Source organism: Fringilla coelebs, assembly GCF_963513975.1.
Source record: "Fringilla coelebs genome assembly, chromosome: 13".
Taxonomy (NCBI): Eukaryota; Metazoa; Chordata; class Aves; order Passeriformes; family Fringillidae; genus Fringilla; species Fringilla coelebs.
This window is the reverse complement of record NC_140039.1, coordinates 4,019,443-4,163,621: the sequence shown is the minus strand read 5'-3', so window position 1 is coordinate 4,163,621 and position 144,179 is coordinate 4,019,443. Positions and strand designations below refer to the sequence as shown.

At 40.8% G+C, this 144,179-nt stretch overlaps 2 protein-coding genes across 4 annotated transcripts; both read left to right on the top strand.

Annotated features, from left to right (window-relative positions):
- Positions 1-28,434: 28,434 nt before the first annotated feature.
- HRH1 (histamine receptor H1) lies at positions 28,435-29,859 on the top strand (the record flags this gene model as incomplete). Its single annotated transcript, XM_084214259.1, has 1 exon — positions 28,435-29,859. The coding sequence occupies one exon, from the start codon at positions 28,435-28,437 to the stop codon at positions 29,857-29,859; it is 1,425 nt and encodes a 474-aa protein (XP_084070385.1).
- A 5,543-nt stretch (positions 29,860-35,402) lies between these two features.
- On the top strand, positions 35,403-132,402 carry ATG7 (autophagy related 7). 3 transcript variants are annotated; one of them, XM_084214752.1, is made up of 19 exons: positions 35,403-35,452; positions 36,769-36,963; positions 37,178-37,232; positions 40,457-40,574; positions 41,388-41,465; positions 41,996-42,112; positions 42,650-42,799; positions 43,446-43,534; positions 44,782-44,903; positions 45,881-45,971; positions 47,178-47,322; positions 47,962-48,120; positions 51,021-51,215; positions 55,406-55,609; positions 55,837-55,952; positions 57,301-57,376; positions 58,539-58,619; positions 73,611-73,733; positions 131,557-132,402. In XM_084214752.1, exons 2-19 carry the CDS (start codon positions 36,789-36,791, stop codon positions 131,587-131,589), a joined length of 2,127 nt encoding a protein of 708 aa, XP_084070878.1. In that variant the 5' UTR covers positions 35,403-35,452; positions 36,769-36,788; the 3' UTR covers positions 131,590-132,402. The 3 variants fall into 3 exon arrangements, with proteins under 3 accessions (XP_084070878.1, XP_084070879.1, XP_084070877.1); XM_084214753.1 differs by lacking the exon at positions 131,557-132,402 and adding an exon at positions 92,655-92,773; XM_084214751.1 differs by lacking the exon at positions 131,557-132,402 and adding an exon at positions 74,158-74,227.
- Positions 132,403-144,179: the final 11,777 nt, after the last annotated feature.

Here is a 144,179-nt window from a genome sequence, read left to right as displayed (position 1 = left end):
GATTTAATTCTACTGTAAGAGATCCACCTGAGGGATTTCCTGCCTATAATTAAAAATCCTCTGTATTTGCTGGTGATGACATCTTACAATGATAATGATAATGATAATTTCTGGTATTACCTGGGAAATAATGTGTTTATAAAGAAGAAATGAGAGCAGCAGCGCCCTGTGGGGCAGTTTAATGCTGCCCTGTAATGATGCTTCATGAGCACCTGATGGAATTAGCGACCATCCAAAGCCTCTTCCAGAGCACTCCTGGATAAATGAGAGCATTCTATAATTAGCTACCTAAATACATGCAGAGAAATACATTTCCACCTTTCCTGTGACCCACCAGAATTAGGAGATCACTCCTTGTCAAAGGATCACCACGATTTCCCTGGGGGCAAACCTTTGTTTTCTGCTCCTGTTCTCATTCCCAGTGCCCAGGAAGCAAACAGGACTGGAGGGCTCTCAGGAAGGAAATTAATGTCATTAACTAATCAATTAATGTGGGAACCCAAAGCTCCTGGCTGGAAAAGTGAGGTGGTTTATCCCTGCTAATTTACTGGGGGAGAGCAAGGGCAAGGCTCAGAAGAAACCGTTCTAGTTGAGAAATATTCTGGATTTAGAGACTGGATATATTATATTTAGAGACTGGATATATAATATTCTGGATTTAGAAGGGGAATGATGAAATGATGATGTAAGACCCATGAGAGGCTGAGGTGATGCCTTTTGGGCTACCTAAAACCAGAAACCAAGCAGAATTAAGGGAATAAAAGCAGTTCTATTTATTGAAGGGCCTGCAGGTACATTTAGGGCAGATGAAATCCCCCAGGGGCTCCACCCAAAATGGAAAATGGGTCAGGGGTTTTCACATTCTGAGGTGGGAAAGGGGCTCAGCCTGGAGCAACAGCCAGGGGGATTTGGGATCCAGTCCCAGGGAACAGGGACAGGAGGAGAGGGAACAGCCTCAGGCTGGCCCAGGTGGGAGGGACAGTGTGGTGTTCTGAGGTTTTCAGAACGAGGTGAGAGATGAGAATTCATGATTTTAAAAGGTTGATTTATTATTATATTATTCTATTCTATTCTATTCTATTCTATTGAAACTATACTAAAGAAAGAGAAAGAATGCATCAGAAGGCTGGAAAAGAATGAACAATAAAATCCCATGACTGACCAGAGTTCTGACACAGTGGGACTGGGATTGGTCATTAAATCACATGCTGGGTAAACAATTCTCCAAATCACATTCCAAAGCAGTAAAAATAGGGAGAAGCTGAAGCTTCCCAGCTTCCTAGGAGAATAAATCCTGTTGAAGGGATTTTTCATAAAATATCACAGTGAAGGACAGCAGCAGGAATTTCCCCATGGAAAGGGAGCTCAGGAATCGGAGCTGCCTAGGGGGGTTTGCAGTGCCCAGCCATGGAGTGCCCAAGGAATTCCTGGATGTGGCACTCAGAGCTCTGGGCTGGGGACAAGGTGGGCACGGCTGGGATTCGCTGGCCTTGGAGCTCTTTTCCAATTTTTATGATTTAATGTGCAGAAAAGTAGTTTTGGGGATGTATCATCCCTCATTACTGAGCATTACTTCTAGGTTGTATTCCATTGGATACAACGGAATGGAAATCTCCAGTGGAATACATGGAATAGAGTACATGGAATGGAATGGAATGGAATGGAATGGAATGGAATGGAATGGAATGGAAGGAAATCTCCAGTGGAATACATGGAATGGAATGGAATGGAATGGAATGGAATGGAATGGAATGGAATGGAATGCAAATCTCCAGTGGAATACATGGAATGGAATGGAATGGAATGGAATGCAAATCTCCAATGGAATCCATGGAATGGAATGGAATGGAATGGAATGGAATGGAATGGAATGGAATGGAATGGAATGGAAAGGAAATCTCCAGTGGAATACATGGAATGGAATGGAATGGAATGGAATGGAATGCAAATCTCCAATGGAATCCATGGAATGGAATGGAATGGAATGGAATGGAATGAAATGGAATGGAATGGAATGCAAATCTCCAGTGGAATACATGGAATGGAATGGAATGGAATGGAATGGAATGGAATGGAATGGAATGCAAATCTCCAATGGAATCCATGGAATGGAATGGAATGGAATGGAATGGAATGGAATGGAATGGAATGGAATGGAATGGAAGGGAATGGAATGGAAAGGAAATCTCCAGTGGAATACATGGAATGGAATGGAATGGAATGGAATGGAATGCAAATCTCCAATGGAATCCATGGAATGGAATGGAATGCAAATCTCCAATGGAATCCATGGAATGGAACGGAATGGAAAGGAAATCTCCAATGGAATCCATGGAATGGAATGGAATGGAATGGAATGGAATGGAATGGAATGGAATGGAATGCAAATCTCCAGTGGAATGGAATGGAATGGAATGGAATGGAATGGAAATCTCCAATGGAATCCATGGAATGGAATGGAACGGAATGGAATCCATGGAATGGAATGGAACGGAATGGAATGGAATGGAATGGAATGGAATGGAATGGAATGGAATGGAATGGAAAGGAAATCTCCAATGGAATGGAATGGAATGGAATGGAATGGAATGGAATGGAATGGAATGGAATGGAAAGGAAATCTCCAATGGAATACATGGAATGGAATGGAATGCAATGGAATGGAAATCTCCAATGGAATGGAATGGAATGGAATGGAAATCTCCAATGGAATCCATGGAATGGAATGGAATGGAATGGAATGGAATGGAATGGAATGCAAATCTCCAATGGAATCCATGGAATGGAATGGAATGGAAGACAAATCTCCAATGGAATGGAACGGAATGGAAAGGAAATCTCCAATGGAATACATGGAATGGAATGGAATGGAATGGAATGGAATGGAATGCAAATCTCCAGTGGAATACATGGAATGGAATGGAATGGAATGGAATGGAATGGAATGCAAATCTCCAGTGGAATACATGGAATGGAATGGAATGGAATGAAATGGAATGGAATGGAATGGAATGCAAATCTCCAGTGGAATACATGGAATGGAATAGAATGGAATGGAATGCAAATCTCCAGTGGAATACATGGAATGGAATGGAATGGAATGGAATGGAAATCTCCAATGGAATCCATGGAATGGAATGGAATGGAACGGAATGGAATGGAATGGAAAGGAAATCTCCAATGGAATCCATGGAATGGAATGGAATGGAATGGAATGGAATGGAATGGAATGGAATGGAATGGAATGCAAATCTCCAGTGGAATACATGGAATGGAATGGAATGGAATGGAATGGAATGGAATGGAATGGAATGGAATGGAATGGAATGCAAATCTCCAATGGAATCCATGGAATGGAATGGAATGGAATGGAATGGAATGGAATGGAATGGAATGGAATGCAAAACTCCAATGGAATCCATGGAATGGAATGGAATAGAAAGGAAATCTCCAATGGAATCCATGGAATGGAATGGAATGGAATGGAATGGAATGGAATGGAATGGAATGCAAATCTCCAATGGAATCCATGGAATGGAATGGAATGGAAGACAAATCTCCAATGGAATGGAACGGAATGGAAAGGAAATCTCCAATGGAATACATGGAATGGAATGGAATGGAATGGAATGGAATGCAAATCTCCAGTGGAATACATGGAATGGAATGGAATGGAATGGAATGGAATGGAATGGAATGCAAATCTCCAGTGGAATACATGGAATGGAATGGAATGGAATGGAATGAAATGGAATGGAATGGAATGGAATGCAAATCTCCAGTGGAATACATGGAATGGAATGGAATGGAATGGAATGCAAATCTCCAGTGGAATACATGGAATGGAATGGAATGGAATGGAATGGAATGGAATGGAATGGAATGGAATGGAATGGAATAGAATGGAATGGAATGGAATGGAATGGAATGGAATGGAATGGAATGCAAATCTCCAATGGAATCCATGGAATGGAATGGAATGGAATGGAATGGAATGGAATGGAATGGAATGGAATGGAATGGAATGGAAAGGAAATCTCCAATGGAATCCATGGAATGGAATGGAATGGAATGGAATGGAATGGAATGGAATGGAATGGAATGGAATGGAATGGAATGGAATGGAATGGAATGGAAAGCAAATCTCCAGTGGAATACATGGAATGGAATGGAATGGAATGGAATGGAATGGAATGGAATGGAATGGAATGGAATGGAATGGACTGCAAATCTCCAGTGGAATACATGGAATGGAATGGAATGGAATGGAATGGAATGGAATGGAATGGAATGGAATGCAAATCTCCAATGGAATCCATGGAATGGAATGGAATGGAATGGAAAGGAAATCTCCAATGGAATCCATGGAATAGAATGGAATGGAATGGAATGGAATGGAATGCAAATGTCCAATGGAATGGAATGGAATGGAATGGAATGGAATGGAATGCAAATCTCCAATGGAATCCATGGAATGGAATGAAACAGAATGGAATGGAATGCAAATCTCCAATGGAATGGAATGGAATGGAATGGAAATCTCCAATAGAATCCATGGAATGGTATGGAATGGAATGGAATGGAATAGAATGGAATGGAATGGAAAGGAAATCTCCAGTGGAATCCATGGAATGGAATGGAATGGAATGCAAATCTCCAATGGAATGGAATGGAATGGAATGGAATGGAATGGAATGGAAAGGAAATCTCCAATGGAATCCATGGAATGGAATGGAATGGAATGGAATGGAATGGAATGGAATGCAAATCTCCAATGGAATCCATGGAATGGAATGGAATGGAATGGAATGGAATGGAATGGAATGCAAATCTCCAGTGGAATACATGGAATGGAATGGAATGGAATGGAATGGAATGGAATGGAATGGAATGGAATGGAATGCAAATCTCCAGTGGAATACATGGAATGGAATGGAATGGAATGGAATGGAATGGAATGGAATGGAATGGAATGGAATGGAATGGAATGGAAATCTCCAATGGAATGGAATGGAATGGAATGGAATGGAATGGAATGGAATGGAAAGGAAATCTCCAATGGAATCCATGGAATGGAATGGAATGGAATGGAATGGAATGGAATGGAATGGAATGGAATGCAAATCTCCAATGGAATACATGAAATGGAATGGAATGGAATGGAATGGAATGGAATGGAATGGAATGCAAATCTCCAGTGGAATACATGGAATGGAATGGAATGGAATGGAATGGAATGGAAATCTCCAATGGAATGGAATGGAATGGAATGGAATGGAATGGAAAGGAAATCTCCAATGGAATACATGGAATGGAATGGAATGGAATGGAATGGAATGGAATGGAAATCTCCAATGGAATGGAATGGAATGGAATGGAATGGAATGCAAATCTCCAATGGAATGGAATGGAATGGAATGGAATGGAATGCAAATTTCCAATGGAAAACATGGAATGGAATGGAATGGAATGGAATCCATGGAATGGAATGGAAGGCAAATCTCCAGTGGAATGCAAATCTCCAATGGAATACATGGAATGGAATGGAATGGAATGGAATGGAAATCTCCAATGGAATACATGGAATGGATGCAAATCTCCAATGGAATCCATGGAATGGAATGGAATGGAATGGAATGGAATGGAATGGAATGGAATGGAAATCTCCAATGGAATACATGGAATGGAATGGAATGGAATGGAATGGAATGGAAATCTCCAATGGAATGGAATGGAATGGAATGGAATGGAATGGAATGGAATGGAAAGGAAATCTCCAATGGAATACATGGAATGGAATGGAATGGAATGGAAATCTCCAATGGAATGGAATGGAATGGAATGGAATGGAATGCAAATCTCCAATGGAATGGAATGGAATGGAATGGAATGGAATGCAAATTTCCAATGGAAAACATGGAATGGAATGGAATGGAATGGAATCCATGGAATGGAATGGAAGGCAAATCTCCAGTGGAATGCAAATCTCCAATGGAATACATGGAATGGAATGGAATGGAATGGAATGGAAATCTCCAATGGAATACATGGAATGGATGCAAATCTCCAATGGAATCCATGGAATGGAATGGAATGGAATGGAATGGAATGGAATGGAATGGAATGGAATGGAAATCTCCAATGGAATACATGGAATGGAATGGAAAGGACAGGAAATCTCCAATGGAATCCATGGAATGGCATGGAATGGAATGGAATGGAATGCAAATTTCCAATGGAATATACAGAATGGAATGGAATGGAATGGAATAGAATGGGATGGAATACAAGTTTCCCATTAAATACATGGAATAGAATACAAATTTCCAGTGGAATATAGGGAATAGAATGCAAATTTCCAATGGAATACATGGAATAGAATGCAAATTTCCAGTGGAATCCATGGAATGGAATGCAAATTTCCAATGGAATACATGGAACGGAATACAAATTTCCAATGGAATCCATGGAATGGAATGCAAATTTCCAACTGAATCTATGGAATGGAATGCATATTTCCAACTGAATCCATGGAATAAAATGCATTTATATCATTAATATGATAAATTATTATATAGATACACACACACACATATATATATAAATAAAATAAACTTGTTTCTAGGCCAATCTTAAATTTAACTTCATTTCTTGCACTTCAGAGCGCTCTGTTTTCAGAATGCTTTTCTCTACTAAAAGCCTGCTGAACTTTGCCTCAAAACAAATTTCTGTGAGAGCCACAACATTAATGTTAGTTGTATGAACAGAGAAATACCAAAATAACCTCAGATAACTGCACAGACCGGCAAGGGAAGGGGAGCAAAGGAATTTTGAGTTCCAGCCATCCTTTTCTGAGCTCAGCTCAAGCTGCTCTAGAAAAGTTTTCACCTTGATCTCCCCTCCCAGCTCCAGGGCTGCCAGAAGAGGTGCACAGATGAGACCAACTTTTTATTTGAAGCAAAATAACAAACAGCAGAAGGTGAAAACAAATGGATAAAGTGATTGGAAAAGCGCTTAATCTTCCACTGAAAGCCCTTCTGTCTCCCTGAATCCATCTTGCAATTAATAAGAACCCTTTTTATTACTCAGAAATATTTTATTTTTTGTATATATATATATAGGTTTTATACCCAGGGCAACATGATTTTTAAATCCACGGCAGGGCAATGAATTCCATAAAACAGCAGCAAAACACTGCAACAGTTTCTGGTGCTTTTTTTTTACATTTTTCAAGAGTGTAAGGCATTTCTCAGTGTACTTTTTCCCCCCCACAATTACAATCTGAGATGTTTACCACAGATTCTCCTGGGTGGCCTGGCTGTTCTTCCTCATAGCACAGAAAATCAGTCTGATTCATGAGGAGAATTCCCAGATGTGATTCTTATATTATCCTGCACTTAAATTATGTATTTTACTGGAAGGTGCCCCTAAATCACCTAGAAAAGTGAATTGCTGTAGCACAAGGATCTTTGACAAAAATTTCTCCCCATTTTCTGCATTTCTCCATTTCAAGAACTCTGTAAGAACCAGCAAGGACGTTAAATAAAACCTGGCACCAGATTTTTGGTGTCATTTTTGGTCAAATTCACCCCAACTGAGCTCAGATGATTTGGATACAAACCACCTGGAAATATTTTAGCGTTTATCACCTTTCAGCCCCGAAAAGTTTATGAGGAACAGCCATGGGGAGAGACTGTTCCCAAAGACAGAACTTGCAAAAGAAATGTGCAAAATGCTGCCAAAACCAAGCCTTAAAGTGACTCAGATTCCTTCTAAGAGCTGCAGAAACAAAGAGGAAAGCAATCTCTGCCTCCAAAAGTTCCAAACTAACCTTAAACCTGAGACCAGCTGAGACTCTTTCCTTGGAAGTTCGGTCCTGTTGAAAAGGGATTTTGGAATTTTTATCAGCTTTGCCTTCAGTATTCCTTCATACATTTTCTGTCAAGGATATGCAAGCTGAAAATAAAGGTATTTGCCAGCTCTGTGTCCTCCAAAGTGCTGATGGAGCTGATGCCAGCCTGCACTGAGGTTCCTGAGATGCTTTTTGTGCCATCACCACCCTCAAGAAGCATTAATTGAAACGTCTCAAACACCTGGGGTCATTTCCCTCTTCCCTTAGGATGTGTGAGCAGAAAATCATTTAGGTTGGAAAAGACCTCCAAGAGCATCAATCCCACCCAGGAGTGCCAAGTCCACCAGCAAATCGTGTCCCTGAGTGCCACCTGCAGCTGCCTTTTAAATGGGCACAAACACATTTATCCCTCTGTCACAAACTGCCTAATGGAAAATTAAAATATAAATGTTCTGTGCTGGCTGCCAGGTTTCCTCCTATTGCTCCTTCAGGGCCAAGTAATAATTAGGGGGGAAAAAAGAATTTTAAAGGGGGGAAATGATCAGAGTTTAAAGGTTCAAGGTTTAGACCCTGCACTCAGGAAACTACAGAGATCTGACATGATCCATAATTCCTTTTAATCACTCCTGCTGCAGCTACACCACCTTTCCCACAAGGGATCATATTCAGAGGTTGTATAAAATCTTTTTCCTCAGAAAAGTTGCTGGTTTGGTTAGGAGGGCATATTGGCTTTAACCAAAATTGTTAGTGTGAACAGATTTCACTTTCTCACTCAAAATATCTGCAAGTTTTTGGAATGAAATCCAGTATAAAAATGAATTTAAAGTTGTTTCGGTAGGTCCAGTTAAATATGAGTGGTTTTGCAGATCGTAGGTAGGACCAAGTCTCATTTTCCAAATACTAAAATACCCTTTAATTTGCAAACAAATCCAATATTTTCTGTGTTACAAGGACAAGGATCTCTTTGCTCTGACAGATAAAAGAACTGGAAGCACGTAGAATCATTTATTAGAAATGCAGCCTGATTTGAGCTGATCACATCCTAAACACTTGCTTTATGGAAAATAAACATCTAATGACAAAAAATGAAAAGATTCCCAGCACCACAAACCTGTCACAACAACACTCATCCAGCAAGCAAAGAAAACTGCACTCAGACTCACAGCAATAATTTCAGAATAATATTCTGTCTGCTTCTCAGATAAATTAAAACCAGCCAAGGTTTCAATTCTTGGAAGTGAGGCAATTTCAGCACATTTGCTGCTTTGGAACTGATTCACCTCTCAGCCAACAAATGTAGATCTGGAGGGCAATTAGCGCCTTGAAGGTCATTAAGAGACCTGATTTGTGCCACAGCAGTTTCCTGCTGCCACCTCTGCTAACCTGAGAGAAAACTCGAGGTTGTTTCACAAACAGGACAGGGCTGCTGGGGTTTGTTGTGAGTAAAAAAAGGGTTACCTATTTTTTTTAAAAGCTTGCAGAGCTCCAAGTTAAACTGGTTGAAATCCCCTGTTAAGAGTCTGTCATTAACTCTCTGTTGTTGAGAATTCGCTTTTTTATCATCCACCAGGTGGATGGCCCTTCTTGGAAAGGAGGGGACATTGGAGGGGACATGCAGGTGACCTCAGAGCCAGCATGCAATGGGGGAAGCCCCCCACCCAACTTAGCAAATAAACCCCTAAAAACAACGAGCCAACCCAGAATTAAGAGATCAAAGTGATGTCTGGACGTGAGGAACAGAATCCAGAGCCTGCAGAGGTGCTGAGATCATTTTTTTGCCATAACCTAAGAAGATGTTGGCTGGACAGAGGAACTCAAATGTGTCAGACTGGGAATTTGGGCATCCCTGGTTGTTCTTGGACAAAGCTGCATTTCTCCTCCTGCTCAGTCCTGAGCTGCAGAATTCCCTGAAGCTGGGCTCAGGGTTTGTGTGGAATCTCGCTCAGGAAATGCAATCAGCCACTGTTCCTTCCTGCTGAAACCATCCCAGACGGGTCTGAAATGCTAAATCATAAATCAGGGAGCTCTCCTGGCAGGTCTGTGTCATTCCCTACGTGATTCATTGTGAATATATCACCCAGAAGTAATGTCATAAATATCTAACATGTGTATTGCCCACATACACACACACATCCAGGACTTCCTGAAGCAAGGACTATCCTCAGGCAATTTTCAGGATGAAAAGTTGTTCAAAAACTTCTCAAGGAAGAAAAGCAGGGAGGGGGAAGAAGCAACTTTTCATGAGTTTCTCCTTGCTGAATTCAGTGGAGGCCAAATCCAAGTTTCAGCTCCTCCAAGTCTCTTCAGGATCTCAAATAATTTCCTTTCCTCTTGCCCCTGGCCCCCTGCCAGTGAAAACCAATTGAATGTTCTCATTTCCACCACCTTCCTTCCATACAGAGGGGCAGAATATAATTTTGTTTCCCTTATCTTGAACATGAAAATATTTCTTCTTCCTTCACAAAACAAACATGAATAACTCCCCTAAGTATCTAAAACTTAGGAGTTTTGAGGAGGAAAGGTGTAGTTTCTCAAGATTGCACATTCCCCCAGACTGCTTTTCAGGACACAAAACTCCTCATGTTTTCTAGTATTAATAAGACCCAGATTTAAATTAATATTTTAGAAGTATTTACAAGCACTTTCATGTGGTTTATGGTGGCTTAATGGCTAAAAAGAGCTCTGTGGTTCACTAAAAAAGCACTTTTGTGTTTTAAGAGGCATTTCTGTGTCAGTGCCTGGTGTGGAATGAGGCTCACCTTTCAGCTCCAGCTAAAAACAGATCATCTCCTGCAGGACAGAGGAATTAGAAAGGAACAGAATCCTCCCCCTGGCCAGCTTCTGTTCATCCACAGGGACAATCTGCCAGTATTGTCTGAAATTCATGGGCCATTGCCCACCTTAACAGCTCCAGGGTGGAGGCAGGAGCATAAATAACGTTTATGTTGGAAATTACAGCAATGTAAAGCAAAAGCTCACTTGACAGAACCAGAATAAAAAAAGACAGTGGGAAACAGCAACAAAAGTCCAGAATTTCTGGGAATCTCCAGCACAGCCAACTCTCAGAAGCTCAAAAGCAGAGATGCTGGAACAATCCTCAGCAGAAGCATTAATAAGAACAATCTGTTTATGTGGTGGCTGAGCACTAGAAAGCACAAACAAACCAAAGAAATCCCCCCAAAAAATTTCCCCCACAAGGTGTTTCCATTCTTTACAAAAACTGTAAAAAGAAAAAAACATTGCACAGTCACAGATCTGAAATAAATCAAGGTTCTTTCAGTTCTTCCTTCAGGAGCTTCCACTGTGCTCCCATGCTTTGTAAACTGATTTTTCTTGTCTCTCATCACAGCCTGAAAATAAGTGAAACTCACCTCCTTTGGAGAAAACTCTGCATATCAACATCCATGCATGGAGAAATGGAAGTATTTGCACTAGGAAATACTGACTTTGATTGCATTAGAAAATTGAATCTGGTCTCTTTATTTGTCACTAATCACGGATGTGACCTTTGAGTTTTTGGATTATGTTCTGTTCTCAACAGGAAAGTTGCAGGGTCTGGAAGGAGGATTATTTGTTTTCACCGGAGATTCACTCTCTGCCCTTTCCATCCCTGTGTGAAAAAGCTCAGACTGAGTTGAAAGACCCCAAAGAAATGAATGACAGTGAAATTTTGTCCATCCTTCCCACACTGTGACTCATCCCCACAGCCATGACCATCATGATTTGTAGGCTGACAGCGTTCCCTGGCTCACAGCCACCCCCAAACCAGGCAAGGGGATTTAAGCACAGATGCACTCAGTGAGTTCATGGTGTAAGCATGATTTCCCACACCAAAAATTCTCCTTTTCATATTTAAACTGAATGACTAAAATAGCATTTTTAAAAGGCATTTCTAATGGCACTTTCTTAGCCTTATTCCCTCAGTTAAAACGTGGGAAGTTTATTAAATATACACACTGCCATAATAGATTTATTTTATGGTGTTAAAAAATGTTCAAACTATTTCCAGCCTGCCCATTTCATTCCTTCTTCCACTTCCATTCCCAATGAATTCCCTGGAATTAATTCCCTGGGATTCCCACCCTCAAGGATGCCCACAACCCTTCTGAGTGTTTTATTTACCCCATAATCTCATTTATTCAGTGCCTGAACCTCACGTTAGGGGAGCAGTGCAATGTGGCAGTTGTATTTTCTGGAAAAATCCCTTTGCCCAGGATTCTTCTCCTGAGAAGCTGAGAAGCCTCAGAGAAAAAGGAAAACAATATTATCTCATTTGCTTCCCCTGTGTTTTGCTGCTTTGGAATGTGTTTGGAGATTGTTCATCCAACAGGTGCTTTTTTCATTGGTTTCATGTGAATTGTTTTGACTTAATGACCAATCAAGGTCAGGCTGTGTCAGGGCTCTGGAAGGAGTCAGGAATTCTCATTATTATCTTTTTAGCCTTCTGTCAGTATCCTTTCTGTATTCTTCAGTATAGTTTAGTAGAGCATTCTTTGATATAATATAGTAACATAAAATAATAAATTCTCCTTCTGAGAACATGCAGTCAGCTCCATCATTCCTCCCTTCATCTGCGAACCCCGCAGATACAATCGTGCAACACCAGAGTGAACTCCAGAGAGAGGAGCTGGAATTCCCATCCCTGGAAGCGTCCTAAAATTAAACAGAGCCAGGGCTGGCCAGCCCCAGGAGGGGCAGGAATCCCACTGGGACACAGCCTGGGTTAGGAGCCGCCTTTCACACAGTGCAGAGCAGAGCAGAAGGCACAGGGCTTCTCTCTGGTTTCTGTGCTGTGCTGACTCCTGGGGTGTTAAAAGTCTCTTTGCTCCCAGCCAGAGTCCAAAGGAGAAGTCAGGATTCCTCAGCTCTGCTTTTCAGGGATGTTTATTTGCTCTTATCCATTCCATTCTTTCTCTGACCTGCTGAGCTCTGTCCAGCAGGTCGGGCTGTGGCACAGTCCTGCCCTTGGGGTGGGGTTGGCTTTTTATACTAAAAATCACCTGAACTTTATTTACAATAATTTCCAATACCCATCACCTATGTTAGACAGTCTGTCTCTGCTCTAAACCAATCCAGAAGTGCCACCATCACAGCAGAAGATGGAGGGTAAGAAGAAGGAGGAGAAGAAGAAGAAGGAGGAGAAGAAGAGGAAGAGGAAGAGGAAGAAGAAGAAGAAGAGGAAGAAGAAGAAGAAGAGGAAGAGGAAGAAGAGGAAGAAGAGGAAGAAGAAGAAGAAGAGGAAGAAGAAGAAGAAGAAGAAGAAGAAGAAGAAGAAGAAGAAGAAGAAGAAGAAGAGGAAGAAGAGGAAGAAGAAGAGGAAGAAGAGGAAGAAGAGGAAGAAGAGGAAGAAGAGGAAGAAGAAGAAGAAGAAGAAGAAGAAGGAGAAGAAGGAGAAGAAGGAGAAGAAGGAGAAGAAGGAGAAGAAGGAGAAGGAGAAGAAGAAGAAGAAGAAGAAGAAGAAGAAGAAGAAGAAGAAGAAGAAGAAGAAGAAGAAGAAGAAGAAGGAGGAGGAGAAGAAGAAGGAGGAGAAGGAGAAGGAGAAGGAGAAGGAGAAGGAGAAGGAGAAGGAGAAGGAGAAGGAGAAGGAGAAGGAGAAGGAGAAGGAGAAGGAGAAGAAAAAGAAGAAAAAGAAGAAGGAGGAGGAGGAGGAGGAGGGGACACGCCCAGATTCCTCCACCTTGCCTCCAGAACCCCCATTCTAAACCCCCAAAATTCCACGTTTTCACCCTGTGACAAATTCACTGTCATTCTACTCAAACTCTTGTGGCTTTTAAATCCTCACACACAGTTGGTCATTGTTTCCATGGGCTAAAATCAAAGGCACAGGTGTGTTTGACTCTGTGCCAAGGTCTCTGAGCCCCTTTCCAGGGTCTGGAATCACCCAGGGCAGCCAGAGGGGTGTCCTGGGTCCTGACAGATTTGTGCCTGAAGGAGCTGGAGTTGGGGGATCAGAGTGTGACATCCCAGCCCAAACAATCCCCTGGAGGTGGAAGACAGGCGAGGAGCAGTGAGCTCTGGGTGTCTGGGAATGTGCAGTTGGGTGATTACACAAAACCTTTGTCCCTCAGCACTTTTCTTCCTCCCCTATTCCAAGGAGCTTTCAGACAGCAAAACTCCTTTTTTCCTTCTTTTATTTTTCCCCCTGCTTATGGTTAATATATATTCACAACAGAGCCCTTTGAAGGGTAGAAAGCTGTTTCTTATCTCCACTGGTTTATCTTTGCCGGGCAGTTTCTCTGACAGCAGCGTTTCATCCTGTGCCAGAATAAATCCCTCACTGTGAGTGCAAAGAAACACTGAGCATATTTATAAAATGGAATAAATCTCCCTGCTTGTCTGCAGCAGGGCCTCTCACAATCTGCAAGACAAGAATCAGGCAACCTCAGTCCCAAAAGCCGAGCTCTCCAAGTGCTTTCTGAGGACTATTTTGAGATTTCTAGGGAAATTTTACCACATCATAGATCTCTAAAGGTGTAATTGCTGGTGATATTCTCAGGAACTTGGGGTCAGCTTTTCCATGTGAATGTGTTTGACCTGTGGCTGAAAAATTGACCACCCAAATGGGCAGGTAAGACATTCACCTGCACTTGAATAGGTTTCCCAGAGGTACCTGGCATGTTGAAACTATACTGGCAATTTTATATGGGGTAAAATTTTATTTTGTAATTGGATTTTTGGATATAATTTTTGGATATAATTTTTGGATATAATTTGGATTTTATATGATTTACACATCCCAGAGCTCCATTTCTCAGAGCCCAGCACTATCCAAACAAAACACCCACCAGACTGTTGAAAAAAAACTCCATATAATTGGAGAATGATTAAAAAATAACCACAATATCAATTTTTTATAAATATATACTTTATAACTGGGACCCACCTGCCTCCTTCTGCAGCTCTTAGCATGTTCTTAAGATGATTTTTTTGTATCTCAACTTTTGCTTTACAGATGTTTAATTTGAGACTAAGAAAAATGGGCTTCATTTTCCACCCCCAAATCTATTGGTGCACAGCTTCACATTTACTGGACTCAGTCAGGAATAGCCACACAAATATGAATAGAAATAAAAATATAAAAATAGAAATTATGGGAATATAAATAGTACTTATGGGAACTAAATGTTTTGGTCATTTTAAAAAGAGAGACACCCAAAAGAGAGAGAGGGGGATAAAGCCAATCCAACAGGCAGTTTTTCAAGAAGAAAAAAAAACTTGATATAAATATGAATACAAAGAGAAATATAAATAATAGAAATAATAAGAATAATAGAAATATAAATAGTCAATATGTGAACTAAATGTTTTGGTCATTTTAAAAAGAGAGACACCCAAAAGAGAGAGAGGGGGATAAAGCCAATCCAACAGGCAGTTTTTCAATGAGAGAAAAAAAACCTTAATATAAATATGAGTACAAGTAAAATTATAAATAATATAAATAATATAAATAAAAGAAGTAATAGAAAAATAGGAATAGTAGAAATGTAAATAGTATTTATGTGAACTAAATGTTTTAGTCATTTTAAAAAGAGAGACACCCAAAAGAGAGAGGAGGATAAAGACAATGGAACAGGCAGTTTTTCAATGAGAAAAAAAAATTATATGAATACAAATATAAATATAAATAATATAAATAATTAAAATAATTAAAATAATAGAAATATAAATAGCATATATGTGAACTAAATGTTTTAGTCATTTTAAAAAGAGAGAGAGGGAGCTAAAGTCAATTCAACAGGCAGTTTTTCAATGAGAAAAAAAAACCTGTTAAGTGGGTTTAGTGATATTAATCTCCCAAATTGGCAAATTCTGCACAATAACTCAGTGGTTTATGTGCATTGGAAGCAGCAAGTCATGGAGATCATTGAAGACTCAAAGCCTACAGATATTTCAAATACATGCTGGCAACAGAAAATTGCTTGCATCCAAAAGAATCAGTAGAAGAAACTGCAGAAATACAACCCCAGCACTTATTTCAGCTATCACTAATTACTGCTTTTGGCATAATGGGCACCAGAAAGAATTCACAAAGATTTACCCATCTAATTTGTTATGTATTATTTGTAACTTGTTATGTATTATTTGTAATTTGTTATGTATTATTTATTAATTTTAAAAATATTTTAAATTTTTTATTATAAAAAATCTGCAAATTCAACCAAAAATCTACTTTAATAATTGCTTGCACTGCTCTGAAGTTTAATGTGCAGAATTAAAAACAAGGGTAGCGGGCCTGCAGACACAATGAACACTTAAACAAAGCTAAAAAAAAAACCCTGACAAACACCCAAACTATTTTTAGCCTGCTGCTCAGTTTTCCCAAATAAAAAGTAATGGCAGTGTAAATCAAGAGGGCACTGTGTCCCAGACCATAATCCATTTGCTTTGTTTGAAATCCCATCAGAGCTTGTTTGGAACAGGATTTCTGCAGAATCCTCCACCAAAAGGAGTCTGGGCTGGGAGTTTGGAAGAGGAAGCTTGAAAAGCCTGATAAATTTGTAAGAGCTTGTTAAATTTGTAAGAGCCTGCTAAATTTGCCAGAGCATTTTGTGAAACTCTTATCTACAGGACTCTGTGACCTTGTTCTCGTGTTGTGACAATTTTGTGGCTTTGCCTGGCCATGCAAATGAGAATTTCAAAATAAATGCAGAGCTCTGGGTATGGGGCAGTGGAGGCACAGCCCCAGGATCCTCCCTGGGGCAGCTGGGAGTGGGACCAGCTGGGGACAGGGGGACAGTGCCATCCTGGGGACGTCAGGAGGAGCATTCCCAGCAGGGCAGGGAGGGTCCTGCCCCTCTGCCCAGCCTGTGAGGCACATCTAGAATGATCCTGCCCCTGTGCCCAGCCCTGGGGGCACATCTGGAGTGACCCTGCCCCTCTGCCCAGCCCTGTGAGGCACATCTGGAGCCATTCTGCCCGTCTGCCCAGCCCTGGAGGCACATCTGGAATGATTCTGCCCCTCTGCTCAGCCCTGAGGGCACATCTGGAGTGCTCCTGCCCCTCTGCCAAGCCCTGGGGGCACATCTGGAATGATTCTGCCCCTCTACCAAGCCCTGGGGGCACATCTGGAGTGACCCTGCCCCTCTGCCCAGCCTGTGAGGCACATCTGGAGCCATCCTGCCCCTCTGCCCAGCCCTGGGGGCACATCTGGAGTGATCCTGCCCCTCTGCCCAGCCCTGGGGGCACATCTGGAATGATCCTGCCCCTCTGCCCAGCCCTGGGGACACATCTGGAATGATTCTGCCCCTCTGCCCAGCCCTGGGGGCACATCTGGAGCAATCCCTCCCCTCTGCCCAGCCTGTGAGGCACATCTGGAGCCATTCTGCCCCTCTGCCCAGCCCTGGGAGCACATCTGGAATGATTCTGCCCTGATGTCCAGCCCTGGGGGCACATCTGGCGTGACCCTGCCCCTCTGCCCAGCCCTGGGGGCACATCTGGAGTGATCCTGCCCCTCTGCCCAGCCTGTGAGGCACATCTGGAGCCATCCTGCCCCTCTGCCCAGCCCTGGGAGCACATCTGGAGCCATCCTGCCCCTCTGCCCAGCCCTGGGGGCACATCTGGAATGATTCTGCCCTCTGCCCTGAGAATGCATATGGAGCAATCCTTCCCACCTGCCCAGCCCTGGGGCCACATCTGGAATGATCCTGCCCCTCTGCCCAGCCCTGTGAGGCACATCTGGAATGATTCTGCCCCTCTGCCCAGCCCTGGGGGAACATCTGGAGTGACCCTGCCCCTCTGCCCAGCCCTGTGAGGCACATCTGGAATGATTCTGCCCCTCTGCCCAGCCCTGGGGACACATCTGGAATGATTCTGCCCCTCTGTCCAGCCCTGAGGGCACATCTGGAATTATCCTGCCCCTCTGCCCAGCCCTGGGGGCACAGCTGGAGCCATCCTGCCCCTCTGCCCAGCCCTGGGGCCACATCTGGAGTGACCCTGCCCCTCTGCCCAGCCCTGGGGGCACATCTGGAATGACTCTGCCCCTCTGCCCAGCCCTGGGAGCACATCTGGAATGATCCTGCCCCTCTGCCCAGCCCTGGGGGCACATCTGGAATGATTCTGCCCCTCTGCCCAGCCCTGGGGGAACATCTGGAGTGACCCTGCCTCTCTGCCCAGCCGTGGGGGCACATCTGGAATGATTCTGCCCCTCTGCCTAGCCTGTGAGGCACATCTGGAGTGATCCTGCCCCTCTGCCTAGCCCTGGGGACACATCTGGAGCCATCCTGCCCCTGTGCCCAGCCCTGAGCAGAGAGCAGAGAGGCTGTGGGGTCTCCTCCCTGGGGATATTCCAGATGTGTGTCCAGGCCCTGCTGGAGCTGGGAGGTGGCACCCTGAGCTGAGCCCGTGCTCACTCCCAGCCTGAGCCATGCTGGGTTCTGTGCTTCACTTGGGTCCTTCCTGTATCAATGCAAATTCCACTTCTACCCTCAGCAGCACAAAGCCCCTGGCACTCTGAAGGAGCTCAAATCCAGATTGGAACAATCCCCTTTGCTGGGAGACAGGAGCATAAACACACAGAGCAGTTACAAATCAGTGCTATATCAAAATAATGTGATTATATAATATAATATAGTAATATATTATATTTTATTTTATTAAAATGTATTTTAATATATTGATATTATAATATTATTAATATAATATATTATTGGATGGGATTGTGTGTTCTGGAATATCCCCAGGGAGGGACACTCCACAGCCTCCCTGGAAGGTCTGGTCAGCGCTTGGTCACTGCCCAGGGAGAAGGTTCTGCCTCCTTGTGGTGCTTGTGAGGGTGCTCAGGACAAGGTGAGAATCTGATTCCATGTTCCCAGAAGGCATATTATATTATATTATATTATATTATATTATATTATATTATATTATATTATATTATATTATATTATATTATATTATATTATATTATATTATATTATATTATATTATATTATATTATATTATATTATATTATATTATATTATATTATATTATATTCACATCATATTATATCATATCACATTGTATCACATTATATTAACCCCATTATATCCCATTATATCACATCATATTATAGTATATATCCCATTATATCCCATTATATCCCATCATATTATATTATATATCCTATTACATTATATTATATTATATTATATTATATTATATTATATTATATTATATTATATTATATTATATTATATTATATTATATTATATTATAATCATATCACATTACATTATATTACATTATATTATAATCACATCATATTATATCATATCACATTATATCACATTATATTAACCCCATTATATCCCATTATATCACATCATATTATAGTATATATCCCATTATATCCCATCATATTATATTATATATCCCATTATATTCCATTATATCCCATTATATCCCATCATATTATATTATATATCCCATTATATCACATTATATTATATCATATCACATTATATTATATCATATTATATTATATTATATTATATTATATTATATTATATTATATTATATTATATTATATTATATTATATTATATTATATTATATTATATTATATTATATTATATTATATTATATTATATTATATTATATTATATTATATTATATTATATTATATTATATATTATATTTCATTACATTACATTACATTACATTACATTACATTACATTACATTACATTACATTACATTACAATGCTATACCAAAAGCATACTAAACTATAGAGAAAGGATACATCAAAAAGTTTAACAAAAATGAATAATAAAAACCCATGACTGACTCAGAGAGTGCAACACAGCTGGCTGGGATTGGTCATTAATTAAAACCAATTCACATGGAACCAATCAAAGATGCACCTGCTGGTGAACCATCTCCAGACCACATTCCCCAGCAATCAGATAATTAATGTTTTCTTTCTTTTCTGAGGCCTCTCAGCTTCCCAGGAGAAGAAATCCTGGAGAAGGGATTTTTCAGGAAAGATCACGGTGGCGCCTCCTGTGCAGGTGGAACTTCCTGGGCACCGGTTCCTGCCTGCTGCCTCTCCTATTTCTCAGCACCCCTGAGCAGAGCCTGGACCCTGCTCTGGCACCCACAGACAGGACCCAAGCTGGCTCCCCAAACCCAGGTTGGGTTTATCATAATGGCACTGGGACAGGGAGCAATTCAGGAGCAGAAAGATTGCCTTAGTGACACCAAAAAAAGAGTTAATGGATGGAAGGCTGTGCTGAGTGGCACTTTTTGGCAATGGATATCATCCTCTTAGTCTGAGGGCAGGAACACGGGGATTTCCTGTATTTTCCTGTTTGCTCATGGTGGAGAGCAATTGTGCAAAGTTTACAATTCCTCTTCACCAGCTTCTCAAACAATGAAGTTACCAAGTGCCCAACAATGCTGTTTGCAAAAACATCATTGCACAAATTCTTCGTGACCCGCAGAACAAAATTCCCCCTTTGAACCCACAGAGAGTTTTGTGCAACACAGTTCTAAACATTTTTTAAAATGAGGGGAAAATGAGCATGATCCTAAAGAAAGGAATGAATGTTGCTAAGATAGTTGCAATAAAATCTCCCGAGCCCTGTGTGCACATTTAACACGGAGCAGATGTGCTGGATCTACGTGAATCACAAAAACATCACTTTAGCTAAACATGCAATAACTTATTGCACATCTGGGATTTTTCTAGGTCTTGAAGTAGTTGTGTAAGACATCTCTACTAAAAGAAATTCCAGGTACTGCCGCTTCGGCCGCAGTGCTGGTGACCGCAGCAGGGTGACAGCCCTGTGACTGATGGGGCTGGGGTGGTCCCGGATCCTGCGCAGACTCTCGGGTTCCCTCAGGTGAGCCCCGCAGCCAGCCAGCCGCGGCCAGCTCACACTCCCACGGCTCTGCGGCCACTCCCGGGGCTCTCCGGCGGGCGGGGAGAGCCGGGCTCTTCCCGGGGAGAGAGAACATCCCCCGACAGCGTGCCCGAGCCCAGAGCCGGGCTCTTCCCGGAGAGAGAGAGGAGAACATCCCCCGGCAGCGTGCCGGAGCGCCGCGGCGGGACGGGCTGAGCATCCCATTTCATCCACTGCCTGCCACGCTTCCCATCGCATCCCATCCCTTTCCAACGCATCCACTGCCTGCCACTCTTCCCATCGCAACCCATCCCATCGCATCCCATCCTTTCCCATCGCATCCACTGCCTGCCACGCTCCCCACTGCTTCCCACCGCTTCCCATCAGATCCTATCGCACCCCATCGCTTCCTACTTCATCCCACCGCTTCCCACCGCATCCCATCGCTTCCCACCTCATCCCATCCCACCTCACCCTCCGCCTCCCCCACGCCCCAGCCCAGCCCAGCCCCGGGCGGGAGCGGCGGCTCCTCCCGGCCGCGCTGCCGCAGGCGCTGCCTGCTCTCCTGCTGCCCTCGGTGAGTGACCAGCGGCGGGGACAGGGGGCAGGGAGCTGGGCCGAGGGGCAGCCGGAGAGACTGGAGGGATTGGAAGGGTTGGAGGGATTGGAAGGGTTGGAGGCTCGGGGAGCGCGGGCGGCTCCTCGGAGCTCTCTCGTCCCCGCTGAGCGCAGCGAGAGGAGCTGGGGGGAAAGCAAACGGGAGCAGCAGAACAGAACAGAACACACCAGCAAACACACCCCGCTTTTGAGAACTCTCCCTCGGCGTAAATGAGGAGCCCTGGGCAGGTTCTGGATGCTCCTTACCCGGCGCATCCCAGCCCAGAGCAGCGGAGGGGAGCGCGGAGCAAAGGGGCTCCCTAGGGGCAAACCAAGCCGAAGGAAAACCCCAAAAGTGCAGCTCTGGGAAGCTCAGCCTGGGCTCTTCCCCCGCAGGAAACTTGTCCAAGCTGCAGATCCAGCAGCCCCAAAGGTCCCCAGGCTCACCCCCTGCCCCCGGGGCACAGAGGAGTCGCTGCCGGAGAGGGCAGAGCACGGAAGGGATGCTCAGGTGGAAATGGGAAGGGAAACAGAAGGATTAAGCCCAGATTCCCCATTGGAAGCAGAAGGATAAAGCCCAGATTCCCCATTGGAAACAGAAGGATAAAGCCCAGACTCCCCATTGCACTTAGCGGCCACACTTGAGTTAAGATGGTTTGGGGGAGTTCCTGTCGGCACAGAAATATTTCTGCTCTCGTTTCAAGCGTCTTTCTGGTGAGGGAAGGGAAAAACAGGCAGGGAGGGGTTGGTTCCTGGTTTAAGGGAGAAGAGGGGCTTGGCTGAAGAAAGAGGATGAGAAAGAACTTAAACCCTCGGCCCCTTCTGAAAACTGCTGCGCTCTTGTGAGGAAAATCATAAAGGCATTATTTTCATCGAGATCTTTCCTCAAACACAGGTCAGCACATCCTGAGGGGTGTGACCCTACAGCAGGGACATGACCTGCCCTAAACCTTATCCCACTCTTGATGCAGCCTTCCTTTACAGTCAGGAATGATGGAGAGGAATGGGATTCCTTGGATGAGAGGTTTTTAAAGTTTTTACTTGCATGACACCAGGCTCTCTCACTGTAAGAGATCCTATGCCCCTTTGTTGCTTATTCCAACAAAAACCATTAAAGCTGCCTGGAATTAAAAAAAAAAGGAGCTTGTTTAAGTCAGATGAGTATTTCCATAAAGGAAAAATTTTGTATTTTCAATTATTTATTGCTAAAATATGAGGGAACTCATCAAATTACTACAGTAAGTTCACCAGCTTCCAAATTAAAGATGAAAAAGGAATAAGTGACCTAAAATAAACCTTTCAGTGACAGGGTTTACTTTTATTCCCAGTACAAGCAGAGTGACTCCTCACACCCACTAGGATTTTTAAATCTGTGCATTTTTGTGGTGGTTTTCCTACAGTTCCAAAGCATCAAAAGCTCACTCGAGCTGAATTCAAGTAAGTCCCCAAAAAGTTTTCATAGTGATCAGCCTCACCCCTGAAAGACCTCCCAGCTCTTACTCACATACATTGTTTTTTACTTTTGTGAGTAGTGATTCCCCAAGCCACTTGGAAATAACCAGACATTCATGTCTGAATGACAGGGTGAGATAAATTTTTAAAAGTTAATTGTGTTTCTGATGCAGAGGGATTAAACCCACCAGGGTTTACAGTTGTCAAGGGTTGGAGGCCAAAAAAAAATCAATTTTTTTTTGCTATCCTAGTAGGAAAGGTGTCCTGTTAGACTGAGTTGGAATAACAGATTGTAAACCCAGAACAGAAAGTCACCACTGCAGCTGCTCAGCTTTAAAGGAGCCACATTGCTGGGAAATTCCCCTTTGTTTATAAGGGATTTTACAGCTTACAGGTTTATTTCCTGCATCACAGCACAGAGGCTTTTCTTCCATCACAGCAGGGATTTCACAGGTCTGGCACCTACAGCAAATTCCCTTTTTACACACAAGTAATGGAGCAAAGAACATAAGGCAGCACAGCAGTACTTAAAGAAAATTACATTTAAATGCTGTTTTGCTAAGAGATCACATTAATGGCCAATTTGTTGATATTGGTAATGCTTAGACTAGCAGGAAAAATTAATGCCATATCTGGAAGCTTTGGGATTCTTGTCAAGATGAGATTTTCCTCTAATCCCTTGGTAAAAATAATCCATATTTGGGAAATGCTATCACAAGAACAAGGCTGGATTTTGTCATGGAAAAACTGACATTTAGTACAACTTTAACTAGAAAATATAGCTGCTAAAAGAGGAGTTTCATGGAAGTCTGAGCTTACATTTGGAAGGCCAAAACATTCTTTGGAATGTGGCCATCTTCTGTTAACTTTTTTTAATATTCATGGAATATAGGCCAAGTGTTAAAGAGAGTTGTTTAAAAATTGCCAGCCAGTGTCAAAAAAAATCTGCCTCTATCTCCTGATAATTTCAGGTTAAGGCTGAGACTTAAACATAATAAATTTACTTAGGGGAAAAAAAATGAACTAAGCACAGTGGTGTGTAGAAAATTGTTTAATTAAGCAGCTGGTTCTGCTGCTTGAAGGATAATGAAGCTGCACTTCCAAACTGTCCTGGCTGCACTGAGACATTGTCATTTGAGTGGGAACAACAGGCAGGTTTACCAAGTATTTTCATTTACTTTTTATCAAAAATATTCCTTGAATGTTGGCAGGAATTGAATAGGGACTGTTCCCTTGCAGAGAAATAAATGAGGTTTTGAGAGGGAAATTAATCAAACTCCTAGCATGTTAGTGCTTTCAACAACTCAAGGATAATTTAGGGGGAAAAAATCACTATAAATAAATAAGTTTCTTGAGTACAACAGAGTGAGTAAAGGCCATCTGAATTGAAATCTCACTTCCTGCTTGAATTTAGGCTGAATCAAAATCTCACTTCCTGCTGGAATTTAGTCGGATGAACAAGAATTCTGCTCTTTGGAGCTGTAATTTCTTAAAGATCTATCAGCAAGAGACTTGCCAGTTTCTAGAAACTTTCTCCCACTCAGTCAGGGCTTAATAGATTGCACCTGCACTAAAGAGGCACCGAGGCATCCACTTAGCATCTCCCAGAAGATTCCTGCTCCTTGGAAATGTAATACAATAACAAATCATGATTGCTGAGCCTCCCTGTAGAAAAAGCTCTTCACAGACAGTAAAAATTGAGGCATTTCAGAGTGAGGTCAGGGTTTAGAATTTCCACAAAGCAATCCAAGGTTTTGGGCTGTTGTTTTTTTTGGTTTTTTTTTAATCTGTTTTTAGTGAACTTTGATTCAGTGTAATTAAACTGTGCAAACATTAAAGCCCATTTATTCATTATTATTGCTTTCTTCTACTGGCAACTGAGTTAGAGATAAGGAGTGACATCAGTAGCTCCTGAAGAAAGGGCACATTAACCTGCTCTGGAGCAGGAGCACCCCTGATCAGTTCTGCAGGTTGCTTCCTGAATCCTGCCCTCAGCAGGGCCAAGGAGAAGGTTTGGGAAGCAGTGAACACCACTGACTGTGTTGTGCTGGTTTATTCATAGAATCCCAGAATTGCTGGGGCTGGCAGGATCTCTGGAGATCATCCAGCCCAGGCCCAAATGCAGTTCATGTATTCCATGTGCAGCCAAGGAGAGCTGGCTAAGCAGGCAGCTTTCTTTGCTGGTGTATTTTCCAGTTGAAGACTCAAAGTTGCCTTTTCTCCCTTTATTTTGCCATACATTTAAATGGAAGTACCTGGGGGTGAAGATCAGTCATTCCAGCTTCTTCCATCAGCTCCTTGCCTTGGCCATGCCCCTGCACTTAAACACACCTGAAGAGCTGGAGACAAAGACACAGACTGGGATGTACCCACTTGCCAGACACACCAGTTTTACTTCCATGGAGTCATTTCTGTCCTGAACATCCATGGAATAACTTCTGTCCCCAACATCCATGGAGTCATTTCTGTTCCCAATATCTATGGAGGCATTTCTGTCCTCATCATCCATGGAATAATTTCTGTCCTCAACATCCATGGAATAACTTCTGTCCTCAACACCCATGGAGTCATTTCTGTCCCCAACATCCACAGAGTCAATTCTGTCCTCATCATCCATGGAGTCATTTCTGTCCCCAACATCCAAGGACCAATTTCTGTCCCCGACATCCATGGAATAACTTCTGTCCTCAATATCCATGGAATAACTTCTGTCCTCAGCATCCATGGAAAAATTTCTGTCCTCAACACCCATGGAGTCAATTCTGTCCTCAACATCCAAGGACCAATTTCTGTCCCTAATATCCATGGAGTCAATTCTGTCCTCAACATCCATGGAGTCATTTCTGTCCCTAATATCCATGGAGTCAATTCTGTCCTCAACATCCATGGAATAATTTTTCTCCTCATCATCCATGGAGTCATTTCTGTCCCCAACATCCATGGAATAATCTCTGTCCCCAATATCCATGGAATAATTTCTGTCCCCAACATCCATGGAGTCAATTCTGTCCTCAACATCCATGGAGGCATTTCTGTCCCCAACATCCATGGAATAACTTCTTTCCTCAATATCCATGGAGGCATTTCTGTCCCCAACACCCATGGAATAATTTCTGTCCCCAATATCCATGGAGTCATTTCTGTCCTCAACACCCACGGAGTCAATTCTATCCTCAACATCCATGGAATAATTTCTGTCCCCAACATCCATGGGCCAATTTCTGTCCCCAACACCCACGGAGTAATTTCTATCCCCAACATCCATGGAATAATTTCTGTCCCCAGTATCCATGGAGTCATTTCTGTCCTCAGTATCCATGGAATAATTTCTGTCCCCAGTATCCATGGAATCATTTCTGTCCCCAGCACCCACGGAGTCATTTCTGTCCTCATTCTCAGGAGATGCTGGAGGGCTCTGTGAGCTGGGAGCAGCTGCCTCAGAGGGATGGTCCTGGCAGAGCCTGAAGGATCCAGGATCACAGCACTCCCCAGGGTGCTCCTGCCTGCTCCGCCTATGGATGCTGCTGGCACCAAGGACACAGCTCCTCTCCCAACACCCACCTGTGAGTAAAGCCCAGGCAAGAAGGAATTTGACCTCTCATAAGGCAGCACAGATCATTTGAGCTTAAAGCCTGATTCCTGGAATGAAAAGGATAACGTTAAACGAAGTATTGCATCACTGAGTTTCAATAAGAAATGCTGATTATTGAACAATCTGTAGCATTGTATTGCTCTGGCCGTGTTTGGAGTTATGGGGGTGAGAAATCCCATGCATACCTCAATGCTAGTTGTGTAAATACTTTGAGCAAATATTCACAGTCTCAATTTCCTTCCTTATTGCTTTAAGAGATTTACCAGAACATAAACTCAGATAAGCTATGAAATGGCACAGAATGTGTGCCACCCTCACAGATGTTTTTCATCAATGGACAAGAGGTAGAATTTGGTCAGTTATCATTTGCTCCAAGATGTAAAATATTATTAATCAATCCTGCACAGTGGATCAGTACATGAAATTAGCAGCTGGGAAGCAAAAGATGCTTATTAATCCTGAAAAATCCTAATATTTTACATTTGATCTCAAATAGGCCTGGCATCTTTAAATGTTTGAAATCTGTGTGAGCCTAAATTGTGTAGGAAGAGATTACTCATTACCTATAATTTGAACGGCTGCCTACTGACTGCCAACTGCTGGATTCTCAAACTGTTGGAGGCTGCAAATAAGCACTGGCTTGTTTAAATTATTTAGTACAAAATATGTTAATATTGCTTTTTACTAGCACATTTTATATTGGTTTGCCAATATGGAGTTTATGTTATGGTTCACCATCAGCTGTTTAATGAGATATGATGAATTAAAACTGTGAGGAATTAAATTTCTTCTTCAGATTGTGGAATCTGAAATAGATGAAGCTCTGTGAAAACTGTTTGGGATTGGTTAGTGGGGTTTCCTAAGACACAAATTACCTGTATGCAAATATCACTGTCATATTTTCTGAAAAATCCCTTCGCCAGGATTTTTCTCCTGGGAAGCTGAGAAGCCTCAGAGAAAAAGAAAAACAGTGTTATCCCATTTGCTTCTCCCTGTTTTGCTGCTTTGGAATGTGGTTGGAGATTGTTTATCCAACAGGTGCTTGTTTCATTGGTTTCATGTGAATTGTTTCAACTTAATGACCAATCACCATCAGCTGTGTTGGGCCCTAGAGAGAGTCACGAGTTTTCCTCATCGTTCTTTGTAGCCTTCTGTCTGCATCCTTTCTCTATTCTTTAGTGTAATTTTAGTATGGCATTTCTTTATTATATTGTAAATAACATATAATAATAGATCAGCTTTCTGAGAACATGGGGTCAGATTCCTCATCTCTCACTATTCTTTAGTGTAGTTTCAGTATAGCATTTCTTTATTATATTGTAAATAACATATAATAATAGATTAGCTTTCTGAGAACATGGAGTCAGATTCCTCATCTCTCACTATTCTTTAGTGTAGCTTTAGTATAGCATTTCTTTATTATATTGTAAATAACATATAATAATAGATCAGCTTTCTGAGAACATGGGGTCAGATTCCTCATCTCTCACTATTCTTTAGTGTAGTTTCAGTATAGCATTTCTTTATTATATTATAAATAACATATAATAATAAATTCACTTTCTGAGAACATGGAGTCAGATTCCTCATCTCTCACTATTCTTTAGTGTAGCTTTAGTATAGCATTTCTTTATTATATTATAAATAACATATAATAATAGATTAGTTTTCTGAGAACATGGAGTCAGATTCCTCATCTCTCACTCTTCTTTAGTGTAGTTTCAGTATAGCATTTCTTAATTGTATTATAAATAACATATAATAATAGATTAGTTTTCTTAGAACATGGAGTCAGATTCCTCATCTCTCACTCTTCTTTAGTGTAGTTTCAGTATAGCATTTCTTAATTGTATTATAAATAACATATAATAATAGATTAGTTTTCTTAGAACATGGAGTCAGATTCCTCATCTTTCACCTCATCCTAGGGACCCAGCAAACTCAATGTGTAAAATGCCTTAGAAAGTTGTTATTTAGGAAAGGGACAATGCTAAGCTGAGGCACAAATTAATTTTATTATCTTATTACTACAGCGACTGAGTAGGTTTTTTTTCTTTCCTCTAGTTCTGGAAACAAAACTCCCCAAGCAACCCAACGCGTTTTCAGCCAGGAGTGCAAACCATGACTGAACGTCCAAGCCCTGGACGCCCACTCGCTAAAAAGATGCCCAACAACACAACAGAGCCCTCCAGCAGCGCTGCCCCTGCCCTCCTGGGCCTTTTCCTGGGCAGCATCTCCCTGATCACCGTCGTCATGAACATCCTGGTGCTGTGTGCCGTGAGGACGGAGAAGAAGCTGCAGACCGTGGGCAACTTGTACATCGTCAGCCTCTCCATCGCCGACCTGATCGTGGGGGCGGCCGTCATGCCCCTCAACATCGTGGACCTGCTGAGCCCCCGCTGGCCCCTGGGGCTGGCAGCCTGCTTGTTCTGGCTCTCCATGGATTACGTGGCCAGCACGGCTTCCATCTTCAACCTCTTCGTCCTGTGCGTGGACCGGTACCGCTCGGTGCAGCAGCCGCTGCGGTACCTCAAGTACCGCACCAAGATGAGAGCCTCGCTGCTCATCCTGGCCGTCTGGCTGCTCTCCTTCACCTGGCTCATCCCCATCCTGGGCTGGCACGTTTTCGCCAACAACGGGCGCAGGACGGTGGAGGAGAACAAGTGCGAGACGGAGTTCTTCGAAGTCACCTGGTTCAAGGTGCTGGCGGCCATCCTCAACTTCTACCTGCCCTCGCTGCTGATGCTGTGGTTCTACTGCAGGATCTTCAGGGCTGTTCGGAGGCACTGCCAGCACCGAGAGCTCAGCAACGGCTCTTCCTGGCCCTCCGTGGAAAGAAACACCACTCATCAGACCAAGATGAAGGGTGAGAAAAATATTTGCCTCCAGGAGCAGGTCTTAGGTGGGGACAGCCCCGGTGCAGACAAGCAAAGCTCCCCAGAGCCCCAAAAAGTGGAGGCAGAGCTTAATTTCAGCCATCCCGACGGGGCTTCAAGTAATGGGAAGGTCCTGAGGTGGAGCTGCTTCTCTCTCAGCACAGCCAAGCCTGAGCCTGGTTTGGATAAGGCAGGGAAGAAGGGGATGCGTGCCACGGAAAAACCCGGGGCTAAGGAGCAGCCTGGCTGCCAGGACAGTGACTCCAGCGGGGCTTCGGACAACCACACCTTCACTGAGGTGGAGCCCAGCCCCAGAGGAGCCTGCTGTCCTCAGGGAAGGACTGAGCACAGGGACTCCAGGGGAGCGACATTCCTGAGGAAAGCCTGGCACACCCTGCACAGGCATTCCAGGAGCATGCACTGGCACGGGAACAGGGAGAGGAAGGCAGCCAGGCAGCTGGGGGTGATCATGGCAGCCTTCATGCTCTGCTGGATCCCCTACTTCGTGCTGTTCATGGTGATAACCTTCCACGACCACAAGCAGCTCTCAAAGCTGCACAGGTTCACCATATGGCTGGGCTACATCAACTCCACCCTAAACCCGTTCCTCTATCCTCTCTGCAACCAGAACTTCAAGAAGACTTTTAAAAAGATCCTTCGCATTCCTTGATGCTGGTCTGGGGTTTCGGGGCTCAAGTGCAGCTCAGGAGTTGGACCAAACAAAATGTTCCAAAGGATGGGTACAGTGAAAGGCTTTGGCAAACTGTAATCTGTAAAGGAGTGGTAGGAAAACCACTTCTAACACATTTGAAGAGCAACTTCAGGTCAAGAATCTGAAAGACTCAAGGTCAGGACATGAACTGTTACGCTGCTGTCAACCTTTCACCACCACTTCCATCAGAGAAATGGAGACACAAATAAACAAATAAACCTCTTCAGTGATTATAACTTATTCAGCTACGCAAAAGGAAGAAATCACATTTCTGTCATTGGCCAAAAAGGTTTTTCTCTTTCAACTTCCTCCATTAAAGACCTTGCTTGTGAAGTGAGATTTGCAAGTGGAGGTACTTTGCACAGTCAAAGAAAGAGCTTGCAACTCTTTAAAGAAACTCCCCTATTTATTTATAGCTTCCTCCAAGGCACAAACTTTTCATCAAATGTCAAGTTTTAGTGTGTATCCTACTGTATCTCTTCAATATCATGCTTACATTAACTGTACATTAACTCTGCTGGAAAAAAGTAGACTTTTTATGTCCCAAAAGAGTTTCCATGCTCAATATACTGTCACCATCTGCTCCAGAAGGGTGTGCTGCTGTTTCTAGACTTGCAGAATATAGCTGATTATACATTAAATATGTTTACCTTTTCTACCCTTTATATTTAATTGTATTTTATAAATCTTGCTGTCGAATATTTCAGGAGAAAAACACAATAATTGAATACTTGGTGTTGGAAAAGAGACCAAGAAGATGTTGGAGTACAACTGAAAGCTGGGCTGGCTTTGGTGTTTCAAAGAAAAAATAAATTCCTCTCCTTCCTTTCGTTATGCTGCTGAATTTCCCACATTCTGAACAGTTTCTTAATTGTATTTAAAGGATTCAATATTAAATGAAGCTCTAATTTATCTGCATTTTAATACATTGGGGAAATGTGCTAAAGGACTGAACTTAAATTCAGGTTATATCAGTGTATCATGCGAGGTTCAGAGATTAATTGACTTTGGTTTCAAGTTGCACTCAGGGAAAACTGCAATCAGGAAACTTAAATCTAGGAGAAACAAGGCAAAATGCAGAGAGAGAACATAGAACCAACAAAATTCACTGCAGAATTCAGACAACTTTTCCCCTGCAGGAGGAACACCTGCACCAAGCAGTAAAATGAATCTTTTTGGAGTAGAGAACAGAACCATGCTCTAATCCCTGGCCTTCCACCAACAATTGCTGAGGTTCACAGCCATTAAATTGGTTTTTTTTATCCTGATTTGCAACAGCAATTCTGGCCAAAATGGATGGTAATTTAGATGATCCCTGAGGAAATAAAAGTCAGCCACAGTTATGAGTGCTGAAAAACACATTCACCCAAGGGCTGCTGAGAGTTATCAAGAAATCTGTCCTGTTGATCATGAAAATTGCCTTTTCTGACCTTAAAGTGTGCTAATACATGACAAAACCTCAGCAAGATCATTGAAAACTGGTCTAAAAATGATGGTGACTGTAACAACAAAAACCTTTGGTAAAAATAAAGAACGCTCAAACAGCTAAACCCAGGGAAATAAAGCTGCCTGAATATTTTTTTTAGTCTCAAGCCATTTTACCCATGATCTTTGTGCAACTGTGTTAACAGCAAAGAGAGGGGATTTGTGATAACCAATTTTACAGCTATTAGATGACAATAAACAGGGAAATGGGACAGTACCTATTTTAAATAGCAAATAGCTAAGAAAATTCCTGAGTTTATTTCACTGAGCAGGCAGTTCCAGCGGCTCTGGATGTGAGGGAAGCAGAAGAAAGAAAATTACAGTAAGAAATGGAGAAACCTCCCACCAACGTGGGGCAAGGCTCGAGCGAATATTTCAGGTGTGGTTTCCTGTAAAATGCTTTCAGTGTTTTCCAGCTGACAGCCAAGGTCAGAGGACACAGAGCTTCAGAGAACACAACGAGAGCCTGGGGATTTCTTGTGGAAAACACGTTCGCTCTCCTGTGTGTGAAAAATGCCACTTTGTTTCTAAAATTTTAAAAGTTTAATAGTAATTAAATGGTTATAAAAATAGCAATATAATTAGAGTAATAAAAATTTTGGACAATTAGGATTTGGACAATAAGAGACAATAAAAATAAAGAGTTATGGACATCCAGGTACCTTTTTCTGGGCAGCACAAATCTGAAAAAAGACCCACGTTAACAGAGGTTTAACCCTTAAAAACAATAATCTGTTGCATATTCATACATCTCAGACATGATGCATCAATTCCATTCAAACACAGGATTCTGTCTGGTCATCAGCAACTTCTTCCCATTAATCCTAAGGGCGTCTTCATGGCTGAGCAAGGCAGGGGAAAGTTTCTTCTGACAGGAGAGCAATCAATTCTTTTTCTTTGAAAGATTTAGGTGTCTCGTGGCTGCTTTCTCACTGCGAGTCCTTCCTTTTAAACAAGTATCTTATGTAGCATAGTTTCTATTTTAACCTTATGGTATAACCTAAAACTATATTTAACACATGACTTAAGAAAATTAATAGAGCATCAGCTTCTAACATAATATAATATTCATTTTAATATTTGCGAAAAGCCAATCATAAAATACACATTTTTCACATGTGAAAATTTAAAAAGTTTAATAAAGGACAATAGGAGCATAGAGGAAAGATTTTTAATAGCTGGGTGCATCTTGGTATCTGCTATTTTGGAAATATGTGCCTCTATATACCATTTCTATTGCATCAGCTGTTACATATTCACAAACAATTTTGCACAGTGAACTTTCCCCAAATTAGTTGCAAGAACTGTTTAGCGTGGCTCCTCCTCAATTCCACCTTTTTAGAGCACGTGTACTCCTTGGTTGTGGTTTTGGTTCTTTCTTATCACCTCCAGTGTAGCAATGTGCCCCCTGTTGATGGAGTGACAAAATTATCCTTTGTCTCCTCAAAAAGGAAATAAACCCAGAAGTTTCTCTCCTCAATTAGTGAGGAAGACACCTCATAGGGCTGGGGGACTTCACCTCAAACTTAAGGATAGCCAATTGGACAGGAGCCAAAAAGCCCCATCTGGGCAATTAACTAGAAAAAGGAGAAAAAAGAAACCAATGGTTTTTGTGAGGTGTTTTATCAGGGGCAAGGACCTCTTGCACCAGGCAGGCTCATTTTTTCTCTCTGAAGAGATTTGTTATTTTGCCTTTTATTAAACTGTTTTGTTTCCAACACTGCCATAGAAGCCATCCTGCTGATTTTATGCCTTCTGAGGTAGCTGAGCTATCTTGGGTGTGACATAAATCTCCAAGAGTTGATGAGACCTGGCTCGAAGAGAGCCCTGTCTCACTCCAGTCATGGGCTTTGACCCATAACTCTCCATGTTTTGGTCCAAAATATGGTCCAGATTTTCTTCAGAAGGTGAGTGCTGACAGCTGGCAGATCTGTACAGGTGTCCTCATCCTGTCTTCATTGGATGCTATCCCATCCCAGCAGGCATTTTAACACAAGCACACTTATACCAGCTATTTCACTGAGATTTTATACAACAACAGAAAAAAAACCCTGTATCTTTATAACAAAGTTACTTTAACACTACACATATAAAACCCGTGTTGTGAAAAATGCGTATTTTAAGATTGGCTTTTTGCAAAATTAAAATTAATATTATGTGTGTTATGTTAGAAAGTAATGCTGTATTAATTCTCTTAAGTAGTGTGTTAAATATAGTTTTAGGTTATAAAAAAATGTTAAAATAGAAACTATGTTATGTAGGATACTTGTTTTAAAGAAAGGACTTGCAGTGAGATAGCAGCCACAGGGGGCCTAAATCTTTCCGAGAAAGAGAATTTATTGCCCTCTTATCAGAAGAAACGAACTTCTTCCCACCTCAAAGGCGCTGTTAGGACTCAGAGGAAGAAGTTGCTGATGACCAGACAGAATCCTGTGTTTGAATGGAATTTATGCATCATGTATGAAGTGTATGAATACACAACAGGCTGTTGTTTTTAAGGGTTAGTTCTCTGTTAACGTGTGTCTTTTTTCGGGCTCATGCTGCCCAGAAAAAGGTACCCAGATGTCCATGACTCTTTGTTTTTATTGTCTCATACTGTCCTAATCCTAATTGTCCACATTATTATTACTCTAATTATATTACTATTTTTATAACCACTCTATTACCATTAAACCTTCAAAATTTTAAAACCAAGCCATTGACGTTTTTCCCAGTGTTAATACTTGCGAAAAGCCAATATTACACTATGTATGTCTGACAAAGGCGCGCTGGTTCAGCAGCACAGCCCGCTCTGGGAGCGCTCCGCGGGTCGGCGGGGACACCTGGCGGGGCAGGAGCGAGCCCGGTGCCGCGGCCAGCAGGGAATTCCGCCGCGCTCTTCCACACCGGCAGCATCCAGGAGAGGAAACAGCAGTGCAGGCGCACGCTTGGGCATTTTCCCACCATCGAAAATGGAATTAAATTAAATTATTAAATGTTCTGAGGGCTGTGCTGCGTGCCTGGAAAGGAGGAGCAGCACACGGCAGCAGACACACGGACGGGCAGCGGACACACGGACGGCTCCGAGCGCTGCGGCACGCGGGTCCGCCCGACTGCCCCGAGGCAGGGGATGCTACCGAGGGCGGGCGGGACCGGGATGGGGATCGGGATGGGGATGGAGACGATGGGGATGGATATCGGACCGGGATCGGGACGGGGATCGGGACGGGATCGGGACGTGGATGGGGATCGGGATGGGAGCGGGATCGGGACGAGGATGGGGATCGGGATGGGGACGGGGATCGGGATGGGGATCAGGATGGGACCGGGATCGGGACGAGGATGGGGATCGGGATGGGACCGGGATCGGGATCGGGATCGGGATCGGGACGGGGATCGGGACAGGGATGGGGATCGGGATGGGACCGGGATCGGAACGGGGATGGGGATCGGGATGGGACCGGGATAGGGACGAGGATGGGGATCGGGATGGGATCGGGACCGGGATCGGGATCGGGACGGGGATGGGGATCGGGACGGGATCGGGACCGGGATGGGGATCGGGATGGGGACCGGGATCGTGATCGGGATGAGGACCACGATCGGGATCGGGATGGGGACGGGGACTTGGACTGGGACCGGGATCGTGAACGGGATGGGGATCGGGATGAGGATTTGGATCTGGATGGGGATGGAGATCGGGATGGAGATCCGGATGGGGATCGGGATGGGGATCGTGACCGGGATCGTGAACGGGATGGGGATGGGGATCGTGAACGGGATCGTGAACGGGATGGGGATGGGGATCGGGACGGGGACGGGGACCGGGATGGGGACGGCTATAGGGAACGGGACGGGGATCGGGACCGGGATCATGAACGGGATGGGGATGGGGATGGGGATCGGGACGGGGACCGGGATGGGGACGGGTATAGGGAACTGGATGGGGGATCGGGACCGGCCCGCCCACCGTGCCTCTCACGCCATCTCCCCGCGCCGCCCGCCCCGTCACATGCTCCCGCTGCGGTAACATCACCGGTGTGCGCCGGCCGGGGATGCCGGAAGTGCGGAGCGAGCGGTGCAGCCGGTAAGGGGAGCGGGGATGGAGCGGGTGGGTCCTGCCGGCACCGCCACCGGCACCGGCACCGGCACCGCCTCAGCCCCGGCCCCGTCCCCGCACTGCCCCCTGCACCCCCGCTCGGTGTGCCCGGGCCTCACCGGCTCCCCGGGCTGCAGTCAGGCGGACAGGAGGCGGGGGATGCCCCGTACCGGGCCGGGGCCATGTCGCTGTGCGGGGCCGGTCCCGTGTCAGTGTGCGGGATGGTGCCGTGTCCATGTTCGGGGCCGGTCCCGGTGCCGTGTGGCTGTGCCGTGTCCGTGTCCGGTCCCGGTGCCATGTTGGTCCTCTGTCAGTCCGTGTCGCTGTGCGGGGCCGGTGCTGGTCCCGTTCCCGTGTGTCCGTGCCATGTCCGTGTCCGTGTCCGGTCCCGTTCTCGTGTGTCCGTTCCCTTGTGTCCGCGCCGTTCCCGTGTGTCCCTGTCCGGTCCCGTTCCCGTGTGTCCGTGCCGTGTCCGTGTCCCTGTCCGTCCCCGTGTCAATGTCCGGTCCCGTTCCCGTGTGTCCGGTGCCGTGTCCGTGTCCCTGTCCGGTCCCGTTCCCGTGTGTCCGTGCCATGTCCGTGTCCCTGTCCGGTCCCGTTCTCGTGTGTCCGGTGCCGTGTCCGTGTCCCTGTCTGGTCCCGTTCCCGTGTGTCCCTGTCCCTGTCCCTGTCCGGTCCCGTTCCCGTGTGTCCGTGCCATGTCCGTGTCCCTATCCGGTCCCGTTCCCGTGTGGCCGTGTCCCTGTCCCTGTCCGTTCCCGTGTCCCTGTCCGGTCCCGTTCCCGTGTGGCCGTGCCGTGTCCCTGTCCGTTCCCGTGTCCCTGTCCGGTCCCGTTCCCGTGTGTCCGGTGCCGTGTCCGTGTCCCTGTCTGGTCCCGTTCCTGTGTGTCCGTGTCCCTGTCCCTGTCCGGTCCCGTTCCCGTGTGTCCGTGCCGTGTCCCTGTCCCTGTCCGGTCCCGTGTGTCCGTGCCGTGTCAGTGTCCGGTCCCATTCCCGTGTGTCCGTGTCCCTGTCCGGTCCCGTTCCCGTGTGGCTGTGCCATGTCCGCGTCTGTGTCCGGTGCCGTTCCCATGCGTCCGTGTCCGGTGCCGTTCCCATGCGTCCGTGTCCGGTGCCGTTCCCGTGTCCGTGTCCGGTGCCGGTGTCCCGGTGCCGTTCTCGTGTGTCCCGGTGCCGTTCTCGTGTCCGTGTCCCGGTGCCGGTGTCCCGGTGCCGGTGTCCCGGTGCCGTTCCCGTGTGTCGGTGCTCGGTGCCGGTGTCCCGGTGTGCCGGTGCCCATCCCGGCCGTGTGTCTTTCCCCGCAGGGCCGCGCTCCCGCCGGGCCATGGCCGCTGCCCCGTGCCGTGCCGGGCCGTGCCGTGCCGGGCCGGTGCCGCTGCAGTTCGCTCCGTTCAGCAGCGCGCTGGACGCGGGCTTCTGGCACGAGCTGACCCAGAGGAAACTGAACCAGTACCGGCTGGACGAGACCCCCAAGCTCATCAAGGGCTACTACTACAACGGTGAGCACCCACCGACCCACCCACCGGGCTCTGCCCGCTCCGCCTCTCCTCTCCGCCCGTTCCGCTCCCCGGCACGGTTCTGGTGTTGTAGAACGCCTGAAAGAGTGGCCGGGAGTTTTGTACCTTGCACTGTAATTGACATCAACAAAAAGGGGAAATAAGCCGAATGTTTCAGTTAAAAGGAGCTTTGTCGCTGCTTTTTTTTTTTGTCCAGGTGATCCTTTGGGTTTGCCAGCTCGCTTGACACTGGAGTTCAGTGCCTTTGATATGTAAGTACAGGCTGGGGTTTGTCCTCATTTGTGCGAGGAGACACTTTCCTGGCACGAAATTGATGTATTAGTTAGAGAATAGAAAAAAAAATAGTGTGAGAATAGAAAACTCTGTGTGAGAATAGATAACTAACTCTGCGTGAGCATAGATAAGTCTATGTGAGAATAAATAATTCTAGTGAGAATAAATAATTCTAGTGAGAATAAATAACTCTACATGAGAATAAATACCTCTACATGAGGATATATACTTCTACATGAGAATAAATAACTCTACATAAGAATCACTCTACATGAGAATAAATAACTCTACATGAGAATAAATACCTCTACATGAGGATATATACCTCTACATGAGTATCAACAACTCTACATGAGAATAAATAACTCTACATGAGAATATATAACTCTACATGAGAATATATAACTCTACATGAGAATATATAACTCTACATGAGAATAAATAACTCTACATGAGAATAAACAACTCAACATGAGAATCAACAACTCTACATGAGAATCACTCTACATGAGAATAAATAAATCTATATGAAAATCAACAACTCTACATGAGAATCAACAACTCTACATGAGAATCACTCTACATAAGAATAAATAAATCTACATGAGAATCACTCTACATGAGAATAAATAACTCTACATGAGGATATATACCTCTGCATGAGAATATATAACTCTACATGAGAATATATAACTCTACATGAGAATCACTCTATATGAGGATATATACCTCCACATGAGAATATATAACTCTACATGAGAATCACTCTACATGAGAATCAACAACTCTACATGAGAATCAACAACTCTGCATGAGAATAAATAAATAACCTTTTTACCAAAGGTTTTAGTTGTTACAGTCACCATCCTTTTTTAGACCAATTTTCAATGATCTTTGTCGTGTGTTAGCACATTTTAAGGTCAGAAAAGGCAATTTTCCTAGATAAATAAATAACTTTATAACACAGGATGGACTGCTTTGAGTCCTTAACTCCTTCTGGCTGAATTTAAAATACTCTGATTTCTCAGATTCACTCACTTTCTGCATGTATGTTTATATAAACTACCATTTTTTTCCCATTTTCTCAGCTTTTTGCATTAGGGAGATTTTTTTTTTAGTCATTTGACTCCTTCCCTTGTAGCTTAGTTAGGATTTCAAAGAGTTTTTCCAGTCCCTGGCTGTTACACTGTAATCTCTTCCAAAGTGTTTATCTCTTATGACAGGAAAAATACCAGGTTTTGAGAGCCGTGTTAAAGGAGGCAATGAAATCAATCAGATGTGTAAATTAAGGGAATATTGTAGGTTTTACTGAATTTATCTCAAAAATAAATACTGATTGCAAAGAGCAGCTTCTCTAGCTGATGATGTTACAGGCTAGAGAAGCTGCTCAGTCTTTTGTGTGGTTTGGGTTTCCTTTGGAGATGTGTTTTAAACATCAAATTTTAGCTCACTCTTTATGTGAGTACAAAACTGGCACCTAAGTTCAGCCTAAATGAGGTTTTTCCCAGTGCAAATCCCATTTGTAGCTTCTGTTTGAGCAGCATTTAAAAGCTTCAATCCCTGATTTGGTGTCACTCTGCTTGGGGAGAGCTCAGATCTCAGATGCCAGATGTGGTTTTGAAGCCGTGATGGAGATGTGTGCTTGCACTGGTTATTTTCCATCAATCCAGGTTCATAAACAGAAATTCATTAATATTTTAAAATTCTATATTATTATATATAATATTTATATATAATATTGTTTGCATTATATATAAATATACGTTATAGGAAAATATATATTATATAATATTATATGCTATATAACATATAGTATATATAATGTATATTATTATATATATTATAGGCAAAATAATATAATATATCATAATATATAGTATATACTTTTATATATATAATACTTGTATTAATATCTAAAAATGATGTATTTATATGTAGAATTTCTATCAATATATACAATTATATATTATACAAAATATTTTAATATAATATTACATATATATAAGATATATCAGAAGAAATATATAATATAGTATATATAAAATAATAACATACATATGTTATATTAAATATATATTATATAATATTATATACAATATATAATATATACGGTATATTATTATATATACAATATGCAAAATAACATAATAGATAGTATTAAATACATTATATACTTATATATATAATACTTATATTAATATATAAACATTTATATTTATATATAGAATTACTTTTGATATAAGATGAAATATAGAATATATTGTATATAAAATAATAACAAATATATATGGTATCTAAAAATATATTATATAAAATTATATACAATAGAAGATATATTATATATGATGTATATTATTATATATTATATGTAAAAGAATATAATATGTAGTATTAATATATAAAAAATTATATTTATATATAGAATTACTATTGATATATACAATTATATATTATGTACAATATTTTATATAATATGACATATATAAGATATGTAAGATGAAATATATAATATATTGTATATAAAATAATAACAAATATATATGGTATCTAAAAATATATTATCTAAAATTATATACAATATAAGATATATTATATATGATGTATATTATTATATATTATATGTAAAAGAATATAATATGGAGTATTATATATATTATATACTTTTATATATAATACTTGTATATTATTATATATTATATGTAAAAGAATATAATATGGAGTATTATATATATTATATACTTTTATATATAATACTTATATTAATATATAAAGATTATATATTTATATATAGAATTACTATTTATTTATAAAATTATATATTATATACAATGTTTTTATATAATTACATATATTATATATAAGAAATATTATATTATCTATTATATATATAATATATATAATATATATAATATATAATATATTATATATAAGATATATATAATGTGAAATATATAATCTATTATATATAAAATAAAACCATCTATAGCATCATATATTTATCTATAATATTTCTATTAATATATAAAGTATTATATTTGTAAATAATATTTCTATTAATATATAAAAATTATAAATGAAATAATTATTTTATTGATATTAATTTTGCTGCTGTGCCTCATCTGATAATTGCAATTAACACCATCCCATAGATACTGCTGCTGCTGACTGTGTTCATTCCCAGAGCTCTCCTTCTTTTTCCCAGGAATGCTTCCATTCCTGCACGTTGCTGTCCTGCTTTTGGCACCCTGTATAACACCAACACTTTTGAGACTTTCAAATCCTGTGATAAGAAGGCACTTCTGGACAAGGAAGCAAACGAGGTGAGATTTAAAATCAAATCACAGAGTGTTTCCAAATCCTTCCTACCCCTTGAAGGGCTTCACACTCTGCCCCAAATTTGGAGAAACTCCAGTCCTGAGCAGCCTCAGGTTCCAGCTCATCCTGGAAGGAAGAGTTTGGTGTTTGCTTTTTACTGTTCTCTGCAAAGGAGCAGAACCCAATTTAATTAATGATAACTAATTCTACCTGGAGAACTCCATCCCATTTCAAGCTCTTGGAGCTGCCAGGGACTTCAGTTCTGTAGAGCACATATTTAAAATTTGTCCTCACACCCAAAACCTGGTGTAAACCTCAGATTACTGCAATTTGTCTGTGTGACAGAGAGATGGGCAAGAGCCACAGGAGCAAGAAACCTGAGATAAAGCAAGAAAAACATGGGTGAGAGGGGCTGGTCTGCCTGCACTGCCTAATTTAGTTAATTTAGTTAATTTAGTTAATTTAGTGTCATGGACTGGGAAGAGGTGAAAGTCAAATTTAAGATGCTTTACTTTGACCCGTCCTTGATTCCTTTCATTAATTGCCTTGAGTAACAAAGTTTTCATGCATATCTTCACTCCAAACTAGGAATCTTTTGCATTTCTGTGGCCTTGCAATCCCCTGTTGCATGACTTTTAAATTCCTTTTAACACAGATAGTTGTATGAAGAAATTCAGTTTAAAAAAAAAAGTCAATGAATGTTTATCTCCAAACTTTAAAAGTAGCTGGAAGAATTGCATTTTTTTTTTTTTTGCACTGTTCTCATGTTCTCTTGCTGTTTCTCTGCCCTTTTTCTTCCCTCTTGTCCCCACAATCAGATCTGGGAATCAATCAAATCTGGAGCTGCTCTGGAGAACCCAATGCTCCTGAACAGGTTCCTGCTGCTGACATTTGCAGTGAGTACAGAAAATTTGTGCCTCCCACTTGTGGTGGAAGCAGTGAATTAGTTTCTTTTTATGAGTAATAATACATTTTGTATTTATAATAATCCTGCATTAATATATTTTTATATTATTTTCTGCAAATGTATAAGATTACCTGATGGCCTTAGAGATATCAGTTTCATGCTGTTTCATGTTTAATTAATTGTTTCATGTTTAATTAATTGTTTCATGTTTAATTAATTGAAAGCTTTGCTAAATGCTCCAGCTAACAAAGCCTGAAGGATTGCACACACATTGTCTGTTTAAATCTTAGATTGAAACATATGCAGAGAGTGGAAGCCTTTTCCTATTTTTATGATTTTCTAAAATCATTGTGAGAAATCATTTAGAAAAGAATTTTTAGGATTTTCTAAAATCATTGTAATTTTAACCCTGTGGTTCCCATGGTTAAAATCCTATACCATTAATTTTAATTAGTATTATATCATTTATTTTGATCTGTCTCCTTATTACTTAATTTTACTTCTTTTTTTTCCCTCTAGGATTTAAAGAAGTATCATTTCTATTACTGGTTTTGCTACCCTGCTCTCTGCTTCCCTGATGGAATTGAGATCACTCAGAAGCCAGTCTGTCTTGGGGACAGGTTCTCACTAAATCAGGTATTCAAAATCCTGGAGATTGGGAATTCTGCAGTACTGAGAACTTCTGTGAGCTTTAAAACTCACAGATATTTTTGTCACCACATCCTGAATTAATTGGAGGCTCTGATTTCTTTTTCAAATTTCACTTTTTAAAATTTCCATGTTGTTTTTTTTTGTTTGCCTTTTCTTCCGTGGTTGTTTCAATTATCTCAGTTTAGGTGCAGCTATGGCAAACAATTCTTGAAGAGGTGATTTTGCTAAGCTATTTTATACTTATTTTTGAGATATAGATGTTAAGCTGGATATAAAAATGAAAATTAATATGTAGTTTTGAAACTCATTTAAAAGCAACCTTTATAAAGGGGCATCCCCTGAGTGAACCAGCTCATTAAAATTGCAAAATTATTAATAAAATGCATGTTTAGACAAGAAAAGGAAGTTGTTTGGTTTTTTTAATTTAATTTTTAGGAAAAAAAAATAAACAAATTTTAGTTTTTTTCATTTTACAGTGCAGGATTGTCAAAGCTGGTGGCTCAGTTGTGTTTGCACTTTCAGATCCAAGCCCTGCAGCAAGCCTATGATGACCTCTGCCAGCAGGAGGGGGTGACAGCCCTGCCTTATTTTTTAATCAAGTATCATGATAATTCTGTCATGATATCCCTACTGAAAAAGTGGGATGGCTTCTTTCAAGACCAAGGAGGGAAGGTAATGAGAATTTTAAGTCCTTTTATAGAATTAAATGTTTCATCTGGGAATGGTTTGAGGCTTTAATGCTGAGCTGGGCATGGTGGTGGTGTCCTGAGGGTGGCTGTAAAGTGATTTTTATGCTGTTTTCCCTTTGATTTGTTCTCCTGCTGACCTGTGCCCTGTCACTTTCTGCTCATCCCAAAATCAGTGCAGAATTTTGGGTTGGGAGCAAGGCTTCAGTTGCTGGGCTTCCCTCCTAATGGTGTTTTTAAAGCCATGAAAATGCATTTACTGCAGTGAACATCCAGTGTCCAGTGTGAATAAATCTCAAATCTGTGGCAAAAGCTTGAGGAAAACCTGGTGTGACCATGGATTATTTATATTTATAATATAAATATATATTCATAATATAATATAAATATAAAATTTTATATTTATAATATAAATATATATTTATAATATAAATATAAAATAAATATAATAGATATATTTATAATATAAATATATAATATAAATATATAATTATAAATATATAAATATATTTATAAATATGCAAAATGTGCCTGTAGGCCTGCCCTGTCCAGAAGTTTTATTTAAAAATGCCAAATGCCCTTTGCCTGAGTGTGGATGGAGGAGTTCTCATGCAGAACAATTTGATTTGCAGGTGACAGTTGGAGTTTATGATCCCTGTAATTTATCCCAGTATCCAGGATGGCCACTGAGAAACTTCCTGATCCTGGCAGCCCACAAATGGTATCTGTTTTATTCTTTTCCACCAAGATTATTTTGAAATGTGAGATCATTTCCTCCATGGTGTTTCACTCATCCCACCCACCTGAGATTTTGGTTTTCTTCCCTTGGAGGGATTCTGATTTTGTGCATTATTCTCTTTTTTTTTTCTTCTGTCAGTCACAAATTCATATAAATCCCAATGCTCACATGGATGCATGCACCTGGAAATGCCAGCTCCACACCCTCCAGCTGTGCCAAATCTTATTTAAAATACTCTGTGAATCTCAGTAGTTAATTAGTGTCAAGTAATAGCAGACTGACACTTTAAAAACCAGATATTAGTAGGTTTTCCCCTTGCACCACTTGAATTTTTTTGTATTTTTGTTGGAGAGAAGACAGGACACAGTTTTACACTCTGGGTTTTGACAAAAAGGATTTAAATTATCAAATACATTTGGGTTGCTGTAACAAAACTGTAATTAGGTTGCACTCCCATAGTTTTGAGTTGCACTTCCATAGTTTGGAGTGTTGCATTTACACAACCTTGGGGTTGAGAAGGGTTTAGGCACTGAAATTCTCATTTTTTGCTGGGGGTTTGGATCAAAAGGAGGAAAAATTATATATATATTGAGAACTCAGAGATCCTGGTGCCACAGCAGAGTCCCAGCATGTCACCTGATGTGTGCTCTGCTGCTTTTCTGCTTTTTATTCCTCTAAATCTGCAGTTTGAAGTGCAAGGACAGGCTGACAGTGGCACTGCTCTGGAGCTGTGTCACCCACCCCAAACCAGTCATTTTCTGACCCTTCAGGAATTATTTCTCTTTCTGTTCATGGTAAAGACAACCATGTCCAGTACCAAGACAAAAAGGCTCATTCAGAACCTGCAAAGGACTAAAGGAAATACTGTTAAAAAAAAAAAATCTCTTTTCCATTAAAGAAGCTGCATGCCAGTCTCTATTTCTCTCTATTTCTCTCTATTTCTCTCTATTTATTTCTCTCTATTTATTTCTCTCTATTTATTTCTCTCTATTTATTTCTCTCTATTTATTTCTCTCTATTTATTTCTCTCTGTTTATTTCTCTCTATTTATTTCTCTCTATTTATTTCTCTCTATTTATTTCTCTCTATTATTTCTCTCTATTATTTCTCTCTATTATTTCTCTCTATTATTTCTCTCTATTATTTCTCTCTATTTCTCTCTATTTATTTCTCTTTTATTTCTCTCTATTTCTCTTTTATTTCTCTTTTATTTTATTGATTGATTTTAGGGGCAGTGCTCTGCAGAGGGTGGAAGTGCTCTGCTTCAGAGACAGGACCATGCAAGGGGTGAGAGACATCACCCACAGCATCATCTTTGAAATCAAACTGCCAGAGGCACCCCTGGGCCCAGGTAAGCCATTAAAAACTTTTTTTTTTCCTTTTTTTTCTCCTTCTTTATCACTGCTGACATGGCAAAATAAATTACTGCTACAAAATTGTTACTTATGCTAAGTTGTTTCAAATGGATTTTAAATTGTTTGAATTTCTGTTGAATGTCTCTAAAGGAAATGGTTCCTTTTTCAACAAAGAATGAGAGAATACTCTCTCTTCATTTTTTTTCCTCCTGTAATTGTGTTTCTAATTGAAAACTAAGAAAAATCCTGCTGTTGGCATAGAAGATACAATAAAACAGCAGCTGGTCTCATTTTATCCTGTTGAATTTGTCTACAGTCCCTCAGGTAGGAAAAAAGTGACAGTGAATTTATGGGATGCAAAATTTCTGGAGAATTTCTAAAATGATAAAAAGCTGCCCCAGAGTGGAACTGTTCCTTTAATCCCATAGTGACACATCCAGGTGTGTTTTAAAGCAGTAAACTTGAAATGTTAAAAAAATAATTTCAAATTTCATTTCTAGGTACAGAGCAATATCACCAAATTTCTCTACCTCAGGCAAAAAGTTCTGAAATGCCTCAGATGTCATTGTTGCAAATTATTTAATTCTATATCATTAAGATACACAATTCTCCACTGAATTATGATGGGGTCTAGGGACCATGAAATGCTGACTGAAATTGGCAAAATTGACTGAATTATGAATTTACTGAGCTTGGCATTAGAGATCTGATGGGGAATGATGCCAGCTCTGTGCTGGGTTTGAAGCTGAACAGGCAAAAGCAGCACAGGGGACACCTTAGAGCAAATTAAATACAGGTTATTTACTGGCAGGTTTAAAATAAAGTTTTTTCCCAGTAGGGTTAAGTCCAAAAAAATTTCTTTTTTTTCTGTCATGCAATATTAAGGTTTTCATTCTCTCTTTCATTTTTATTGCCTGTTTTTTTTTTGTTTTGGTTTTGGTTTTTTGTTTTTTGTTTTAAATGTTTCAAACAGATTGTCCAAAAGCTGTTGGATGGGAGAAGAACCAAAAGGGAAGCATGGGGCCGAGGATGGTGAATCTCAGTGAATGCATGGATCCAAAAAGGTTGGGATTTTAACTTTTAAATTCCCACAGTTTTCTTTACCTGGCTTTAAGGCATAGCAAGTTGAAATGTGACCTAGGTAAGAATGTGCAGTAAGATCCACTGGATATTGTTTGGGCTTTCCTTTTGGCAGTGAGGACCTTCACAGAGCACTGCCTGCAGCAGAAATCCTGGCAATTTTGGACTCTGGCTGAGACTTCTGAATGCATTTCTTTAAAACTGAGTGCAGTGCAGGTCAGAGTGTTGCAGCAGGCAGTTTCATTGAATTCCAGAACCTGCAGGGTGTTTGTGAAAAGCTCATCCTTTGGGGTTTGGCAGAGGTGGGACCAGCAGGAGCTCAGGGAATGTGACTTCACTCATTTTTCTCATTCTGTCTGTGATGTTTGGGCAGTGGGTTGAAAGGAATGGGGTCACAGAGTGTCTGCATCTGTGTCCTTGCCTTGGAAAAACTTCTTGGTGTGATGGTTCAGGTTCAGCCCATCAAGCAAAGCCATTTTTGTCAAGAATTTCTGGAAATTTTCAATAAAGTTCATCTCAGGGCCCTGAATTCTTTAGGTTTCTTGACCTTCTTTATTTGTGTGAATGATCTCAGTGCTTCCCAAAGAGGTGCTGGTGAAATTCCAGCCTTGACAATTGCTATGTAAATCCTTGTTGGACAAAGAATTTCCTGGGTGCTGAAAAGATTGGGAGTGAAACTTGGAGGAATCTGAGAGCTGTGGTGGTGTGGCTTGGTGAAAGCTTTGACACCCTGTGTTCTGATGGGTATAAAAATCTGCCCCTTGCATGAACACAAATTTCCTACTTCATTTTCTTTCTCAAACTTCCACAAAGAAGGGCCCACGTGCTTTAGGCACAAGTGGAATATTTCAAGTTAAGGGCAGGTGTAACTGGATGCAGGAAACCAGGTAGTTTAAAAAAAGAAACAAAAATTTATGGACAAATTATCTGTCTTAGCACTCAGCTTAACAAGAATCTTGGCTGAGACACCATTTTTATTTTCATACTTGCATGAATTTTATTACTAAAATTTTAGTTTTAGATTGTTACTTTTTCAGAAGCCCTTGTCTGTTTTTCATATTACCTGTGTATTATATTGCTGAATTCTTTCCTTTAAAAAAAAATTAATTCAGCTGAAATGTCAGTGATTCCTTTGTTGGAGAAGTACAGGAGGGTTCAGAAGTTGTTGTTTTTTTTATTCCATGGCACAGGTTGGCAGAATCATCCGTGGATCTGAATTTGAAGTTGATGTGCTGGAGGTTGGTGCCTACTCTGGATTTGGAGAAGATTGTGGCTGCCAAGTGTCTGCTGCTGGGGGCTGGCACCCTGGGCTGCAGTGTAGCAAGGACCTTGATGGTAAATCCTTCATCTCACAAATAATCTCTTGCTTCTCATAAATTCTTTTTGTTTTTTCTTTCTTTCTTTTTTTTATTTTTTTTTGTCCAGCTGCCATAACACAGCAGCGACAAATTGCATTCTCTGCATCAAAATACACAGAATGCACATTTGTTATATTAGAAATTGCAGGGAACAGGTGAAATCTGTGCCTAATGGAAATAAATAATTCTGCTGACATGAGGTAGTAAGGGGAACCTTACTTGGCAGAATATTTTGAATTTGTTTTAAAAAAAGAAATTCTGGAGCAAGTTAACGAGCTATAAAGAGCAAATTCACAGTGAAATAACTGTGCTGGTAATTCCTTGCAGGAATATTCACCCCTTTCCACTGAATTCAGCAGGGCTGTAGGGATTTCTGTTAAATGCTATATTTAGCATTAACAACCAAATTATTTATATATATATTTAGATAAAATTTATATGTACATATTTAGCAACCAAATTTCCTGTTCCCTTATTTCAGTCGCCACGAATAATCACAAAAACTTTTGTAGCTTAAAAAAAGCAAACAAAACTCATCGTTGAGTGCCTGGCATTACTCAAAAAACATTTCCCAAGGCTGTTGTAATTCTCTTTGTTAACTTTTGTTCTCCTTTAGGGCTGGGGGGTGAGGAAAATCACTTTTGTGGACAATGCCAAGATCTCCTACTCCAACCCCGTGCGGCAGCCGCTCTACGAGTTCGAGGATTGCCTGAGCGGGGGCAAGCCCAAGGCTCTGGCAGCAGCAGAAAGGCTGCAGAAAATCTTCCCAGGAGTGGTAAAATCGTTATTTCCATGTTGCTATCACTGAAAAAAAGAAAAAAAAAGTGACTTTAAATTGCTGTTCCAAGTTTTAATGGTTAAACGTTAAAAACGCTACGCGGGTGTGCTGAAATGTTTGGGATGGTCACTGAAATCTTATTTGAGATGGTCACTGAAATATTTGAGATGGTCACTGAAATATTTGAGATGGTCACTGAAATGTTTCAATTGGTCACTGAAATATTTGAGATGGTCATTGAAATATTTGAGATGGTCATTGAAATATTTTGGATGGTTACTGAAATATTTCAGATGGTCACTGAAATCTTTGGGATGGTCACTGAAATCTTTGAGATGGTCACTGAAATCTTTGAGATGGTCATTGAAATATTTGAGATGGTCGCTGAAATATTTTAGTTTGTTACTGAAATGTTTCAATTGGTCACTGAGATATTTGAGATGGTCACTGAAATATTTTAGTTTGTTACTGAAATATTTGAGATGGTCACTGAAATATTTGACACGGTCACTGAAATATTTGACATGGTCACTGAAATATTTTAGTTGGTTACTGAAATATTTTAGTTGGTTACTGAAATTTTTTACTTCCAATTCCTGTTCCTGGTAACTTTGTTGAGGTAAATTGTCACGATATGACGTGAAAGGAACGACGCTCCCATGCTGAGATGTCCAAGGGAAAAAAAGTTAGTTTATTTCTGGACTTCAAGATTTATAGAGTTCCAAAAGTGACCCTGGATTGGAGGATGAAATTGTCACCTCTCCATCCACACTGGTCAAACCAACAGTCCATCAATTCCCTCCTCCAGAAAAGAATGCAAACCAATCATTATTTACATGAAAAGTGCATGAAAAACTCCATTACAAAAATCAGAAGGCTTAGAAGAACTTTAGAAGAACAGGGTGACAGTAAATATTTGTAGTAATCAAATATAATTAAGGATCATTAAGTCATTTTTTTGTAGCTTGTTGATAGTGAAGTGAATTGTTTTCCTGCCCAGGGTGTCCTAAGGAGCTTTGGGTAGTGCCAGGTCAGATATATTAATTGTCTACTCTGGGAGCAGGTCCTGAGGGAAGTAATAAATGGATTTTTCAGATTTCCTATTATGTTTTAGACCCCAAATTTGCAATCTTCTCTAAGTTGATTTTCTGCATTAGATGATATAGCTTAGCTTTTAACTGCTAGCAAAGGGAGGAACGTACAGTCCCCCTTTTTAAATGTCATTCTAGTATTTTATGAGATTGAAACGAAATATTTTGGATAATTTGGAGGCATTTAAAAACTTTTCTTAGATTCCTGAGATTTTGGGACTCTGTGGAATGAGCAAGATCTTTCTTTGGGGATATGTATGGACATTTACTCCTCCTTAAAATAATGCCAACGTGCCCTTTGAGCTCTTCTTGCCATTGTTGGGCTGCCAGATGCACCTCAGCCACTTTGGCTGCTGCCTTTGTTTTGAGGAACAGTTATCCAAATGAAATTGTTGGAGCTGCCAGGCTTGTCTGTATTCCCACAGCTGCAGTGCCTGGATTGAGCTTTTTTTTGGGCTTCTGGTAGGATTTTAGTATTTACAAACCACATTGGTTGTTTTGTGGTGCAGTTAATTCCAGCTTATTTATTTTAATTCATTAAACAAATAATTGCCCTCCTGAGTCACCAGCAGTGTGAGCTGAGCTGATCTGATCAATCAGCACTTGTGCAGCACAGGCTTGATGGGTTATCCATGAACACTTTGCTCAGGCACAGCATGGGTTAAGTTCTGTTCTCCTCCTCTTTTGGAGGAGATAATGACACTGAAATTAAGGTCTGCCCCAGTAATTTCCTGATGGTGCAGAGGGGAAAAAAAGGTGGATCCTTTGGTATGGTTAATGCAGCTGTTACCCACAGTCATTTCTCCAAGCTGCTGGATGGTTCTTTTCATCCTCAGGGGGATTTATGGATTTCTCTGTGTTATTTTCTGTCTGTTATTCCTGTATCTTCACCCTTCTGGTCATTTGACTCACCTGGATTTATGAGTTGTGCTGGACATGAATTGGTCTGTGCAAAAGCACGTTCCACCAACCTTCCTCTCCTCTCTTCCCATGGAATTTCATGCTTGCTTCATCCAGGTTTTTGCTTTTTGGGTTTTTAATTTTTCCTGCCAAGCAGGGAGGCTTTGGCAAGGCTTGTTCTGTAACACAAATGATGGCTCCATCCTTCCCTTCCCTTGCAGCAGATGCCTGGCTGTGCTGACACATCTCCAAAGGAAATGATGAATTGTTTGCATTGTCCATGCACGATGTAGATGCTTCTTTGGCTCAATATTTGCTCTCAGTGTGTCCTGCCCAAGTGAGGGGCTGGAAGAGGGAGATGTTTCTGCCACAGGAGCCTCTGCACAGTGCAAGCCTCCAGCTCTGCAGTGACAAGTCTCAGAATTGCTTTTTGCTGGGGAACTAGAGGGAAATCATCCAAGGCTGTTGTCCTCCTGAGGAACTGGAAACAAGGAGCAGTGTGTGTGATGCTGCACATGGCTGAGGCAGGATTTAGCAGCAGAAACTCAAGCTGCAGCCTGTTAAAATCATGTGGGAAGGGGCTGGGAAGAGAATCAGGATGAGTTTTAATCACAGATGATGATCCTGTGGAAACGTGGCTGCTTGGCTTTGGGGTGCTGTTTGTACCCCCTGGGATCAGGAGCAGCTCCACTCTGTTCTTGCAGTGATTTGCTGAGACTTTGGGTGTGTTGTGCCTAAATACAGCCTGGGAACCCCCAGCCCTGTGCCCAGGGAGAGGTGCAAGGAGCAGAGCTGCCATTCTGACAGCGGGGTTTGAATTTCTCCTCTGACCTGTGCTGAATTTTGCACCTCCTCAATCTCAAGGTCACCTCCTGAAGTGCTGATCTTCTCTCTGCCTCTCCCTAGAGCTCTGAGGGTTACAACATGAGCATCCCCATGCCAGGCCACCCCGTGAACTTCTCAGAGGTGACCATGGCCCAGGCTCAGAAGGACGTGGCGCAGCTGGAGGAGCTGATCGAGGGCCACGACGTGGTGTTCCTGCTGATGGACACCCGGGAGAGCCGCTGGCTGCCTGCTCTCATCGCAGCCAGCAAGAGGAAGGTGCGCCACCAGCCGAGCCTTGAAATTTCCTTGAAATTTCCTCTCTTTGAAATTTCCTCTCCTTGAAATTTCCTCTCCTTGAAATTTCCTTTCCTTTCCTTGAAATTTCCTTTCCTTTCCCCCTTTTCCTTTCCCCCTTTTCCTTTCCCCCTTTCCCCCTTCCCCCCTTCCCCCTTTTCCCCCTTTTCCCCCTTTTCCCCCTTTCCCCCTTTCCCCCTTTCCCCCCTTTCCCCCCTTTCCCCCCTTTCCCCCCTTTCCCCCCTTTCCCCCTTTCCCCCTTTTCCCCCTTTCCCCCTTTCCCCCTTTTCCCCCTTTTCCCCCTTTTCCCCCTTTTCCCCCTTTTCCCCCTTTTCCCCCTTTTCCCCCTTTTCCCCCTTTTCCCCCTTTTCCCCCTTTTCCCCCTTTTCCCCCTTTTCCCCCTTTCCCCCTTTCCCCCTTTTCCTTTCCCCTTTTCCCCCTTTCCCTTTCCCCCCTTTTCCTTTCCTTTCCTTTCCCCCCTTTTCCTTTCCTTTCCCCCCTTTTCCTTTCCTTTCCCCCCTTTTCCTTTCCCCCCTTTTCCTTTCCCCCCTTTTCCTTTCCCCCCTTTTCCTTTCCCCCCTTTTCCTTTCCCCCCTTTTCCTTTCCCCCCTTTTCCTTTCCCCCCTTTTCCTTTCCCCCCTTTTCCTTTCCCCCCTTTTCCTTTCCCCCCTTTTCCTTTCCCCCCTTTTCCTTTCCCCCCTTTTCCTTTCCCCCCTTTTCCTTTCCCCCCTTTTCCTTTCCCCCTTTTCCTTTCCCCCTTTTCCTTTCCCCCTTTTCCTTTCCCCCTTTTCCTTTCCTTGACATTTCCTTTCCTTTCCCCCTTTTCCTTTCCTTTCCCCCTTTTCCTTTCCTTGAACTTTCCTTTCCTTTCCTTGAACTTTCCTTTCCTTTCCTTGAACTTTCCTTTCCTTTCCCCCCTTTTCCTTTCCTTGAAATTTCCTTTCCTTTGCTTGAAATTTCCTTTCCTTGAAATTTCCTTGAAGTTTCCTTTCCTTTCCTTGAACTTTCCTTTCCTTTCCTTTCCCCCCTTTTCCTTTCCCCCCTTTTCCTTTCCCCCCTTTTCCTTCCCCCCTTTTCCTTTCCTTTCCTTGAAATTTCCTTTCCTTTCCTTTCTTTCCCCCTTGTCCTTTCCCTTCTTTCCCCCCTTTTCCTTTGTTTCCCCCCTTTTCCTTTCCCCCCTTTTCTTTCCTGCTCTCATTGCAGCCAGCAAGAGGAAGGTGTGCCATCAAGCCACTCCTTTCCTTCCCTTCCCTTCCACTCTCTCTTTATTTTAAATATTTTATTTTATTTTATTTTATTTTATTTTATTTTATTTTATTTTATTTTATTTTATTTTATTTTATTTTATTTATCTTATTTAATTTTATATTTAATTTTATTTTATTATTACTTATTATTTTATTTTAATTCCTTTATTTTAAATTGCCCTGAGCAATGGACTTCTTTCCTTACAGCTGAAATGATCTCTGCTCTTTGCCAGGGCAGAGATCAGTGTCCCTTTAGTGGGGGCTTCAGTGAATCACACCCTCAGGTGTAGCTGTGAGTGACTGGATAATTCACCAGCTCCTCCTTAATCCCCCTGGCCTTTCCTGCACCTGTGGTCTTGCTTTCTGTTTCAGTTGTTTGAAAACAGCACAGAAATGACAAAATGAGCAAGTTTGCAAAGCTTGTTGTCTCCTTACCAAAAATCTGATTCTGTTTCCCAGAGGACTGACTCTCCATGTTCATTAAAAAATAAATATCAATAATAGCAACCCATCACACAGCCCAGGCAGGGTGTTCCTGGCACTGTGTGTGTGCTGCTCATGGACACAAAATTCTGCTACCTACTGAGCAGAAATGAGTTGGGAGCAGGAATTTGGAGCAGAAATCACGTGAATAAATCAATTTCTGACCTTTCTGTTCTCCATCAGAGCTGCCAATAGGAGCATCTTGAAATTCACTTTTTGAATCTCTTCAGAGTTTGAAAACAATTCAAATCAGTCAACTCCTAATTATTATGGGAGTTGGCTGATTTTAATTATTATTTATTATTATTATTATTACCACAAAATCTTTCTGTTGTTTTGGTACCATACAAAACTTTTTCATTTAACTCAACCCAAACTCTGCTTTCAACTGTGTTAAGAGTTTTTCAAAAATTCACTTTTAAAATTTCAACATTTGCAGCTGGGAAGTGCCAGCCTGCTGTTCCACGTGGTTTGATGGTTGGGAATTTGCAGCAATATCTAGAGTTTTATGTGCATATTTTATATGAATCCTGTCTGGTTCAATCAGGATAGAATGGTTTATGATCTGCAAAACTTCTTAGTGCCCCTCTACATTTTTCTTGCAGCATCTGTATCATTTTGAGGATAAATATTGAAACTTTTTGTGACATTTCCCTGTTACTCCGTGGTGTGGTGTGTCTGCATCGCAGCTGGTTGATTGGATAACATCCCTCAGGATCTGAGATGGAATTCTCTGTCACTGGGAAAACACAGCAGGGAAATCTCCAGGTGCCCAAGGAAATGCTCAGTATTTTACTTTGGCAAACACCCAATGAGAGCTGTGCTCCAGGTGTGATTCTGTGTGGCATGGTCCTGGAGGCCTCAAAAAGAAAATGAAGATGCTGGTGGGAAATGATTTGTGGATTGCACACATCACCAGGTCCATGGGGAGCAGAGTCCTCCCCTTCCATCATCCTTGCCACTCCTGCAGTCCTTGCCCAAAACAAGCACCTCAGGCAAACCAGCCCCCCAAATGCTAAATCCTCATGTCAGATGTTAAATCTCTGCTCTTGCTCAGCACTGGGACTTGTCAAAATTTGCTTCTTTTTTCTTTTGGTTAATCCATACCCAAAAGATACTTCTCCATTTGTCTCTTGTGCTTCTCCATTGTCTCTTTATCAAAACCAGATGATTTTTTTAAACTAAGGCTCAATCAGTTAGAATGAAATAGTTACCTGCCTGTAAACTGAGAAGAAACATTAGGAATTGTTTAAAATTATTAGTAATTTCTTCTAATAGCATCTCTCACTCACATTTTGGAAGTGGAACACCTTACTCAGGTTTTACAGGTAGATGCAGTGAGAAGATGCAATCTGCTAATTGCTGTAGCCCTGCACAGTTTGAACAGCAGAGTTCCACTTCAGCACTGAGGAAAAATAAACTACTACAGGGCTGAAAGAACGTGCAGAAATAACTGGAAATACTGAGAACGATGATGAGACTCAAAGCTTGCTAATTAAGATGTGCAATTCTTGTGAGAGCTTCCTTCAGAGTTCTTCTTTTAAATAATTCCTGGCTGGAAGAATGGAAAACGAGGAAGTGCTGCAGCAGAACCTCTGCCAACAGGAGCTGCACATCTTCCTTTGTGTTTGACTGGCTGCAGTCATCACTGAGCTGATCTTTGTGCTCCACATTCCTCTGTGCACTTGCCACAAAGTGGAGAAGAGAGAGAGAGAGGGGGGAAACGAGGACACAGGAATTGTGCAGCACAGCTGCTCCTGCTCCCCATGTGACTAAGCAGATGCAGATGAAGCCCATAAGTAATCATTAATTGCTTTCCTTACTGAGCAGAAATTGCTTTGGATAACAGATGGTGTTTCATTGCTTGAAGCTGCTGTTGATTTTTTTTTTTTATTTATTTTTTGTCACAAGTTTGTGTAACAGCTAGAGGGAGTCCTTCATTTGGATCAGGCACAGAAAAGGACAAGGCCCTGTGACTTTCTGAGACAGACTCTTCATTTTGGTTTTAGTTTTATTTCTAAGGGCTTGACAGCTGAAATTCTGCACCTTTCAGAAGCTCTGGTGTTTAAGGCTAAGGTGGTAAATATGGGTTACTCATCCATCTGCAGCCTGTGGGTTTTTTGGCATTTATAGTGAATAAGAGCTGAAATTCTGCACCTTTCAGAAGCTCTGGTGTTTAAGGCTAAGGTGGTGGATATGGGTTGCTCATCCATCTGCAGCCTGTGGGTTTTTTGGCGTTTATAGTGAATAACAGCTGAAATTCTGCACCTTTCAGAAGCTCTGGTGTTTAAGGCTAAGGTGGTGGATATGGGTTGCTCATCCATCTGCAGCCTGTGGGTTTTTTTGGCGTTTATAGTGAATAAAAACCTTGGCGCTGCTTTTTTCCTCCCCTCCCTTTTTTGGCTCGCTCGAAATCTGTTGTTCTCTCTCTATTGTTCGCAGTTGGTCATCAATGCTGCCTTGGGATTTGACACTTTTGTTGTGATGAGGCATGGCCTAAAGAAGCCAAAGCACCAAGAATCCGGCGATTCGCGTTCCAGCAGCGCCTCCGCTTCCTCTGACCCGCTGGGATCCTCGCTCTTCTCCAACATCCCCGGCTACAAACTGGGCTGCTACTTCTGCAATGACGTGGTGGCACCGGGGGATGTGAGTAGAACCTTATGCAAAGGGTGATTCTGTCCCTCTTTTCTTGCAACTGGGATTTTTGTTTGGCTTTGAGGGCGTTTCCTAAAGGGATCTGCGCCGCGTTGGCGCGCGCGAGGTGAAGGAATAGCAGATTTTGTGAGTTTCACAGCGCTGGGGGGGTTTTGCACGGGGCAGCTGGTTGCTTTGGAGTTGTTCTGCCCTCCCCTGAGAGCTGTGTGTGTTTGCAGTCCACCAGGGATCGGACTCTGGACCAGCAGTGCACGGTCAGCAGGCCTGGACTGGCCATGGTGGCTGGAGCCCTGGCGGTGGAGCTCATGGTTTCTGTGCTGCAGCATCCAGAAGGGTGAGCCAAGGCTGTTCCCTGGGAAATCACACCAGTTTCACAGAATCTGTAGGGAGGAGGAGGAGTTGCACCTCAGGAAGGACAATTCTGTCAGGGGTGATGTCTGTAAATTAAAGCAGTGTGCAGTGCTGGAGGGAAATGCTTCATCAAGGCTGAAGTTTTTCTTCTCTCTCTGAATTTAACCTCAGAAAAGTATTAGGAATCTTTCAAAAGAAGAAAATGTTGCCATTAGTAATCTTGGATTTGCTGTCCTTTTTCTTTTCTTCCTTTTCTTTTTCCCCCCTTTCCTTTTCTTTTTCCCCCTTTTCCTTTTCCTTTTCCTTTTCCTTTTCCTTTTCCTTTTCCTTTTCCTTTTCCTTTTCCTTTTCCTTTTCCTTTTCCTTTTCCTTTTCCTTTTCCTTTTCCTTTTCTTCCTATTCCCTTTCCCCCCTTTCCTATTCCCTTTCCCCCCTTTCCTATTCCCTTTCCCCCCTTTCCTATTCCCTTTCCCCCCTTTCCTATTCCCTTTCCCCCCTTTCCTTTTCCCTTTCCCCCCTTTCCTTTTCCCTTTCCCCCTTTTCCTTTTCCCTTTCCCCCCTTTCCTTTTCCCTTTCTCCCTTTCCTTTCCCCTTTCTCCCTTTCCCCCTTTTCCTTTCCCTTTCCCCCTTTTCCTTTCCCTTTCCCCCTTTTCCTTTCCCTTTCCCCCTTTTCCTTTCCCTTTCCCCCTTTTCCTTTCCCTTCCCCCCTTTTCCTTTCCCTTCCCCCCTTTTCCTTTCCCTTCCCCCCTTTTCCTTTCCCTTCCCCCCTTTTCCTTTCCCTTCCCCCCTTTTCCTTTCCCTTCCCCCCTTTTCCTTTCCCTTCCCCCCTTTTCCTTTCCCTTCCCCCCTTTTCCTTTCCCTTCCCCCCTTTTCCTTTCCCTTCCCCCCTTTTCCTTTCCCTTCCCCCCTTTTCCTTTCCCTTCCCCCCTTTTCCTTTCCCTTCCCCCCTTTTCCTTTCCCTTCCCCCCTTTTCCTTTCCCTTTCTCCCTTTCCTTTCCCTTTCCCCCCTTCCTTTTTTTCTCCCCCCTTTTCCTTTTTTTATTTAAAGCTCAGTGAGTGGGACACAGAAATTACTCTGAATTTCTGCACCCTGAACATGAGCCTTGTTTTCTCTCTTTAAAACCTGGGAGAGAAAAAGTGACTTAGGAGTTGAAGATGAGTCTCAGACTGATTTTTATATATATTTATCATGCTGGGTCTTGGTCCCTATGAGCCAGACTTTCCACACAGATTCCTTGACTCATTTGAAGCTGGAGCAAAATGTCTGGAAGCTGCCTGGAAATTCTGAGTGTGCAGCCTTGCTCTGATTTCCCCTGTTGTGTTTTTGGCAGTGGTTATGCTGTGGCCAGCAGCAGTGATGACAGAATGAATGAGCCACCCACTTCTCTTGGGCTTGTTCCTCACCAGGTAAATCATTGGTGATAAAACTTTTTGTTGAAGAGCTGGGAACTGATCATCACAGATGTTGTCTCCTTAAAAAAAAATGCTGATTCTATTTCCTAGAGGACTGACTCGCCATGTTCGTTAAAAAATAAAATATCAATAAATAAAAAATGTCAATAAATTATAAAAAATCAATAAAAATGTCAATTAATTAAAAAATAAATATAAATAATAATAATTAATATAATATTAAAGGCAGGGTTTTCCTGGCACTGTATTTGTGCATGGACACAAAATTCCTTCTACCTACTGAGCAGGAATTTGCTGGGAGCAGGAATTATGTGAATAAATCAATTTCTGACCTTTCTGTTCTCCATCAGAGCTGCCAATAGGAGCATCTTGAAATTAACATTTCGAATCTCTTCAGAGTTTGAAAACTCTCCATTATTATGGGAGTTGGCTGATTTTAATTATTGTTGATTATTGTTATCACAAAAGATTCTTGTTGTTTTGGTAGTGCACAGCACTTTTTTTTCTTCATCTCAACCCAAACTCCACTTTCAGCTGTGTTAAGAGTTTTTCAAAAATTCGGTTTCAAACTTTCAAATTTGGGGTATTATTATTAATATTGCAGAGTTACTGGAGTTCTGTTCCAGGTGACATCTCTTCATTATAATAAACAGAATAAAAAAGGAGGAAAGAGTTCACAAGTGAAATGATCAAAGTGTTGCAGAGTGTTGTCAGAGCTCCCTCTGTCAGCAGAAAGAGTGGAATTTTCAAATTGCCTATCAATAATATCATAACCACATCATCATGGAGGGAGGCACAGCAGTTCAATGTTCAGACTCTAGGTCATAGAGATGGGGAAAAAAATGTGTTTAACCTTCCACACCACGACTTTTGATTTTTCATGGGACTTTGCAGTCAGAAAAGGCAACTGCAGATGGTGCTGTGCCTCTATTTGTGGTGAAGTGATGCTGCATGCAGGCAGCTGTGCCATTATTTGTAGAGAAAAGAGCAGTAAGATGGGCTCAGTATGAATTCACCACAAGTTCTACTGGGAGTGACTGTTAGAAGGTGGTGGATGTTCTTTTTATGGAATGGATGTGGCCAGTTCATGTTGAATTTTGGGAATGGTTAAAATAGTAATGTGATTTTTCTATTTTTTTTATTTTTCATCCTCTAGATCCGAGGATTTTTATCCAGATTTGATAATGTTCTTCCAGTCAGCCTGGCATTTGATAAGTGCACAGCCTGTTCAGCCAAGGTAAGGCTGAGCTTGTGCTTAATTTGGTTTTATATTTCTAGGTCAATTTTGGGGAACTTTTTGACATTTTCTCTTGACTTCTTATGGCTTAGAATCTGTTCCCACTTCAGCTAAAAGTTCTTTTTCCCTCAGAGCCTTTTTTTTTAGCTGTTTTCTGAATTTCTTTGGCATCACCTCTTAGCATGCTGCTCTTTTTACCTCCACATCATGCTGCTGAAGGATCCAAGATTGACCAAGACATTGCTGAAAAAAAAATCACAAAAACACTTATCACAAAAATACTGTCATTATCTTCCAGCTTTGTAGGAAGGAATGAGATTGGTGTTATTTAAGAAATGCTTTCTGATGTCTGAAATTAAATAAATATCCCTTTAACCTTCTGCAGCTTAATGTCTTTCCAAATAGGCAAAGCTGTCGAAATTTCAACTTTGTGATACAAACCAGACAAATAATGAACAATTGAGGGGGAAAAAAATTGCTTCTTGCCATTTCTTTATTGAGCAGATTGTTCATTTTGCTGCTGGTGCTGCCAGTCCTGAGTCACCTCTGAGCTCCCAGCTGTTTCTTGGCTCTCTGGGGCAGCTCTTGCATTGTTTCCCTCTCCTCTGCCTTTCCAAAATTCCCTCTGGCAAGTTTTTTTCTGGCTCTTGCAACTTCCAGAAGTTTTTCCCTGGGATCTCTCAGCAGGGAGACTCAGAGGGGTTTTTGCCTCGTGGTTTGGAGTGCCATGAGTTTATTCCACCCTCCTGCACCTTGAGGAAGTGCTTGCAGAAAGTTCTTTCTCTTCCTTCCAAAGAGCCCCCAAACAATAAGGGAGCACTGGCATCTTCTGCAGAACTTGCACAATAATTCTAATCCAGTGATTTTTTATTTTTTCCCTCTGGGTACATCTGACAAGTTTTGAAGGACTCTCAATGTGCATTTTCTCTTCAAAACTTGAAGCACTGAAGTTGGGTGTTTCTAAAATTAACAGCAGTTGGATTTTATTCCACCCTCCTGCACCTTGAGGAAGTGCTTGCAGAAAGTTCTTTCTCTTCCTTCCATGCCCTTGTCCTCCTTCCAAAGAGCCCCCAAACAATAATGGGGCACTGGCAATTTCTGCAGAATTTGCACAATAATTCTAATCCAGTGATTTTTTATTTTTTCCCCTCTGGGCACATCTGACAAGTTTTGAAGGACTCTCAATGTGCATTTTTGTCTTCAAAAGCCAAAGCACTGAAGTTGGGTGTTTCTAAAAATAGCAGCAGTTGGATCTATCCTGCTGAAGAGCTGAAAGTTCAGCAGTAGCTGAAACCTTGATGGTGGAGATTTTAAACTGTTAGATGAAGGTTTTTTCCTTTCTCTTTTCCTCTTATTTTCTCCTTATCTCCAATTCAGGAAGCGCTGCCATGTAAAAACAATAAAAATGTACATCCACGCAGATAAATTCAATGCAGGGATCAATTTTTCCTTAGCAAATCATTTCCTCTTGGAGGTCATTTTAAGAGAGGCCCATTTTACATAAACAGACTTGATGATTTAATAAAAAGTGCCCTGGATTTTAGCAGCTGTGCTATTCCCAGAGAGATCACTTTTCATGTGGTTTGGGGATTGAATTTCTTGTGTGCTGAAAAGGTTGCTCCATTGGCTCACAGATTTCCTTACAGTAGAAACACAGCCTTTTGTTTACTCTGCTAACTTTTATTTATTGGAATAAGAATATGTCACCCTGCATTATGTGGAAATCTGATGCTGATGCTTTGAAACGACAAATCCAATTATGATTTAATTGTAGTCTCCATGTTGGTTTGTTTTTTATTAAGGTAATTTAGGATCTCATCCTGCTCCATGTCAGGATTACTGGGGGTTCAGACTTTCAGCACAGATAGAATTGAATTTGCTGGTGTTGTCTTGGTGGTGCCTTCCTTTTGTCAGCATTCTCCTCCTGTCATTCTGGAGCTCCTAAAGCACAAAACCAATGATTTGGGAATTTTAGAAGAATTCCAGCCCAGCTGGAGGATTCAGGAGGAGCTGCTGATGATCTGCATGTTTGGAGATTGCAGTCCTTTTCATTTGGGCTCAGTCATCCCTTCCTTCCTCTGCTTTGGAAGCTGCAGGGGCCAGACATGCAAGCAGCCAAATTTTCCCTACCAGAGCTGTACAGCCCAGAGCCACGTGCCAGAGGAGCTTCCTGCAGGCAATTGTTCAGGAATTTTGGGATGCTCACAGCAGGAAACCAATCTGGTTTTATTCTGGGCCAATTTTTCCTTGTGTGATTCCCCCTCTGTCTTTTTCTGGTCCTGCAGAAGCTGTGCTGGAATGTCAAATATCCCTGTCAGAGCTCAGGGCACTGGGAGGACACTGAGAGCTCTGCTGGTGCCAAAATTGTGCTGGCACCAGCAAGGGAGATTGCAGAGCTCCTTAGGATGGACATTGGTCAGACAGTGTTGGGATGGATACTTGGATTTAGGATGGATACTTGGATTTAGGATGGATATTTGGATTTAGGATGGATATTTGGATTTAGGATGGACATTTGTCAGACAACGTTTAGGATGGATATTTGTATTTAGGATGGATATTTGTATTTAGGATGGATATTTGTCAGACAATATTTAGGGTGGATATTTGTCAGACAATATTTCAGATGGATATTTGTCAGACAATATTTCAGATGGATATTTGTCAGACAATATTTGGGATGAACATTTGTCAGACAACATTTGGATGGATATTTGTATTTAGGATGGATATTTGTCAGACAATATTTAGGATGGACATTTGGATTTAGGATGGACATTTGTCAGACAATATTTAGGATGGATATTTGTCAGACAATATTTTGGATGGATATTTGTATTTAGGATGGATATTTGTCAGGCAATGTTTAGGATGGATATTTGTCAGACAATATTTGGATGGACATTTGGATTTAGGATGGATATTTGTCAGACAGTATTTAGGATGGATATTTATATTTAGGATGGATATTTATCAGACAATATTTGGATGAATATTTTGATTTAGGATGGATATTTGTCAGACAATATTTGGGATAGATATTTGTCAGACAATGTTTAGGATGGACATTTGTCAGACAATATTTGGGATGGATATTTTTCAGACAATATTTAGATTTAGGATGGATATTTGTCAGGCAATATTTAGGATAGATATTTGTCAGACAATATTTAGGATGGATATTTGTATTTAGGATGGACATTTGTCAGACAATATTTGGATGGACATTTGTCAGACAATGTTTAGGATGGATATTTGTATTTAGGATGGATATTTGTCAGACAATATTTCAGATGGGTATTTGTCAGACAATATTTAGGATGGATATTTGTCAGACAATATTTAGGATGGATATTTGTCAGACAATATTTAGGATGGATATTTGTCAGACAATGTTTAGGATAGATATTTATTAGACAATATTTAGGATGGATATTTATCAGACAATATTTGGGATAGATATTTATTAGACAATATTTAGGATGGACATTTGTCAGACAATATTTAGGATGGACATTTGTCAGACAATATTTAGGATGGATATTCATCAGACAATATTTCAGATGGACATTTGTCACACAATCCTTTTTTCTCACCCAGAGATGGGGCAACTGAGGCATTTGAAAAACCTTTATTCCATTTTCAGTCTCATGAGAAGGGTGAGACAATACAGATGTTCTCATTCATGCTATCACAATCAGAGGTTAATTATTCCTTAATTACAAAACATTATAAGCATTTCTTCTGTCAGCTTTTTACCACACCATATTATAGATGCCTTACAGCCAATCATCTAAAACCACCCCTTGTAAATCTTACTGCAATGCATCTTTCATAGTTCTATTTCTCTGAAGTATCTAATCTTATTTACAAAGCCTTCCTTTGAAACTTTTTTCTAACTCCATTTCTCTCTCACCATATCTGTCCTCTTCTATAGCATTTCTAAATCATCATTTCTTATCTCAAATAAATACACACTGTGTAAACCTTTTATCAAGCCCTGAAAGCTCTCTACAAATCCACTTCCCACAGATAATCATTTGTAACTTTACTTACAGGAGAGAACATTTAGCTAATTACTGGCTGGGCTAATTAACCTGTTTGCCCTGTTGGGAGCAAAATGAGGCTGTTTGCTCATTATTTTGGGGTGAGAAGTGTTGCAATTCCTTGGAAAACAGATCTGATCCTTGCAGAAAACTGGTTAAAGCCTTAAATCATGGATGTTGAAATATTTATTTTAAAATTTAAAGAGTATTTTAATGCAAAACTGGCTGTGTTTCTATTTTAATGAGGACAATGAGCATTTCCTTTTATTGCTCCCCTTCTTGTGCATCATGGAATGAACGAGGAGACCCCAGAGTTTAATGTCACAAAAAGATAATTGCCACCAAGCAACCTGGATATAAAGATGTAGGAACCCTCTTGTTTTTACCTATAGCTCACATTCCTTCCAGAGTTCAAATTTAGCACCCACTGGTGCTGGAAATCTGACTTATTCTCCTTAAAGAGATTTCTCTTTCCCCTACTACACTCATGCTCACTTGGAACCACCCCAAATATGAAATGTATCAAAACCAGGTTCTCTGCTGATTTTTCAAGTTCTTCCCCAAGTTCTTCTTCTTTCTCCTCCATTTGCTGGGAGCTGGAGCTGCTGCAGGGGCTTTTTACCCCTTTTTACCAAACTCTGAGTTCCTGTTGGGTGTTTCCCAGTTTCATGGAGGGATGGCATTGCTGGCATTATTATATTACAATTTCTGCTTTAATCAGGATTTTCCCCTGCCCTTGCAGATGTTTTCCCTTTTTACCATCTCAGGAACATGAGACCCTTTTGCTGTGGCATTTACTGAGCACTGGGGTGGTGTAAGTTATTTATGAGCCCTTCAGTTTGGAAATCTGTCATCCTGGAGCCTCAGCAATGCTCTCATTGTTCCCCTCTGCTGGCTGCTGGGCCTGCATTTTTATTTGAAATTCTTCTGATCACTTATGACAGCAACCTGCAAGATTCACTCACTCACTGATGCTTTTCAGTTGAGATAATTTTGATTTTGATTCCAGGCCCTTGACTGCACTAAGATATTCCTCTTTGCTTTCTCCCAGTAGGCAGGGATGACCTGTCACTGAAACTCCTTTAGATCTTTTTATATTTCACCTTTTTTCTAGTTCACCTTTTTCTATATTTCACCTTTTTTCTGTAGTTCACCTTTTTCTATAGTTATTCCACCTTTTTTCCATATTCCTCCTTTTTTCCATATTCCTCCTTTTTTCCATATTCCACCTTTTTTCCATATTCCACCTTTTTTCCATATTCCACCTTTTTTCCATATTCCACCTTTTTCCATATTCCACCATTTTTCCATATTCCACCATTTTTCCATATTTTACCTTTTTCCATATTTTACCTTTTTCCATATTTTACCTTTTTCCATATTTTACCTTTTTTCCATATTCCACCTTTTCCCATATTTTACCTTTTTCCATATTTTACCTTTATTCCACATTCCCCCTTTTTTCCACATTCCCCCTTTTTCCACATTCCCCCTTTTTCCACATTCCCCCTTTTTCCACATTCCCCCTTTTTCCACATTCCCCCTTTTTCCACATTCCCCCTTTTTCCACATTCCCCCTTTTTCCACATTCCACCTTTTTCCACATTCCACCTTTTTCCACATTCCACCTTTTTCCACATTCCACCTTTTTCCACATTCCACCTTTTCCCATATTCCACCTTTTCCCATATTCCACCTTTTCCCATATTTTACCTTTTTCCATATTTTACCTTTTTCCATATTTTACCTTTTTCCATATTCCACCTTTATTCCCCCTTTTTCCACATTCCCCCTTTTTCCACATTCCCCCCTTTTTCCTTATTCCCCCCTTTTTCCTTATTCCCCCCTTTTTCCTTATTCCCCCCTTTTTCCTTATTCCCCCTTTTTTCCTTATTCCCCCTTTTTTCCATATTCCCCCTTTATTCCACATTCCACCTTTTTCCACATTCCACCTTTTTCCACATTCCACCTTTTTCCACATTCCACCTTTTTCCACATTCCACCTTTTTCCATATTCCACCTTTTTCCATTACACCTTTCCCAAGTCAAGTATTGTGTGGATGTAAAAGTCATGGGGGGAAAAAAACCTTGGTGGTTCCTGTGCTAAAAAAAAAAAGAAAAAAATCATTTGCAGAGCTTACAGAATTGATGGAGGAAACAGGGAAATATGTTTGTCCTTCAGGAATGAATATTTCAAAAATGTAAGAGGATGTTTTAAGGAATTGTGTCTGTAGCTGTGCTGTGAAGTCAGTGAAACAGAGTCCATGTGTAACTCTCTTTATTTCCTGAATTCACATGTGTGAGTATTTGACAAGTCTCTGTACAAATTAATGTTGGATAGATTTCACTGAGACTTGAAGAATGAATTGTTGATACAGCCAGGCACATTTTCAGCATCCTGAGTTCCATGTAGGACTTCTCTTAGAAATGAATAAAAATGAATTTTCCCGTTGTTACATTTAAATTTCAAATTAGGAGTGTTTAAAGGAAAGAGAAAACCTGCCATTGTTTGAGGCAATGGAATAATTTCTGACAGGTTGTATTTCTAAAATTTAAATGAAATTTTATGGGTCTTGTTTGGGATTTTTCCCAGTATTTCTTCTTCCAATTCAATGAAATTCTAACTACAATTAGGACAAAGTAAAGGACTATCAATGAGGAAAGAGCATCACTGCAGTTTCCTAATATTGACATGTTCCTAGAATATAATTTTTAATTATTTATCTTAAATATAATCTGCACTGTCTTGTCATTTCTCTGTGAAGCTGTCACACAATTCCTTTTCTGCCAGTTAAAACTCAAAATACTTTGGCTTGAATAACTGCAAAAACCAACTTGGAGAACACTGAGCTGGATTAAAATGCAGGAATATTCAGTGTGTGGTGCTGGGGTGATGATGATGATGATGATGGTGGTGGTGCTCACCCCACCATCAATCCCAGCCCTCATTCTCTAGGATTCCACTTGGAACTCCAAAGATCAGTTGTTTATTTTCCTGGATATCAACAGTTTGTAGTTGTTCTTTTTTCCTTCCATAAGATTTCTGCATTTTTGCAGCCTAGTGCTTTCTATTCCCTAGCTCATTGGGAAGTTTTTCAGTTATTATCATTCCCAAGTTATTCAGTTATTCCAAGCATTCTGTGGATATTCCTGGAGACACAATATTTTTAATTATGCAAGTTGTTTCTCATTTTAATTATCTTTTCTAAACATCCAGGGGTGAGCAATGAGGGGACTGAAGAGAGCTCAGGACCTGGGGGTGCTGGCTACCAAAATCCCCTTTTGTGCCTCTTGCTCACTCTCTAAAATTGATTTTTCTCCAGGTCCTTTTGTTTTCTTTTGTGCCTCTTGCTCACTCTCTAAAATTGATTTTTCTCCAGGTCCTTTCCTTTCATCTCTCTGCACTCCTGATTTCAGGCAGGGAATGCTGTGTGTGCTGTGCAGTGAAGCTTCCTTAGACAGGCTGGAATCTGGGGATGCTGCTGGATTTGAGATGAATTGGGAGGAATGTTTAAGAAAGGAAAGAGCAGCAAAAAATGGAAGTTTTATCTGTCAGGTGTTCTTATCAAAGATGGTTACTTGATGAAGCACACCAAGATTATTCCAAAAAACAATGCATGCATCTCCCAAGAGCTAAATGTTGACAAGGCCATGCTTAAACTGGCATTTCTTAAATTTCTGAGAGCTCTACTTTCCTCCTTCTCATGATTCAAAAGAAACTGAAAAATCCCAAGGTAAAAAAACCCTATTGAGACCTTTCAGAGCTGATTCTTCAGTGAGTTAATTCTCCATTTTCTGCCCCTTGCAGTTCAAAATCAGGGTAGGAAATAGCACCAGGCAAAGCTCATTTGTATCACTCCTCCCCCACTCTGAATTAAAACAACAATCTCCTCCTTAAATGAATTTTCAGCACGTTGTGCTTGGATTAGTTAAGCTTTTATACTGATTTGCTTTCATTTTTAATAGTGATGATGGGGAGGAAAGGAGAGAACTCTGTGTGTGTGTGTGATTTCATGGTTTGGACCTGAGCCCAAAATGATGCCATTTTTGTCTGATGGTTTCTGAATTTCCAGTGTTTCCAGCATGCCTTGTTCAGTGCACACCTGGAGCACAGCTTTCTGCACAGCTTTGTCCTTCTGACCTAATCTTGAGTGAAGGCACAAGTTTTAGGTCATTCAAATTAAGGTGATTTTTCAAGTATTATCTTTTTTTTCATGTAAAATTCTCAGGCTCTCCTATTCCAAACCCATGAATGGAAAGGGCCTGAAAAAATCCTTCCATGATCCTCACAAAAGTGCAATTTTATTTTTTATTGCCTTCTTTTTCATGGCTGGGTTACAGCATCACCTTGTTAGACTTTTCTTGACAATTTTTTAGGATCAGATGGTGATAAAAATGGAGAACTCTGTGAAAAGGCAAGAGCCTGGGAATGAGGAAATTTTAAAGGAAACCAGAATTATGGATGTTGAATATTAACTCAGTGGCTCAGCTTGTTCTCTTCTCCTTCAGGAGGATTCTTCACAGCATAAAACTTTCATTAAATTGCTGTTTCAACAGCAAATACATTGAATTTCGAAGAATGGAGCTGGCAGGACTTTATCCCATCTGTCTTATTTTCCAAATGTCTTTTCAGCAGGTGAACAGTAATTTTCTATCCTGGCTGTATGGCCTGTGATAGGCAGGGAGTTAACAGGGTGTAAAAATATATCCAGGCCTATCCAGTTTCTAAACAGAGCCTTGAATATTGGGATTTTTGGTGACTCTGAAATGCTTAGTGAAGTGCCTGCCCCCTTTGAGAGAGGGTTTAAATCCAGGAACTTGTTTTGGGGGTAAATTACCCAGAAATCTGATTTAGCATAAATAATCCAGGAATTTATTCTGGGGGTAAATTACCCAGAAATCTGATTTAGTGTAAATAATCCAGGAATTTATTTTGGGGGTAAATCACCCAGAAATCTGATTTAGTATAAATAATCCAGGAACTTGGTTTTGGGGGATAAATTACCCAAAAATTTAGTGTAAATAATCCAGGAACTTGTTTTGGGGGTAAATTACGCAGAAATCTGATTTAGTAAATAATTCAGGAATTTACTTTGGGGGTAAACTACCCAGAAATCTGATTTAGTGTAAATAATCCAGGAATTTATTTTGAGGGTAAATTAGCCAAAAGTCTGATTTAGTGTAAATAATCCAGGAATTTATTTTGAGGGTAAATTAGCCAAAAGTCTGATTTAGTGTAAATAATCCAGGAATTTGTTTTGGGGGTAAATTACCCAGAAATCTGATTTAGTGTAAATAATCCAGGAACTTGGTTTTGGGGGTAAATTACCCAGAAATCTGACTTAATATAAATAATCCAGGAACTTGTTTTTGGGGGGTAAATTACCCAGAAATCTGATTTATTGTAAATAATCCAGGAATTTGTTTTGGGGGTAAATTACCCAGAAGTCTGATTTAGTATAAATAATCCAGGAACTTGGTTTTGGGGGTAAATTACCCATAATTCTTTCTTATTGTAAATAATCCAGGAACTTGTTTTGGGGGTAAATTACCCAGAAATCTGATTTAATGTAAGTAATCCAGGAATTTATTTTGGGGGGAAAATTACCAAGAAATCTGACTTAGTATAAATAATCCAGGAATTTATTTTGGGGGGTAAATTACCCAAAAATCTGATTTTGTATAAATAATCAAGGAATTTATTTTGGGGGTAAATTACCCAGAAATCTTTTTTATTGTAAATAATCCAGGAACTTGTTTTGGGGGTAAATTACCCAGAAATCTGATTTAGTAGAAGTAATCCAGGAATTTATTTTGGGGGGAAAATTACCAAGAAATCTGACTTAGTATAAATAATCCAGGAATTTCTTTTGGGGGGAAATTACCCAGAAATCTGACATAGTATAAATAATCCAGGAATTTATTTTGGGGGTAAGTTTCCCAGAAATCTGATTTAGTATAAATAATCCAGGAACTTGTTTTGGGGGTAAATTACCCAGAAATCTTTAGTGCAAATAATCCAGCTGGTAGCATTCATTCCTTGTTTTATTTTTCCTGGAAAGTAAACAGCCCTGGTTCAAGCTGTGCAGATGCAACCTACTTTGAAAAGGGAAAAAAAAAAAAAAAAAAGCCAAACCAAATGTAAATACTGGTAAAAAAAAAGTTTGAAATTGATGTGACAGAAATAAAACAAGAACCAATTTTGCATCAGTAGCCAGTTTCTTTGGGTTTGGAGCTTGGTTTCTGTGTTTTTGCTTAAGCAGATATTAACTTTTCTGCTGGAAAGCAATCCTGGAGCCAGATTCTCTCTCTGGGTGTCTCTGTACCCAGCAATTGAGAGGACTTTGTGCAGAATGCTGGTAACAAGAATATAACACCAAGCCTGCACATCTGGTTCTCATTTCAGAGCAACTCCAAGCCTGGATTTTTTTCTTCCCTTCTGCCATGAGATTTGGGTTTTGTTTTTTTTTTTAAACTTCAGTAAACAGGCCAGAATGAAAAGATTTCTCATGAAATGTCATTTACTCACAAATCTTTGGGTTTGGTCCTGATGGGATGCTGGGCATCCACAGCTTGATTTGTTCTATTCAAATGCCTCTGTGTAAAAAAAAAAAATCCAATTCTGGAGCTCCTCTGGGAAGTGGAGGCTGAAATCGAGGTTGTGGCATCAACCTGGGAGATTTGCATGTCAGGAGAGGTGGTGTGAAAATGTGGGGCAGTGTTTGTAGCAGCCAGGGAATCCAGAAAGGAATTGGTGTTTTCCAGCTCTCCTAAGCTCTGAAAAGTGACCTGCAGGTGAGGAAAAAAATAAGAGTTCCTTAATAAATCCTTTCCTGCCAGGCTGGGTGCAAGAATTATGTATTTCTGGTTCTTTGTGATGGTTTTATTTGGTTTTTTTCTGCCTGGAAAATGAATTGCTGCATAGTGACACACTCCTGAAGGGCTGGGTTTATTCCTGGATAAATTCAGGTGGGATTTTTGTGCATCTGTGGGCAGCCAGTGCCTGGTTTGAAATCGAGAACATCTCTCAAGTGTTGCTGTTCCTTGGGAGCATCTCAGTGGGACCAAGGGTGGTGAGAAATGGTTCAGAAGTGTAAAAGCAAATTCATGCCAGCCTTGGGCCTTTGGGGATTAAACAGGAGAAAATTTCCTTCCCATGCAGCAACAAATTGGTCGCTTATTAAATCTGGAAACATTTTTTAGAGTTATTTTGCATTTATTTGTTGTTCAGACTGGTTTTATTCCTGGGTGATTGCTGCCTGGGTGGTCTCCTGGCACAGGAATCTGAGATGATTTTGCCTCCTTTTTGCTTGTTTTGAGGGCTGCTGAACAAATCTGTGCCCTGTTCCATGTGGCAGAGAGAAGCTGCTCCTGAATTTGGGGAGGAGAGGTCAGAGGTGGGCAGTGCAAAGTTTCCATCCTCTCTCTTGGGAGATAAATTAATATTATTTCATTATAGTGGATATCTTCCTCAGAGGTACCTGCTCAGGCAGGTGGTTTTTTGCCTCTCTGATGTGACTTTTGTTGGCTCATGTGCCTGGAATTCTGGATTTAAAACCTCCTCACAAATTGTATTCAGCAGGCTGTCCTCATTGTGGATAACAAGTGGTTAAATCAGCAAGAGAACTTTTTAATCAGCTTTTTCAGGCTTCTGGGGTTGCTGCTAGGGGGAAAAAATGTGCTTTAGGTTTTTAAAGTCCTGTGTGTATGGTCAGATTTGTTACCCAAAGCTGAATTTGCCATGGTGGCACCGTGGAAGGTCTCTGTCACACAGGGGGAAGAGAAATGTTTAAATCTTTTCATAGCAAGAGATTTGGTCAGGTTAATGTGTACCAGTACAAAAAAAAATCTAAAAGTAATGTACCTCCAACTCCTGGATCCATGACTTTATTAATATTGCATTAATTTTATTAATATATGTATTATTTTTAATATATATTAATGTGCTTTTATATAATCATTTATATGTATATAATTTAGTATGTTTAGAAATATTATATAAAATAATATAGTATATAAATAATAAATAATAAATATAATTCTATAATATTATTCTATATTTTATGTTATATAATATATATTATATATTGCATTACATTACATTACATATTGTGTATTTAATTATATATGCTATATTATGTGTTATATATATATTATATATATAATATATAATATATATATTATATATTATATATATAATATATATAATATATATTATATTATATTATATTATATTATATTATATTATATTATATTATATTATATTATATTATATTATATATATTATATTATATTATATTATATTATATTATATTATATTATATTATATTATATTATATTATATTATATTATATTATATTATATTGTATATTATATATTATATTCATTATATTATATGAATGCATATAACAATACATCATATTTATAGTAAAATAATATATAAAATATATAAATATTTTATATATTATATAAAATATATAAATATTTTTATATTATATAAATATATATTATATTATATAATATATATAATATATAAAATATATATTATATATTATACTATATATAGTAATAAAAAATATATAAAATAATTTAATATTTATAAATATTATAGTATATAAATGATATTATATTATATATATTATATATAGAATGTAAATTTTAATTTGGGAAGTTGTATATACATTTTGATTTAATTTCTTTATATTTAATGATTTATTAATTTTTTACATTTTCTTAATATCAATACTTTAGAAGACACTTAATAAGAGACTTCCTGGCATTGTCACACTGATGACAGCACAAAAGGCACTTGGATTTAAGGAATGTAGGAAGGTTGCTCTCAATTCCTTGCTCTGCCCATCACATTTGCATGGTCCAAGGTGATTTACATCTTTTCATAAGTTTTGCCCCTGGGAAGAGAGCAGAACACCTCAGTGGTGGTGTTGTCTCTGTGGGTTTCTGAGGTGCTGTAAGAATTTCAGATAATGCTGAAGTTCACTGTGCAGCCTGGGGATGGTTTCAGTGGGCCAGCAGCTCTGATCTGTCCTGCAGCACCAAAAATTTGGGTTGTGGATCCTCCAAAATCCTTGGGGGTGGAAAAAAAAAGCCAAAAAAAAAAGCCAAAATCCCCTGCCAGCGTGAGGAATTCCGTCCCACACTCCAGGCTTTGAGAAATTGGTGTCAGTGCAAGAGGCTGCTGCACTTGGGTTGGTTCAGTGGGATTTTGGAACCCAGAATTCTCATGGAATGTGTAAATCCACAGTGCAATCCCACCATATTTAGTGGATAATATTGAGAGGACACAGCTCCAAAAAAAAAAAAAAGCGGAAGCTGTTCAGTTCTCTGTGTTGCATTGTGAATGCTCATGTTTGATTTATCTCAGGAATAAAAAAAAAAAAAAAAAACAAAACAAGAAAAATACAAAGAAGTCCTCCTAATAATGTTTTTTTAAATCCTTTTTTTCTTTTTTAATTCATGATTATATTTATCAGTCATTGCACACACACACACACACACACACACACCAAACCCCTGTGGCAAAATAAATCCTTCAAGTGTGAAGGACAATTTCTGTAGGTTCAGGAAGAGAACGTGAAGTGCTGGTTTTGTTTATTTTAGAAGAATAAAGGTGGTCAGGACAGTGCCAAATGTTTGATAATCACCTTTTATACCTGTCTTCCTTTTCATAGTGGTGTTTCAGTTCTTTGTTTGTGTTTTTTGGAACCTGATTATGCATTGCATGAGGAGCTGAGCGAGGATCCCAGTCTGTTTTTATCAGCAAGCTCAGAGTCCTGTCAATATAAATATGGTTTTTACCAAGGCTGAATTCCAGTGTGAGAGCTCATGGGATGTGTTTTGCTGAAGAATGTTTTATCAATGAATGTTTTATCAATGAATGTTTTATCAATGAATGTTTTATCAATTGGGTGTTTGGCAGCAACAGGAATTGTTAAGCCAGGAAGGAGTGAGGTGCTTGTGAGAGTAACTTGTGATTTGATGGATGCTGATGGGAGTGCTCCCATCCTTGTGGAGATCCTGCCTCTCCTGGATCCAGGCTGCCCCTGGTGATCCTGTCCCTGTCACACATTCTGCTCCTTTCTGTTTCTTTGAGGTCCCTGCACACACCCTGCCCTGCCCCTTGGGGTTCTGCAGAAGTTCTGTTAGGAATGCACCCAGCTCAGCTGCTGCATCTGAGAGCAGGGGGTGAAACGATGAGAACTGGGAACAAAAATAAGGAAATAATGCATCCTGGGACTGCTCAGGCATCAGTTCCTTCCATTTTCCAAAAGGTGGAGGATTGGGGTCATGGTTGATATTTATCTTCCCTTCCCTCAATCTGCCTTGGAATCAGCCTGGCAGCTCCTTCCCTAAAGCTGAAATAAACTTCTTCATGCTCAGGGAAGAGAAACTAAAACCTCACAGTTCTTGTAGGAGCTTGTAAAATTGTCCAAATAAAAAAAAATATAAATAAACCAGGAAAATTAAAGCAGAAAAATCAAGATACAAGAGCCTCAGAATCCTGGATCTCTGGGGGATGTTGTGCTTGGACACTACTCAGGGAATTTTCCAGGCTGTCCCAGCATGGTTCTTTCCCTGCCCTGACCCTGGAACAGGCTTTCACTGTGTTTTGTGGCACTCAAACGCTCCTTTCATGGCTGTGCTGCCAAGTTTTCCTTCTTGCCCTAGCATCTGTCATAAAAAATGGATTTAAAGCAGGAAATCTTAAACCCCATTCCTCTTCCCTCTTGCTTCCACCTTTCCTCACTGGAGACACTGAGCTGGGGAAAATGATTGTTCTGTTCTCTGTCATTTTTACCTGTTTGCAGTATCCAGGCATTTTCTGAGTGCTCAGAAAGATTCTGCTTTTATTTTATGAGCCCAAAAGGAGGGTGAATCAGGTGATGGGCATTACATTTGAAATGCTTCTCTGTTTGTGTCCTGGCAGGTCCTTGAGCAGTACGAACGAGAAGGGTTCAATTTCCTCGCCAAAGTTTTTAATTCTTCACATTCCTTCTTGGAAGACTTGACAGGTCTGACTTTATTGCACCAGGAGACACAGGCTGCTGAGGTAAGCAAATAAAATTAATTAATCTTTAATCAAATGATAGAATTAAGCAGTGGCATTTCATTTACAGAGCCATTGACACAAGGATTCAGACATTCTTTTAAATGAATTGTAACTTTCTCTCTCTGAGTCTTTAAGTATTATTCTTAAAGGAAGCAGGTGACTTGGGTTCTGTGGTGTGAGGAATTCAATTGCAATTGTAGGTCAATTAAAATGTAATTATGCTGCTTGATGGATTATAATATGAGGTGGAGGAAAATGCTGTTCACCTGCCCAGTGACAAAAAATGGAATGTGGGCAGAAACTTGGGGATGTTTGATCTCATGGCCAGCAAACTCAACATTGAGCTGTGCTCCATAAAAAACCAGACAGGTGTCTCCTAATATTGGATTTAACAGTGATTTGTGTTCCTTCCTCCCTCTGCCAGTATCCCTACCCATTTAACTTTGGCACAGCTGTATCCCAGGGATGCTTCTGAAGCAGTGACTCTGCAGTCCCTGCAGCCTGTGCAACATCTGGAGCTTTTTTATTTCAGCTGGAAAGGGCTCCAAAGTGCTTCTTAATAAAGTTTGGGGTGGATCATGATGACTTGGCTCTCTGTTTCACGTTTAACCTTTGAAAAATAATTGTAGCAGATGCTGGAAACAGCTGTAAAATGCCTAATTCATTCTGACATCAGCGTGGGCATACCTGGAAAAAATTCTAGGTATTTCTAGGTATATCTGTTTCTCGTATATAAATATAAGTATAAATATAAGTATAAATATAAATATAAATATAAATATAAATATAAATATAAATATAAATATAAATATAAATATAAATATAAAGTGTGTGTGTGTGTATATATGTATATCCCTCTTATATAGATATATATAGGATGAGAGGGATCCAAGAAGGAAAAACAAGCACCCTTTAACACATGCCACTCATTAAGAGCAAGAATAATTAAAGATTATTATTATTAATTATTCTTAATAAATATTAATAAATATTATATTGTTATATTATATTATATTATATTATATTATATTATATTATATTATATTATATTATATTATATTATATTATATTATATTATATTTTACATTTTGCCAGGCCTGACTTTCAGTGACTTTCACGTAGCTAATGTAAAATGTAAAACCAATTAAAATTAGTAATGTATTATTTAGCAGGTATTAATCCATAAATCCCTTTTGCAGCTTCACAATAGGTGTTTGTCAATGAGGTTTTAGATGCTCTCTACAAAAATACAGAGTCTGGTGGGAGTTTGCTGCAACTTATTGAAGTTCAAAGTTCTGCTCAAAGCCCAGAATTTGTGTCCTTTCACAAATCCTGGGGTATTTCAATGGAGTTTCTGCAGTGAAATCACTGCTCAGAGGTGGAAAATCTGACATACAAAGAACTTGCAGAACTCGTGCTTTCAAATCAGGGCAGCTGCCATCCAACCAGGGGGCTTGCTTGATTCCTCCCTCTGGGATTGCTGCATTTTTGGGAAAATCCCTCTCCTTCAGCAGTGAACCAGTTCAGAATCTGGATCTGGGTTTCTGAATGGCACAGGCAGACAGGCAGAATATTTATGGAAGTTCTGGAGCACCTTTGGGTTAAAAACCAGTTATTTGTTACATTTTGCCACTGAGAAACGTTCCATTTTGGCTCTGAAAAACAAAGAGGTTCTTTTGTGCTCCTCCATGAGTCTCTCAGCTCATCATCTAGGGCAATTCTTACATTTTTTAGGTGCACAAGAGAGTGCTTTTAATATCTTTTCTGCAGAATTACTCTCCTGTCTTGAGCTCCTCTTCCCTTGTGTTTCAAGCTCTTTTTCCTCACGCTGCAGCTGGGGGTTGGGAGCTCTGCAAAATGAATTTTTTGGGGTTTCTGGGGCTGCTCTTGGCAGAATGTTCCCCAAAATGGAGTTCCCCAAATTGGGTTTGCTAAGGTTGGTGCTCCTTTGATTTGAGATATTCCCATGACCCTCTAAAGACTGCAGGAAAAGCACTGAGAGGTTTCACCAGGTGTGCATGGCCTGGTTTGGGATGGGAATGTTCCATTTTTCTGCTTTTCACCACTCAGAGAGATTTTGTGGATTATTGATGTGTTTGGAGACAATAAAAATGGCTTCTGGTGACTGCAGAATTCCCTTTCCTCCTGTCTAGTAAAATTACCCAGAACTATAAAGAAAAATAGACTTGCAAAGTTAGATGCCATCCAACCTTCTGTTTACCCAGTAACCTCATAACAGGGTTGTAATTCCAAATATAAATCCCTGATATTTCACTAATAAACCTGCATCCACTCAACCTTGTGCCTGGTTTTAAAAGGTTCTCTGTTCAAATGTGCATTTCATGGAACACTTTGCCAAGAGTGTTTTGTTGTGCTCAGGAAAAGTGTTGTGCTGCTCTTGTGTTTTAAATTTTTCTAATTTTTTTTTAAATTATTTTTAGTTCACCTGAATGCTTTGCTGCTTTCATGATGTGTGTGTGTGTGTAAAAGTGCTTTAAAGAGAATTTTTTTTCCCTAAGTTTTGAGCTTGCCTCAAAGAGAATCTGGATAAGTTGTGCACGTTCTGTAGGGGAGTGACTTTTAAACACAACATTTTTGGATATGTAGCCTGAATTTCCATGAAACCTCCCCCCACATTATCAGCACCAAGTGTGTTTGCCCAGATTTAAGGAGCACAATTTGCAGTAAGATATGAGAGACCTTTCCCTTAGTGAAAATCTTTTTTTTTTACTTGCACTGTTTAATTCCTGTTCCAGAGCTGTGCTGTTGACCATAATATTTTAATACATTTAAAAGTTTTAATGCATTTAAAACTTAATTAACTTCAACATTTAATAGATATTTTTAAAATATGTTTAAAATTTTAATACATTGAAATGGGTTTAAAACTGATACAAATGGCAGGATTTTTAATCAACATAACACCTACTTCTTAAATCATAAATGTTCTCTGTGACATCCTTAACATGATAATTAATAAATAATAACACCAGCAAGCTTTCCTATCCTGCCTTGAACTGACAGCACAGTTCAGGCATCTGCTCCTTCTGCATCTGGCTCTAATTTGGCTTCTCTGGAACATTCTGTTGGTTTTTCTGCCCAGTTGGATCTTTCTGTGCAGTTTGGGCTGTGATGCCCCGGGCTGGGAGGGCCAGGGGAGCTGTGGGAAACTCCCCAGTCAGCATCCAGCCCTGTTTCCCCTGGGTCTGTTCCTCTGGGCTGTGATGGAAGCTCAGAATTTCTGTTTTCCACATCACTCAGGCTCCTTCCTGCAAAGCTCAACTTTTAAACTCGAGCCTGGCTCAGCCTGCAGTCAGGTTTAACTGCTGGGCTTAAAGCAGAGGCAGCCTGAGCATCCTTGGGCTCTTCTTTGGGGCTGGAGGGGTGAATTGGGGGCAGAAAAGTGAATTATTGCCAGGTGACAGCTTGGCTGGGCTGCTCAGGACTGGTCCATGGCAATGCATCCCTAAACCCAACTGGTTTGCTCCCCACGTGCTCCAGATTAACCCTGCAAAGGTGGTGAAGATGTGAGGATGCTTTCCCTCTGAAATTTCTAATTCAATCTCAAGTTTTCTCCTCCTAATTGACACAAAATTCTGATTCAAAGTTTTCTCCTCCTAATCCACCCAAAATTTCTAATTCAAAGTATTCCCCTCCTAATCCACACCAAATTTCTGATTCAAAGCTTTCTCCTCCTAATTCACACCAAATTTCTAATTCAATCTCAAGTTTTCTCCTCCTCATTCTCACCAAATTTCTAATTCAAAGCTTTCTCCTCCTAATCCACCCAAAATTTCTAATTCAAAGTTTTCTCCTCCTAATCCACCCCAAATTTCTAATTCAAAGTTTTCTCCTCCTAATCCACCCAAAATTTCTAATTCAAAGTTTTCTCCTCTAATCCACACCAAATTTTTAATTCAAAGTGTTCTCCTCCTAATCCACACCAAATTTCTAATTCAAAGTTTCCTCCTCCTAATCCACACCAAATTTCTGATTCAAGGTTTTCTCCTTCTCATTCACACAAAATTTCTAATTCAAAGCTTTCTCCTCCTCATTCACACCAAATTTCTGATTCAATCTCAAGTTTTCTCCTCCTAATCCACACAAAATTTCTAATTCAAATTTTCTCCTCCTAATCCACACAAAATTTCTAATTCAAAGCTTTCTCCTCCTCATCCACACCAAATTTCTAATTCAAAGTTTTCTCCTCCTAATCCACCCAAAATTTCTAATTCAAAGTTTTCTCCTCCTAATTCACAGCTTTTCCCCACTCACTGCTCTCTGCAATTCTCATTTCTCTCAGCAATAAGACACAAGTGTAAATACACTTTTCTTCCTTTGCATTTCCATTCCTGAATTACTTGGGTTCTTTACTGCCCTTCCTGCTTTCATCAGGATGAAAGAAGATTCCAGAACACACAGCAGAAATAAAATTCTCACTTGGTTTTGCTGATTAAAAAACAAGAAGGGGTAGAAGCTGCAATCCAAGAGGGTCATAAAAACCAAATCTGTGGCAGAGTTCCTGTACTTGAATGTGAATTTAAATGCCAGGTGTGGTGCCAGCAGTCGTTATATCTGAGTTATTTCACTTCAGTAATGTTGGATTTCCAGTTGGTGTCTCTCACAAAAAGTCTGGTAACTGCAGTTTCTGTGACAGGTTCTTGTAGCCAGTGAGTGAGGCCTGTTTGGCAATTCCAAAATCCCTTTTTTGCATCCCAAACAATCCTAATAAATGAAAAAAAAAAGGATTCATGCTAGTAAAATACTCAGAGAAAATACAGACAAGCCAATTTTCTCATTTCTGCACTTATCTGAGGTTTGTGCCTGAGCATTTTTCAGTCATTTCTTGAGGAGCAAGCTGGTATTAAAAAGGAACTTTGTGCTTGTCCTAATTTGGAAGAAAATTCAGAATTTCCAGTGGGTTTTTCTATTAAAAATATCCTGCTTGTTTCTGATTCTGCATTATATTATGCAGTGGATTTGATGCTGAAACAATAACATAGGAAAAGCCAAAAAGAAAAACCCCAAGCAAAACAGAAAAACCCAGCTACAACAATATTGTAACAGCAAATTCTGTAACTTGGCAGTTTTGCTCTGTGAGCCAAGCATTATTCAGAATTTAATTTTATTTGGTGTTATGAAAACTTCCTAAAGAAATCATTGCTGATGGGTAGCCCAAAATTAATATCTGAGACTTTTCTGTGACTGTGAGCTTTTTTTTGTTTTCCTTCTTATTTTTAATCTGGTGCATTTCTGGAGAAATTAATTTTGACAGATTCAGGCCTGCCCTGGAATTTCTTTCTTAAGAGATTAAGAGATTAAATTGTTTTCTTGCTCTTTTCTTTTTGAGATTGTTTTCTTGCTTTTATTCTTTTTGAGTTTTCTCATGGTGTCAATTAGTGTCATCATGTTTCTCCATTTATCAAGTAATGTTTCCTGGCTCTTTGAACAATGGTAATTTTATTTTTTTTTCCCTGCTGATGCCTTTTGCTGCTTTTGGAAGGGTTTAGAAGTACCTGTGAAGTGGTGCCTCTGTGTGCTACCAAAACATGAGCTCCTCGCCTTTCCCCTGATACCTTCAGTGATAATTTCAATTATTATCATTAATTATATTCAAATGATCTTCCTGGGACTGACATCAGAGAGTGATGTGCACTCCTGTTTCAGGAGCTGTCTGAATAAATGTGTGTTTGTCCCTTCAGGGCAGGGAGGGGCTTGTGCAAACATTTATTTTTTTGGAGGGAAGGACAGTTGGTTGGTATCCAGGTATCATTTTTGTTTGAAGTGTCAAATATATGGGGGGAAAAAAAAGCCACTGAAAGAAATGGGATAATGGCATTTGGGTTAGCAACAGGTTTTGTTGGTTTATATATTTTTTTTTTTCCATAGGTTTATTTTTGATGTCTCTTCATGAGGTCAGGCACAAATTAATTTACAATTAAAGGTTATTTTTTCTAAACCAAATTGCTTTCTTAGTGTCAAAACATTGCTAGCGTTTAAATCTCATGTAAAATGTCACAGTCAGTCTGCTGTAGCTCTAACATGGAAAGTAACAGGAATAATAGGGATATATCTATTACCTATAATAATCTATAATAGGAACAAATCTATTATCTATAATAATCTATGTCTAGAATAATCTATAATAGGAATAAATCTATTACCTATAGCAATCTATAATAGGAATAAATCTATTATCTGTAATAATCAATGTCTATAATAATCTATAATAGGGATAAATCTATTACCTATAATAATCTATAATAGGAATAAATATTATCTATAATAATCAATGTCTATAATAATCTATAATAGGAATAAATCTATTACCTATAATAATCTATGTCTAGAATAATCTATAATAGGTATAAATCTATTATCTAGAATAATCTATGTCTAGAATAATCTATAATAGGAATAAATCTATTATCTATAATAATCTATAGTATGAATAAATCTATTCTCTATAATAATCTATAATAGGAGTAAATCTATTATCTATAATAATCCATGTCTATAACAATCTATAATAGGAATAAATCTATTACCTATAATAATCAATGTCTATATTAATCTATAGTAGGAATAAATCTATTATCTATAATAATCTATAATAGGAATAAATCTATTACCTATAATAATCAATGTCTAGAATAATCTATAATAGGAATAAATCTATTACCTATAGCAATCTATAATAGGAATAAATCTATTACCTATAATAATCTATGTCTAGAATAATCTATAATAGGAATAAATCTATTATCTATAATAATCTATAATAGGAATAAATCTATTATCTATAATAATCTATGTCTAGAATAATCTATAATAGGGATAAATCTATTTTCTATAATAATCAATGTCTAGTATAATCTATAATAGGAATAAATCTATTATCTAGAATAATCAATGTCTATAATAATCTATAATAGGAATAAATCTATTACCTATAATAGTCTATAATAGGAATAAATCTATTAATCTATAATAATCTATAATAGGAATAAATCTATTTTCATGTGAGGGGAAGAGGCTTTGCAGGAAGAACCTGGACAAACCTGCAGCAGCACTAATGTGCACTCTGTTCTTCTGGAAGCTTCTGCAGGCAATAATTGCTGTCTGCTTTTCCTCCCTGTGAGCAGTATTGATCAGTGAGGTGATCAATATCAGCTCTTCTCTGCCAGGGGGGCTCTGGGCTGTTTGGCTTTTCCTCTTTTAGTGAGAATCCAGCTCCATTCCAGTTGCAGAGGGGCCCTGCTCTTCTTCATGCTTCATTTTCACTGCCCTGGTTAGATCAGCACCTAAACAAGGTGATGAAATGTTGATTTGATTTGTTCTCTGGTGGTAAATGATGTTAAATTGTCTTTTCTTGAACATTTGAAAGTGATTTTGGCTAATGATGAGCACAGCACACCAAAATTTTGAAGGGAACTGCTAGACTGAAGCTGTAAAATCTTTATTTTGGGGGAAGCAGTTCTCTTGTAGAAAGAGTTTCAAATTCTGTTGACTCTTCGTCCTATGAAGAAAAAAAATCCCCAGTAAAGGAGAAGTAATGAAATTCAGGGGATTAAATCTCTTCCATTCCAATTTACTTTGCCACAAGGAAGAATGAGCAGGCTGTTCAAGATGCTTTCTGAAGAATAAGAAATTACACAACACAGGCAAACAGGCTGATGAACTTAATTCTAATTAAAACCATAAATTCTACAATGTGCTTCTCAGTCCAAGAGTATATGAGTGCTTGTTCAAATAAAATCAAATTTTAAAGAAGAGGAAATTTTGCTGCTGGCCAAATCAGTGCCAGATTTCAATAAACACCAATTGTTGCAGCCTGGCCCAGAGGTGCTGTGAATGTCTTGGGGCAGGGCTGCCTCAGCACCCCCTCAATTAAGTTAATTAAGTCACTTCATTAGGGATCAATGTGCTCTGCTCATCCTGGAGCCTGTGAAATGCTGTCCACTGGATTGTTTTCATTGTTAACCACGTTTGCCTGCTCCTGAAAATCCAGAATTCCTCTGGAACCATCTCCTGGATTTCTCTGAGGGCATTCCAGAGCCCATGAGGACAATTCTCACAATTCTCACATCCCCCAAGTGCTGATTCTCACCCCAAAACCCCTCTGCACAGCTTCTTTTCAACTTTGGGACCAAATTTCATATAAATATAGGTGGAATATAGGAAATATAAGTAGGAAATGGTAATAAATGAAGCTGACTGGAAAATCCTGCAGCTTTGGCACAGCCTCTCTTCAATGCCAGCAGTTGCCAAGTCGCAGAGGAAATGAAAGCACCACAAATTTTAAGAGCAGAACATCAATTTTAAGACATGCTCCTGGGTGGAAATCTCATATGGAAAACTGTGAGCAACTTCAATTTTCACTGTGGCTCAGGGTTTCTTCCTTTGTGAACCATGAAATAATCTTGTCATGTTTAAAGATTTGCATCCAGGTCGCTGCTGAGTTTTGGTTGACACTAATTTATAAAACAGGATTTGAGACCTTTTAAAATGAACATTAACCTGGCTCTTGCTGGCCTGAGCTCTCTTTCTGGTTGAATATTTTTGTTTGCACTTTAAAGAACATCTCTGCAAAGTGCTGGTGTTTCCCTCACTGTAGTTCAGCTTCTCCTGAAGTTTCCTTTTTCCAGCACTTTTTTTGGAACACATTAAAACCTGGCTCCCAGCTGAAATCTGCCATGCAGGATGGTTGTTTTTATGGAATTGGAGAAACCACCTGAGATCTTCAGAGTGATAAAAATTAATGACCAATTCTGGAGTTAAAACTTTGATTCCAAGATGAGCCACTTAGTGCTTGAGGAGATAAGGACTGGCTCTCTCTTATCTCTTCAGTGATCATTTCTCCTTAGCAGTGACTTCTCTTAGTTGATTTAAGGTCAAGTTAGTTGGAAAGTAAAATCTTGTAAATTGTAAATTAAAGTTGTGCCTGACCTCATGAAGAGACATCAAAAAAGTCTGCATTGTTATACATGCAATAAAAAATGAGCCAAGAGAAAAGTGTCTCACTTTTAAGATTGGAGATCAAAACATTTTAAAAAAAATAAATTTTAGGATGAGTTTCTGTTTTCTTGGTCTCTCAACCTTTAAAAACCCCACTCTGAGTATTAAATAATGTGCTGTAAATTAGTGCTGAGTTATTGCATTTTGTAGTGTTGAGTCTGGGACGCCAAAGCTTTTCCTCCATGTGATATTTCACAAAGCAAAAGCTCCTTGTGAGTTACTGAGTTTGTTATTTTCATGTGCAGGAAAACTTTTTGTTGTCCTCCAGGTGTGGTGACGAATTTTAGTCATTTAATTGTTACACACCAACCTTAAAATAATTCTCTTTTACTGGATAAATAGGAGTGGTTCTGGTAAAATGCTAGAAAATGCTAGACCTGCAAATCTAACAAGAGAACTTTTCAAAAGTTGGGCTGAGTTGCAAGCCCTGGTAGGAAGGAAATTCATGGCTAGAATGTGATTATTTGCTGTCTGTGTGTAGCAGTTCTGCTGAGCAGGAAGGTGGATGTGCAGATGTTGTCTGATTATTGAAGTGTAAAACCCTGCAAAGTGGCCATTTAATGGCACAGGACTCTCTAAAACAGGAGGTGAATTGACTCTATTCCAGGTGAAACACAAAAGTAAATGGAATAAAACTGGCCTAGTTGGGATGACCTTAAAGCTGGGAGATTGTGGAAATAAATTTGGAGAAGAACCTGTAAGTGTGGAAGTACATCAGTGCTTTGTCATCTGAAGACGAGAGTTCTGTTGAATTATTTTTTCTACACAAAATAAACTCCTGTCATTGTAAAACACTGACTCCAGCCCACCAGGCAGTGAATTTAATCCCCTGCAAGCCAAGTGTGAAATCCACTAGGTTTGTCAACAAATACAAAAAAATCCATGGTTAGGAAATAGGTGCAAAGTGTGATTTAGGTGGGGATAACTGCTCAGGGGCTTGTTTATTTTTTGGGAACTAAAGGAAGCCAGTCACAGAAATAGAGAAGGGAGGCACAAGCAAACCTGTAAAGAATTAAGCAGCCACTTCCCAGCCTCTCAAGGGGATAGGGTTTAAGAGATACAGTTTGAAAAGTCTTTATGTTGTTGAAAAGTTTATTTGCCTGATGTCTACTGAGCCAGCGTGCCAACAACAGCAAAGCCAATGCAAGTCAGAAAGAGAAAACTCCTGCTGGAAAGGACTGTGAAGGCATAACAGAGCAGTTGAGAAATATTACAGTGCAGCAGCTGGTTTTGCTAATGCTTCTTGGTTATTTGAAAAAAAAAAATCATCTAAGTCCTAATTCCCTTTGTCTTCTTCTCCCTGTGAGTAGCTGCAGTGTGTGAAGCTGGCTGGCCCGTGACTCACTCTCCCCACTCATGCTATTTCTTTGAATAGCCCTTGTAAAAACATGCATTTTGTGGTGGTTGTCTTAGCTGGCAGGGGAGGAGGCTTTTTTTCCCTCCCTGGGTGAGTGATTTATGTGTGCTAATCTCTGGATCTGCCTTTGCCACACATGGTGCCTATGAAAACCTGGGATTGCTGTGCTCACCTTTCTGCAAGAGTGGCTCAGGCACTGAAACTCTTTGCATCTCTTTCTCCACAGGCTATAAGAAATTCTGATACCTTGGGCTTCTTTTCAGGGCCTGGCAGTCATGGAACTGAGGCTGGGTTTTAATTCTTCATATATCTGAAAAGGATAACGGGCAGAGAAGCTGCAAATGCAAAATCAAATGTTATTTCCAGCCCCTAAAAGAAACTTCTTTGCATTTGGTATTTCTGCTTTCTGGATTTAATCTCTGTTTTAGTATTCAGATCAAGCTGTTGAATGCATTTTACATGCAATTGAATATGGTTTAATTTGGAGATCTATGCCTGCAGATTATGTTTGGATTGCTGAACAAAGTAAAACCTTGCTCATAGCCAAACATGTTGATAAGGTTCAAGGAGCTGAATGTGACTTTTTTTCTTTTTATATGGTGGAAACGAGAGATGGTTGTGGGAGATTGGGGAAAAGGAAGTAATGCTGTTAAATAGCATTTTAGTGAAGTTGAGGCATGAAGGTCACAAAGTTTTCTCTTAAATATCATTTTAGTGAAGTTGAGGCATGAAGGTCACAAAGCTTTCTGTTAAATATCATTTTAGTTAAATATAATTTTAGTTAAGTTGAGGCATGAAGGTCACAAAGTTTTCTCTTAAATATCATTTTAGTGAAGTTGAGGCATGAAGGTCACAAAGTTTTCTGCTAAGTGGGGTTAAATTCCAGCAAGGTTGGTCAGTGGTAACATCCCTTCAGGTAATAATAGCAGCTGGAGGATGCTGCAGGAGTTTTCAGGACAATACTAGGGAAAAAGTCAGTGTATTTGGAAAATTGCTAGGGTTTAAGCTCACTTATGAAATAGAAGAATGCTGTTTTCATTCAGAAATTTCCAAATTGAAGAATAAATGTTTTGATCATTGTGTCCATTGATATTCCCAGTTCTAGCAGGAAGGCTGCAATCCTTTCTTCTGGTGAGATTTTTTTTTTTTTTTCATTCTTCTGTTGGAAAGCCAAGAAAAAAAACTGGTGGCAGAGAAAACTGCCTACAGAACAGACTGGCTGTTTGGGATTGTTATTTTCATGGGGTTATTTTCATTTTCACAGCAAAAACAGCAAGCTGCAATCTTTGACCCCAGCATCAACATCTCCACAGGCCTGATCTTTACTGGAATTTTTTTTTTTAAATTTGGGAGGAAGGGGTGGCTCTGATTAGCATATCTGTTTCAGGAAGAGTATCAAGAGTTCTCTAATTTCATATTTAAATCTGGGGACTGATTAATACTGGAGGCATGCAGGGAGCTATAACATGAGGGCTGCTGTTACTATAGCGAGCTGCTATTGCAGACATCACAAGACTTGTTCTACAAGGAAACATGATTACTCTGGATTAAAGGAGTTGCCAAAGGCTTGAAGGATTTATTGGTGCTGCTGCTTGGAGTTATATATAACTTCATTATTTTGCTGAAAAACATTGAGGATCTAGAATTAATGCAGCACAGAAAATGCTGCTGAAACGAATCAGCCCTGAGCTGACACTGAGCCGCTGATGGATGTTCTGGGAGCATTCCTCAGGCCTCCAGATCACTGGGAAACCTACAGAAAGGAGAAAACTCAGCTTTTGCACGGGGAGATGAAGCTAGAGGGGTGCAGTGAGGTGCAGCAGAGTGGATGTGATGGGGTTCATATTTCTGAAATGACCTGTAGCTCCTGAGCTGCTGGGGAGGGGCTGCATCTGTGGGATCAGACATTCTGGGAGCAGGGCTAAATGACATTCTAGATCTGTGGGATCAGACATTCTGGGAGCAGGGCTAAATGACATTCTAGATCTGTGGGATCAGACATTCTGGGAGCAGGGATAAGTGACATTCTGGATCTGTGGGATCAGACATGTTGGGAGCAGGGCTGAATGACATTCTGGATCTGTGGGATCAGACATTCTGGGAGCAGGGCTGAATGACATTCTGGATCTGTGGGATCAGACATTCTGGGAGCAGGGCTGAATGACATTCTGGATGTGGGGCTGGATCTGTGGGATCAGACATTCTGGGAGCAGGGCTGAATGACATTCTGAATCTGGGGCTGGATCCATGGGGTCAGACATTCTGGGAGCAGGGCTGAATGTCAGCAGTGCCCATGTGGGGCTGGGCAAGGCAAGGGCAATCCCTTAGAAACAAAGGGCTGGAATTGGCCTTTTTTCCCTGCACAACCTGGTGATGGGTGGTGTAATTAGAGGGGAAATGCAGCTGGAAGCAGCTCTGCAGTGTGCTGGGCTGCTGCAAGGGCTCTTCTCTGTGTCAGTGCATCTCACAGCCACTGCATCGTTTTGTTAATCTCAGCTGGATAAAACTGGCAGCATTTTGACTTTGCTTCCCTGCCCCAGCTCAGGGAGTGCTGGGAGATCCAGAAATGCTTTCTAGGCAGCTGCATTCCATTCCTTTCTGTGCAGTCTGCAGCACAGCAGAGATGTTTCCAAAGGATCATTGCTTTAGCAGATGATTAATTGCAAATTATTTATTGCTTTCTCCAAATGAGCTCAGCAGTCATCGTTTGCTCTTGATACCACCATGCAGAATTAGTGCTGTGGGAATTAATGGGAGTTCTGAGTGAGAAATGAGCCATAATCAATGATGAAAGGTTTTTCCAGTTTTGAAATCAGTCTTGCAACATGAATCCCTTACAAGCAATGCTATAAAGAGAAAATATGTAATGGCAGGAATTGTTCTTGAGCTCCCTTTGACTCTCCCCTCTGTGATGTGACTCAGGAATTTTGTTATGTAAAAATCTGAGTCCCTTTTGCCTCTGAGGGACAGCCCTGGGTGAAATGCAGGGGGAGATTGGATTTCAGTAAATTGGATAACTTCTCCCCCACTCTTTTTAACTTTGAATTTGGGACAAAACTACATCAAAAGCAGGAATTGCTTCCTCATCTAACTGTTCCATGGCTGAGTGGGGTTGTTTTTTTTTTTTTCTCACTTCAGATAGTGTCTGATTACTAAATTAAGCTCTCAGCATCAATAAATCACTTCCCAGCAGAGTAAAACCTGTAATTTTTCATACCTGTTGCCTTTTGTACCTTTTGAAACACCTGTGTGGGGCTGTGGAGCAGCTCCCAGGGCAGGTTCAGCAGACAGAGAGCACAAAGGGATCCAGGTGCACCTCGTGCTTTGCTGGGGGGACCAGCTGGGCACATTCCAAGGAATTGGGGGAGTTCTGGGGGCACACTGGGGCTGTGGGGTTGACAGAGAGAGAGCCCAGTGAAAAACCAAATGAGGGCTTTGGCAAAAGTCCCACACCCCATGGGGTGTGACCTGTGTGGGACTCACAGGGCACTGCTATTCCCAGGAAACAGCTGGGGGAGCACAGGGATCATTCCTGGTGCTGCAGGGATCATTTCTGATCCTGCAGAGATCATTCCTGGTGCTGCAGGGATCATTCTTGGTTCTGTACAGATCATTCCTGGTGCTGCAGGGATCATTCCTGACCTGCAGGGATCATTCCTGGTGCTGCAGGGATCATTCCTGACCTGCAGGGATCATTCCTGGTCTTGCAGGGATCATTCCTGGTGCTGCAGGGATCATTCCTGGTCTTGCAGGGATCATTCCTGGTCTTGCAGGGATCATTCCTGGTGCTGCAGGGATTAATCCTGGTCCTGCACACATCACTCCTGGTCCTGCAGAGATCATGTCTGGTCCTACATAGATCATTCCTGGCCCTGCATGGATCATCCCTGATCCTGCATGGATCATTCCTGGTGCTGCAGAGATCATTCCTGACCTGCTGGGATCATTCCTGGTGCTGCAGAGATCATTCCTGACCTGCAGGGATCATTCCTGGTCCTTCACAGATCATTCCTGGTCCTGCACAGATCATTCCTGATCCTGCATGGATCATTCCTGACCTGCAGGGATCATTCCTGATCCTGCATGGATCATTCCTGGTGCTGCAGGGATCATTCCTGGTGCTGCAGAGATCATTCCTGGTGCTGCAGGGATCATTCCTGGTCCTGCAGAGATCATTCCTGGTGCTGCAGGGATCATTCCTGGCCCTTCATGGATCGTTCCTGATCCTGCACACATCAATCCTGGCCCTGCAGGGATCATTCCTGGTCCTGCAGGGATTGATCCAGGACCTGCACAGATCAATCCTGGTGCTGCAGGGATCATTCCTGGTCCTGCACACATCATTCCTGACCCTGCATGGATCATTCCTGACCTGCAGAGATCATTCCTGGTCCTGCAGAGATCATTCCTGGTCTTGCAGGGATCAATCCTGGACCTGCAGAGATCATTCTTGACCCTGCAGGGATCATTCCTGGACCTGCATGGATAACTCCTGGTCCTGCACACATCATTACTGGTCCTGCAGGGATTGATCCTGGACCATCATGGATCATTCCTGATCCTGCAGAGATCATTCCTGATGCTGCATCCTGATCCTGCAGAGATCATTCCTGGCCCTGCACACATCATCCCTGGTCCTGCACAGATCATTCCTGGCCCTTCATGGATCATTCCTGGCCCTGCATGGATCATCCCTGATCCTGCACAGATCATTCCTGGCCCTGCATGGATCATTCCTGGCCCTGCATGGATCATCCCTGATCCTGCACAGATCATTCCTGGCCCTGCATGGATCATTCCTGGCCCTGCATGGATCATCCCTGATCCTGCACAGATCATTCCTGGCCCTGCATGGATCATTCCTGGCCCTGCATGGATCATTCCTGGCCCTGCATGGATCATCCCTGATCCTGCACGGATCATTCCTGACCTGCAGAGATCATTCCTGACCCTGCAGGGATCATCCCTGGTCCTGCACACATCATTCCTGGCCCTGCACACATCATTCCTGACCTGCAGGGATCATTCCTGATCCTGCACACATCAATCCTGATCCTGCATGGATCATCCCTGGCCCTGCAGGGATCACTCCTGGCCCTGCAGGACACAGCTCAGGCGTCTGCCCAGCCCAGCTGTGCTGGGTGTGTTTCTCTCCCAGTGCAGGTCGGTCAGAGGCTGCAGAGGCAGCCCTGTGAAAGGTGCCCTGCTCTGAAGTGTTGCCTTGCACTGGCCAAGGGACACTGGAATATTTAATTTAGGGCTTCTCATTCTGTGCTGTGAGGGGTATGACAGAATCAGAACCTTCAAATGCCAAAATCTGTTTGTTCTGGACGTCAAAGAGTTGGGGGGCAGAGGGGAAGAATGGAAATAATCTCTTGCCTAGGTTATAAATTAGAAAAAATCTGTTAATCCACCAATCCCAGCAGCTGGGATTTCTCCAGCCCTGCGAGCCCTCAGCTCATTTTTCTCTCTGCCTGCCACCCAAAGGTATTTTTAAAGCTGAATGAAGACAGCTCTCATTCTTTATTGTGCTTCCATTGCCATGGCCACAGATGTTGGTGCTGTGCAAGCCACTGGTGTGATTTTTGCTCTGAAGTACTTTCCTGGTTTCCCTTTTGCTGTGACACTTTTGTCATTGTTGCTGGGAGCTGGAACTATTTCATTCATGGGCCACAAATGTTTTCTGTTAGGCACTCAAAACCTCCCACCCTCCTATTGTGCTCTCCCAGTTCACCATGGAGCTCTCCAGCCCTATCCAACAGAGTTTGGTTCAATCCTCCCTCCTTCCCTCCCTGTTATTTTTAACATTTTCTCAGCTTGGCTGTAGTTCCCCAAGATGTATCATGGCTGTGAATTCAGTGATGAAATTCTCCTGTCTCATTCACTCACTCACTCCAATCCCATCTTTGGCTCCTTTGGCATTCCCCACATCCCAACACTTCTCCTCCATCATTTCTGTTTGGTTCACCCCTGCTTGCATCAGCTTTGAGTGTCTCCATTGCATCCTCTGCATGTTGGATTTTAAATAAAAATATCCATTTTCTCATCTTCCAGATTTTCAGACTCATTTCAGGTTATTTCATGGTAAACTCTCAGAATCAACACTTGCAGCTTCCTGTTATTTCTTGCCTTCTTTTGCTCTAATGCTGTTTGTAAACTGAAATAGGAAGAATGCTTCTAAACAATTCCCTTTTCAACAATGGACTTGGTTTTTTAGCAGAATGTTATAAAAACTGCTGCTCATTACTGGCCCTTTCTTGCTCTTTTCCTGAGCCTTGTCATGTTAAAAAAAAAAACAACATAGTTTCTCTTCAGTCTTTCTGCTCTTTCACAATAATCTGGTTGAGCAATGCAGCATTTATTCAATTTATGCTTGCAAACACTTCCATTTTAAACAGCTACTGGACAAATGAATTACATCAGTAATACTGTGGTGGTGTTAACTGATTTATGCTTCGTTTTTATACCTTTTTATTTTGTTTGTTTGCATTTCAATATTTAAATTTGTTCTTTACAAAGGCTGGATTTAAGGTTAGGCTCAGGTGCTGTGTTTTATTCTGTTTGTGACTGCCTTGCCCAGCATTTCTTCTGTGCTCCCCATAAAGTCAGTTTAATATTCTGGCTGATTTTCCATTCTTCTTGTACAAACATGCACCTTCCAATATTTGCATCCCTGTTGAGCAAGAAGAAATTGTCAGTACCTGTTTTTCCTGCCCTGCTGAGGATCAGGTGTAATTTAGCAGGCATTTTGGGGAAATATTCCTTCAGCCCATTGCCCCCTGTGTGCCTGGGGAGTTATTCCTCTTGCCAAGGCCTGTTCCCTCCACATCTGACAATTAAATATCAAAAGTTACTCTTTAAACCCTAACATTTATATATATATTAAAAAAAAAAAAGCTTTTTTAAAATCTTGTTTTTCTTCTGTCTTCTTCATGCCTGAAGCTAATGGAATTTCTTGGAAATTTCAGGCTGTCCACAGGATACTGATGGCCTCAGATTCTTTTTTATTTTATTTTTTTTAAATATTATATTTCCATTGCCAGCATGAGATGAGTGCCCTCATTCAGACAAGGCTGAGCCCATCTGTTTCTACAGGATTTTTCATTTTTTCTGGATTTTCCCTGGAGGTTTTGCTGTTGTTTCACCCCCAGTTCCATGGAAGGAATGGAGCACAAGGGAAAGCTGGGCTGGACCTCTTGCATTTCAGCTTTTGTAGCAAAGCTGCTCTGGGCCCTTGGGTTTTGTGCGTTTTTATTGCAAAAATCAAAACATGTCAGAGCGTGCTGACATCACCAACAGCTCCCAAATTTGTTTTCACCCCCTCACACAAACAAAAAGGAGAAGGAGCTCCTTCTATTCCCATTTTTTTTTGTCCAGCTTTTTCTCTCCATAGCTTTTTATTGAGCAGGAAAGGCAAGGAGGTGAAAATCAAGGAGAACTTTGTCATCCTTGTTCTCACCATCACCTCCAGCATGCTGAAAGTCGAATTTTTATCCCTGGCAATTGAGTAACTCTTCACAGAAATATACTGGAAATTCTTGGAATTACAAACATATCAGGCCACCAGCCAAGCTTTCCCTGGCCAGGCAGTGACAAAAGCTGCCAGTGGATCTGAGTTTTATGTGTTTTTTTATTTTATTTTTTTATTTTTTCCTGCTGTTCTCTCTGAGATCATCAAAACTTATTGCAGAGAGGATTCAATATTGGATTTTAATCGTTGTTCCAGAGTTTAAATGGGAGTTCTCACTCGTGGAGCAGCCATCAGATCCTAGCTGAAGCTGTTCATCTGGAAATTTTAAATTAAGTTTTTCTCCCAGTGCATTAGTAATTTTAGCAGAATGTTCTAATCCAAAATGAAAATCAGATGTTCTTCATGGAAATGGGGAAGTCCAGACAATGGGTATTGTGTTTAGGTTACAGGACTTGTGGTCTTCCTTTCTTTTCATTTTATTTTTGTTGTTTACATTGCAGACAAGTCTTTGTTCATTTTAAGGAATAAAGCCATCAGTTTAAAAGCAGTGTTTTTTTAAAAAAAAAGTTTGTATCCAAAAATATTTCTCTTGAGCTATATAAAAAATCAGATTTTCTGGAAATTCATTGCCCTCATGAATGGACTCCTGGCGAGCGAGGAATTTTTATGACTCCCTTAAAAAAACAACTGCAGGCATTCCACAAACAAACAATACATTGATTTTAGGGGGGGGGCATTCCAATGGCTATTTTATAATTATTGCTGCTCCAGTGTTTCTTTCAGTATGGTATGTTGTAATTTTTAACTGAGCCATCCTAAGAATTCCCTTGTAGAGCAGAGAGCTGAGCTTTGGAGCAGGAGCCAATTCCCAAGTGCCTGACTCTGATATTTCCCTGCTTCACTGCAGTCCTGCAGGAAGAGCTGGAACAGCTCGAGCCAGCTGCTTTCAACTTCTTTTTGCATCTTGTTTTGGCAACTTGCATCTCTTTTTCCTCAATTAGATTTTCCTCCCTTGCCTGTCATTAATAAATTTCACGTGTGAATTTTCTTTTCTTTGCTTTTTTTCTCCTTTCAGGGCTGGTTTTGCTGAATAACCACAGCTCCACTGGGTTTGCCTTTTCCTGTCTGCAAATCCTTGTGAGTGGCAGCTCTGATTTTCCTGGCACAAGAAGCAGTGCCCAGGTTCAGCACAACCCCTGACATTGCACAAGAGCCTTGCTGGAAAAATCAGGATAAGGGCAATGAACAATCCTGGGCTGCTCCTTGTCCCACTGGGAGCTGCAGTTCCATCCTTGTTGCTTTTGGACAGGATTTCCTTTTCTCTGCTCCATAATCCAGGAGCTGCTGGTGCCACCAGCAGCACAGTTTGGGATTCAGCTCTCACTCAGTTGCTGCAGTGTTTTTTTTCTGATTTTGACTCATGCCAATAATATTTTGTTCAGCTCAGAGGGAAAATGATGGCATTTGGAAGATTGTGCAGCCAGGATGAACCAGGGGTTTCAGATGTTTCCTTTATGTCAAACCTCTGTGTGTGTGTCACTTCTCAACAAATTCTTCCTCATCTTCTATAATCCATGAGGTGGAAATGTTGCTGTTTTTTACAGAAAAAAAGCAGATTAACTGGCAGCTTTTGTGCTTGCAGCAGCCCTCGGTGCGTGTTTGGGAGCAGAGGGAGCTGAAGTTCCTTCTGTGGAAATGTAAATATGGACAGCAGTGCCACCAGTGATCAGACCTTGTCACTCCTTCCTCCTCTCAGGCAGCCTGGCAGCCTTTCAAAGCTGAAAATCATGAAACAGAAAAATAAAAAAAATACAAATCAAAGGTGCCCTGATCTCCTTCCAGCTCTGCAAGAGGGTGGCAGAAAGCAGATCCCAATTTCCCAGTGCTGCTCTGGTGTTCAGGGAGCATCAATATCCCCTGGGTTTGCTCCACTCCCAGCAGAGCCCCTTCTTTTCCTGTCTGAATCAGTAATTCTGACTGGGACAAAGTGATTGATGAGCTCAGCACCAGCACCAAACAGATCAAAGGGAGGATGTGAACATCAGAATTGTCCCAAAAGGGGCTGGTCCTGGCTGGCTGTGCAAGGTGGAATCAGCTGGCTCTGTGCAGGTTCAAACTTGGCAGCACTCTGGGATTTCTAATTCATTGATGAATTCCACAGAGGTTTCATTTCATCAACATGAAAACCCTTTGCAAAAGACAAATGTTTCAATCAACTTCTTGGTTTCTGCAAAACCCCCAGCAGCATTATTGAAAAGCAGAGCCTCTTGCTGCTTTGTTGCCCTGCTAAAAATTGGGATTTGTCCTTTTTAAGAACAATTGGAGAGAGTCAGTTTTAGTCAGCTGTATCTTAAAGCTGCAGACCTGAAAGATTTTGTCATTTGTTTTGAAAATTCCTTGAAAATTTTATTATTTAACTGTCCCAACAGAGTTGGGACTGCAGAGATTTCTTGCTGATTTCTTTTGTGGTAGAAAAGCTAGTGAGTGAAGTGAATTATCACAGAGAAAGCAACATCTGAGCAGTGCTGATCACTTCTAAAAGAATTAAAGCAGAGGGAGCAAACTTGGGTGTCATTTATTAATTAACAACACAACAGTGAAACTAAAGACCTTTTCAAATTTCAGGTCCAACAGCTTTAATTCTACTCAGCTATATCTTAAAGCTGAAAATCTGAAAGAATTTGTCATTTATTTTGAAAATTCCTTGAATTTTTTTATTTAACTGTCTCAACAGTTAAATAAATAAATAAAACAATAAAATCTGCCTGCACAGATTTCTTTTTGATGGAAAAGCTAGTGGGTAAAGTGAATTATCCCAGAGAAAGCAACATCTGAGCAGTGCTGATCACTCCCAAGAGAATTAAAGCAGAGGGGAGCAAACTTGGGTGAAACTTGGGTGTCATTTATTAATTAACAACACAATAATGAAAATTTTCAAACTTCAGGTCCAACAGCTTTAATTCTACTCAGCTGTCTCTTAAAGCTGAAAATCCGGAAGAATTTATCATTTATTTTGCAAACTCTTTACATTTTAGTTTTTAACTTTAAACTCTAATTTTAATTACATTGAACTTTAATTTCATTAACTGTAAGTAAACTTTTAACTTTAAATTTTTTTTTAAGATTTTATTATTTAGCTCTCCAAGCAGAGATTCCTTGCTGCTTTCTTTTATGGGAGGAAAGCTAGTGGGTAAAGTGAATTATCACAGAGAAAGCAACATCTGAGCAGTGCTGATCACTCCCAAGAGAATTAAAGCAGAGGGGAGCAAACTTGGGTGAAACTTGGCTGTCATTTATTAATTAATACTGAAACTTTTCAAACTTCAGGCCAGCAGCTTTAATTCTACTCAGCTGTCTCTTAAAGCTGAAAATCCGGAAGAATTTATCATTTATTTTGCAAACTCTTTTCATTTTATTTTTTAACTTTAAACTCTAATTTGAACTTTAATTTAATTAACTGTAAGTAAACTTTTAACTTTAAATTTTTTAAAAAAATTTTATTATTTAGCTCTCCAAGCAGAGATTCCTTGCTGCTTTCTTTTATGGGAGGAAAGCTAGTGGGTGAAGTGAATTATCCCAGAGAAAGCAACATCTGAGCAGTGCTGATCACTTCCAAGAGAATTAAAGCAGAGGGGAGCAAACTTGGGTGTCATTTATTAATTAATACTGAAACTTTTCAAACTTCAGGTCCAGCAGCTTTAATTCTACTCAGCTATATCTTAAAGCTGAAAATCTGGAAGAATTTATCATTTATTTTGCAAACTCCTTACATTTTATTTTTTAACTTTAAACTCTAATTTGAACTTTAATTTCATTAACTGTAAGTAAACTTATAACTTTAAATTTTTTTTAAAATTTTATTATTTAGCTCTCCAAGCAGAGATTCCTTGCTGCTTTCTTTTCTGGGAGGAAAGCTAGTGGGTGAAGTGAATTATCCCAGAGAAATCAACATCTTCTGAGCTGGGCTGATCACTCCCAAGAGAATTAAAGCAGAAGGGAAGCAAAGTTGGGTGAAATTTGGCTGTCATTTATTAATTAATACTGAAACTTTTCAAATTTCAGGTCCAACAGCTTTAATTCTACTCAGCTGTCTCTTAAAGCTGAAAATCCGGAAGAATTTATCATTTATTTTGCAAACTCCTTACATTTTATTTTTTAACTTTAAACTCTAATTTGAACTTTAATTTAATTAACTGTAAGTAAACTTTTAACTTTAAATTTTTTAAAAAATTTTATTATTTAGCTCTCCAAGCAGAGATTCCTTGCTGCTTTCTTTTTGATGGAAAAGCTAGTGGGTAAAGTGAATTATCACAGAGAAAGCAACATCTTCTGAGCAGTGCTGATCACTTCCAAAAGAATTAAAGCAGAAGGGAGCAAACTTGGGTGTCATTTATTAATTAATACTGAAACTTTTCAAGCTTCAGGTCCAACAGCTTTACTTCTACTCAGCTGTCTCTTAAAGCTGAAAATCCGGAAGAATTTATCATTTATTTTGCAAACACTTTTCATTTTATTTTTTTTAACTTTAAACTCTAATTTGAACTTTAATTTAATTAACTGTAAGTAAACTTTTAACTTTAAATTTTTTAAAAAATTTTATTATTTAGCTCTCCAAGCAGAGATTCCTTGCTGCTTTCTTTTATGGGAGGAAAGCTAGTGGGTGAAGTGAATTATCCCAGAGAAAGCAACATGCTCACATTGAGCTCTCTCTGAGTTCTTCCCAACACAAAACAAACGTGCAGCCTCTGTTTGCAATAATTAGTCGTGGTTTACTGGGGGAATTTTGGGACTTTCATGTTGCTCTAGCTTTTGATGAAAATTTCCCCTGCGCTGCCTGATTTAATTCTGGCCATCTGGATTAAAAGGGCTCTCTTCATCTTAAATACAGATTGTAACTCTTTCTTTTGGAGTGTGCTGCCATAAAATCCGGGCAGCTCTCCAGCTTTCCTCATTAAAGCTCTCCCTGGGATGGTTTGTTGGCCATTAAGTGATGGTTGTGCACGATGGGCACTCGCTCAGGCTTTGCTGGGAATCACTTTCAGCAGCCATGCAGTTCTGTAATTAAAAGAAAGCATGTTCCTACCTGCTAGCATCTCCTGAGAGCTGCTGAGGGCCAGGAGAAAACAGACTTGAAAGGCACCAATTTCTGCTAATAAGACGTTGGAGGGCTCTAAATCTGCCGGTGTTTTGTGCTGGGCTGTGGAAGTGGGGTTTTTTGGGTTTTTTTTTTTCATAATAACTGGGTTTGAACCAAAATCTGTGGTTTGTGACAGGGATAAAAGGGCAGGTTTGATTTGTCATAAATCTCCTCAGATCTTTGATTTTTTTTTTTTAATTTGACGTTAGAAATGTGAATTTCTTGCAGAAAAGGAGCAGTGGGGGATCCTCAAATCCTTTCAGAGTTTTGTTCTCCTCTTGTAGCTTTTTTTAAATTTTTTTTATCAAGGAGCTCAATCTCACTCTGTTTATTCACCTGTGAAGTTTTAAAAAACTGTGAGAAAATTGCTTGCCTTAAAATTATTGTAAAAGGGAGTTTTTCACGGGTGCTTGTGCCATTTGCTTTTATATTTTGGCTGTTGGGAAGCTGAAATAAATAAATGTAAATTTGTCCATGCTGCACAGTTGAACTCTTATGTGGCATAGCTGATGGTGTAATTTAACCTGATTTTAGCAGTATTTTATGGATAACCTAATGACCATTTAATAAATATTAGAAAATATTTCTTTATAACATTGAAGCAGCTTTGTAGCAATTTTTTTTTTTCCCCTGAACTTGTGTCTCCTTAAATTCCATCTCTGAGACCCCTTCTCATAAATCTGAAGCTGCTACATGAAATAATTTCATTTTCAATTTTGCAAGCATCTCTTTGGGCTGGAAACAATTTTTTTCTGCCCCGGCTGAGAACTCGAGAGATGCAAAAAATCCCCCTCCTGAAATTCAGTCTGCAGGAGCTGGGCAGAAATTTGCTTTTTGACATCTCTCAAATTGATCTCTCAAATTAGTAATTAAAACATTTCTAATGGACTAAAATAGGTGATAATGTGGGTTTGCAAGATGGTGCAAAAAGTCAAGGAAAGCTGCAGAATTTAAGTGCTCTCTCTCTCCCACAGTTGTCATCAGAATTCTAACAATTCTAATCAATAAAACCAGTTCTAATCAGAGTTGTTGATGATTTAATCAGGATCTTTTAGTCCTGTTAAAGGAGTGAGGAGCACAGACTGGAATAAAACCAAGACTTTATAATTCTGCCTCTCCTCAGTGTGGGAATTCTGCCATTCTGGTGGACCCACAGCTGAAATGTTCAGGTCTCCTGAGGAAAATCTTAACAACTTGGAAATCCAGAGTTACCTGGAAAATCCTTCCTTTTCCTTTTTATGAGATTTTTTTTTATTATTATTTATTTATTTGCTGATTTTGGAAAAGGCAGAAGGCTTTTCTTGTGAATCTCATCTTCTCAGTGGCAAGCCTCTGCCAAGAGTTTATTTCACATGTGCTCAGTCCAGTTTTCTTCTCACATACATGAAATAATATCTTGGCAAGAGGCAAACAAAACAAAGAGAAAGAGACCTGTGTTTCTCCTTGAAGTGAAAAGATGGATTTCATGAAACAATCCTTTCATTGAAGGGAGTAATTAAAGCTAGAATAAATCAGATCTCAGAGGAGATTGCAGGGTAATTATGGAACTTTTAAGCAAAAAGAGTGGATGGTGATGAAGCCTTTTCCCTTGCCTGGGTTTTTCTTGGAAAAAGGGGCAGGATCATGTGATGATGGAGCTCAGTGTGTGAGAGCAGTTTGCTGCTGCAAAATCCAAACATCCCAAAGTCATCTCCAGGGCCCAGATGTTTGTCAGTTCTCTCTTCTGGAAGGCAGCAGGAAGGGTTTTATTCTAGGTTTCTCAGTGGTGTGACTCCTCCTTTGTCCAGGGGGAAAACTGGGCCCACAGAGAATTTATGGTTGAGGAGAGAAGATTCCTCCTGGGAGAGAAATTCTCCCTTCTCCCTGAGAACTGTGAGAAAAATTATCCCAATGGGATAACAGGTCAGGAAAAAAATGAATAAATAAATGAATAAATGAATAGATAGATAGATAGATAGATAGATAGATAGATAGATAAATAGATAAATAAATAAATAAAATCATATTAAAATAAATAATAAGATAGTAAGTAAATAAATAAGTTATAAATAAACATCTATAAAATAAATAAGATAGTAAGTAAATAAACTTATCCCAATAGGATAATAGGTCAGGAAAAAATTAATGAATAAATGAATAAATGAATAAATAGATAGATAGATAGATAGACAAATAGATAAATAAATAAATAAAATCATATTAAAATAAATAAAATAATAAATAAGACAGTAAGTAAATAAAGAAGTTATAAATAAAGAAGTTATAAATAAACATCTATAAAATAAATAAGATAGTAAGTAAATAAAGTTATCCCAATAGGATAATAGGTCAGGAAAAAATGAATGAATGAATGAATAAATGAATAAATAGATAGATAGATAGATAGATAGATAGATAGATAGATAGATAGATTGATAGATAGATAAAATCATATTAAAATAAATAAAATAATAAATAAGATAGTAAGTAAATAAATAAGTTATGAATAAACATCTATAAAATAAATAAGATAGTAAGTAAATAAAGTTATCCCAATAGGATAATAGGTCAGGAAAAAATTAATGAATAAATGAATGAATGAATAAATGAATAAATAAATAGATAGATAGATAGATAGATAGATAGATAGATAGATAGATAGATAAATAAAATCATATTAAAATAAATAAAATAATAAATAAGATAGTAAGTAAATAAATAAGTTATAAATAAACATCTATAAAATAAATAAGATAGTAAGTAAATAAAGTTATCCCAATAGGATAATAGGTCAGGAAAAAATTAATGAATAAATGAATGAATGAAAGAATGAATAAATGAATAGATAGATAGATAGATAGATAAATAAAATCATATTAAAATAAATAAAATAATAAATAAGATAGTAAGTAAATAAATAAGTTATAAATAAACATATATAAAATAAATAAGATAGTAAGTAAATAAAGTTATCCCAGTAGGATAATAGGTCAGGAAAAAATTAATGAATAAATGAATAAATGAATAAATAAATAAATAAATAGATAGAGATAGATAGATAGATAGATAGATAGATAGATAGATAGATAGATAGATAAGACAGTAAGTAAATAAATAAAATAGGTTATAAATAAACATATATAAAATATAGCATATTATACCATCTCCTGAGGAGCTGCTGAGGATGAGGAGAAAACAGAGTTGAAAGGCAACGATTTCTGCTAATAAAATTATTTTCCTGTTGTATTGAATCGATTCAGGAGGGTCCCCAGAGCAGCTGTGTGACCCCCAAAGATATTCTGAGGGGATTTTTTTATTTTTGGCTCTGTTTGTCAGAGTGTGGTACTAAAACCACCAAATTTCTGGGTTGGATCCCTGTGTGGGTCTTCACTTAAGAGTTGGATTTATATTATCACAGCTAAAAATACACTTCAGATATTTTAATCACATATCTACTTGTCTGCTTTCACAGAATAACTAAGATTAATGGAGCTGATTTAAATACCTAATCCTTCCAGATAATGTGATCAGAGGGAAAACCTAGAAAGCAAGCAAAATGTAGGTTAAAATTTAAAATAAATTTTAAAAAAAGTCAAAACAAAACGAAATGTTTATTTGCTGTGTGATAGTTCCAGCTCCAAACAGAAAACCAATGACATTGAAATTGCAGATTGTGAGGGGGGGATGCATTCCTTTTACCATTTATTTATATAAAAATTATTTTATATTTATTATTTGTTATTTATTATTTATTATTTATTTTTTATTTTTTATTTTTTATTTTTTATTTTTTATTTTTTATTTTTTATTTATTTATTATTTCTATAAAAATATTTCTTTCTATTACAAATATTCCTATAAAAATTCAAATCCAGCAGAAGAGAGGCATTTTTCCAGCCTGTGTTTCAGCACTGTTGTGTTCTCTGTGCTTGGCTGGAAATGCAGCTGGGCTGGATTGGACATGGGCAGTCCCAGCCTGACAGCAGCACAACAAAAATTCCCCGTGAATCCAAGTGGATCTGGCTTCCCTTCAGCTCTGAAATGGATATGGCAGTCTGGAACTGGAGCAGATGAAAGGATGTTTTTATAGTTTTTATAGTTTTTATAATTTTTATAGGAACCTGCTGCTGATCAAACACGTTCAGGGCGCTCCTGAGCAAATGCTGGGAGATTTTTGGTGCCACAAGCATTTTTATGAAAGGTTTTTATTTCAAAAATCAGAATCAAAGAGCTGCTGAGGGCTGTGGCTCTCAAAAATGCTCATTCAGGCTTTCCTGTTGTGGGCTTTGAGAATAAAGTCAGGGTTTAGGGCAAGGGCTTTTCGTGGTCAGAACCCTCAAGATGTTTTTAAACATATTATTTTAAATTTGAAGCTAGGATTTGCTTGCTCTCTAGGTTTTCCCTTCTCTGAAATGATCATGTTATCTGGCAGGATTAGGTATTTAAATCAACTTCATTCATCTTTCTGGGAAAACAGACAAGTAGATATGTGATTAAAGTATCTTAAGCGTGTTTTTAGTTGTAATTATATAAATCCAACCCTTAAATGAATTTATTCCTGCAGTTCTCTCCAAAGTGCAGGCAGATCCTGTTATTTGTATTTATAGAAAGTATCTGTAGTAACAATCAACTGCTGAAAAATTAAAATTTCGATATAATTATTCAATATAAGTGGTATAATTGATATTGAATAGTATAATTATTCAATATATTAATATGTTATATATATATTATAAATATATTATATATATTATAAATATAATATAATTATTCAATATAAGTGGTAATTCTCTCTAATGTCCTAAGGTGTAGTAACTTTGCAGCCACTGTCCCATTGCAAGGGCAATAAATAATATAAATAATATAAATAATATAAATAAAATAATATAAATAATAACAGGCAGATCCTGTTTGTATTTAAGGCAGGTATCTGTAGAAGCAATGAAATGCTGAAAAATTATAATTTCAAGATATTTAGTGATATTTTCCTCTCCAATGTACTCACTTTGCAGCCACTGTCCCATTGCAAGGACAACAAATAATATAAATAATATAAATAATATAAATTATAACAGGCAGACCCTGTTTGTAGTTAAAATATGTATCTGTAGTAACAATCACATGCTGAAAAATTATAATTTCAAGATATTTCGTGGTATTTTCCTCTCTAATGTACTCATTTTTCAGCCACTGTCCCATTGCAAGGGCAATAAATAATATAAATAATATAAATTATAACAGGCAGATCCTGTTTGTATTTAAGATAGGTATCTGTAGTAACAATCACATGCTGAAAAATTATAATTTCAAGATATTTAGTGGTCTTTTCCTCTCCAATATTCTCATTTTTCAGCCACTGTCCCATTGCAAGGGCAATAAATAATATAAATAATATAAATTGTAACAGGCAGATCCTGTTTGTATTTAAGGCAGGCATCTGTAGTAGCAATGAAATGCTGAAAAAATATCATTTCAAGATATTTAGTGGTCTTTTCCTCTCCAATATTCTGATTTTTCAGCCACTGCCCCATTGCAAGGGCGGTGCTGTGACCAATTCCAGCCAATTTCCATATTTCCAGGGAACTTTACAACGTGCAGCTCTGCTTGATTTGTTCTGTGGAAGGGAATTAGAGGAGATAACATCTGAAGCCCTGACGTGGTGCTTGCACTACAGTTATGTCTTTCTGAAGGATTAATTTAGAAGTGGAGCCTCTGGGGGGATTTCTCAATATCTCTCAGAATTTTCACACACAGGCACCTTGAACTCCTTGAAGTTACTCCATCCCAGTCAACATCTTCAGGTTATAAATTAATTCCTAATTAGCATGATGGGGTTTTGACAGAAATTAATGAAGTCTGGAGAGCCCTTGCCTGCGTAGCAGACTTTTTTTCCCAGCTGTTCTCCAGAACTTCTCCAGGGAAAATCAGGGAAATTCAGACTCATATAAATTATGTATTATATCTATTCTTATATATTACATTATATATATTATGATATATTATATATTATATACTATATTACACTATGTTCTATTCTATTCTATTCTATTCTATTCTATATATTATATATTATACATTGCATATATTACATGTAATATATGATCATATAAATTATATATTATATCTATTCTTATATATTACATTATATATTATTATATTTATATTATATCATATCATATTATATTATATTATATTATATTATATTATATTATATTATATTATATTATATTATATTATATTATATTATATTATATTATATTATATTATATTATATTATATTATATTATATTATATTATATTATATTATATTATATTATATTATATTATATTATATTATATTATATTATATTATATTATACATTGCATATATTGCATATATTACATATAATATATGATCATATAAATTATATATGTATCTATTCTTATATATTACATCATATATATTATATGCTGTAATATATTAAAGAATGCTATACTAAACTATGCTAAAGAATACAGCAAGGGTACTTACAGAATGCTAAAAGATAATAATGAAAACTCCTGACTCCTTGCAGAGTCTGGACACAGCTAGACCTTGATTGGCCAATGAGTCAAAATAACCCACACCAAAAATCCAGTGGAACAATCACCTCTGGGTGAACCATCTCCAAACACATTCCACATGAGCACAGCACAGGAGAAGCAAATGAGAGAAGAATTGTTTTGCTTTTTCTCTGAGGCTCCTCAGCTTCCCAGGAGAAAAACCCTGGGAGAAGGGATTTTCCAGGGGATGGGACTGGCCCAGCAGCCCTGTCTGATTCCCAGGGAGAGTCACAGGAAAGCAAAATGCAGCCCCAGCCCAGCAGGGCACGGGCTGCAGGATGGGCTCAGCACAGAGCTGGCGCGATGCGACAGCAAACTGCAGTTCAGGGACGGACACTTCCTGCAGATCCCTCTGCCTGTGTTCCTCAGGGCAAAGGAGGAGTAAATGCTTCCCTCTTCCTCCTCCTCTTCTTCCTCCTCCTCTTCCTCCTTTTCCTCCTCCTCTTCTTCCTCCTTCTCTTCCTCCTCCTGTTTTTCTTCTTCTCCTCCTTCTCTTCCTCTTCCTCCTCCTTCTTCTTCTTCTCCTCCTTCTCTTCCTCCTCCTCTTCTTCCTTCTCTTCCTCCTCTTCCTCCTCCTCCTTCTTCTTCTCTTCCTCATCTCTTCCTTATCTCTTCCTTCTCTTCCTCCTCCTCTTCCTCCTCCTCCTACTTCTTCTTCTCCTCCTTCTCCTTCTCCTCCTTCTCTTCCTCCTCCTCTTCTTCCTTCTCTTCCTCCTCCTCCTTCTTCTTCTCCTCCTTCTTCTTCTCCTCTTCTTCCTCCTCTTCCTCCTCTTCCCCATCTCTTCCTTATCTCTTCCTTCTCTTCCTCCTCTTCCTCCTCCTCCTTCTTCCTCTCCTCCTTCTTCTTCTCTTCCTCATCTCTTCCTTATCTCCTCCTTCTCTTCCTCCTCCTCTTCTTCCTTCTCTTCCTCCTCCTCCTCCTTCTTCTTCTTCTTCTCCTCTTCTTCCTCCTCTTCCTTATCTCTTCCTTCTCTTCCTCCTCTTCCTCCTCCTCCTTCTTCTCCTCCTCCTTCTTCTCCTCCTCCTTCTTCTTCTCCTCCTCCTCCTCTTCCTCCTCTTCCTCCTCCTCTTCCTCCTCTTCCTCCTCCTTCTCTTCCTTCTTCTTCTTCTTCTTCTTCTTCTTCTTCTTCTTCTTCTTCTCCTCCTCCTCTTCCTCCTCCTCTTCTTCCTTCTCCTCCTCCTCTTCTTCCTTCTATTCCTTCTTTTCCTCCCCCTTTTCCTCTTCCTCCCCCTTTTCCTCTTCCTCCCCCTTCTCCTCTTCCTCCCCTTTCTCCTCTTCCTCCTCTACCTCCTCCACCTCCTCCTCCACGTGGCTGGAGGTCCTGGTGCCATTCTCAGCTGCCAGGACCTGATCCAGGCGTACTCTGCTCTGTTTTGGCTGTTTTTAGTCAGTTTTCCAGCTGCCTGTGACCCAGAACTGGAGCTGTGGCATGTGGGCCGTGGGCAGTGGGACAGAGATGGAATTCTAGGCTTGATTTCCTAGAGATACATCTGTGCCTCTGGGTTGTGTTGACCAAAATTGAGTGTATTAGAATATATTTGCACATGGAAACTCCAGCTTCTGTTGTGTATGGTTTGAAAATTAACAGGGAAAAGTTTCTCTGAGAAGTGCTGGATTTTGGAAGTGTTTCTGCTGTCATGCTATCTTTGTTTTAGTTGTCTTAAATAGAAAAAGATGTGGCAGTCAGGGAGTTGTTCTTTATTGTGCCTGAGTTGTCTTTGGGGGGATTTCAATAATTAAGTGAGGGGGAATATTTTAATATTTAAAGAAAAAAATCAAATGTCATTTGACTGTAAAAATACCCTTTTTCTTTTTTTGCCAGTAGGAAAATAATCCTAAATTGAGAGGTGTGTTTAGCTCGTTTGGACTTGTTAGTCTTAACTAAATAAAACAACCTCTGAGGTGTTTGCTTTGACTGAATTTTTCCTCATAGTTCAAAAAGCAAGGTTACACCTGAGCATTGTTTCCTTTACTCAAGAGTTTGTTGTGATATTGTTTAGAGGGAAGTCATGTCCTTGAATTGGTGTTGAAACCTGGTTTCTGACTGAGCTTAAACTTAAAGAAAAGGGGCAATTTACAGGACAAGCTTATTGTGTGAGGCTGAACAAAAATCACTCTGCTGGCGTGAATAAAAAACCTTTAGTCATAAATATTTGTGATTTTTCAAAGCAGAAGTTTTGAGTTTTGCTCCCAGGAGTGTGGGGAGCGTTGAGGTTTTTGATTTTTACATTTCCAGTGCAAGCAGAGGGTTCTTCATTCTGAGGGAACTTTTTTAGGATCCTGAGGAATGGGTTTGGGTTTAAAAGTGCTTTCATTCCACACTTGCGCTTTTATCTAATTTAAATTATTTTTAAATAATCCCTTGGAACACAACATCTCTGTCTTTCTAAGCAGAAAGCTCTGCCAGAGGTGGGGAAGCAAAAAGGTGAAGACAGTGACATTATCCCAGGGGAGAAAGTTTCAGTGGGATGAGTTTCCCGTACAATAAATCACCTCCAGGTGTCCCTCACTTAATTTTTTCTATAATTCTATGCAAAACTCAAATAATTCTTGACATAATGAAAGACTTAAAGATGAATTAAGTATAAATATGGAGATTATGTGCTGAACTTGGTGCCTGTAATGGAGACAGCAAGATGAGGAAATGATATTTATAGAAATATTAGAGCTTTCAAAAGGCTGTAGAAATTGCAATTCTGGAGAATCAAGTCATGTTAATAATCCAGAAATAAAAAAGCAAAATTACAAAAAAAGGAATGCTGGAGGTCAGTCTTCTCAAAATGTGTTCCTGCAGGACCTGTCAGAACCCTGGAGTGCTGGTGCTGAGGATTTGCTTTTATTTGATCTTTTCACCTGTGCACTCTGCAAATGCATCAGATTGTGCAGGTGTGGAAAATGGTTGCTGCCTTTCCTCTTTCCCCTGGAAGCCTCCAGCTGTCCTCACAGCTTCTCATTCTGTCTGTGATTCTAAAAAAACCTTGGGAAACAGCAAATTGTTCTAGTATGTGGTCAAAATATCAAGATGGTGGCAACCAGCACCATGGAAAAAAATATTTTCCACCCTAATTAGTACTCAGGACTCTTAGAAAGTATTGCTAAAAACACCCTCAGCTTTTCTTTTTGGTGCCTTCTTGTTCATTGGAGCAACAGAAGCAATTTTTGGAAAAATAAATATCATCGCTTATCTTGAGGAGGATTCTTCCTCCAGGGGAAAACCTTGCTAAGTTCATGAACTTCTTCCAACAGTAGGATTAAAATCTTGCTGGGCCAGATTTATCAAAGGCATTATTCCATGAGTGAAGATGGGAACATGAGCAGTGTTTCAGTCCTGCTGAGTCCTTACAAGCTCCCGGTTGGAATGCTTGCAGGAACAGGAATTTTGGCTCAGCAAAGGTGGGGAGCGTGTCAGTGCCTCTGCCAAGCAGCAGCACCCTGCATCTCAGCTGCAAAAGAAATGCCAGATACTGGGATGTGTCTGGGAGGCTGCAAATAAATATTTGGATTGGCCATGTCTTTTAAAATGCGTTTCAATTGATTTTATTAAAGCTGGCATCCTTCCAGAAGCGCTGAACAAACACTTTGGGATCCCATCCTTCATCAGTGAGATAAATGCCAAAACTCTGGCTGACTTCAAAGGGAGCAGAATGAAGATCTCAGTCCCCAAAGACACAGGGTGATTTTTATCTCCTGAGCAGGAGGAGATATGTGATATATGGGAAGTTTTTTTGAAGTTTAAGAACCAGATTAAACAAAAGAAGCGAATCTCAAATCTTGTGATATGTGGGAATATTATGATGGTTGAAGTTCTGGGCAGGGTTTGTTTGACAGGCAGGAATCAGGACCTGCAGGGAGGTGAGTGATTCCTCAGTGTTCCAATCACTGGAGGCATGTGGAGCCTGGGCTCAGCCTGGTTTGAGCCTGGTTTTAAAGGTGGTTTCTCTCTTGAGATGTGCTGTTAAGCAGTCAGGATGTAACAGCTTGCACTGAGCAAGAAAACTCCTTCAGTGATCCAACTGTCCAGATGATTGCTTGCTCCAATCCTCTGTAATCTGATTTTTCAGCTGGTGACGTGGAACAATGGATGTCCTAGAGCACTGGCAGGCAAGGAGTAAGCAGAGTTGGCAGGGAAGGAAATGCCTTGGAGTAGGGAGGGAAATAACCTTGTAGTAGGGAAGAAAATCCCTTGTAGCAGGGAGGGAAAATACCTTTTAGCAGGGAGGAAAAAATCCCTTTTAGTAGGGAGGGAAATAACCTTTTAGTAGGGAGGGAAATAACCTTGTAGTAAGGAAGGCAATAATCTTGTATTAGAGAAGGAAATACCTTGTAGCAGGGAGGCAATCCCTTGTAAGAGAGAAGGAAATAACCTTGTAGTATGGAGGGAAATAACCTTGTAGGAGAGAAGGAAATAACCTTGTAGTATGGAGGGAAATAACCTTGTAGGAGAGAAGGAAATAACCTTGTAGTAGAGAAAGAAATGCCTTGTATCAGAGAGGGAAATACCTTGTAGTAGAGAGGGAAGTAACCTTGTAGTAGAGAAGGAAATGCCTTTTAGTAGGGGAGGAAATACCTTTCAGTAGGGGAGGAAATAACCTTGTAGTAAGGTAGGAAATAATCTTGTATTAGAGAAGGAAATACCTTGTAGGGAGGGAAAAATGCCTTGTAGTAGGGAAGGCAATACCTTGTAGAAGGGAGGGAAGTAACCTTGTAGTAAGGAAGGAAGTAATCTTGTATTAGAAAAGGAAATACCTTGTAGTAGGGAAGGAAATAAGGTTGTAGTAGGGAAGGAAATAGCCTTGTATTAGAGAAGGAAATCCCTTGTAGTAGGGGAGGAAATGGCTTGTAGTAGAGAAGGAAATAACTTTGTAGTAGGGAAGGACAAATCCCTTGTAGTAGGGAGGGAAATAACCTTGTAGTAAGGAAGGAAATAGCCTTGTATTAGAGAAGGAAATACCTTGTAGTAGGGAGGGAAATCCCTTTTTGTAGGGGAGGAAATGGCTTGTAGTAGAGAAGGAAATAACTTTGTAGTAGGGAGGGAAATCCCTTGTAGTAGGGAGGGAAATAACCTTGTAGTAAGAAAGGAAATAATCTTGTATTAGAGAAGGAAATACCTTGTAGTAGGGAGGCAAATCCCTTGTAGGAGAGCAGGAAATAATCTTGTATTAGGGAAGGAAATAATCTTGTATTAAGGAAGGAAATACCTTGTAGTAAGGAAGGGAAATCCCCTGTAGTAGAGAGGGAAATGCCTTGTAGTAGGGGAGGAAATACCTTGTAGTAAGGAAGGGAAATAACCTTGTAGTAGGGAGGGAGGGAAATCCCTTTTAGTAGGGGAAGAAATGCCTTGTGGTAGAGAAGGAAATAACTTTGTAGTAGGGAGGGAGGGAAATCCCTTGTAGTAGGGAGGGAAAAATACTTTGTAGTAGGGAAGGAAATACCTTGTAGTAGGGAAGGAAATAATCTTGTATTAGAGAAGGAAATAATCTTGTATTAGGGAAGGAAATACCTTGTAGTAGGGAGGCAAATCCCTTGTAGGAGAGCAGGAAATAATCTTTTATTAGAAAAGGAAATACCTTGTAGTAAGGAAGGGGAAAAGGAAATACCTTGTAGTAAGGAAGGGAAATCCCTTTTAGTAGGGGAGGAAATGCCTTGTGGTAGAGAAGGAAATAACTTTGTAGTAGGGAGAGAAATCCCTTTTAGTAGAGGAAGAAATGCCTTGCAGTAGGGAAGGAAATCCCTTGTAGTAGGGGCAGTGAGTAGCTGGAACAGCAAAACAGCCTCTTGGTGCAAAATCTTTACCTGCCAAGGAGCAGCTGCAGGATCTGGGGTGGCTGGAGCTCTCCCGTTTGCTCTGTCTGAGCACACAGCTCCATCCTCAGCCATCCCCATCCCCTTTGGGGACTGCTGATGGATTCTGCTTGGGTTTTGTTCCTCCCAGATCCCCTTCCCACCATCTCCCAGCTCCAGGCCCTCCAGGAAGGGTTTGGGGGCTCAAATTCAGCTGGCACTGCAGGGGATGGGGTGGTCAGGTCAGAATGAGGAGTGTGAGCTGAGAGATCTGGGGGGGATGGGGGAATTTGGGCTGATCTGGTGGGGATTGGTGTTTTTGGGTTGGTTTGGTGGGAATTGATGGATTTGGGCTGATCTGGTGGGGATTGCTGGATTTGGGCTGATCTGGTGGGGATTGGTGACTGTGGTAGGAATTGGTGACTTTGAGCTGATCTGGTGGGGATTGGTGGATTTGGGTTCATCTGGTGGGGATTGGTGACTTTGGGTTGATTTGGTGGGAATTGGTGACTTTGGGCTGATCTGGTGGGGATTGGTGGATTTGGGTTCATCTGGTGGGAACTGGTGACTTTGGGTTGATTTGGTGAGGATTTGTGTCTTAGGCCACTAATTTTCATCTTTTCATATTTTCCTCCTGATCTGGTGGGGATTGGTGGATTTGGGTTCATCTGGTAGAGATTGGTGACTTCAGGCTGATTTGGTGGGAATTGGTGGATTTGGGCTGATCTGGTGGGGACTTGTGACTTTGGGCTGATTTGGTGGGGGTTTGTGGCTTAGGCCACAAATTTTTAATATATTAATATTTTGATATATTCATATTTTAATGTTTTCATATATTCATATTTTCATACTTTCATATATTCATATTTTCCTCCTGGTCTGGTGGGGATTGGTGGATTTGGGTTGGTTTGGTGGGGATTTATGACTTAGGCCACAAATTTTCATGTTTTTATCTTTTCATCTTTTCATATTTTCCTCCTGATCTGGTGGGGATTGGTGGATTTGGGCTGGTTTGGTGGGAATTGGTGACTTTGGGCTGGTTTAGTAGGAACTGGTGACTTTGGGCTGATTTGGTGGGAATTGGTGGATTTGGGTTGGTTTAGTGGGAATTAGTGACTTTGGACTGGTTTGGTGGGAATTGGTGAATTTGGGTTGGTTTAGTGGGAATTGGTGACTTTGGGCTGATCTGGTGGGGATTTGTGGCTTAGGCCACAAATTTTTCATATATTAATATTTTCATGTATTCATATTTTAATATTTTCATATTGTCATAGTTTCATAATTTCATATATTCATATTTTCCTCCTGATCTGGTGGGGATTGGTGGATTTGGGCTGGTTTGGTGGGAACTGGTGAATTTGGGTTGGTTTAGTGGGGATTGGTGACTTTGGGCTGATCTGGTGGGGATTTGTGGATGGTTTGATGGAAACTGTTTTGCTGTTCATAGCTGGATGCTTCTCCTGTTCCAAGCAGCTTTTCATTCATCTTGAGCCTCTTGGCTGTATAACATTCTCTGGACAATTTTAGATAAAAAGCCTAAATACAGGTCTTTGTTACCTTCCTCCTTCCAAATTCTCCACATCCTGTGTCTCACTTTCTCTTCCGAGTCAATGATGGCAGCTACACCCATTTATCATTTTCTGATTTAAACAGAATTTTCTTGCATTGTGCCAAGCCTGGCACCAGGTTGGTTTTTTTTTAAGTTGCACTGATTGAAATAATTATTTTTCCTTCTGCACGTTGCTGTTCACTACTCAGTTAACACATGGAAGAAATGATCTATTTGAGAATCATGGATTGAAGAGAAAATTTTCACTAATTAACTCTATCATAAAACATTTAGGAGCAGTTGTAGCATTAGTAACAATAGCTAGGTCTCCCACAATGAATAACCTGCTTATTTTCTTGCATTTCAAAGTCAGAATATAGAGATTTTTGTGGGGAGGATGTGTGCAGCATCTCAAGACCCAACTCACAGGTGAAGGTTTCTCCTTTTGATGGGTGGCTTCTTTCTAGTTCAACAAACAAACAAAAAAATAAAAAAGTTTTCCTTTGGGCCAGAGATGGGAATTTCATTCAGCTGTGGAGACAGCTGATGTGCCTTGGGGCAAAATATGGGATGAAACAGATGGCCATAAAAGGAGAAGCTGTGGGGAATAAAATAATTGAAAATTCCAAGCAAGAGTTTATAAATAAAATCTGTGGAAGCTTACTGTACATAAACAAAAACCATAGGGAAGAATCCTGCATCTTGTTTGAATCTTAAAGGGAATAACCCAGGTAAACTTGCTGGGTTTGCATTCCCAGCCTTGTTTTGGGCTCTGTGGAAAGTTCTGCCGTGTTCCACAAGGATATGCACACCATGTAAATAAAAAATGTGTTATTTTAAATTGAATCTTACCTGCATTTGTCTGCAGGATGTTTTGACTGTGTTTGTTGGAGGGTTTTCTGCTCATAAAAATTAATAACAGCACGAGCCAAAACAGTTAAAAATTCCAATTGGCCTTGCAGTGTTGTGAACTCCCTTTGAATTTTGCAAATTCTTCAAACAAGTTCTCTGTGGGCCTTGTAGTGTCTGCAATTATAAATATTTCTCCTTAGGTAGAAGAATAATTCTTCAGCATTAAAAAAATGACTGTTCAGACTCTCTGTTCTGGCTCTTGGTGAAACACTTGTGTGCATCCAACGCTGGGCATTTTATGATTCTGTGATCTTGGTCTTGATTTCGATTATCATATTTGAAAAGTGATGATCTTGGTCATGATTTCGATTATTATATTTGAAAAGTGATGATCTTGGTCATGATTTCAATTGTTATATTTGAAAAGTGATGATCTTGGTCATGATTTTAATTATTGTATTTGAATTATTATATTTGAATTATATATAATATATGTAGGGTTCTATTATTATGTATTGAATTCTTATATTCATATAATATTATATTATATGAAAAGTCTTATTTGGGTGTGATTTGCACCTTCCTGTGTGTCCCTTCCAACTCAGAATATTCTGTGATTCTTGAGCACTGTGACAAGCCCCTACAGCCTGTTGGGGCTGTGTGTCTGTCTGTCCCAAATTCTAATTTATGTGCTGTCAAAAAGGTATTTTCCTCCTGAAACTGAACTTCTGTTCACTCACTGAGAGGGAGGGGGGGAACCCCAGTGTGCAGGTCAGCATAAAGCATTGCATTTTGGCTTCCTTTCAAGAAACACTCTTTATTTTTCTTGCTTGGTTGTTCCTTTGCAGTGTCTTGAGCACAAATCAAAGGCACAGAGCCGTTCCCAGGGACGTTTCTTCGTTTTTCTGCCGCGAGGATAATTACAGCAAGTTTGATTTGCAGCAGCTCTTCCAGTCGAGTCGACTTGGAGGAGTTAAAAATCCTGGTGGTTTTGATAAGCCTGGGCTCCAGCCAGGGAGGGGAATTCTGTTCCTACTTGCCCAGCATGAGCACAGAGCTCTCTCCTGCCCCTCTCCTCCCTCTCCCCTCGCCGCCACGAGCGCTCTGTCGTGTTGGCACTGGAGCTCTCAGAGAAGCACTTTTATCATTTCTGACACCCAGCCTGGGGCCAAAACAGGCTGAGCAAGTGGGGAGGATGGGGTTCAGCAGGAGGCTGGAATTCCCTCTGTGCAGCCCTTTGGGAAGAGCACTCTGGAGCAGGTTTTGATCGGTCACAAGGGATAAAAAACTGCCCTGCTTGCTCAGCTGAGCCCACTGGGGTGGGGCAGGCTCCTGGCCACCAGTCCTTGAACACAACAATTGGGATCTGCTCTCTTAGAGCTGCCAGAATTAACCCATCTTGCTTAATCTGGTCCTTAAACTTCAATAATCATAATATTCCCATATATCACAATATTTAAAACACACTTATTTTGTTTAATCTGATTCTTCAACTTCAAAAATCATTCTATTCCTATATATCACCATACTTAAAACTCACTTATTTTCTTCAATCCAATTCTTAAACTTCCAAAATCATTCTATTCCCATATACCACACTATTTTAAACTCACTTATTTTGTTCAGTCTGGTTCTTAAACTTAAAAATCATAATATTCCCCATATATCCCAGTGTTTAAAACTCAGTTATTTTGTTCAAGCCAGTTCTTAAACTTCAAAAATTGTAGTATTCCCATATATCCCAATATTTATAACTCACTTATTTTACATTGGGGCGGGGCAAGCTTGTGGCCACCATTCCTTGAACACAGCAACTGTGATCTGCTCTCTTAGAGCTGTCAGAATTAACCCATCTTGCTTAATCTGGTTCTTAAACTTCAGTAATTATAATATCCCCATATACCACAATATTTAAAACTCACTTATTTTGTTTAATCTGATTATTCAACTTCAAAAATCATTCTATTCCCATATATCCCAATATTTAAAACTCACTTATTTTGTTCAATCCAGTTCTTAAACTTCAAATATCATTATATTCCTATATATCACAATATTTAAAACTCACATATTTTGTCTGATCTGGTTCTTAAACTTAAAAAAAATCATAATATTCCTATATATCATAATATTTGAGATTCACTTATTTTGTTCAATCTGATTCTTCAACTTCAAAAATCATTATATTCCTATATATCACAATATTTAAAACTCACTTATTTTGTTTAATCTGGTTCTTAAACTTCAGAAATCCTAATATTCCCACACATCACAGTATTTCTCAAAGATGCTGGTCCAGATTTACCCATATTTTGGGTAAAAATATCCACAAAGGATATTTTCATCCCAGCACCTTTGTCCTTTGTGTTGTCAGTCACCACAGGTTTCTCCGTGTTTTGATCTGTGCATCTTGTGACCAAACTCTCAGCTTGTCTCAAAAATTTATTTTATTTTATTTTATTTTATTTTATTTTATTTTATTTTATTTTATTTTATTTTATTTTATTTTATTTTATTTTATTTTATTTTAAATATATTATATTATATTATATTATATTATATTATATTATATTATATTATATTATATTATATTATATTATTTATTCTATTTTATTCTATTCTATTTTATTCTATTCTATTTTATTTTATTCTATTTTATTTTATTTTATTTTATTCTATTTTATTTTATTTTATTTTAATTTCACTCTCCTTTTGAGCTCTGTTCCCCAGTGTTCTGACACCTTCCTTCTCCTGCAGGATGTTTCCACTCTGCAGTGATTTTAGGACCCAGGCAATAAATCTTTCATCTCCGTTTCTATGAAACACTTCCAATAAATCTCTTTGAACTCATTTTCTCAGAGACTTGTCACCAATAATCAGACAACCTAAACATGTTTATCCTTCAGTCTCACTGCTGCATGATTTCATCTGTTTAGGTGCTGCCCTTTCTGGAGATGCTTCTGATTTCCCTTTTTTTATGGATTGTAAATCAAAGTGACGCCACCATGTTTTCAGAGCAACAAAAATTCCCTTTTTTAGCGTAATTATGCCGTGGTGAATAAGTCAAGGAACACAATTCTGTCCCATTATTGAGTTCTGTCACAAACATGAAGAAATGCAACACTCATCCCATTCCCCACTGTCTTTTAGTAACCCTTGAGTTTTCCATGAGTTTTTATGGCACTTTTCATCTTTGCATGAACTTTAATAATTCTAACAACTCGTTCCTCGTGCTGCCTTTGGAGGGATTCCTTGGGGTTTGACTCCTTTCTTTTGTTAGCAGCAGGGCCAGAATTGAAAAACCAGATGAAATAATGGGGATGTGCCTGCCCAGCTTTGTTCCATCTGAATTTCATTGCTCCTTGGTGTGGGAAAAGTTCTGGGCTGGAGAGGATAAATCCCTTTTTGATTGGCTGCTCTAAATAAAGCAAACAGCAATTGTCTCTACACCAATGGCACTGATGTTATCTCTTGGAGACATCGATGGAGATAAATAATTTTTGAGTTTAGAGGACCTTTTAGGGTTTTTTGCTCATGAAAAATAAATCCTCCTCGGTTCATTAGCCTGGACAAAGTTTTTTTATTCAGAAGGGATGGAGTTTGAAGTTTAAACTATTCATTAAATGCATTTTTATATATTAATTAAGAATTTGCTAAAATAAATTGTGTCTGTGTCACATGCAAGGCTTCAAATTCTCCAGAATACAATTCTGAATGGAAGGGGGAAATTTCCATATAAATATAAAAAGTCCAGCAGAATCAGTCCACCTTTGGTCATCTCGTGCTCCCAATGAGACACAGAGACCCAAACCAGTAAGATTTGTGTGCCAATGTATCAGCACCCAAATAATGAGTGTGATGTGCTAATATCAAATATTTTGCTGGTTGAGGGACATGAACCCAGCTTTGGCTGGTTTGGAACATGGAAAAAACCTTGCTAGAATATTCCAGAAAGAATCCTGCTACCTGCTCCATCCTCTTAGCAATGAAGGGAGCAGTTGGAATTCCTGTCCCAGTGTGACCTGTGATCCTGCAGCTCCATTTGGAGATGTCTCCAAGCCATCCCTAAACTCAAAATCCTGCTCCATCCTCTTAGCACTGAAGAGGAATTGGAATTCCACTGAAGAGCAGCTGAAATTCCTGTCCCAGTTTGAGCTGTGGTCCTGCAGCTCAGTTTGGAGATGTCTCCAAGCCATCCCTTAACTCAAAATCCTTCTCCATCCTCTTAGCAATGAAGGGAGCAGTTGGAATTCCTGTCCCAGTTTGACCTGTGGTCCTGCAGCTCAGCTTGGAGATGTCTCCAAGCCATCCTGAATTCCTGTCCCAGTTTGAGCTGTGGTCCTGCAGCTCCATTTGGAGATGTCTCCAAGCCATCCCTAAACTCAGAATCCTGCTCCATCCTCTTAGCACTGAAGGGAGCAGTTGGAATTCCTGTCCCAGTTTGAGCTGTGGTCCTGCAGCTCCGTTTGGAGATGTCTCCAAGCCATCCCTAAACTCAGAATCCCTTTCCCTGCTCAGTTGGCAGCTCCTGGGCACAGCTCTCTGCTGTGTCACCAGCTCTGTGGCCAGCCTGGCTGAGAGGGGTCTTAGATGGAAAAAAAAAAAGGGTGGAAAACCAACTTTGGAGCAGTGCTTGTGAGCTGTGTGGAAAGAGGCAGCTCAGATGTGTTGTAACATCCTTCCCCCTGAGCAGACATGACTAAACAGACTCTGTCTGCTCCCAGCAATTAAGGAGTTTGCAGGGCCCTGTGCAAGTTCCAGCTTGCTCCCAGCTGGGAGAGGAGTTTTTCAGTTTGTGCACAGATGTTTCTGCTGCTCGTGGTCTCTTCACTGGGGGGTTTGCTCAAGAATTTTTAATTTTTCAAGCAACACCTTAAGTCTTCCCTGCCAGCCTCTGGATTTTTGGATTCCCTGGGCGCAGCACCTCCTTGTGTTTTTTTTTTTTTTTTGTGAGAGCAAAGCCAGAAAATGCAAATCTGTTTATTTATTCATGGCCACAGCAGCTTTCTGTCACCACGACTCACAGAAAGACCCTGAGAAACTCTGCTCAGGTTTTTATTCACTCTGGAAACTCCTGGAGGGAGTTTTTATTCACTCTGGAGGGCTCAGAGCTGGACACAGAGAGTGATTTTGAGAAGGGCTTTGTGCCCTCACATCCCTCTCTGGTAATTGGAGATTTCTGAACCAGTCTGAAATCCTGACTGCTCTTCTGAACCAGTCTGAAATCCTGACTGCTCCTCTGAACCAGTCTGAAATCCTGACTGCTCCTCATCCCAGAAAATGAAGCCTGCAGATGCAGACCTGAGATAGGATTGTTAAGGGCTGGATGGTTTTTTGGTGTTCCTGGTTAATGTTGTGGAACTTCTGGTGTTGTTGTTGTTGATGGGATTTTAGTGGGGCTGCACAAAGGCAGGGAAACTGGCAAGATTTTAAAAGAAATGGATTTATCCCCCTAAGTTTCTGCAGGAATTTCCTTGAGCAGCTCCTGCCTTACATCACCAACCCCACTCTGAGCAATGTTTAGGGATCAGAGCAGTGGGAAATGAGTGCATCCCTCTAGGACAGCTTCATTTCATCCTTCAGGAGCCCTTTAAACTACAAAACAACTCCTTGACTTTCAAAACAGGAATGATAAATGGGTTTGTACTAATTCTAGATTAATAATTAGACAGCATTGGGTTAAATATTTAAATTTGCTGGTTTTCCAGCACATGAAAAACAAATGCCACCCCTTTTTTCCTGCAGCAATCCCCCTCTGCCACCAAGAAAGAAGCTTTAAAATGAAAAAAGATTCCGTTAAGATGCTAAACCCACTGGAGGATGACAAATACAACTGATTCCTTTGATTAACATCATAATGGCAGCACAGCTTAACTTGTTTAATACCCTGAGATATAGATATATAGATATACAATATATATAGATATATATCAATATTACATTGATAGTTTGTCTTAGAGAAGGAAGAAATTGCTTTTTAACAGGAGGTTATTCCTGTGGGTGAGTTCTGTGTGAGCAGAAAGATTCTCTAGGGCTTGCTTTTTCTTAAAGAGCTGGGATTTGTAAAAATCACCCCTGTAAATAAGTTTATTCTCTCCATTGCAGCTGTGTGTGTCTGGAATAATTCATCAAGGTTGCCTGTGCTAGGTGTTGGTCACAATAAACTTTTGTCTGTGGGGGAAACAGCTCAAGACTTTAAAGATGAAGGCAAACTTTGCTTCATCTTCACAATGCAACTAAACTATATGAGATGTTGTGCAGAGGGGCAGAGGAAAAATGTCTCTAATTCAGATTTAGCTCGTTAGAAAATGTCTTCTGCTACCTATAGCAAAAAATGAAATGGGGAGGAAATCAAACCCTCAGGTTTTAGTTGCAGTATAAAAACTTTATACAGTTCTAAGAAAAAAGAACTTCAGTAGGATAATGATGCTTTTATTTATCACACCAAAGGAGAAATAGCAGAGGTACATAACAGCCCTTAAATAACTTTTGTGCTAAAGTAGTAGCACTTGAAAGCTGGATGCAGAAGGAGGGTCTGAAAACACAAAATTCCCTTTTCTGAGTTCCCAGTGAGGATGTTTGGGTGGAACCCTGCTCCTGGGAGGAGTGTGCTTTGTGTTCCATGTCCTTGGTGGGGCTGTTTGGGTTGGGGTTTGGGGGTTTTCTTTGAAGTCTCTGCGTTGCACAACAGTTGAATGCGGCGCTGGCATTTTGCAAGAACGTTCCACTGAGCCAGGAAAAGGGATGTGGAGATTTGGGGTGGGATGAGGTGGGTCTGGAGCTAAAGCTGGGATCCCTGGAAGTGTCCCAGGCCAGGCTGGACGGGGCTGGAGCAGCCTGGGCCAGTGGAAGTGTCCCTGTCCATGGCAGGGGTGGCACTGGAGGGGCTTTGAGGCCCCTCTGAACCCAAACCAGTCTGGGATTCTGTGATTCCAGAAGTGTAATATGATTGGAAATGTTTATAAAAGAGTATAAACCTGTCTTCAGGCTGGGGGGAACTATATCTATATAGATGTAAATTTTATATCTATATATATAGAGAGATATAAAAATAGATTAGATAGATAGAGAGATATAGAGGTAGATAGATTGATAGATAGATAGATATAGAGATAAATATAGAGATAGATAGATAGAAAGATAGATAGATAGATAGATAGATAGATAGATATAGAGATAAATATAGAGATAGATAGATAGATAGATAGATAAATAGATTGATAGATAGATTGATAGATAGATAGATTGATAGATTGATAGATAAATAGATTGATTGATAGATATAGAGATAGATATAGAGATAGATAGATAGATAGATAGATAGATAGATAGATAGATAGAGATAGATAGATAAAAATTATCTCATTTATATCATATAAAATGTAAATATGTCATAATTATAATAATATAAAATATTTCTATAATATATATTTTGTAATAAATAATTTTTTGGTTTTATATATATATAAAGAAATTTTTTTTGGCACCTGTGAAGGTGACACTCCTGGCATGTTCTGTTCTCCAAGAGCTGCTGGACTCTGCTCCTCCTGGCACCAAATGGAGCTGGAATGGCAGCTCTGGGTGGGTGCTCTGGGAAATGTCCCTGCTGATGGATCCTGGAATCAGCTGGCTCCTGCATCCTGCTGGGAATGCCAGCAGGAGAGGGGTAGCCCTGAGGGCCCTGCAGTGTTTGACCATTTTCTGTTTGAATTCAAACTCTGGATCGTTCAAAATGATTCAGAACAACTTCAGAAGTGTGTTCCAGATCTTTCTTTGCAGGGGAAGGAGAGGTGAGGTGGCAGAAATGAGACATTGAGGGTAATGTAGATTCAGTGCCTTGAAGAAGTGAAGTTTGTCCTGACAGTACAGGAGATCTGTTGTTTGTTTTAGGATGAATTTTATGGCCAATCCATTGGGCATCCCAGTTCTGCATTCCCATTTGGAATCCACTCTTACTCTATTTGCTGCTGCCTGCAATCAGATTTTAATGTGCCTCCTCCCTCTGTCCCTCCCAGCTGGACTCAGGAGTTCTCTGTGACCCCAGAAACTCCTGGAGCTGCAATCAGAGCCGGCCAGGAGATCAAAGGCACCCCAGATGGAGGAGCAGGGACAGCTCAGAGACACTGGATGGAATTGCTGGGCTGGTGATGGACTCTCCCAGCAGCTCTGGGAGGAGCCAGGACGTCCCTCTGTCTGTCCTGAGCAGCCCTGCCAGGGGGCTCAGAGACCCTGGCACAGAGCCCAAGGTGCCTGTGGTTGTGATTATGACCTGTAGAGCAAATTTCCAACCTTAGATAAAGATCTGCAAGCCATGACAGTTTAAGCAGAATGACAGTGAATTTATCACAGGGTGAAAAATAGATTTTTGGGGTTTTTGAATGGGGGTTCAGGGGGCAAGATGGAGGGATCTGGGTGTGTCCAGCCTTTCTCCTTCTTCTTCTTGGCCTCCATCTTCTGCTGTGGTGTTGGCACTTTCAGATTGGTTTAGAGTAGAAGCTCACTGTCTGACACAGGTGATGGGTGTTGGGAAGTTATTGTAAATATTGTACATGCAGTTTTTAGTATAAAAAGATAACACCACCCCAGGGGCAGGCAGAGTGCCCTGGGCTGTCCTGCTGAGCAGACCTCAGGGGAAAAAATTCTATAGCCAAGGAACAATAAACAACCTTGAGACTGAGAACTGGAGAGCTCTGACTCCTTCTTGGACAGCCAGGCTGGGAAAGGAGACTTTTGAATTTTTCCCAGGATCACTCAGGTCAGCAGGAGGTCCCAGGACAGTCATGCTGTGGTCATCTGTGTCCATCCTCAGTGACCACGGCCACCAGTGACCACCCATGGCCATCCAGTGTCCATCCTTTGGTGCCCACACCAGCTGAGGGAGCACCTCCCTCCTCCAGGAGCTTGGGAGAGCCTTGCTCTGCTCCTGGGAATGAAAAACCAACAGCAGAGCGAGCAGGCAGCCCCTTGGTGACAGCAGGTCCAGAGAAAAACTCAAATTAAATAAGATTTGATGGCTAGGACGCGGCTGCTTGCAGACAATCTGTCAGCCCAGCAGATGTTGAAATCCTGTGGTCTGAAAATCAAAAGCAATTCTGAGAGGGCTTGCAGAATCCAGATCCCTGCAAGAGCCTCCAGGCCCAAAATCTCTGCACAGTCCCATCAAAAAGTTCCTGTTTGTTCCATTCCTGCACTGACTGAAGTGCCACGGGAATAAATCTGACACTTGGAGCCGGGTTTTCAGCAGGATCTGGGTTGGATTCTAAACCAGTACAGAAGGTTTGGAGTAGAGTTGAGCCTGCCTCTGTTGTTTACTGCTAATTTATTGATAATTTATTGATAATTTATTGATAATTTATTGATAATTTATCGATAATTTATTGTTAATTTATCGATAATTTATTGATAATTTGTTGATAATTTATCGATGATTTATCAATAATTTATTGCATGGGCCTGGCAGGTGTTTCCAGAGCAAGGCAAGGTGCTTGCAGAGGTCTCTCACTTGCTGAGGCACCTTCTGCTTTTTCAGCTTTTTCTGTCATTTTTCTGTCACCAGAAACCTGATCTGCCTGTTCTATTTCTGGAGCATCATTACCTTACCTTTAATTAGTGATTTTTATTTTTTTTTCTCCTCTTTGTGCTTGTATACCAGCACTTGCAATTTTCTGGGTAATGTTTATTTTGATAAGCCCGATGGGAAAAGTGACAGGAAAAATCAGGAGGGAAACTGGCAAGGTTTTAAAACAAATGGATTTATCTCCCCTAAGTTTCTGAAGTATCTGACATGAAATAAATCTGACAATCCAGTATCCTCTGAGCATTTAACACTGCAGGCCATGTTCTTTCATTCCCTCAATTCACATTTTCAGAAATTATTTTAATTTCTAAGTGTATGAAGAGCAAAAGAGGAGAGGGGAGGAAGTTTTCCCCACCTTCTTCTGCCTCCTGCACAAGACAGAAATGTTGTGTACACACCAGGAGGATCTCCATGGAAGCAGGGATGAGATGAGTGAGGTCACTGGGCAAATCCAAGTTTTCATGAATTCATATTTTGATTGCATTTCAAGTTTTCTGTTCCTCGTGTGTCACATGAGGGGGAGCCTGGTGATGTGCACAAAATTCACATGTGAGGAGGATGACATAGTTATGGGACCTGTGCTCATTTTTCCTGCCAAATGTTCTTTTCTGATCATGGCAATTGAGCTGGAATTATTTGGAATCATGGATATTTTGCTTGTGTTTGCCCAGCTGCACTTGGTGAGGATGGAGTGGGATTGACCAAACAGAAAAATGCTGGAACTTGGCTCAGTCTGGCTTAGGTGACCTCCCAATAATGCTTTTTATTGGTCTGGGAATCTCTGTCTCATCTGAAAATTATCTCTGCTCTTCAATCAGTCACTAAAGCCTCGAGGATTTCTGTGAATTTTTTTTATTTCCCTTGTAGAATTTTTTTTAAAAAGACCCTCTAACTTCCTCTAAGCTGTACCCAGAATCAGGCCACAATCTGAATATTTACCTATCACCTACTTCATCCTGACACATCAATTCCATACTTAAACATAGAGAAATTAACCTTAAAAAGAAATAAAAAATCGAATCCAAGGAGGAGGAGTTAGAAGGTCTTTTTAAAAAAAAAATTCTGCAAGGGGAAAAAAATTCACAGAAATCCTCGAGTGAAGAAGCATTGTGAGGATGATGATGATAAAATATCATTATTCATGGATTTTTGTGCTGGCTATGGGGCTAATTTAACCAGGATGATGATGATGATAAAATACCATTATTTATGGATTTTTGTGCTGGCCATGGGCTAATTTAACCAGGATGATCCTGGATTCCAGAGAGGGTTCAATCTCATGTTTGGATGCAAAAACACTGGAGCAGGGTTCTGGGAGAGGCTGGGAAATCTCAGGATTGTTTCAAACTCCAAACTGGACAAACCATTCTGGAATCTGTGGCAAGAGCTGAACCCCCTGAGGCTCTGGGCCCTGAAGGATGGACAAAAATGATTTCCAGAGGTGTCCTGGAGCTCAGGGATTCTGTGCTCCTAAGTCCCATCATTTTTATAAATTCCTCATTATTTCTGCATTGCTCATTCCTGCAGTTCAGTTGTGCAGTCAATCTGCTGCTCCTTTTTAATCAGTAATTGCCAAATGTTTGATTTTTATGGCCTGAGAGCTCTTTTAGAGCTCTGCATCACCTGGGGGCTAAAAAGATGCAGTGGCAAATTCTGGATTTACAGCAAATTCAAATGTAGGTGCAGAAATTCAGGTGTAGAAATGGTTTCATTATCCTGAGATCCCTTTCTGCATCCAATCCACATTTCCTGTGCAAGCCTTGGAAGGAAATTAGCTTTTATATCTGTGCTATCCATTTTTTTTGCAGTCCTTACAAATATGATGAAAATAAACTTACAGTTTTATTCTTAATGTCAAACCTGGGCAACCTTGGAAGGAAATTAGCTTTTATATCTGTGCTATCCATTTTTTTGCAGTCCTTACAAATACCATGAATATGAACTTAGAATTTTATTCTTAATGTCAGACCTGGGCACATCCAAGGGGGAAGGTGATGGAAGAATTCAAACATGCACTATTAAATCCAACAATGTTTTATTTTCATTTCAGCCAAAGGCTTTCCATTACATTCTGTCATTCCTGTGACAGAATTTCCATTAATTGTGGAAATATCCTTCTAGCACACCTTCTCCTTGGACAGCTGCCTGTTGGTGGAAGCAAAATGAAGTTAAAAATCCCACCAAAAAACAGAATAATGGCATCATCATGTTTTTATTTATTTTCCCTACTTGTTTGCAGTTTTTAAGAACCTGAAAGAAAGGTGTGGTAATAGAAATTAAATAAGATTTGATATTCTTATCAAGGAAATTGATTAGAAATTCTCCTCTCAGAGGCTTTGCAGCAGCTCCAGTGCTGAAAAATGCTTTTTTCAGCCCAAAAACAGGAGAGCAGTGGGGTTTGTGTTTGCTGCTGCTGGGCTTTGGGACTTTTCTTCCCTCATCAAACAAGGAACAATGGAAGGAAATCTGTCTGGGGCACTTTTATAGCAGAAAAACCCTCCTGTGCATTTTTGTTTGTTTCTTTTTTTCTTTTTTTTCTTTTTTTGTATTGTTTCATTCATTGTTAGTGGTGACCAAAAAAAATCCTTTTTGTGATTGTTTTCATGTCCTTTTTGGGAATACCTGGGAAAAGTGCTCTGAACCCAGGAGGGACCAATTAGTGCTGGGTGCTACTGCTTGGAACTGAGGATAATAAAGAGACTTTCTAGCTAAAGGTTTATTTGTAAATAAATCCTTTAGTGCTGTTTGCTTGCCCTTTTCTGGTTTGTTCTTAAAAACAGCTTTCAAAGCCCTTCAGCTACCAGTTCTACAAGATATTTAGGCTTTAAAGTCCCTTCTAAACCAAACCATTCCGTGATTTTAAGTGCTGTACATGTATTAAAAAAAAAAACAATATATATTATATATATATTCCTATTATTTATTATTATATATTCCTATTATATATTATATACATATTATTTAATTTATAGATACATTCCTGTTATATATTATTATATATATTCCTATTATTTATTATTCTAGATATTCCTGTTACATATTATATCTATTCCTATTATTTATTATTATATATTTATATGGCTATATGTTTATATATTTATATATAACTATATACATATAATTTTTATATTTATATATTTATATATAAATATATAAATATAATTTTTTATATATACTCTTATTATACATTATTACACATATTCCTATTACATATTATTATATATTAATACTATTTATTATTATGTATTCCAATAATATATTATTATGTATCATTATACATATTCCTAATATTTATTATTCTATATATTCCTGTTTTTATTTATTTATTTATTTATCATTTATTATTTATTTATTTATTATTATTATTAATTCTTGGATCTTGGACAGTTAGGAGTGCCCTGAGCAGGCTCTGAGCAAAGCAAAACCTCCCCTTAGTGGGAGATGGGAATTATTGGGTGTGGAAACCTCAGAGTGTGCTGGGCTGGAGGGAGCTGAGGGAGGGGATCCCTGTGCAGAGAGAGGGATGGAAGGGATCCCTGTGCAGAGGGAGGGATGGAAGGGATCCCTGTGCAGAGGGATGGAGGGATCCCTGTGCAGAGGGATGGATGGAAGGGATCCCTGTGCAGAGGGATGGAGGGATCCCTGTGCAGAGGGATGGAGGGATCCCTGTGCAGAGGGATGGAAGGGATCCCTGTGCAGAGGGAGGGATGGAAGGGATCCCTGTGCAGAGGGAGGGATGGAGGGGATCCCTGTGCAGAGGGAGGGATGGAAGGGATCCCTGTGCAGAGGGATGGAGGGGATCCCTGTGCAGAGGGAGGGATGGAAGGGATCCCTGTGCAGAGGGATGGAGGGGATCCCTGTGCAGAGGGAGGGATGGAAGGGATCCCTGTGCAGAGGGAGGGATGGAAGGGATCCCTGTGCAGAGGGAGGGATGGAAGGGATCCCTGTGCAGAGGGATGGATGGAAGGGATCCCTGTGCAGAGGGAGGGATGAGATCCCTGTGCAGAGGGATCCCTGTGCAGAGGGAGGGATGGAAGGGATCCCTGTGCAGAGGGATGGATGGAAGGGATCCCTGTGCAGAGGGATGGATGGAAGGGATCCCTGTGCAGAGGGAGGGATGAGATCCCTGTGCAGAGGGATCCCTGTGCAGAGGGAGGGATGGAAGGGATCCCTGTGCAGAGGGATGGATGGAAGGGATCCCTGTGCAGAGGGAGGGATGAGATCCCTGTGCAGAGGGATCCCTGTGCAGAGGGAGGGATGGAAGGGATCCCTGTGCAGAGGGAGGGATGAGATCCCTGTGCAGAGGGATCCCTGTGCAGAGGGAGGGATGGAAGGGATCCCTGTGCAGAGGGATGGATGGAAGGGATCCCTGTGCAGAGGGATGGACGGAAGGAGCCTGCTGACCTTTGTGGTCACCCCTGGGTGTGCCTGCCCAGGCTGCAGGCTGGGACCTGGGGGATTTCATGAGTTCCAGGGTGCAGTTTGGTGATGGGTGCCGTTCCTGGCATGGAGCAGGTCCCTCTGGATGTCCCTCAGCACATCCAGCCCCACGTGCACACACCCCTGGGCTGCTGAACACCCTGCCAAGGGATTTAGGCTGCCCAGAATCCTGTCATCCATCAAAAAACTCCCACTTCATTGCTGTAAAGTAGCAGTGACTTGCTTGAATCTGTCCTCTTTCCATTAAAAATCCTGATTGTCTCTAAACCACAGAGTGAGATTTGGGGATTGCTCAGTGAAGCCCAATTCTCAGCTGTGCTCTGCTGGATGACACATTTCATTTTTTCACCCTTTACTCCCCACCACATGTGAAGCCTTCATAACACAGCAAACCCTGTGGTTTGCATTAAAAAAAAACCTCCTGCAGGTCCTCCTGAGCAGCAGTTTTGCTGTAAATTGTCTGTAAATTCACCTCCCTCTGTGTAGAAAACAGCACATGTGGGGCAAGAAACTCCTGAGAATCCCCTCCAGGTACATTTCTATTCTTGCAGGTTTATTTAGGAGATAAACAATCATTATCTGGTTGAATCACAGATGTTAAGTGGAAGGTGCAAAGCCTGGCTGGGTGAGCCCCAGCTTTGGAGCTGTTGTTGTTGTTGTGGAAATTCAGTTTGCAGGTGTTGCTGTGCTAGGGAGGACAGGCAAGGCTCTCAGTTCCATTGGATTTATTGAAAGTGCTGTGCAAAATCAATCTGTGGCAATTTGTGGCTTCCCCCATCCCTCATTCTTCCTATTATCGACCAAAAATAATAGTTGGACTTGCAAGAAAGCAAGAGAAGGGAATCCTTCCCTTCTCCTGAGCTTGCATGTGGAATCCCAGCTCTCCCAAGGAGCTGGAATGGCAGAGCAGGGGTTGGAAGGGGCAGGGGCACTCAGCTCACTCTCCTCTCCAAACCCTTCTTTGGGTTTGCCTCACCCAGGATGGAGGAGACAGGAAAAAAACCAAAAATCCAAATTCACAGCTTGGTTTGGAAACCAGACTCTCTTGACAGTCATTTCACACGATGTCTCGCTTGGCTTTCTGTGTTTTATTTCCTCCCTTATTTCCTCACTCTTCTGGAGTCAGAGTTTGCACAGTCATCATCTGTTCAAGTTTGCACATCATTTTTGAAGACATCTCTTGCTCTGAGCCTGTGGTAATCCAGCTGTCAGTGTTTCACATCCCATGGAGTTTGTTTGCTTGAAGTCAATTTGCAATTGTTGACTTCTGTGTTGAACTCCTCTCTTCTGGGTTTTCCTCTTCCCTCTGCCTGTGCTTTGTCAAGATTCCTCCACCTTCTTCTTCCTAAACCTTTGTCAGGGGAACACAAAATGCATTTTGGAAGTGTCCAAGGCCGAGTTGGAGCAATTTGGGAGAGTGGAAGGTGTCCCTGCCCATGGGATAAAATCAGCTTGAAGTCCCTTTCAACCCAAGCCATTCTTTGCTTTAATGGTTCTGGGATTGCATGAAGCTGATAAAACTCTGTTCTCCTGGAGAGAAAGCACTCCCAAACATTTAAAAATCACCCTGCTCAACCCAGGATCTTTGAGTGTTGGGAACCTCATTTTCAGTGTTTTTATGAATATTTTCTGTTCAGAGCTCCTAGAAGAGAGCTGAGCCTGGGGTAAGATAGAATTTCCTCGTCAGGGCTGCAGTCCTGCTTTGTTTCCAGGCTCTGTCTCAACTTGGGATTTCTGCTTTTCCCTGCCTTGAATCATACCCTAAACTCTATTTAAAGATTTTGTTTTTTGTATTTATTTTCCACATCCTTGACCCTGCCTGGCGAGCTGGACATTTCTGTTTGCCTTGGCAGGCTCCGAGCTGCTCATCTAGGGCAGGATGAAAACTCTTTTTTTTTTTTTTTTTATTCCTTTTGTAAACAAACTGCTCCTCAGGATTTTCCATAAGGATTTACACCACCATTTTGTGCCTCTTCTAGGAACAGAGAAAACCTTGCCACTCACAGCTTTCCTTTTCCACAGCAGAGAAATGTTTGATTTCATGCCCCTCCCCAGGCTGGATGGGAAGAGCTTTTTACAGAACTTTAAATTCCAGAAGCAGTTTATTTTTTTTCCCCCTCTGAGGGTTTATTAAAGCTGTAGGTCACTAGGCATTGTTGCCTGGCTTGCACAGGGGTTATTTGTATTTTTGATTTGCCTGCCCACTGCAGGGAGAACAGTGCCCCATTGTCCCAGGCACATGTCAAGCCCTGCTTTGTGCCCAATTTACAGCCCCAAGAGCTGCTCAGGCTCTGCTGCCAGGGGGGCTGGATGGATTTTAGGGTGTAAAATGAGAGAAATAACTCAGCTGGCACACACAAGTTGTGTTTTGGAGCAGAGGAGCTGGGTTTTATTTCCCCTGGGATGCAGAAACGCTGCTGCTCCTTGGCTCAGGGATTTCTGGGGGCTGTGTGCTCTGGGAAAAAAAGGAATTTTTGTGCTTCTGCTCCAAACCCCTTGTGCTGTGTCATCCTCAGCACTCCATGAGTGCTGCAGATCATTTAGGCAAGTTTGAATTGCTCCCAGGTTTGTGTGTCATAAACTTGGAGTGGTTGGGATTAAATCCAGCTCAAGGCTCAGTTAGTCCTGAGCTTAAACCCCGCCAGGTGCCGCCCTGCCATGAGCCAAACCTCTGGAATAGCAGAAAAGGTGTTTCAGGAGCATCCCTGCTTCTCAGGAAGGGAAAGCTGGGAGGGTTTATTGAGAATATTTCCTCCCCCCAGACAGCTCTGCAAATGCCTGGTGGGAATCTCCACCAGTGCACCTCGGCGTGTCCAGAGGACACCTGGATATTCTGGGGAAATCCTCATTTTTCCCCACTCTGGAACCACCTACTGGCCAAGGGCAAGCCAGGAAATGAAAGTACAAAAATGCAATACAGCAGAAAAAGATGGTGTGGTTGAATTCCATTTTTAAGCAGTAGAAAGGTCCAAATTTCCACATAACTTCTTGTCCTGCAGATGCTGTTTATGAGATCTGATATCTAGATCTCATAAATATCTATGTAAATATCTATGTAAAATCACCAATTAATTCTTCATCAATGTCTAGAAATTTCTCTGCAGTGTTTAGTAAAATTTGCTGTTTGTCAGAAGTGATTCCTCACGTGCAGTGTGTGCCAATGAGTCAGCAAAGCAACCCAAAACCTCTGGGGCTTGGTCTGAGCCAAGCTGGGAATGGTAATAAATAGCAAATAACCAGAATTATTTATTATCTGTGAATGGTAATAAATAGCAAATAACCAGATTTATTTATTAACTGTAAATGGTAATAAATACCAAATAACCAGAATTATTTATTATCTGTGAATGGTAATAAATAGCAAATAACCAGATTTATTTATTAACTGTAAATGGTAATAAATACCAAATAACCAGAATTATTTATTAACTGTAAATGGTAATAAATACCAAATAACCAGATTTATTTATTATCTGTAAATGGTAATAAATACCAAATAACCAGATTTATTTATTAACTGCAAATGGTAATAAATACCAAATAACCAGATTTATTTATAAACTCTAAATGGTAATAAATACCAAATAACCAGATTGATTTATTAACTGTAAATGGTAATAAATACCAAATAACCAGATTTATTTATATTATCTGTAAATGGTAATAAATAGCAAATATTTATTATCTGTGAATGGTAATAAATACCAAATAACCAGATTGATTTATTAACTGTAAATGGTAATAAATACCAAATAACCAGATTTATTTATTATCTGTCAATGGTAATAAATACCAAATAACCAGATTTATTTATTAACTGTAAATGGTAATAAATAGCAAATATTTATTATCTGTAAATGGTAATAAATAGCAAATAACCAGATTTATTTATTAACTGTAAATGGTAATAAATAGCAAATAACCAGATTGATTTGTTATCTGTAAATGGTAATAAATAGCAAATATTTATTATCTGTAAATGGTAATAAGTACCAAATAACCAGATTTATTTAATAACTGTAAATGGTAATAAATACCAAATAACCAGATTGATTTATTTTATCTGTAAATGGTAATAAATAGCAAATATTTATTATCGGTAAATGATAATAAATACCAAATAACCAGATTTATTTATTAACTGTAAATGGTAATAAATAGCAAATAACCAGATTGATTTATATTATTTGTAAATGGTAATAAATACCAAATAACCAGATTTATTTATTATCTGTAAATGGTAATAAATACCAAATAACCAGATTTATTTATTTATTAACTGTAAATGGTAATAAATACCAAATAACCAGATTGATTTATTTTATCTGTAAATGGTAATAAATAGCAAATATTTATTATCTGTAAATGGTAATAAGTACCAAATAACCAGATTTATTTAATAACTGTAAATGGTAATAAATACCAAATAACCAGATTGATTTATATTATCTGTAAATGGTAATAAATAGCAAATATTTATTATCTGTAAATGATAATAAATACCAAATAACCAGATTTATTTATTAACTGTAAATGGTAATAAATAGCAAATATTTATTATCTGTAAATGGTAATAAATACCAAATAACCAGAATTATTTATTAACTGTAAATGGTAATAAATAGCAAATAACCAGATTGATTTATATTATCTGTAAATGGTAATAAATAGCAAATATTTATTATCTGTAAATGATAATAAATACCAAATAACCAGATTTATTTATTAACTGTAAATGATAATAAATACCAAATAACCAGATTTATTTATTAACTGTAAATGGTAATAAATACCAAATAACCAGATTTATTTATTAACTGTAAATGATAATAAATACCAAATAACCAGATATATTTATTAACTGTCAATGGTAATAAATAGCAAATAACCAGATTGATTTATATTATCTGTAAATGGTAATAAATAGCAAATATTTATTATCTGTAAATAAATGGTAATAAATAGCAAATAGCCAGATTTATTTATTAACTGTCAATGGTAATAAATACCAAATAACCAGATTTATTTATTTATTAACTGTAAATGGTAATAAATAGCAAATTACCAGATTTATTTATAAACTGTAAATGGTAATAAATAGCAAATAACCAGATTTATTTATTAACTGTAAATGATAATAAATACCAAATAACCAGATTTATTTATTAACTGTAAATGGTAAAAAATAGCAAATATTTATTATCTGTATAATAAATACCAAATAACCAGATTTATTTATTAACTGTGAATGGTAATAAATACCAAATAACCAGATTGATTTATTAACTGTAAATGGTAATAAATACCAAATAACCAGATTTATTTATTAACTGTAAATGGTAATAAATATCAAATAACCAGATTGATTTATATTATCTGTAAATGGTAATAAATAGCAAATAACCAGATTTATTTATTAACTGTAAATTGTAATAAATACCAAATAACCAGATTGATTTATATTATCTGTAAATGGTAATAAATAGCAAATATTTATTATCTGTAAATGGTAATAAATAGCAAATAACCAGATTTATTTATTAACTGCAAATGGTAATAAATAGCAAATAGCCACATTGATTTGTTATCTGTAAATGCCAATAAATAGCAAATAACCAAATTGATTCTTCTCTGTAAATGACAATAAATAGCAGATAACCAAAGTGACAAATGCTGAAAAGTAGATATTAAAAATCCCCCCCAGGATTACAAAAAAACCTTACTATTAATGATAATAAATACCAAATAACCAGATTTATTTATTATCTGTAAATGACAATAAATACCAAATAACCAAACTGATTTCTTTTCTGTAAATGACAATAAATACCAAATGACCAAAGTGACAAACGCTGAAAAGTAAATGTTAAAAATCCCCCCAAGATGACAAATAATTGTTGGTGTGTGGTTGTTAACAGAAGAGAAAAATGCTGTATTTTCTGTAAGGCTGCATTGGTGCTAGTCAGCAGTCCATAAAATGCTATTTATTCTTGCTTTCAAGCAGCAGTGGGAATTTTTCAGAGTGTTTTGAGAGCATATCTCAAGTGCACGAGCTAAAATTCCTTTTTTTTTGTTGCAGATCTGGGACATGAGTGATGATGAAACAGTGTGAGATCAGGTGCTGAGGAGGAGGAGGAGGAGGAGGAGGATGCTCTTTTATCTCTGCCTGGAGCAGTTAATGATTGCTTATCCCTCCTGACTGCTGGAAAGACAAACAAACCAGAGCCCACGTTGTGCCACGAATAACCTCTGTGAAAAAGCAGTCTCTGATGGACAGAACTCACCACGTTTTCATTTTTAGTGTGTAAATAACTGCAGCAATGTGCTCGTGTTTAAACCTGCTCTCTCTCTTTTTTTCTTTTTGGTGAAGTTTATTTTTTTTTGCTTTTTTTTTTTAAGCTTCTAAATATGGCTCACATATAAAAAAATGCTGCTTAAGTAACTTTGGGGTGGTTTTGTTGGGTTTTTTTTTTTTTGGGCCAGGTTTTATTTTGCTTCTCAGTGGCCATGTCCAAGCAGCATCTCTGAATGGCTTTTTTCATCTCTCTCAGATTTGGAATTTGTGAGGATTGAGCATTTTCTGCTCTTGGGGAGTTCAATTTAATCCTCAAAGGTGGGGAGGAGTGGGGAAGGACCTGACCCTGCTGCCTCCAGCACAGGAATTATTTGCAAACACGAATTTCAGTTGTTCTGGATGTGTCCATGGAGTTGTTTTCTATCCCATCTTTCCACTCTGTGCAAAGTGCTTGGGCTGATTTTTGCCCAGGAAAGACCAAAATGGATTTTTACCATGCTTAGGCTCCCCTGAAGCTGAGAGAAGGTTCTGCTCCATGGTGAAAAATCCCTCTGGGAGGTGGTGGGTCATTGATTCAGTCAAAAACCTGCGGGGAAATGCTTCAGTGGAATGAGAAATTTGTTCTCTGCCTTGGCTGTTCCTGGGTGTGCTCATGCAGAACCCTGCAGGTGTTCAAAAAGAGCAGTTCTCTTCTCTTTTTTGGTGGGTTGAGTTTGTTTTTTTCAAGTGGCTTCATAAGCAAAAAACTTATTTGTTGAGAGCCCTTCACTTTAAAATAATACTTGAGAAAAACGGAGTTATAAAATATCAAATTTTACAATATTTTACTGCAAAATTGAAAGTGAATCTATTGGTCTTAACTGGGAACAGGTTTTGGAAGGAAATTTGAAATCCTTTTCATGGCTTTTCATTGTGGGGTTTATGAGTTAACTTGGTCAGAAAAAATGCCAATCCCTTTCTCTGCCCAGCAGCCTCTATTTCCCAGATATATTATAAAAATTAGTTGGCCAATCCAATTATTTTAGTTCCTTCCTTAACATAAGCTCTGAAGATTTTTAATTTTGTAGAGAATTTTCCATCAGAACAAGTTCAGGTCAGGTCAAGGATATGCAACTCCCACCTTCTGATCAGAAAATGAGATTTATTGAAACCTGCTGAGGTTTGAGTGTCTAAAACAGCCATTATTGTATAAAACAGCCATTATTGTATAAAACAGCCATTATTGTCTAAAACAACATTATTTCTATTTCTTTATTACCATAATCATTATATTCACATGATTCCTTACCTAGGGGAATGTCTCATTTAGGTAACTCAAGTGTCATATAAAAACATATACGAATGCAATATATTTTGGAAATTTTGGTAATTGTGGCCAGGCACTGAAGGCTGAGGCTGAAACCCTGAAATCTGCATTTTTAAAGCAGTTCAATACTCCATGGCTTTGCAGCCATGCCATAGCCCAGCTGGAGCCAGCAGCTGGTGCCAGGAGGGTTTCAAGGGAATAATCTGCTTTTTCTATCTCTGGGAGCTGCTGACCGTGCAGGGGAATGGCTCTGCGCCCTGGGGTTATCTCAGACTTGAAAGCTGCACATCTTGGTGAGCCTGGTGAGCATTAATGGTTGTTGGGAGTGCCTGGAGCTGTGCCTGGAGGGTCAGAGCAGGGAGCAGGGTTAGTGCCAGGGCTGCTTCCCTCGGGCACGGCTGTGCCCCAGCTCTGCCAGGCAGGGGCTCCTCCCTCTGCCTTGCCATGACTGCCCCTGTCTGACTGAAATGGAATTTTTGTTCTCCTTGTGGCCCAGAGTTGTTCTTCCAGCAGAGCTGCTGGGATTTCCTCACTGGGAAGGAGGGAGGGAAGGAGGGAAGCTTCCATGTCTGTGCTCTGAGAGCCTTTGAACTCTGGGGTTTGATGGGGTTTGGTGTCCTTTCTTTCCCTTTTCCCTTTCCTTTCCCTTTTCCCTTTCCCCTTTCCTTTCCCCTTTCCTTTCCCCTTTCCTTTCCCCTTTCCTTTCCCCTTTCCTTTCCCCTTTCCTTTCCCCTTTCCTTTCCTTTCCTTTCCTTTCCTTTCCTTTCCTTTCCTTTCCTTTCCTTTCCTTTCCTTTCCTTTCCTTTCCTTTCCTTTCCTTTCCTTTCCTTTCCTTTCCTTTCCTTTCCTTTCCTTTCCTTTCCTTTCCTTTCCTTTCCTTTCCTTTTTCCTTTTCTTTTCTTTACCTCATCATCTTTCTCTTCTCTTCTCTTCTCTTCTCTTCTCTTCTCTTCTCTTCTCTTCTCTTCTCTTCTCTTCTCTTCTCTTCTCTTCTCTTCTCTTCTCTTCTCTTCTCTTCTCTTCTCTTCTCTTCTCTTCTCTTCTCTTCTCTTCTCTTCTCTTCTCTCTTTTTCCTTTCCATTTTCCTTTCCATTTTCCTTTCCTTTTCCCTCTCTCCCCACACCCCCAGTGCTGCAGGAGGGCTCTCAGTGACTCCCACCTTCATCTCCATTCCCAGTCCATCTCCATTCCCAGTCCATCTCCACTCCCAGTCCATTCCCAGTCCATCTCCACTCCCAGTCCATTCCCAGTCCATCTCCACTCCCAGTCCATTCCCAGTCCATCTCCACTCCCAGTCCATTCCCAGTCCATCTCCACTCCCAGTCCATTCCCAGTCCATCTCCATTCCCAGTCCATCTCCATTCCCAGTCCATCTCCACTCCCAGTCCATCTCCACTCCCAGTCCATTCCCAGTCCATCTCCACTCCCAGTCCATTCCCAGTCCATCTCCACTCCCAGTCCATTCCCAGTCCATCTCCATTCCCAGTCCATTCCCAGTCCATCTCCACTCCCAGTCCATTCCCAGTCCATCTCTATTCCCAGTCCATTCCCATTCCATCTCCACTCCCAGTCCATCTCCCCTCCCAGTGGCAGCCCTTAGCAGGGAGGGATTCTCCAGAGCAGGCTGTTGTACATTGCTGCTTTCACTGAATTCCTGGGCATTTCCCGAGTCAGAACCCATTCCAATGCAGGAATGAGCGTACACTCAAACACTGACAGCACATAAACACATTTATTTGCTGCTTTGTGTGCTCTGACTGCAGGATTTGTGCCCAGAGCCCAGCTCCAGTGCTGCTGTTTACTGGGACCAGCTAAACCTCCCCTTTCCTCATGGGGGAACTGGGATTTTAATGCCATTTGTGCTGCCAGGAGCTCCTCCACCATGGCACCAGTGAAGAGAAAAAGACTGAATTTTCTCCATGGCTGCCAGTCAGGAGTCCACCAAATGCTGTTTGTGATTCCTTTTAAACAGTAAATTTATATTTATGAACAGTGAAGAACCTGAGCTTCCACTGCAGAGCCCAGCCAGGGCTGGGAACCAAACCAAACCTGTTGGGAGGAGGGAATGAGCAGCCTCAGAGGATCCTGCTCAGGTTCTTCATTATCTGACAGGAATGTTCTGGCATTTTATGGCAGCTGTGCCTCATCTGGGGACGTTTCATTCTGCTAGAAGGTCACAGTGGAGAGCTCTGACACCACTTTTGTGCTTGGGCATTCAAGAGACTGATGGAATGAATGAAGGACAGCTCCTGCTGGGATTTCCCACCCGGGCCAGCTGGGGTTTTGCTTCTCCATCACCCCTGCAGCGTGTTCTGCTGTGTTCCTAAACCCCAAATTCTGGATTTGGAATGTGGGAACCACATCCATCAGAGGGAGGAGGGTGAGATTCCGTGGGAGCTCCCTTCCCTGGAGCCCTGGATTTCCCTCAGGGACACCTGGCACTGTCCTGGTGCCACCACAGCCGTGGCCAGAGCCCTTCCCAGAGTGGCCACCCTGAGCCTGGAGCCCTCAGCTCTGGGATATTTGCCCAAATCCCACTGGGATCCAAGGAGGTGGCCCAGACAGGTTGGTTGGGAAGGACCCAGAGGAGCTGCATTCCCAGGAGCCAAGGACATCCTGCCTCAGGAGAAGGCAGCAGCACTGGAGGGGATCTGGCACAAACTGCAGTGACTCTTCCAGGCCTGAAAATCATGGAATTTGAACTTGGACAAATGCTCTCCCTTCCCTGTGTCCTCAGAGAAGTCCAGTGAGTTAAACTAAAATTCCCATTTTGTCATCTTGGATATTCCTATCCCACTTTCTGCATGTTCCTAGATCATCCTAAAGGTCCTTTCCAACCCTTTAAGAATGCATGGCTCTGACCTTGCTTCTTTATATAAATTCTGGCTGCTCACCTTAAACAGAGGCAAAGAAGTGTTTGCAAACTGGAGTGACTCTGCCATTCATAAGCCCTTTATTTTAGTTTTTCACTTGTGCTCTCCTTTAGAAAGCTCACTGAAATGGGGTTTATTTCTGAGGAACCGTTTGCTAGCACTTGTTTCTCCCTCTGAGTGAACCAGTTCTTCCTGAATTTCTGTTAACTTGTCTGGCTGGGGTTGGTGATGGAATCAGAGATGCACTTGGTTGGAAAAGACCCTCTGATCATCAAGGCCCAGGGTTCCTGCAGCCCTTCCAGCTCCACAAGGGACTCACCCAGCTCTCAATTTCCCTTTGAGTTTCATCCCCTTTTTCCAGCCCCACCATAAAAGCAGTGAGATCCTGAGATGGATTTTGGGAGCAGAGTTTGCTGTGCAGGATTCTCTCTGGGTTCAGGGGTGGGTGAGGTCTCTGCTGGTGCCCAAGGACACTCTGCCTCTCACACAACCCATGAGTTTATTTTTATGGAGTTCCTCTTCAAAGGAGAACCGAATTTTAAAGAGTTCCAGGCCAGTCCCAGCTCTCAATTCCTGTGGGAATAGGGAGGATTGTCACATCCTTGCAGAAGAAAATCCATTTCAGCCTGCCTGCTCCTTCCACGTGCTCCAGGCCACTCTGGTGTCCCTGGCCCAGGGATTGCTGCTCTGGGACTTGGCATTCAGGGTGCACACAGGGAGAGGGGGCAGGAGCAGCTCAGTGGTGGGATTTCACTGCCAGATTTTGAATTTCTGCTTGAAATAACAATGCAAGGCTTTCCTTAGAAACAAGTGAGCGTTTATGCTCCAAGGAGAGCCATAAAAGAAGAATTTGCAACATGGGAAATTTTAGCTGACTTCATAAGGAACAGAGTCTGGAAGATGTCTCCAGCCTGTTACCATTTGCCTTCATTAATTCCTTTTTTTTCTTGTGCTTTTATTTCCCTTTCAGTGCAGCTGATGTGCTCATGCATATCCTGCCAGAATGGAACTTTCCTCCCAGAGGCTGTTGAGCACCTTTGCTCCTGCAGAGCACCTGGATTAACTGTTGGGAAAGGCAGAAATGCTGCCCTAGGAGGACTTTGCACTGTGCCAGGGTGTGAATTGCCAACCCATGGAAACCCTGCCCCATTTCCAGCTCTCCTTCCCTTCTCCAAACCACCACTCAGGCCCTGCTTTAGGGCTGAAATTCACCTGGAGCTGCCCTCTCTGCTGCCTCTTCAGCTCCCCAGCACAATCACTTCTGGAAAGTTCATTTTCTTACCTGTGCAGCACTTGGCAGGTTTAGAAGTAAAAATACCCTAACAGCTTATTGAGTTTTCTTTCTCTCATTTTACTTTTATTGATAATTTGTCAATAATCCCTCTGAGCTTTATCCTCAGTTCTCCTGGGTCAGAAGTGCCCAGCAATGCTCATCCTTCCCCCAGTGCAGCTTGGACAGGAATCCCTGACTGAGTCACCTGAGGGTGATTTTGGCCAGGCTGCAGCTCCTCCCAGAAGAATGAGCAGCTCCAAGCTGGGGTGGCAGGGCTCTGCTTCCAGCACCTTCAGCTATTCCATGGCTTGGGGCAGCACTTTTCCCACCTCATTTCCCAGCCCAGGTGATCTCAGCCCAGGAGGAGGATGCAGGTGACTGCTCCAGCTGTGTTTAATTCAAGCTCTAATTGCAGCCTCACTAATTACACTATCAGCCTGTTGTAACTCAGCACTTTCTCAAGTGCAGTGGGATTATTTAGGATAGATTCTCAGAACTCACCAGTTGTTTGTCAGAATTTAACCAGCACAGCTTCCTCCTGCTGAATCAAGCCAGAGCTGCCTTGCCATTGTGGCTCCTCAGGCTGAGGGAGAGAAGGGACAATCAGGAGTGCTAAAAACAGCCTGGGCTGTGTTTCCTGGCTGGCAGGGAGCACCAGCCCTTCCATCCATCCCCCCCAGTGCTGTTTCCTCTGCTCCTGCCTGGATGTTTGTGGAGGACCCCGAGAGGAAGCACAATGGGCTTTGTCCCTGCAGTGAAGGTCACACCTGCCTTTCATTTTCAATGCAAAAAATGTCAAATTCTGAATAAAATATTGCAGTGAGCTAGCAGCAAAGGACAGGAGCAGCTCTGCTGCTCCAAATCAAGGAGTTTTCAAACATGATTCCTCGTCATTCCCTCCTCTCCCATCCAGTTCCTTTCTGTTCTTGCATTCCTTGGCTGTGGGTTGCTGCTTCAGTAGTCTGAGCATGCAAAAGCTCAGGCTCGTGTGGAACTTCAGCCCTGGCACTGGGACTCTGGGCTTGTGCAAGATCCCAGCAGGATGATTCACTGCTTGGTCTGTCAGTGAAATCCTGCTCTGCCCTGCAGAGCCAGGACAGGGGACACACCAAACTGCACAGCTGGAGGGCTCTGCCTTCATTTCTCTCGTGGTCTTCAGGGTCTTCTGCTGGTCTTGAGTCACCTCTCAGGAGCTGCACTGGTGCATCCTGCAGCTTCAAGGCGTGTGAGATGCAGGCTGGAGGCTCCTTGCTGGAATGGTTTTGCTTCCCAGAGGAAACCCAGTGCAGGCTGGAGCTGCCTGGAGCAGAGCTGCTGGGATTGTTTCCTCTCTAGGAGGGAAGGAGGGAACCTTCCATGTCTGTGCTCTGAGAGCCTTTGAACTCTGGGGTTTGATGGGTTTTGGTGTCCTTTCCTTCCTCTTTCTTTTCCTTTTCCCTCTCTCCCCACACCCCCAGTGCTGCAGGGTCTCTGCAGGAAGGGTCTCAGTGACCTCCACCTTCATCTCCATTCCCAGTCCATCTCCATTCCCAGTTCATCTCCATTTCTAATTCATCTCCATTCACACCTTCATTCCCACTCCATCTCCATTCCCAGTCCATCTCCACTCCCAGTCCATTCCCAGTCTATCTCCACTCCCAGTACATCTCCACTCCCAGTCCATTCCCAGTTCATCTCCATTCCCAGTCCATTCCCAGTCCATCTCCATTCCCAGTCCATCTCCACTCCCAGTCCATCTCCACTCCCAGTCCATTCCCAGTTCATCTCCATTCCCAGTCCATTCCCAGTCTATCTCCATTCCCAGTCCATCTCCACTCCCAGTCCATTCCCAGTCCATCTCCATTCCCAGTCCATCTCCACTCCCAGTCCACTCCCAGTCCATCTCCATTCCCAGTTTGTCTCCATTCCCAGTCCATCTCCACTCCCAGTCTATCTCCACTCCCAGTCCATCTCCACTCCCAGTCCATTCCCAGTCCATTCCCAGTCCATCTCCACTCCCAGTCCATCTCCACTCCCAGTCCATTCCCAGTCCATCTCCACTCCCAGTCCATCTCCACTCCCAGACTTCCCCCACATCAGCAGGGAGGGATTCTCTAAAGCAGGCACGTTTTTCCTGGAGGTTTTTGCTTTGTCTGGGAGTGTTTTTGTTTGTTTTTTTTTTTTTTTCATTTTGTGCTTCCAAAGCTGACTTTTATCCAGCAATTCCGTAGGTGTTGCCACTTCCTGAGGAACCTGTGAGTCAGGCCAGGTTTAAATGCCATGACATCACCAGCATCCCCCTTGGAACTGCTGCCTTCCCAAACAGGGCTCCTGCCTTGGCTTTGAACGCTCCCAGCCCTGCTCTGAGGATTTTTGTGCCTGAGGGGGGAGGCATGGGGGGGTTTCATTCCTTGAGGCTGCCCTGCCATTCCCAGGATCCACATCTGAGCCTTTGGAATTGCTGGAATTTCCAGTGTGACTTCAAATGGGAGATCAATGCTTATCCAGCAGCTGGTTCTGAATGCAGTCACTGCAGCCTGGCTCTGCAGAGGCTCTGCTGCTGAACACTGAACTTCATTCCCTTTGGAGAAGGGAGCAGGTGAGGGAAAGGTGTGAGCGTGGCTTCCCAGGGTTGTTTTGGAGGCAGTGCCAACATGAGGTGTCTTTAAAATGAGAGTTTGCTTTCTCTCATTTTACTTTTATTGATAATTTGTCAGTTATCTCTCACAGCTTTATCCTCAGTTCTCCTGGGTCAGAAGTGTTTTGTTCCCACGTTGAAGGCTCAATAACCAGGCTGTGGCTCCCCTTTTCCTTCAGTGACACAGATGGGAGATCCATGCTTATCCAGCAGCTGGTTCTGAATGCAATCACTGCAGCCTGGCTCTGTAGAGGCTCTGCTGCTGAACACTGAACTTCATTCCCCCTGGAGAAGGGGGCAGGGGAGGGGAGGGAAAGGTCTGAGCGTGGCTTCCCAGCATTGTTTTGGAGGCAGTGCCAACAAGAGGTGTCTAAAATGAGAGTTTTCTTTCTCTCATTTTTCTTTTATTGATAATTTGTCAATAATCCCTCTGAGCTTTATCCTCAGTTACCCTGGGTCAGAAGTGCTGTTCTGTTGCCACGTTGAAGGCTCAATAACCAGGCTGTGGCTCCCCTTTTCCTTCAGTGACACAGATGGGAGATCCACATTTATCCAGCAGCTGGTTCTGAATTAAATCACTGCAGTCTGGCCTCTGCAGAGGTTCTGCTGCTGAACACTGAACTTCATTCCATCTGTAGAAGGGACCAGGGGACAGCAGGGAAAGGTCTGAGCGTGGCTTCCCAGCGTTGTTTTGGAGGCAGTGCCAACAAGGTGTCCTTAGAAGGTGTCCTGTCACTGCTGTCCCCTCCTGGGCAGGGAGGTGGCTCTGCCAGCCCTGTCCCTGCAGTGCCCAGGGCAGAGGGGCTGCTCCAGGACAGCCCTGGGCACTGTGGGTGTCCCCAGGGCAGGGGGGCAGCGGGCGGGCCTGGGGTGACACAGCTGTGACACTGCTGCTGCCGGGCCGGCAGCCCTTGGCCACCAGGTCACTGCCACTGTCACTGTGTCACTGTCACTGTGTCACTGTCACTGTGTCATTGTCATTGTGTCACTGTGTCACCGTCACTGTCACTGTGTCACTGTCACTGTGTCATTGTCATTGTGTCACTGTCACTGTGTCACTGTCAATGTGTCACTGTATCATTGTCACTTGTCACTGTGTCACCGTCACTGTCATTGTGTCACTGTCACTATGTCACTGTGTCACTGTCACTGTCACTGTGTCACTGCCACTGTCACTGCCACTGTCACTGTGTCACTGCCACTGTGTCACTGTCACTGTCACTGTGTCACTGTCACTTTGTCACTGTCACTGTGTCACTGTCACTGTCACTGTGTCACTGTCACTTTGTCACTGTCACTGTGTCACTGTCACTGTCACTGTGTCACTGTCACTTTGTCACTGTCACTGTGTCACTGTGCTGCTGTCACTGTCACTGCCACTGTCACTGTGTCACTGTCACTGTGTCACTGTGCCACTGTCACTGTGTCACTGTCACTGTGTCACTGTCACTGTGTCACTGTCACTGTCACTGTGTCACTGTGTCACTGTCACTGCCATTGTCACGGTGTCACTGTCACTGTCACTGTGTCACTGTCAGTGTCACTGTGTCACTGTCACTGTGTCACTGTGTCACTGTGTCACTGTCACTGTGTCACTGTCACTGTCACTGTGTCACTGTCACTGCGCCACTTTCACTGCCACTGTCACTGTGTCACTGTGTCACTGTCACTGTGTCACTGTCACTGTGTCACTGTCACTGTCACTGTGTCACTGTCACTGTGCCACTTTCACTGCCACTGTCACTGTGTCACTGTGTCACTGTCACTGTCACTGTGTCACTGTCACGGTGTCACTGTGTCACTGTCACTGTGTCACTTTCACTGCCACTGTCACTGTGTCATTGTCACTGTCACTGTGTCACTCTGTCACTGTCACTGTGTCACTGTCACTGTCACTATGTCACTGTGTCTGTGTCACTGTCCCTGTGTCACTGTCACTGTCCCTGTGTCACTGTCACTGTGTCACTGTCCCTGTGTCACTGTCACTGTCACTGTGTCACTGTGTCACTGTGTCACTGTCACTGCCATTGTCACGGTGTCACTGCCACTGTCATTGTGTCACTGTCACTGTGTCACTGTGTCACTGCCACTGCCAATGTCACTGTGTCACTGTGTCACTGTGTCACTGTGTCACTGTCACTGTGTCACTGTCACTGTCAGTGTCACTGTGTCACTGTCACTGTGTCACTGTGTCACTGTGTCACTGTCACTGTGTCACTGTCACTGTCACTGTCACTGTCACAGTAGTTAAGAGGACTGAGCTGTAAATTCTGCCCTATGAACTCAGTTGAGTTTAGCAGCCCCACAAACTTAGGCCCGGCTTTTTCAGGCCTGATTTCAAGGCAGGGCTGGAGCAGGTCCCACTTTGCCCTGTGGCTGGACAGATCCTGCTTCCACTTCCAGCCACGACGGGATCATTGCTTTTCCTGGGGATGGTATTTGGAAATGTCATTAAGAGATTCAGTGAGATTACTTCAAGATAGCAACTCCTAAAAGCCCTGTGGGAGCAGAGAATAACAAAATACCTGATCCTGGAGAAGAATGGGACTGAAATGTCACTGGGGTGTCAGGGGGATGACCCTCAGGACGTGGGGACGTGCAGCACAGCACGACTCAGAGGATGACCACAGCTTCTCCATTATTCTCTTCCTTTAGTTGTAGGTGAATCCAGACATTTTCCAAGGCAAGGTGTCCTAGTTTGGAGTGCAATGCCGTGAATTACTGGGCTTTTTGAACGGTTACTGGGCTTTTTGAAAGTTTACTGGGCTTTTGGAAAGATTTCTGGGCTTTTTGAAAGATTATTGGGCTTTTTGAAAGCACTGCTATTTAAAGCCCCTTTGTCCTCCCTGTGACTGCCACGGCCACGGGAAGGGGAGGAGGTTCTTTGTCTGCCCGGAGCTCTCTGGGCTGTGAGAGGCAGGAAAAGCCCCGAGGGTCTGAGCTGCTTCGGAGGGTTTGGCAAGAGAGTGAACAGTGCAGATTGTGGGGGGGATGCAGCTCTGCCTCCCCTCTCCCCCTGTCCCTGCCTTGCAGCTGAATTTGGGCAGGAGCTCCAGGAGTTGCTGCTCACTGGAATCCACTGGGTTCTGGGTCCTGAGAGAAGCCTGATGTCAAATGTAAAGACAATGTTGCCCCAGGCATGTGTTTTTCGAAGTTCTGTGTGTGAAAGAGGAATAAATAAAGCTGCTGTGACCTCCTGGCTGCTCTCTGTTTCAGTCTGGCTCTTCCTGCAGGTGTGCTCTGGGCACTGGGCTTCGTGGGACAAATCAGAAATGGAGAGGGGTCCCCAAAGTCCCCAAAGAGCTTTGCTGTTCTCGTGGGACACAAACATCAGGAAGGGAAATGTCATTTGAATGCTCTTGTTTAAAGGGGATTTCAGGTTTTGAGGCTGGTGGTGTTTGTTTCCCCTCTCAGTGCCAGCAGCTTGGCTTTGTCCCAGTGATCCCAGAGGGGTTGGGATCCACACTCAGCTGGAGTTGAGGTCAAAGAGCTCGGAAACCCCGGCTGAGAGGAGCAGGAATGGTGGCTGAGTCCTCCCAGCCTGCACTGGCACTGCAATTCCTCTCCCCAGGAACCCAAGCTTTGGATTCATTTGGTGTGCCTTGACTTTGGGAATGGAACAGAATTCAGAAGCCAGTAAGAGTTTGGTTTGGATTTTTAAAAAATAATAACTCTTAATTAACAAGCATTTCTTAATCCTGATCACATATTATAAATATTCTCCAGAGGAGAGAAAAAAAAAGGGGATTTGTTCACTTCCTGAGTGAACTCAGCACAAAGTGTAAATAAGTTGCCATGACCTGTAATTTGTTGGGCTCTACAGGGGTGTTGCTGATATTTCTGTGTTTTACAAACCTTTCCCAGTGTTGTCATTGGCTCTTTTCCCCAGCTAAACTTTTCACTAAGAAATAAAAAAAAGTACAAAACTTCCATTATGAGAGAAGAGCAAATGAACTGAGAAATCCTTTGAAAGCCTCAGCCACTGCCCCACATCTCTGCTGTGGGGAAGCTCCAGCAATTCTTTTGTCCTTCCACGTTCACGTTTTCCTTCCCTGCCTTGCTCCAGCTCTGGATGGGAGGTGTGGAGAGGCAGAAGAGGAGGAGCCTGGAGGAGAGGCAGGAGCAGCAGCTGGATGGAGCCCAGTTTGGAGCTTTCCCAGCACAGGTATTGTCCCCACTTCATCCCCCAGCCTTGGCCCATCCCTTTGTCTCTGGGGAGCTCTCCTGAGGCTCACCATCAATTATTTTATTTTATTTTATTTTATTTTATTTTATTTTATTTTATTTTATTTTATTTTATTTTATTTTATTTCATATTTTGGAGTTTCCAGGTTTTCT

Excerpts from the sequence above, each read along its gene's own strand:
- ATG7 (XM_084214751.1), top strand. The coding sequence starts at position 36,789 with ATGGCCGCTGCCCCGTGCCGTGCCGGGCCGTGCCGTGCCGGGCCGGTG. Across the intron at positions 44,904-45,880 it reads AGAGGCACCCCTGGGCCCAG|ATTGTCCAAAAGCTGTTGGA; the intron begins GTAAGCCATTAA and ends TGTTTCAAACAG. Across the intron at positions 57,377-58,538 it reads TTGGGCTTGTTCCTCACCAG|ATCCGAGGATTTTTATCCAG; the intron begins GTAAATCATTGG and ends TTCATCCTCTAG.